Here is a 144,179-nt window from a genome sequence, read left to right as displayed (position 1 = left end):
AGGTCACAAAACAAAAAGCTCAGAGGTACTTGCTCTGCCACACTTTGAAAGGAGCAGGTCTGAAAAACAGAGAACGAACAATGTGGGATTGGAAGTCATCTGCTGAGGTCCTTTCCCCAGTCTTTATAATCAAAGCACCTCAGGAACGTCACAGAAATCTTTCCTCATAGCAACTTTGTTACAGCTGGAAGTGCCATTAACCTCTTTTTACAACTGAAAAACCAGGGAATAAAGTGAAATGCCTGAAATCACAGAGCCTGATCTGTCCCAGGCTTTCCCCTTGCCCCTGGAACTACTGCATTGCATATGCGACATGCAGACAATCCTGTAAAGTCAAACAAGACAGAATAGAAAATTGGGAGAGCAATTTGTTTTGAGAAACATCATCCAGATGCTGCATTTATCCTGCATGAGTCAAAGCAAATATTTTCTTCCTTTAGTACCCTCTCCTGCCAGCTCCTCAGTTTTCCAAGGCAATATACATAGTCTGGAATTTCTGTATGGACATGAAAATGAAACAAAACTGTACTGTAATGGCTTTTGGCATGGACATGTATTGCATTTGAATCATTGCTTGTGATGTTTTTATTTCTGAACTGTGAAATCTTGGCCACCTGACTCTTAGATTTATATATTAACAAGATAAAACTATATACCATAAGGCTTCTTAGATAAAAAGCTTAGCTATGCAAGGACTTCCTATTATCCTTTTTACCCTTCACTGTGTCAGAGTGAATTGTAGCATCTAACTCTTCAGCTAAAACCCCTATTCAATACTTAATGCTCAACAGATAGGATAATATTTATTTTATTTTGGAGTTTAATTTTAGACGAAGTGACATGCAACAGAACGGAGCACAGACACTGGAAAATGGTCTCCTGCAGTGTGATAAATGACAGAGTACAACTGAGTAATACAGAGGCAATTAAAAAAGGAATATAGCCCTGGAAGTTGGCACCCTATAACCCCCTGACTAAGTAGCCAAGCAACCAAGTGAATGCCAACATCCTCAGCTATATTTCTGCAGTATGCTGCTCACATCTAACCATACTGCAGAGCATGAGGGGGGTTAGTCCAAACGAGGAGAACTTTGGGCTGGTTCAGTGGCAGTGGTTATTTTTCTGCACAACACAAAAGGACCCTCTATACACCAGCCTTCCTTTCTTGTGCCATTAGCCATGGAGTCACTCAAGATCATGCAGTGCAGCTGAATAAGTTGGAAGACCTTGTCTTAGATGAGACATCATGCTGCATGACCTCAGCAGCGTGACCTACTGCATTACAGGAGCTGGGATTTTCACCAGTGTACTTTAAGCCGAGCAACGCGTGCGACAGTTGTTGGCACTGTACTCTGGGAGAGATGGTCTACGCTGCAGCTACAAAAGGCAGTGAGAGCTGGGGATTAAAATAAATAAGAATTTTTAAATGGCCATGACGATAGAGCAGGGAAAATGTTAAATCTCCTCCTAGCTTATACTGCAGGGTGGAAAAGACATTTGGCAAAGTCCATTTCAGAAACACACAAAGAGCTAAGATAGGCCTAACTCTGAGTTTCCTATCTGTTGCCAAGGCATTGTATAGTCTTAACTCTAACAGCATCTAAGTTATCACACCAAGGCACTGAAATTAGTCATAAAAGAGCCCTATAATTCATACTGTCAAAGCTATTTTTGTTCACTTGGAGCTGTTTCTACAGACTGACATAATTAGACAACAGGTATGACAAGCCTTCACTGTGATGTTACCTTCACCGAGCCAGAGACTTTGTTGTAGGAGAGGATGGAAAAACAGGGCTCTGCCAAACAACAGAGCACGGAGAAAGCCTACTTAACCCAGGGCAATCAGGAGGCCACATCTTTCTTTCTCTGAAGCTAATACCAGTCCCACCAAAGCTACCTCATTGTAAGACTCAAGAACTGTAATGATGTTTCATGCTGGCAATTTCCTAGAAACCAGTTATAAACAGAAGACAAGAGCAATAGGAGGGGGAAGAAAGAGAAGAAAAGAAGAAAAAAGAAAAAAAAAAAGGACAACATATTTCTGATCTAAATATTCACCTTTCTGCAAGCTCCTGCCCTAGGCAGCTGGCTTCTGTTTCCTCATTCCCCTTCACAATCCCACCTGCAGACCTGATCATATACAGCGGCACATCTTCAGAGCGCATGGGGCATTAGGTGTCAGCATACTGGGATACATTCACCCCTTTACCTTATCACCAAAGGAGCACATATGACAGCCCCCACAGTTCACCTTTACTGAGCCAAGCAATACCCCAAAAGAACAAGAACTTGTCCCTGTACTTCATCAGTATGAGTATGCTTTAGTAGTATCTTTTTCATAGTGCTTCCCACCTTGCAGACAGACTGAATTCTTGTATTGCCCTCCTTATGGAAATCATTAACATTTAGCATCATCTCACCAAATGGGCAGCTCCAGCAGAGAAATTAACCTAGAGCTCTGTGGCCACACAAGGCTACAAATTCTGCTTGGCACAATAGACTGTGTCTTGGCAAAGCAGCACCTATGTAGGCATAAGACAACCAAAACAAAATGAACTGTTTACCTCCTCCTGACTTCAGCCTGGTCTGTGCTAAAAAAGCCTTTGCAAACCATTCCCAGCTTTGCTCTCAGAGGCTCTGCTCAAAAGCAGCTGACAGCTGAGGCTTAAAACCACATTGATTAGAGATGGCCTGTGCTGAGTTAGAAAACCTGGTGCTTAAAAAAGGCAGCAAGTAGCTAGCATCCCATGTCATTAGGAGATATTTTCCCCATAGTGCCTAACAAGCTGGCACAGCGTTGGCTTTCAGTGGGAGCTCCTCATCATGCTATTGCCTGACAAGCTTCCCTGAGCACAGGCTACTTCTTTGTCATCCTTCCTGCAGTGTTTAGCCCTGGCTAAGAATAACAGAGGCTGCTATAATATGAATAAGAAAAAAAAAAAATCCCACTGTGCTGCTGACACCAGGAGAGCTCATTGCCTTGTGGCAAACAAGGCAATAATAATTCTTCTAGTCCTGATAGGGCTCACTGAAATGTCAAGGCTGGTAGCTGCCCTTTCCCTTCTGACATGATAGTTAGTCCCTGGGAAGGAAATAAATTACTGAGCCACTTAACACCTCATTAGGAGTTAAAACTATATATTCAGCATCTCCAAGTAGATTTTTAAAGCAGCTTGGGTGTTTAACAGCAAGCTGTGAAGTTAGCTCTGATGGTATACAGCACCATTTCCTTAAGGGAAGCTTTTCCTTTAAATGACTGAAAATTCCAGGCAAATAATTGTTTCCATTCTCCCTGTTTAGCTGTCCTGGTTTGGGTTGTATAGTCTGTCTGTATTTATAAATAACCCACTTTGTTTACCAATTATTTTAAGTATTTTCAGGAAAGGGAAGGAAGAAAACTCTGGGAATATTGCAATTGCCTGTCTGCCCTCATTAGCCCAGTAATTATTTCACTGTAATTCAATTGTTTCTTGTACTCAGTTTGAGATAAGAAGACTGCAGTGGCAATAATAGCTTAAGAAGTTCCTCTTCTCTTTTTTTTCTTTTTTTTCTCTTTTCTCTAAGGCTGTTCATCCCTGCCTCTCCATCACTGCTCTCTCCTAGTTATGAGATATGTGGGGCTTGCTGCTGTGCATTGAATTGGAGGCAAAAATACTTACCTTCCTTTCTTTTTTGTAGGTTTTCATTGTTTTTAAACCCAGATGGGTTGGCATTTGCATGGTGTGTACATTGTGAAAGCTAAATAAGATTTATCTTACTTTATTCAAGTTAATAAAATCTGCAAACATGGTGTGACCTATTACTGAAAGCTAAGATATTTTAATACCCAAATCCGTGAAGACTCAAGACTGCGTCAAAGCAAATGCTTTGAACTAAACACCCACTTTTGATGCTCTTTACTGTAGCAATGGAAGTAGGAGGCAGAAATATAGATCCCACGTGTACAAGTCTTCCTGTCAGAGATATGAATGGTGCAAAATATGCACATAAGTGTGGAGTTTCTGGATGGGACTAGCTTCCTTCTGCTTGGGGCTTGGACTCGCTGGGTGAGATGAACAGACAACCTGGGCTGCTCTGCGTTGAGGTAGTGTTTTAGGCTGACCATCACCTGCCATGTTCATGGATTTGCTGTGACCAGAGCTACAACCACAGTGGCACCTCTGAGGGAGAGGGCACAGAGCTCTTCTCCACTGTGGGTTCACCCCAATGTCTCGGCCATCCTCTCCCATAACCCCAAGGCTTTGGCTTGGTTATGAAAACACGGTTGTCATGTAAGGAGCTGTGAACTTTGCTCGAGTTTCTCAAAACGTCCATGCATTTATCTTGTTCATCAGTGTGGCCCTTCTCAGAGAAGCCAGGATGTTTTGGGAACTGCACAAGAAGGGGAAACTTCCTATCTGATCTCACTGATGTCTCCCAGACAGGAACAACGTGCATTTTGGTGGCCCATCAAGGCTTTCTGATTTGCCAAATGGCGACTGCCTTATCTCTCAAACACTCCAGATCCAAAGGGGTGGAGGAAGGAGAAGAGGAGGAAAAGATAAGGAAAAACTGGGGAAAAAAAAAAAGACTGGGAGGCCTCTCCAGCTCCCAAGAGTGAATAAGAACTGGTTTATGATACCCAGTCTCAGTGCCAAATCTTCCATTAGCCTCCCTCTCCCCAGAGTCTTTTCTGGGGTGTTAACTCCTGTCACTGTTATGGACGGGTAACCCGTGTCCTCACAAGCAGTGTTACCAGCCCCACCAAGAGGGCACGGGGGAAGCGTAACCCAGAAGAGGAAGGGGGGATGGTGGATTCTGCTGGGCCTGGAGGGACATCCGAAAGGGGGTGAAAATGCCTCTTTAAGAGGGTATTTGGAAACTACCAGGAACCTCTGAGACAGCCTGAGCCCTAACTCTGTGTATCTGCATCCAACATCAAGGTCTCTTCTAACCAGGGCATGTGTCTTATTGCTGCATTGCTTCGGGTGCAATATGAAGCTCTCCTCAGTGCTAGGTATTTTCTTAAGGGAAGGACTAGACTTTGTCAGCATATTGCAGTTGTCCTTTGACACCGTGTTTCCAGAAGGAGTTAACACCCAGCATCAGGAACGGCTTATCTTCCAAAGGAACAAGAGGGGCAAGTGCCTGCTGCTGTCTGTGGCTGGGGGGGAGTCAGTGTCGTTCAGCTCTTTGCTTTCAGTCCTGCCTTGGCAATAGTGAAGGAAATTATTCTTCATGTTCTGAAACTGCAAACGTCGACTTAGTTTGCAGATTTTCCTTCATGCTTGGCGGCAAGCACCGAGGTCCAGCATGAAGAAAAGAAACTAGCTCCAATGGCAGCAGCCCATGCCTTTGAAGCTGGGAGAGCTGCTTTTCCCCATCTGCCACCGGTGACTTTCTGAATGACCTTGGCATGCAGTGGTGTGACAACCATTAAGACCCAGCTGACTGGTTTGCTACAGCAATGTCGTTTCCAGATTTACTGCAAGGAAATCAGAGAAGTCCAACACGACATCCTTCCCAGAGAGGGGATGGCTAAAGCACGCACCCCCAGCAGCAGGATTGCTGCTGATTTTCCTGTGCATGGACTGTCTCCATTTAATACGTCCCCAGTTCTCTCCTCAGTCCTGCAAGCGTGCCTCCTCTGCAGCAGGAGCCTGTAGCATTTGCAGTACATCCAGCAAAGTTGCAGAGCAGCAGGATTATCCTGTAGGGATGGGTGAACTTGTTTGACCTCATTTCAGATCCCCTCAGGTATGATGGATTGGAAAGTTTGGCTCAGATTCATGCATTTCTAGGTGTGGAATAAAAAAACTAAGAAAATTAAAAAAGGGAGAAAAGAATGCAGGGGAAAATGGTACTCAGCCTATGAAGCAAACAATGTGAAAATGATTATGAAATTAGAAGCCGAGAGGGGAAAGAGAAACAGTCTAATAAACACCTAACTGCCTGTGCCTTGTGGAAAACATATTGGCTCTCAGAAGGAGAAGGGAAGGTTATTTCACCCCTGGATCATCATCTGTCCTCTAGCTAGAGCATGCATTCAATCTAGATTAATGAACCACCATAGAAACCGTAATATATAACATTTTGAAAGCTAGGTATATTGGCAAACCTCTTCAAAAAACCATGTTGAGCAGTTTGCAAAGCCCTGTGTTCCTAAATACCTACTTTCAGTACCAGGATTTTGGGAGACTGCAGCAGATGAAACCATGCTGTCACTATAGACGACTTACTCCTTTTTTTTAATTGTTATTTTTTAATCAGTCTTTCTGAGACTATTCCCCAGCAACATCCACAGTCCCGGGCTAGCCTGCTTCCCTACGGTGTCCTGAGTCAGGGCAGTGCTGGCTGCTTACCCACTCTCAAGTCACAGGTACCTTCTGGGCAGTTCTTCATGATGCAAAACTCGGTCAGGTAGGTTTTGCAGGTGGAAAACTGAGTTATGGGGAAGTGAAACCACTTGCCTAAAGATACATAGCTGGTCAGGGACAGAACTGGATGTCAAATTCCAGGCTTTTCAAGTCCAGGTCAGCACTTTCTGCTCTGAAATGGAACTTGCCCCAGGAGAGCCAGCCGCACACATGCCTCTGCTTGGGACCCTTCAGCAGGGACCCCACAGGAACGCAGCCATTCCCATCTCACAACAACCCCAGGGCCAGACAACCCATGCAGGGATGGAGAGGGAGCTCAGAGCTTCTTCTCTCTCCCAAAGCCACGATCTAGCCTCTGCTGATACCCTGGCACAAGACCCTTTCATCCGGTGGTGCGGAAAAGAAAAATGCTATTTTACGTTCCGGGATAGTGGGAAACTTGCATGCTGCCAAAGTCACCAGTGTGGTACGGCACCAGCCAGCTCCTGTCACAGGAGATGCTCCACGGCCACAGCGAGATGCGCTGTCCAGGACTGCATGGTGGCTTTCGGCGAGGCTATGACGATGGGCTTTAGTGGTTCCCCAAAGCTCCTCCTCTGAGGACTGAAGCTGAGGAGAAGAAACCTGCTTGTTCTGTTCAAAGACATCCATTAAATTCCCATTTAAAAATGTCTTCAGATGTAATTCAGCATTATCTGTAAACATGAATTACTGAATTTGTGAATATTTTATGATTTCTATTAGTCATCCATATTTTTAGAAACATAGGCCATAAAAAATTGAAGTAATTTTGCTTCAGTTCTGCCATGCCAGAGATCTTTTTCTCCAAAATATATTTTGTTAGAGCCTTGTATGTCTGATGAAAGAAATTGGAGTGAAGTTAAAAGAGAGGTCTGTCTGGTCTCTAACGCTTCTCTGAAATATGGGTCTACCTGGGCAGATGGCAGTGTATAAAGTTTCATTAGGCAGGTAGGAAATTCTTCTCTCCCAATCCGCTTTCAGCACTAACTGTCCTAAATACCTCCCTTTTCACCCAGTTAATTTCCCTGGGGCTTAACCTTTTCCTAGATAAAAACATACCATTTAATTTTAAGCCATACATTTGTGCTCCATTATATTTAAAGTCCTACTTGCTTTTCTAATGACCCACAGTGCTCTGATGGCTAAATGTGTCCTCCTGCAGCTACCCGTAGCCTTATGCTTGGCCCAAGGGCTCCTAACGCCGCCTCAGCCCTGGGGGATGGAGCAGGACCTCAGGCTGCCTTCCCCCTACGTGGGCACGATGCCCAGCAGCTCCTACAGGGAGTGAGAGAAGCCATCCTGCCTCTGGCTACAGGCTCTGAAGGGCTATAGGGGTTGGGTTGTGACTTGGGGAGCTCAACAACAATCCGAAGAGCAGGACGAGGCTCTCTGGAGCCAGGATGATCCTTTAGCGCATCTCTCTCCAGCACCTGATCACCTAGATTTTGATGATGATAAGCTCTGAGCAAAAGGATGACCCGTGGCTGTCAGCATCTGGGTCAGCTGTGGCTCTGGGCAGATAATGTGGTCCGAAAAGTGCAAGCAGCATTAACGATGGAGGCTGAGGGCACAGCATCCTCCTGTGCAAGCCCTGGGGGTGAGTTACATTTGAGCTCACTTTAATGTCCTCAACACCAGAAACATTCACACTAAATAAAATAAAGCCCTGCATTATCCATGGCTGGCAGCTGGACGGGGTTGGGACTGATGCTGCCTGTCACTTGCCACGACAGGAGTGGGGAGGCAGGAGAACATGAAAGCAGGAGCAGAGGGTGTTGCTGCATGGGGCTGTGGGTTTGCTTCCAGCTTTCGGGCAAACCAGACTGTTTTCATCATGCAGATCCTACTCAAATATGATTTATCATGGTTTAAAAGATTTATTTTTTTTTCCATGGGGAGTTATAAAATTCAGCACTGACTTTTTGCAGCTGGTGATCTGCTAGATGGGATTTTTTAATTTATTTCCCCCCCAGCCCAGAGCCATTCCTTTGCAGCTAGGGGTTGGTTCCTCAGAGATCTTGGGCTCCTAACGCCATTTGGCATCCCAGCACTCATGGTCATTTCAGGCATGGTAGTGGTCATGAGATCGCCACAGACCTGGCCCCAACCTGCCAGATTGACATCCCCCAAAAATACACATTGCTCCTTTTTTTGTTAGTATTTTGCCTCCTGAAATTTTAAGGTATGGCAGGTCACAGTGGGAACTGAAAACTTGCTTCCCAAGAGGGGAAAAAACCCAATGCCACTAAAGTTGTCCTAAAATTCATTAATCAAAGATGTGAGAATGGGCTCAGCACAGAACTGCAGCAGCAGCAGCAAATGTTGCTGATGTCCCTGCTCCAGAGGTGAACAGAGACTTTCCAGCAGCAATTCTTTGTGGGGGGGGGGGGGGTGGACACTTTTGTCAGCATGTGGCTGTACATTATTAATACATCCTGCAAATTTCTAGCTGGCTGCTCTGATGTAAACGAAATTTTGGAGCCACTGCCATTCGTACCCTGGCTGTTCAAAAGCACCATGCCACCACAGGCAAGCTGGAACCCATTAGGTCGTTTTTTCCCCCGTATAATATAATTACTCACAGCTGCTGGGAGTGCATATACTCTGATTTCCAAATATAGAAAGCTGGGTGGCTTCCACCTCACTCCTGTTTTTACACAGCTTGCTTTATATCTTCCAGACCCGCATTCTTCTTTGAGCTTTACATGAGTTTCTGAACCCAACTGAAAGACCCAGGAGGCCCATCATGGAAAGCCACCACTTCTTAAGCTCAGCATGTGTAAGGTGAAGGAAGACTCAAACCACTGCCAGTCATTCCCCTGGAGTGCTTCTGTTCCTTTCATTCGGCACTGGTAGCCCAGTGAAAGTGACTGGAAGGGAAAAATGTTTAACATAGGAACAAAGGGAAATTAAAAAAATCACTGGGTTATAAATCTTTGCTGGCTTTGCCCAATCTGGCAGATTCTCTCCTTTTTAAAACTCTTTATGGCTTACCCTGTTTTAAAGGGAACCTGATCTACAAACTGTGGAATCGCAGCTTATTTTAAGACTTGTGTTCAGCCTGTAGACCTTAACCTCATGGTGCAGCACTAAGGGATCAAAGACAGCCCAGAGATATGGGCAGGTTGAGATTTCCAGCCACACATCTCTGCCTCCTGCAACTCCAAGGACCAGTCTGAGAAATGTGCCAAAATGTGGAAAGCCCTACACCACTCATGTCTTTGCAGTCCTTTTTCTATGAAGCCACATCAAGTGACCTCCCAGGGCAGATAGTGGTCCTGTTATACAACTGCAGCAGTGAGACAAGAAGGGAGAAATAATTAGTCATTGATGTCAACACTGTGGGGCAGAGGCTGTGTGACCATCCCCACAGGCCTGGGTGCATTTTTCAACTCTCTACCTGCTCTCCTTTGCATATTTTTACAGTTAGAAGAGACAAGACAGGGTAAGAAAGCTACTCTTTTTTTTTTTTTTTTGGTTTTTAATCTCCTGCATACTGCCCCATGCATCCATGAACAAGATTTTACAAATTTCCTTACGTATGACAGAAACTACACAAAAAATATCCCTGTGCTTAATGAGATGCCTGAATGCTGCTTTCCCATCAAAGAGCTGAAAAGTATCTGCTGGTTTCCCTGCGCTCAAGTTTACTCCCATTATTTGTGCCCAAAAATCTAGTTTCAAGCCATTGAAGTTAGCTGGTCAAAGCCACGGGGTCAGTCCTTCCAGCCTCTGTCACTCGGAGTCTCTGCCAGGAAAAGTCAGTCTGATAACAGAGTTTCTCCATGTTCTTCTTTTCATCATAGTTTCACTAGTGCCCCAAAACATTAATGTGTCAGCTTTGAATTAAAAAAACCCAACCAAACTGAAGGGCAGCCTTGGGGAGGAATACACCAAAGGCTCAGCTTTCTGGGAAAGTTTTGCTACTTATATTAAATATGTTCAGTTTTATGGATAAAAGTTATACTGGTGTAACTGTGGAAGAATACTTATTCTATGTGTTTTAGAGCAGCCCAGATATGGTTTATCTTAACCCCCTTCCAAAACAACACAGACTGGAAAAAAGCAGTCTTAATTACATACCAAAGTAAGCCTACGTACGTACCTACGTAAGCATGCACATCGCTTCCCTCCAAAGATGAAATCTGAGAATTGTACTAAATAAGGTCCAGGAAGAAAGTGCAAAGCTTATGGAATCTGCGTGGATGGAAAGGCTCGGATCATATAGGACTTGGGACGAAAGGACACAATCAATACACACTTCAAGCCCAAATCATTGCTTGCGTAAAGTGGCAAAACTCCCCTGGAGCTGAAGTAGCAGTAGCTGTGTACACAAGAGATTTGATCCAGTGGGTCAGATGGGTAAAATTTAACAGCAATTTTCTAGCTGCAAAAACCAAGGTGTATTTCATGATTCAGCTGGCCATAAAAGCATCCCAGACCATCCCAGTGCTGGCGTGCCTTCCCCTCCTTCTTGGGCTGAAGCGGGAGGGAGACTCAGCCTCCTGTGGTGGGTCTGGGGCTGCCCAGGGCTGCAGGGGGACAGGCATTAGGGCTCCTTCCCCTTAAGGCACGTTCATTTTGCCCACCTCATGCTCATCCGTGCTTTTTTTTAAAGGAAAACCAAAGACCTTTCTCATTTTTATCCAACGTTTATTAATTCCTTGAATACTTAGTTTTAATTTTCCTTGTTGTTTCATTTTTCATTAGGACCTTCCTTTAATTCTTCAAATATTTTGTAAAAAATTACAAATGATAATTCTATTTTTTGGTTTTTAATTAAGTCTGCTCACCCCATAACAGCTCACTTTCCACCCGAGCAAACCCAAATCCTTCTCCTCCACCACAGCCCACAACAGCCATCAGGGATTACCCCATTTGGGCTGATGGAGTGCTCCTTCTCCCTGAACTTCGGCAGCAAAAAGATCTCACCAGAAACTTTTAGCTCCTTGAAGCAGGAGTTACTAGATTACTAGAGAGTAAATTCATGATGTGGCAAACTGCTACCACCAGGCTGAAATCTCAAAGCTTTTTCTCTCTGATCAGTCCATTGGAGTATTTTGGTGTATGCTGGATGCATCCTACACCCAGAGCCCCTGTGTACTGCATGGGACCCCATGTCCTGCCTGGCATGAGGCTCAGGTGGGACTGGTTAGCCCTGCAACATTTGTCCCAATGTTATATTTTCCAGATGCATATGATAGCCTTTTTTGTGCCCATGGGAGTGTCCTTACTCTTACCTTTCCTTCAGCATCTGTCCTGGTTTCAGCTGGGATAGAGTTAACTGTCTTCCTAGTAGCTGGTACGGTGCTATGTTTTGAGTTCAGTATGCGAAGATTGTTGATAACACTGATGTTTTCAGCTGTTGCTAAGTAGTGTTTAGGCTAACGTCAAGGATTTTTCAGCTTCTCATGCCCAGCCAGCGAGAAAGCTGGAGGGGCACAAGAAGTTGGCACAGGACACAGCCAGGGCAGCTGACCCAAAGTGGCCAAAGGGGTATTCCATACCATGTGACATCACATCTAGTATAGGAACTGGGGAGAGTGGGGGCAGGGGATTGCCACTGGGGGACTAGCTGGGTGCCGGTCGGTGGGTGGTGAGCAATTGCACTGCGCATCATTTGTACATTCCAATCCTTTTATTATTGCTGTTGTCATTTTATTAGTGTTATCATTATCATTATTAGTTTCTTCTTTTCTGTTCTATTAAACCGTTCTTATCTCAACCCACGAGTTTTACTTCTTTTCATGATTTTCCCACTGGGTGAGGGGGAGCAAGTGAGCAGCTGCGTGGTGCCTAGTTGTTGGCTGGGGTTAAACCACGACAGCGTCTCAGAAAGCTGGACAATGGAAGTGGGAAACATCTAACGGAGCTGGAGCTGCTGTGCTGGCCCCACTAAAACCATCTGCAGGGCCTTGGTCAAAATTCATTGCCTTGTCCTGCTTCAAAGGAGAAAGTATCAGAGAAACCACCTTCTGTTCCTGATTCCTACATCTGCTCCATGACCTTAGCAAAGGCATTTCACCTTTTACTGCCTCTGTGTCCACATCTCCAAAGATAAATGGTAAAGAAATGCATGGCGTATGAACGCAGAGTGCTGTAGGAAACTTAAATATCACATCAGGGAGGCACTAGTGATATCAATCAGCAAATGAAGGCTGAACAAGGAGTGACTGTCTCTGCAGGACTGTTACATTTTGCAACGCTGCTATGTTCTTTTTCTTCTCTTCTTCCTGCATTTTCTCTCCCAAGCAGTTGTGCTTCTAGTGGGGACATTTGCAGCCCTCCCCCAGCCCACCCCTCTCCCTGCCTTTCCCAGAGAGAAATTACACATTTCCAGCAGCAGCCCAGAGCTGCAACAGGCAGGATGCTCGTATTTCACTCTGTGCCTGCATGACCTTTAAAAATATAATCTGCCAGTGATGGGAAACAGGTAAAGGAGAAATGAGTTCAACTCAAAGCACAGGTTTTCATAGCAGCACAACCTTTGTGGGGCACATGTGGTGGTGACCAAGCATGGAAGGGCTACCAAGATGAGCGATAAGAACAGCTGTGCTGCATGCCCGCAGCTGGAGGGACACCCCGATGCAGACCCTGAGGGCGCAGAGTACAAACACCCTCGCTGCATTCCCCGTCATGCAGGTCGCTGGTCAGATCTGTCTTGATGGACAGCCCGTTATAAAAGAGGATCAGCAACGGGTGCGGTGGCATTAGTCAGAAATTACTGAGCAGGAAGAGGGAACATTCAATCATGTACCGAAGCGGAGCCAGCCTGGGGACCTGGATTTACAGCTAATAACATCACCTACAATTAATCCCCTCGCTGCGCAGGAGAGGTTTTAGCAGAGAAATCCACCACATTGTGGGACTTTCATCTGATGTCTTCTCTGCTGCGCTCAACAGCAGCGGATAAAAATAGGAAGGAGGTACGAGAGAGATAATTAGCACTGTTAACTTTTGATACAATCAGTTAGGACGAGCAACAACTGCTTCATTCATTTGAAACAACATCTTTTAGGAAAGAAACTTAACTCAAAGCCTGACTAATGAGGAAAACCAGAAGGATAAGCAGACCATAATTCTTCCAATGTCCTCCAAGCCACACTCAGGGAATTGCGACATGGCCCAATCCACGATTCCCAGTGGTATTATCTATTTCAGTAGAAGTTATAATGCTTTTGAGAATCCCAGCAGCCACTTTTTTTGCAAGTGCAAGATCCTCAAGCCCTAGAAAAGCTGTCCTTTAATCATGGGCTTCTGCTTTTCTCTCTTCACCAGTGGGTGCTACGAGAATTAATTTGGGAAAGTATCTGTCTGGACAGTGCTCAAGCTGCGATGGGCAGAGCAGCTGGATACCAACCAGCTATTTTATTCCAATGCACCAGAGGAGAAGGATGTTAGGAAATTAATTCCATTTTCTTCTGGCTCAGTACATACCCATTTAACCAGAAATGCTGGCGATGTTTTAATTCAACAAGAACAACATTTTCCACTTAAAAAATCTGATTTCACACTACATGAAAAATTTTGGAATAAAACTTAAAACACCTTGAGTGTTTTCACAAATTATTTGGGGGGTTTTGATTTTGAAAGGAGACATTTTTAAGAAGCAAGATGTAGCATGAAAAATACAAATAATTTGTAATTGAATCCAGCAGTAGGGACAGATACAAAACCTTGGAAAGAACTTGCCAAATATGTGTATCCTATTACATTTTCAGTTCATTGCTAGCACATTTTAGGAATGGAAAGCAAGCAATTACTACAGTTGTATCTGACAAACAATACTTGTGAGATGTAAATTAACAATGCCTGTTTCTGGGATCTGCATTCTTCTTATGCCATTTTATAATGCAGGGGGAGCACAGCTTGTGCAATGCTGGCAATGAAATATTAAGATGCACCCAGTGGAAAATTGACTTGTCTCATCTTTCAGCTTTGGCTCTGGATTGGACACTAGCAGGAGAAGCTAATTTTCCTGACAGGGCCAGTATAGAGAGCCAAACTTGGTTATTGACAGCAAAAGAAAGCATCGCTTTGAAATCTGTTGAGCCACATGAGCCATGCAGCCCCTTCACTACTTTTTTCTGGATGTTAAGTGAAGGTGGCAGGTTTAAAATAAAGAGGTGGTTCTCCCCCTGTACTCCACTCTCATGAGACCCCACCTGCAGTACTGCATTCAGCTCTGGGGCCCCCAATGTAAGAAGGGCATGGACCTATTGGAGCAAGTCCAGAGGAGGCCACCGAAATGATCAGAGGACTGGAGCACCTCTCCTGTGAAGAAAGGCTGAGAGAGTTGGGGTTGTTCAGCCTGGAGAAGAGAATGCCCCAGGGAGACCCTATAGCAGCCTTCCAGTACTTAAAGGGGGCCTACAGGAAAGCCAGAGAGGGACTTTTTACAAGGACATGTAGTGACGGGACAAGGGGTAATGGCTTTAAACTGAAAGAGGGTAGATTTAGATTAGATGTAAGGAGGAAGTTCTTCACTGTGAGGGTGGTGAGACACTGGAACAGGTTGCCCCAGAGGGGCTGTGGGTGCCCCATCCCTGGAAGTGTTCAAGACCAGACTGGATGAGGCTTTGAGCAACCTGCTCTAGTGAAAGGTGTTGGAACTAGATGATCTTTAAGGTGCCTTCCAACCCAAACCATTCTGTGATTCTATGAAAAAGCAGCAGTCCTTCATGCAAAGCCTCATCAAGCTACGTTGCCTCTTGGCACCTAATGGTACAGACCCCATTGGTTCACAAGGATTCAAGGGATGGCTAGATAGCCCATGAGACAGATCAGTTGAGAGCCATGAACTCCACAGAAAACGCCTGTGCATACCCTGTCCTTAGACTCATTGATGGGCACTTACACCAGAGATGGGGCAGTGCAAATGGGGACCATGCTGGCAGCCAGCCACTGGAGTGGGAACAAGGAGAGCAAGGCAAGCCTGTCACCAAAATGCACACAGCAAGACATAAATGGTTAAGTGGATGCCAAAACTGCATGCAGAGCAGCCCTGAGCTTATCAGGGGTACAAGAGCTGCCAGGCAGCCGTGGCTCCAGCGGCTGTTCAGGCCAGAGTGACACTGACCGAACAGATATTTGATTGAATTTTGCCTGATTCAGTGACCTGATTACCTGGCTGCAGCCCAGCTTTTGATGTCCTATCAGTCTTTCTCAAGCCAAAAGGGAAATGATGACCCATGGCCAAAAAAAACAAAACCAGGGGAGCCATTGTTTTGGGCAGGCATTAAAAAAATAATTAAATATATAAATATATTAAAAGAGTCTGAAGCTACTGGATTAAAGAGACCAGAGGGCTTTCATATTTAATTGAAGCACTTCCATATTATCTCAGTGACAAACAGGTGGATGCTGTATCAGGATTACCCTGTGATTTCCAGTCTAATTTCAATGTTTTACTGCTGCCTTCAGCTGGTAAAGAGATAAAGACATCAGCCAAGCACTGGGATTCTTCTCTGCAGAAGTGGGTATAGGATCAGTACCCAGGTTTTTGACCAAAAAAAAAGGAAAAAAATCCTCAGAGTGTTTCTTCATAAAAAAATAAAGCCGACAAAGCAAAACCAATTCAAATCGTAGATACCTGTGCCCAGGTGCAGGCTTCTCCCTCTGCGGGGGAGCCTGGTGTGGGGCATCCCCCGAGCTCCAGGCCCTGCTTCAGGCACTTCTGTGAAACCATTTGGTCAAAACCAAGAATCAATGTCCCCAGGGCACATCATTTCCATAGCCCAGAAAGTGGGACTTACGGAAAACTTAGGGAAAAACTTCCATTTCCTGTAGCATCTTACTCTGCACACACAGGGATTAAACTTCTCTAGGGGTTCATGGCTCTCTGCAGGTGACATTGCATATACCAGTAAGTTTTTACACTCGGATAAGCTCTTAGAGGTACAAGCCATCTTTTTCTTCTGCTTGCTGAGGGCCCTGGCACAGTTCCGACATCCTACTGTGACACATGCAATAAATAATAAACCTCTGAATTTTTAAGTAGTAACTTATTACTTGCTTGGGAGTTTCCTTGGATCCTGTGAAAAAGATTCAAATGCCACTGAGTTTGCTGTCCTTTGATTACAAATGGATGTATGCTCTGGTGCAGCACATACCCCCTGCAAGGGATGCCTTCGCCCCTGCTGCGGGGATCTCTCTGCAGAGTACGCACCCCACACCAGTATTGGGGCCCCTTGTTTCATCTTTTGCTAACATAACTCCTTGTCAGCAAACACCAGAGCATATCTGAAAAGTGCATTCAGCCCAGCTAGCACTTCAGCACTTTTTTTTTTTTTTTTTTGCTATTTTTTTTACCCCCAATGATTCTAATTTCTCTAATCCCTGGGGATGCTCAGGTGAACAAGGTGTGCTGCCAGAAAACAGACTTGAGTGGGGAAGGCTAAAGTGCACAGCTAATGTCCCAAATAGGTCCTTCCCTCACAAAGCATTTAATGCAGTTAGAGATCTCATCTTCAGAGCGGCCAGAGATAGAGTTGCAAGCGCCGAATTTCCTCCAGCATGTGCCCTGTAGGGCACCATTCATCTCTCTTCCTATGCAGTTTGCTTCACTTGCCTACATTACATTTTGTCTCCTGATTTTTGCAAATGTTGTACAGGGTCAAAATAAGAAGCTATTTAGAGAACAACAGATCTGTTGTGCTAGATTTATAGATCAGTATTGATATGAGCACTAACAAGTACCAATTTCAGAAGTCATTTGGTGTTAGATGATGTGCGTGTATATAGATACATTTTGCTTGTATCATTTATAAACTCTTAAGAGACATATTTATCTGTGTGTGTCTGTAGGTGTCTCTATATATAATTCTCTGCATATATCTGTCTACTTGGCACCTCCATTAGCCTCTTCTTAAAAGCAGGGTAGGCAGCTCCAAGGTCCCCATTTCTTTATCCTCCCACCACATCTCCTCCTTTTCACCTCACCTACCTGTCCTCAGCCCCCAGTTTCTCTCATCCCCTTCATCCCTGCCTAGGCTCCCATCTACTCACCTTTTGTACCCATTTGCATACAACCCTCAGTGATGTTGTGTGCCCAAAAGCAGCTCACTACACCTGTGGCAGAGGCAGCAGCCACAGAAGAAAGGGAAAATAAAGCTATTGCCTCTTGCCAGCTCGCCACAGCAGCTAACCTGCTTCTCACTGGTCGGGTCAAAGCACAGGCTCTCCTGCCTGGTTCAGAAACCCTAGGGAAATATTCATTTTGCTGTTAATTTTTCCCTCTGTGTACCAAGCATGTATTCTCAGAAAGGCCAACAAAAGCAGACCGGACAAGCATGGACTTTCTAAGCCAAGCCAAAAATACAGTTGAGCAGCATAAACCCCCAAACCCAAAAACAACATAAGGAATAGTTATATTATTTTTTTTTCAATCATTATAAATTTAAAATGCTGTCCATCATTTTTAATTAAAAACACAGATCAACCTGTGTGGGTAAACCGAAGAGAAGGAACATGTCTATTATTGGCAGGCAGCTTTGACTTCAACTATAGAAGAGCTTGCATCTCTTCCTAACATCTCCCAAAACAGTCACCAAGGGTGCTGAGAAGGGGGGTAGTGAAACAGCTCTGGATTTGTTTGCACGACTCACTCGCTGTTGAATTTCCCCCCCTACCCCCACTCCTGTACCAGCAGTGGTGGGAATGCGTGGTCTCCCTTTGTGTCATTGCTTCCCTGTGAACCTCTTCAGGCACCCCAAAAGCCACATCCCAGGGAGAAGCAGGGTATGTAGGAGGGCAACACAGCTTCAGTCTATGCTTCTAAAACTGAAACTTGGCAAGCTTTAACTGTAACAGGACTTTGCTGGCATAGTGCAGCAGGAGCCAGCTGTGTGCTAGGATGAAGTCCTGGCACTCAATGGTAACAGACACCAGTAAACCTTACTAGCAGCTTGCTGGGAGGACTGGCATAGCTCAGCAGGGCAGGGCAGGAAAGGTCTGCCTCCCAGCTATAATTAGCAAGTAATTCAGCATGATAGGAATGGGTCAATGGACCAAAGCAGCTGGTGCCCCCGTGCTGTAAGCGGTTCAGAGGTTTTATTTCAGATGAAGTCTGATCTGGTCCCCCAGACTGCGTGCCCCTGCCACAAGGACTGAGAATTGGTCTGGGCCACCCCAGACAGGGCCAGATTGGTTTTGATGTGTATGTGGAGGCGGCTTCTGGTTTGGTTTCCTTCCCAGGTGCCTGGGTCACATATGCCAAAGCACTCAGCCAGCGCATCCAGTGCTCGCATCCCAACACACAGCTGCTCTGAACCACAGGAAGGCGAGGAGGCACAGCCCCAGGCTCTTTGGCTTGCATCTCTGCACTGGAGGAAAATGAGAGTCGAGCACAAAGACAGCAGCCCTGGCTCCATCCTGTTGCTAATACACAGCATGGGCAGATAATGGTGCCTGCATCCACCATTAAACTGCAGGCACAGATCTGCCCTCTCCCAGCAGCTGGTCCCTCACCCGCACCATGTCCCAGATAGAGCACGTCTCATTGGGGTGGTCCTGCAGCTCTCTGCACCCCACATGCATGAAACCAGCTGACGTTATTGGTACAGAGATGGGGATTGCTACAGGCCGTCACATCCTTAAACTGGAACTGGGAGAAGGAAAAAGAAAAGGCAGGCAAACCGCACACTGCGTTACAAATCTAGGACTTGCTATTGACTTTTACCAGGGAAATGTCACGGCTCTGGATAGCCTCACACCCGAGGTGACAAATGGACCTATTCATCACAGCTTGTGGCATCGCTTGACCTTTGGGGGAGGCTTGGGGGAATTTTCTTTCCTTTTTTTCTTCTTGCTTATCTGCATGGGAGCGTTTTAATTAGCTCTGAAATGCCATTAAGAAATAAAGCAGGCCAAGTTCATCAAGGGGGTAAGTCTCCTGGAGTCAGCTGTTTTACTCAAGGGGTCAATATTCTCCTTCATGGTTTTTGTGGTCATGTTATGAAATATGCAGAGCAACAAATAGATGTTTTAACTGGAAATAGATTTCACCAAGGAAACATTCCCCAATTTTAGCACCCATTTGGCCTAGGACAAAACCAGTAGCAGCCACAGCTCCCTGTCAGCCACAGAGCAAAGCAAAGCCTGAGAAAATTCTTGTAGCAGTTTGCATAGCTGAAGCCCCAGATGGCCATCGCCATCCCTGTGCTATTAATAAGGACTGTTTTGGAACAAATGATCATTTCGCAAGTGACCAGTCTATTTATTAGCCTTATTATCATTACCACCAGCTGCAAGGTGTTTCAAATCCCTTGTGCATTGCAGATGTAGCCTGACCAAGAGACACGATGGTGCAAGCAAGGGTGACAAGCTGGCCTCTTTGTGCAGTTTTAGCATTGGAAAGCTGATGGCACCTGTCTGCCTGCTTGGCTCTTTACAGTAATGACCTGAAGCAGCTATTTTTCATTGCTAGTAGCAAAAGAGACAGTGCTGTTCAAATTATCTGGGTTAGTCCCCTCAGGTATTGCTGCTTCCCTTCCCGGTGCATGCTCTGCAAATGGAGTTTGATAACTCGGAGTGGCAGAGCTGTTCCCAGCTGAGGCAAGGCTTCAGCGTACTTGTTGCTTTTTATAGATGAAGCTCTTGCAAAATAATGTATTCTGCATGTTGAAGAATAAAACCACATTAAAAAAAAAAAAAAAAAGGGAAAGCAGGAAGGATCATGAGGCAGTGTCAGCCCAGTACAGTACCCTGAAGGGATCCCTGCTTGGAAGCACTGTCCTGAAACTTTTACTCCTTCAACTTTCTCTCACATGAAAAGGCAACAAAGGGTCAGGATTTTTACGTGTGGGTTTTTTTTTTTGTTTTGCTATATGCTTTGGATTAAATGCTAATGCTGTCATTGACTTCTACTCCCAATTAAGTGCCTTCTACAAAAGGTTCTTCTGGCCCACCTGCCTCTTAGTCCTTTTCAGCAGTATTAGGAGGACAAAAGTAGGACAAAAATCTTTGGTAGGACAAAGTGCAATTTTCAGACGAGTTTTTCCTCCCATAATGGTTCTGCACAGCGAGAGGCGTAACATGGGACAGGCAAAACCCATCCCTCGTTCCAGTACCAAGCAGCTCTTCCCAGCCAAGGTGGCCAGCAGCAGTCAGTCCCCAGTCCAGCAGCCACCAGGAAGGCACACACAAGGGCATGATGCTCCCCATAATTGGGCTGCTCCAGGCACCCCGCTTCAAAATTTAGCTACAGCAACTCCCATACACCCACCCCTTCATCCTAAAGGCTGCCTACCTATGGATTTTGCAGCATCTATGAAGTCTGTCACAGTTGTGGGGAGAAGCCAAAAAGCAGACTTATAATGGAATCTCAACCACAGCCTTTGGTGTAGTTTGGCAGCTCCGATCCTATAATAAAGCCAAAGCACACGTGAGTCTGCAAAACAGTGAGGTGAATTCTCTATTCCTGTCCACAGTATTTTTAGCAACCAGGGTAATTTTTAGCTTGGTTTGTTCTTTGGTTTTGGTTGTTTGGTTTTTTTTCTTTCAGTGTAGAGATGTTGTCAAAATATAGGCGTTGCTCACAGTGCAAGCAACAGTCAGTCAATTCGGACAGACATGCCTGACATTTCAAAACAAGAAATGTTCAGCAATCAAATTCTTGGCATGCTATAAAATGCAAAAATGTGAAACTGTTACCTATGGCAAACATTTCTCCATCCGATGTATCGGACCGCAGTGAGGAAATCAGTGGAAAAGGAGGAAAAAAGTCAGTTTGTGTCTTGCAGATAGCTAATGGGAAAGGAGTCCTAAATCTTGAGCAAATGTTTGGTTTTGCATTGTGGCAAAAGTGTTTGTTTCCTCAACACAGGGTGATTTCAATGTGATCTGCATTTTTGTTTATAAATACTTCTCCTGCTGTCTGGGCTGCAGCATAAAAAGGATGCACTGAAATGTCAGCCCATACACGGGCTCTGCCATGGCAGACACATGCAGGGAACCAATGTGCTCGCGCTCACATCTGACCTGCTTCCCCAAAAATAGATCTCTGTTACCCTTAGAGTCATCGTTGTCTGATTTCAGTTTGCCAGGCATAGGGGAACGGGGGGAAGGGTGACTCAATGGTTGTAGTTAGTGGGACCAAAGGCAAAAGCCTGGGTATGAGCATGGGGGATGCACAGCCAGAGCTGAGCTGTGCAGGAGGGGGTCCTCAGCAAGGAGCCCAAACCTCACTGCCTGTGTTACCTCCCCTCCCCATGCCATCGGATTAAACCCATCCTGGCTGGCTCGCAGCAGTTACCAGTAGCTGGCTGCCTGTGCAGAGTTAGCTGACATGGGGCTGGTCCCTTCCTTAGGTGACTCGTCACCATAAATGTCAGGAAGAGACCAAGATGTTTGTCTTCAGCTGCTATTCATGAGTACAAACTTAAGAAATAGCTAGGGACTGTCTTATTTGTTAATATTTCTCCATGAAAAAAGACAGGAATCCTGCAAACCCCTCGGGCACAGTCCTTGCCAGCCTCTAGGCAACAGTTAAAAGACTGGTGGTTTCCCAGAATCAAGTAAATTAAAATTTACACAGTGAAATGCTACTAGTGCTGCCTCCAACCCTTTCTCTTCTGCTTTACTCCATCAAAAGTTGCCCATATTTAACCTTCTTAAAAGACAGGTGCAATCTACAAGAAGCCTCTGCTATTATACAACCACCATTCAACAGACTGCCTGTGACAAGGCCACTATCCCTTAAGTGACACTGGCATCTCACCTGCAAGAACTAGCATTTTCCTTACCATACCCACAAGCTTCATACAACACACATTGCAAGCATCTTCCCTGTAAAAGCTACTGCAACAAGTCTTCAGTAGCAACAGGTCTTCAGCAATAAAAATGTTCTTTCTTCTGCATTTTCCTGAGCCCTGATTCAACACAGCACTTGAGCACAAGGTTACCTTTAAGGATGCCTATGATCACACTGAAACCAAGAGGACTGCAGTGGCCTCCCTACAGACAGGGATTCTGGGTTTCCAAAGGTTCCCAGTCAGATTTCTTAGAAATAAATGTTTTTGTGGAGTCCACCTTGACATTAGACACAGCCTTACATATTTTCACTAATAAGACTTGAGTCAATGAACATGCTTAAGTGCTTCAACACTCCAAGACCTTCTTCAGTGCACAAGTTACACACAGATTAACAAACCCCAAATCTTATCCCACAGTTCTGACAAGAATAGCAATAGGTAACTGGTGGGTACAACCACATTAAACTGAATCACTCATTATCGCACAAGCTCATGTGTCTTCATGGGTTCTTAAACTCTGATGAGTTTTCTCTTTCTCTTCTCCAGTGATGGTGTCCAACCAAGTTAAAACTGGAAAAAGGGATTGGGGAAGCACATTTCACTCAACTGTCATCTCTTCACAAAACAAGATTCCCAGAAGACCAGGTGGGGTTTTATGGAAAAGCCATTTGCCATTACCTGGGCTGTGGGAAAATATTTGTCAGCATATCATGACTACAAGGGCTAAGGATGAAAGTAATTGCTTAGAAAATTACTTCACAAAATGAAATTAAGACATTTGTTTCAACTCAGTGAGCATAAACTGCCTCTTGAATGAACGATCTTCTATTTTGTTTGCTTCTCTCTGGTTAATGAATGTCCAAATAGGCTTGTTTTTCAGTATGTAGCCAACAACTGTAAACATCATGATCCCTTGAACAAAATCTTTGCACTCCGTATTTCAGCCCAGAAATCAATGAGAAACGTAAGGCTACCACTGGTTTTCTTACAGACAGCTGCAAATTCTTTACAAAATAGGTTTATCACCAAGATATTCTTTGTGACTCTCAAAAGCTGCCTTATACTCCATTGGTATGAGTATCTGCATAACAGATCTGTTCTATTGTCTGCAGCTCAGTTCTGTATACAAAGGTGGTCTGTAACATACACATTCATCTGCTAAAACACAGCACACATTGAAGGAAGTGAAGAGAAACAAAACTAATAGAGAAACAGCTATAACATCGACAGATTTTTAGGTGCAGGTGGGACCCAGATTGCACATGAGGATCAAGAGCCCTCTTGTCTTGTCTCTGTTGGCAGGGAGTGGGAAAGGGCAAAGACAGACACTGTTAACAACCCTCCGCTGGGGGCACAAATTTGACCATTGATGCCTTTTCCAAAGAGAGAGAGTTGCAACGTTGAACTGTTCCTGGAATTACCAAGAAACCCCTCTTCTCCCCATGGCCAATGTCATCCCCCCCCCCCCAATAATTTTAAGGCACGCACAGGTGTCCCATATAGATATAGATGCCCCGTCATCAACAGAAAGAGATTTATCTGCTCCAGTAAGCCCTGGGTGAAGGTTGAGGAAAACCAGCTGGGATGGCTAGGATGTTTCAGGTGGGCTGACAGGTCAGGAAGTGCACTTGGACTTCTGCTGACAGATTTTGGATGAGCTAGCAGGTGCTAGAAACATAAGATGAGGAGGAGGCAGTGGCAGGCAGGAACAGTTGACCAAGCACAGTGTTTACTGTGAAGAAACAAAATACAACAAGGTAGGTAGGCCCAAACACATGAAAACCCCAGTCCTCTTCTCTTTAGCTTTCATTGAGAGCAAAGAGAAATTTTAATACAGAAAAAACACACAACCCAGTCAGAACGTGTGTTGGTGTTAGAAGCGCAGAAGTGAGGCCACATTTCTCGCGTTCAGCCCAGCTTGGAGTACATCTATACATGACTTAAGAGTTTTACTATGTCAGGCTTTTGGGTTGGGGCCTTCCAAACACAAAAAATGGAGGATCTGGACACTAATGCAACACATACTGCCTGAAATCTGTGCTGCCTCCCTGGCTGACAGACAGCATCCCAGCAGCAGGGGCTTGGTCCCCACGACAGCTCTGGGAGGGCATCAGCTCTCACTCATTACCCCTGCGTTTCTGGCCCTCCCACTTGCACAGCAGCACTTGAAAACACGCCCTCACCCCCACCCCAGAAAGAGCCAGGCATTTGCTATTGCTTTTTTTGCTGAGGAGATTAGGATGTTTTTATGGTGTAAAAACTTCTTGCAGTTTCAGACAAAGGACGGGCTGTCTCACGACTTTGAACACTAGGAGCTGGCAAGGTGGAGAAGGCGAAGAAGCAGCTGGCAGCTAACTCTGAGAAATCAGACTGGCTTCTTCCCTCCTCCCCTCCCACTCTTTCCCTGCACCAGATGTCAACCGGGACACACCAAAATTCCTGCCATCCTCCCAACTCCCTGCCTGCTGGCTTACAACACAGCGCACCGTGCAGCAAGCCTTTTGCCAGCTTCTCAGCACTACATACCAGCTGGTCCTTTCCAGCAGAGCCAGCCACCCAATGCATGCTGAAAAGGCATCTGTGCTTGTACCTCTCCATCGTCCTCCTCCTCTCCCCTCTCTACACTCGCCTATTTGTTATATATTGCAGAGGTGCCTTTCTGATGTGGATAGCAGATACACAAAAAGGACCATTAAAAACGTGTTAAATGAAAATCAAGGCAGGGAGGAATAGCCCCAGAGGAGCTATAGCAGCAGGGGAATATTCACCATTTCTGATTAAATAAAGCCCAGTAAAACTGTGCCTTCCTTTCATATAGGCAGGGTTTCCCCTTTTCTCCTTCCTGCTCTAGACATTGCATTGTTGGGTTGGTTTGCTACCAATAGAAATGCCATGTTGAAGGACATCTTCAGACCATACCCATCCCACATGAAAGCAGGCATGTTCAACAAAAGCACAGGGCAACCCACTACTGTGAAAGCCTGATATTTATTGGGAAGATTTGGGCCATACAGCAAACTCCCCATGCTCTTTCAAACACAGAAAGCCTCAGCAGTGGTTCTGTGCAGAGCCTGCACAGCCCCACCAGCCATGCAGCATCCAGGGCTGAGCTCTTGCCATGCTGCATGGAGACGAGCACATAAGCCCACCAGCCTCAAGCATTCCCATGACCATGGGGACCACATGTTGCTTACTGCTGTAAGACTGGAAAGGCTCAAATGACTTTCCATGACGACCAGAGATGCCCACAGTGAAGACTGTTTTAGAGGAGTGGGATTTTTCAAAACTGCTGGGCATTGGCCTAACACTGTTTCCAGGAAGGTCAGCTGGAGTTTTACACCTGACTCTGGTGGTACCAGAGTCGAGCCAACGCTTTGTGCTTTCCAAACTCTTTCCTTGAGTTTAGAAACGTGCTACCCTCCTGTCTTTACATCCCAAACATAGGGAGCTCTGCACAGCATAGCACTCAGAGGATGGGGGTTTATTCCCTCCCTCTGAGGCAGCAAGAAGAGAAATTAAACTGCTGAAGTCCTCTGGGACCAAAGCCTAGATCGAAGCTTTGGCTTGTGAACCAGCCCAAACCCAGTACTGGAAATACCAGCAAGGGAAGAGCTAAGTTTGACAGACACTGTATATGGTCTGTGGCTGAGGAACTTTAGTTTCTTTGTCCTTTTGTCTGAAGGGAACAAACAAGACTTTGTGCACAGCTCTGCAGAGACGAGGGAAGAATGCAACCCGAGCACACTGGTGTTCTGCCCACAGGGAGTGCAAAAAAGCCCCAAAAGGCAGAGCGGGGCGGGGGACGGGGGGAAGTCCATCTCTGAGCTCACCCAAGATGAGGGTTATGCTAAGGAGCCTCTCAGCATTTTGTCTAGGTTTCCTACTCACTGAATTAAGTCTGAAGTCCAAGCCTGGATGCGAATACAGGCTGGATGAAGAAATAGCTTCCCCATTGAATCTCAGACAGTGACAGAATTGCACAGAAGAGTCCAGTGCTTTCTTTTCAGGTATCATCACTGCTGCCTAAAAACAAAGCTTCTCCACACTCCACAAACAATTTTCAGTTATCTACTGCCACACAACCAGTCTCCACATCCAGCTTCTTCAGTCTTTCTTGCCACACAGTTTTATCTGCACATCAGCATCTCTGCTGCCCTGTACCAGAAGGACCCCAGTGGCTCTGCTCTGTGCCGCAGTCTCTGCTGCAATGGCTTCCCACCAGCGCTTCTCCGGGACTGAATTACTAAAGGGCACCTTCTGAATATATGGAGGCTGAATTTAGCCTAGGAGACCAAGGCAATGATTTAAACATTCTTGTTAGAGATTATTTTTAGTCATTATTATTAAAGATTATAATTTGTGAAGAGAAAAAAAATCAGAGCATGATTTTGAGCAGGAATCATGTTCAGGAGGAACATCTCCCCATTAGCTATGGAGGGGACCCAGGTATGCCCTATGCCTGAAGGCAGCCTGTGTCAAAAACATTTGCCTGGGAAATGTTTGCCCAGGATGAGCGACAGGTAGATTCACTCACACATATAAGGTGTCAAGATCTACCAGCCACAAAACGCATCAGGGCCATCACACTGAAGAAGTATCATATACTGTTTGCTCCCAAGAGATCAAAATACCTCACAAGGAAAAAGAATGAGAGGGAGGGAGAAGGCCCATCTGGGTTTTGCCATTCTGCTCTGAAAGAGGTAGCACAGCCTCACTTCTAGGGTTGCTTTTCCCTGCAAGAAGCAGCTCAAGGGCTTTGCAAGGTGGCACCTCACAACACAAGCTTGGTTCCCACCTTGCAGAGACACAGCTCACAGATGGGAAGGCCCTTCATCACACAGCTCTTCCTTTTGCCAAGAGTGAGTCATCACATTGGAGAGTTGCTCTGAGCAAGGAGTTTAAGATTAAACGGGTTACATCCAATTCCCCCCACCTCCACCCCTCCATGCAGCAGCTGGTGGAGAAGAGCAAGGAGAAAATGGGAGAAGCAGAGGGGCTGCGGGGGCTTTGGAGGGAGGTTTGCACCAGTTACCATGCCTGCTGCCAGCCACCTCTGCTAGCCACCACAGCTTGGCTTTCATTTTCCAAAGAGAGCAGTGATTTAAGATTATGCCATTTAAGGGGGTGCCCAGCATAAACACTGCAAAAAGATCAAAGTTTCAGGGGCTGCTTAATGTTTTGAGAAAGACTCCAGATGGCTGCCCAAATTTTCCCTTTCCTTACTTAATCCTCGTTCCTGGCTACCCAGCAAGATCAGGCGAGGAGCAGATGCACAGAAAAATGAAAAACTGTTGGGAAAACACATATAAAAATAGCTGCGGCGACCATTTTGCAATGCAGAGAGCACAGCTACATGAAGAATACATTTCAATGCCAGCAAAGAAACTCGGTCAATTCTGTTAATTAAGATGCATCAATACCCTGCCCCACTCTCCTGCTCCCGTGACACACAAGCTGCTCTTGCTTTAGTGCAGCAGCCAGCAGAGGATGGAGACATGGGAGAGATGAGTTTGGTGACCCTTGAGCACCAGCCTTCCTGCCTGCTTTGACTTCCCCAGCTGTGAAACACGCTTCTCCTCTTTTGCAACATCTCCAAGCTCTGTTGCTGCAGAGCTACACGTGGCTAGTAACTATGGAGGATAATCATAGTAGCAATGGTAATATAGGTTGGTCATCCTTGCAAGGGTCTGGTGCGTTCCTAACTTACTGCTCAGGCAGGGTAGCACGTGGCTTTTGAAATAAGGACTCCTGAAACACAAGCTCGCTAAACCTTGCAGTAACATGGGCATCTAGCTTCTTTCACAGCTTTATTTAGCTTAGAAGGGCCTTTGCTTCCCAATATCATGTTTGCAGATCCAGTATCTCACCACTTCTGATCCAGTCCTTCAGGAAACATGAGCTGTCTGAGGTCTGCCAGCTGCGCTCAGAGAAAACCCTCCAGCAGCCACGCTTATTGGGTCTGGCTGTCCCTGCGCTTTTGGTTATGCCACTCATGCACCACATTCTGCAGGGCTGAACTTTCACTGCATAATTGACAAATAATGCTCTGGCCAGTCCCCAAATGGCACATTTGTCTCCTGAACAGCTCATTCAACATCTGCAGCTGACCACAACCCTGCTTCAGACCAAGGGCAACAACCTCCCAGGTTATTGCAAGAGTATCAGTTCTCTGTTCACTCTAGGGGACCTCAAGCATGGGTATATGAGAGGCAGGAAGCATGTTCCTTGTGAGCCCCGGGGTCTCAACGATGGCCTGAGCAACCACCTCCATGCCTCAGCCATTGATAGAGAACATGACAGAGACGTCTGGAGGCTTTGGTCCTGGAGAGAGGGGACAGCATGGGCTGGCTCTTGCTGCTGTCTCTGTGGGCACCAGAGGCATCACTGCATTTACCTCCCACCCCCTTCACTTTAAATCATGTGAGTTTTTCCTGAGGCACCGCTTTGGGAACCCACTCCCTTTCCTGCTCTGCTGATGTAGCAAACCACACAGCATGGCGCTGGCTGGGTACCAGCAGCTCTGCTCATGAAGGGGAGTTGCAATACTTGCTTGAGAAATGTCTGATTCCTCTTCCCAAATCACATCATAGCTTGTTTTTTGCCACATGATTACACACAGGAAAATCTGAAGGACTAGACAGCAGCTCGTTTCACCACTGCTGGCACAGAGGAGGTGGCAAGGGGGGCAGGCGGGAGCAAAAGTAGCAACTTGCCCTCAGCAGAGCAAGCCTGGTGGTGCTTGCAAGCGAACCCCACATAAGCAAACCAGCCTCAGCCTCCCCAAGAGCCCTGGCAGCACATTGCCACATACGCTGCCCTACGGTCCCTGCCAGGACTGTCTGTGGGGTGGTGCGTGCGTGCAGACAGATGCACCCCGGCTCCCTCTCTCTTTTCCTGGAAGGGTTTCTAGAAGCCCCCAAACTACGTTTTGACTGGAATGACCCAGGGCATGATGTGAAAGAGTCAGCAAATGAGAGTGCAAGGTGTAAAGAAGATTTGTCAAAGTAAAGCCAAGGCAGGAAGACAGGGGCAAAGGGCTCTGCGGATGGGGGAAAAGAGGAGGGAATAAAGAGAAAGCCTCAGATCGGACAATGAAATGGTAAATGAGGCACAAAGGACAAGTGAGAAGAACAACGAGCCTCTCACTGCTAATCCAGCCACAGTTTTCAAAACAGGTTCATGAGTCACCAGCCACATCAACAGAAACCCCAGCTTACCACATGCAAGAACAGAGGATCATTTTTTTGGCAAAGCCAAGGGCTCCCTTTTGTGGCATGTGGGAGGCTAGAGGTCTGGAGTCAAGTGCTGCAGGTACATGTCCATGGTACAGAGGCTGCAGGAAGGATGCCTGGCTGGACCGCTCACCTGGATGGAGGGATGCTGTGGGGGAGTGGGGCTCTCCTGCCAGTTCACGGCTCACAAATACACTGCTGGGCAATGTGCCAGGCTGGGGTTGTGCTCTGCATATCAGGGTTTCACTCTTGCTAGAAAAAAAAAATCTGGGACTTCTTCTAGGGGTTTTAATGAGGTGAGCATTCACATTGTTTCCTTCTTGCCCCAGCAAGACATAGTGCAGTGTGAGCTCTCACCCAGCCAGTGGTTTGGGCTATTTCCACAGTCCTGAGTCACACTGGAGGCTCTGTGTGCTCCCCAGCACTGTCATGGCTGTCCCATGAGAGCCAGCAACACCTCCCAAATTCCTCTTTGCCCATCACAGGCGTCTCGTGGGCACTTCTGGAGAGCAAAATGGCCCACGCAGCTTCTGCTGGTTTAGCACATCCATAAGGAAGTTGTGCCTCTGTTTTTGTGCCGCTCCGTGTGAGAAACCTAAAAACACATAGGGAATAACACTGCAGATGGCACACAGCCCCTGCAAAGAGGTACCTGCAGAGATGCTGCCACCACGCTGCTTCATGAACCCAAAAAGGAGCTGCACTGCGAGCAAAGAGTGTTGGCCAGCTGGGAGGGTTTTATGGACTTCAGATTTTTCTCCCCTGCTATGCACCACAGGTTTTGTGTGCCCAAGCAGGACAGGGGAGAAGCGCTACCTGGCATGGTGCAAAGCAGAAATTTGGGCTTGTCCCGACAGAAAGCAAGAGGCCCAGCTCCAGGTTTCACACAGCCCATGCTGCTGGGGTGCTCACTGTTGCAGCAGGCAGGAGATGCACACGTGCGCACGTACGTATACATGTGGAAGTGTAGGCGTCTGAGAAAGGTTTCATTTCCCTGTGGTGGCTGCTGAGAGATGCACTTAAGGTATTTTTGGGAAGCTCAATGTCCCCTTGGCATGCAAATCAGCTGAGCAGCTTGGCAGTGGTCAGGGCAGCCAGTTTTTCACTTTTCAGCTGCAGAACGTAGCCCCCAAATTGGGTTGTGCAGCAGGGCAGGGATGCACAGGGGCTGCCAACACAGCAAATGTGTCTCTCACCAGCCAGCGAGGCATATTGCGTCATCAAAGCTGTGGGGTTCACTGCCTGGCATAGCCTGCTAGCTTCAGGTGGTTCCCTCTTATTTTAAGCCCAGAAGTCATTATCATAAGGGCTCCACTATACACTTAGCTTATGCTGTTATAAACTGCAAGCAAACAGGAGTCTTGCTTGCGTGCTCTGAGAGATGCTGTTGAGCTGAGGTAGTTCTTTTGGGGGTGGAAAGATGCTTGACCTCTAGGAAGTAGTAATAGTGCTCAACAGTATTAGCAATTATTTATGTATCTATAAATAGTGAACACGCCTGTGCTAGTTGATATTTTCATCTCACAGATAAAGATGTTTCACCTGGTCTCTCACCCTAGGTCTCAGAAAAAGCCCCATCCCAAATATCCCTATGCACTTAGCAGAGGTTTTATTTCTGGCCTGGAGGATGGGATAAAAGAGATTTCCTCCAGATTTTAAAGTCTGCTGGGTGAGACAAGGAGGGTCGCAAGACCCAAAGGAAATCAGCCTTGGCCTGGGAACAAGGAGAGAGATGCTCCAGTCCTGGCTCTGGCACAAACCCCTCCTACCTGCAAGTGCCTGATGGTGCTGTTTGTTGCCATCTCCAAAGCAGCTTTATTTAGAACAAAAAACAACTGTTACAAGGCCTCTGGGCACAGGTGACCACACAACCTTGTCCCTCCCTGGGACCACAGGACCAGGCTCTCTGCCCCACTGCTGCAGGAGTGTGGGGGGCACGGAGGCATGGCTCCTTGCTGCTGCCTGCAGCTGGGAGACCAGCCTTCATTTTAAAGGTCACCCCAGGAGTCAGTAGAGATATGGGGTTCATTGACTCATTAAGTAAACAGGGTGAAGCTAAGCTCATCTTGCATCACCCATGGCCGGGCAATACCCAGGTGGAAGCAAGAGCAGAGAGGCTGAGCACTATTCTCTGACCCCACAGCTATTTGGACAAATGACCCCTCTGAGGGACATGGCTATAAATTGCTTAAACAAATGCAAAGTTCAGACAACTGCAAAGAACTTGCCTCACTTGCCAAAAAAATTACAAAACACCATTTTTTTCTGAAAAACAAGTCTGTGCAGCTCACTTGTGAGAAAAGAGACAAGATGCCAGGAGCCAGTGAGCGGGGCAGATGGGGAAAGACTCTGGTTCTTGCCCAGACAAGACTGTTGGGGGGGGGGAGCTTGTTTTGCTATTATTGTTCCTAAGAAGATGCGAGGTCGCCTGGAGCCCTGCACTTGTTTGTAGGGAGGGGGACAGCAGAAGTCCCCTGGGCATGACGGGTGAGGCAATTTTTGGTCACAGCCTCTCTGAGCAGGCTTGAGGTCATCTCATTTCATTACCTGCTCGGTCAGGAAGTGACTCACCTCAGTACAGGGGCTTTCAAATCAGTACCAACTTCCCACATGATGATCCCAAAACCACTTTAAGGAAAGGGAGTAACCTGGCCAGCATGTCCCACCGAAACAACTCTTACGTGCCCTTGTCCCCCAGTGAGCAGGGCAGGCACACTAGCATTGCCTACTGCAGCAGTGAGCTTTGCCATTGCAACGTTTGAATAAAAGACAAACTGTTGCTCCCTTTTCTCTCCTTGAAGGCTGGGCAAGAGGGGCTTTTTTCACTCTATGCAATACCAGAAGCAGCTGGAAGTCGTTGCTATTCCACAAGCAGCTTAAAACTGTCACCCAAAACCAGTATCTAGGAGCTGTATGCAAGCCTAGTGAATGAAAACCTCAAAGCTGGAGGGACACAGCCATGAACACCAACACAACTTCTTGCGTCCAAAGGCTCAAACCGGTAAGACGATCTTTTGTGCTGAACACTGTAGGCATACCCTGTGATTTACGCAAGGGTCACGTAATTCACGGCATGAAGACATGGCCATGCCTTCCCCATACAATCTATGGGGAGATAAGAGACAAGGAGCACAGATGACTTTCAGCCCCAAAATCCCACCTAGGGGCCCTGACCCACCGTTTGCCATTCCAACCACTGTGCTGGAACCTGTTCTTTTTCTAGTTTACTGGGGAGAAAGAGAGAGAGAAAGAAGCCTCCAGAGGACAGCAAGCCACCAGGATTTTGCAGAGCCACATGAACCAGCTGGGCCAGGTCATCAGAGCAGATGAACCAGTGGCTTCCCAAGTTCAGCTGCACAGAAATATGCATCCAGGTATGCAGCTTCTCACACACCCCTCACTCAGGAGTGCTGCCAAACCCTCTTCAAACACTCCTCCAGCCACGCTGCATTCCTATGGGTGGTTTGGCACATGAAGAAACCTCCCATCCATCCCCAAAGGCTGTTTTCTGAACAATTATTTTCAGCCCCTCTCGCAGGCAGAAAATTGTTACTCTTTGCATCTGTCTGAAATGGTTTCCTGGCTAGCCACAAAGCATCCCATTGCACCCTCCATCCCAATGGCTGCCCAAACAAACCCTTTTGCTCCCCACATGCCAGGCATGGAGCTGCATGCCAGCTGCCCCGCAGCCGGGTAGGATTTAAAACCTTAAAACTCACTTCTTCATTTTACCACCAAGACCCATAATCTGCTTGTGTTTTGGTTTCCATTGAGGGATAACAACCCCCCCGACATATTTAGGAGGTAAAACTCACTGCATGAAGACTTTTAACACAACAGCTTAGACCCCAAATCTTTCACAAAGAAGCATTTAAAGCAGGAACATAAGCATCTAAAAATTTAGGTTTTAATCCATAGGGAATAAACACGAGAAGCAACATTTTTAGTCTAAAACCTTCCTTTTCTCCCGCACCCCCACTTGCTGCAGCATGACTTACCTGCCATTCCTGCTCTTGGATGCTGAAAGATCTCTTCTGAGGCCCCCAGTACAACAGCATGCTGAGCAAACTGAAAACTTGCCCACAGCACTAAAAACAACCTCCCTTACCTAGGAGGAGGCCTTCAGGTCCCTATATAACCTGACCCCACAACTGGCAGTTGCTGGGAAATAAGTTCCAGCTGATGGAGGTCAGCAGTAATTACAATTACCACCTCAGAAAGATGCTGGGATCTCTGTGCCAGGAGGGGATGCCCTGAGCCAGAAAGCAGCAAGGGAGTACCCTAGCCCCAGGGGGATGGGATGGGGTTTCTCCTTGCCGTAACTCTGCCCACCCCCTCTGGAGCAAAGCCCAGTGGGAGGCAAGGTGACCCTAGGTTACCTGATCAGTAAAATCAGATAGATGCAATGGTAAATCATGACCGGCACTGTGCAGAGAGATCTGCATGCTGGGCTGGGAGCAGGGCTGCTGTGCTGCCCTCCTCGCCCTGCCTGCATGCAGTGATTGCCCTGAGCCCCCTGCCTGCACCAGCCAGGCCTGTGGACAGGTGCAGGGTGGCCATGGGTGCATAACCAGAGCAGCCTTGTCCCCTCTGTGGTGGCCCTGCTGAGGAGTTCGTGCCCCCTGGCCCTGAGGAGGGGCTCGAATGCCCTGTTGTCCCAGGGATGGGTGTATGAGGGTTTTCTAATGGGGCAAGGCTGCCTCAGAAAGAGAAGGGAAAGGGGAAGCTGGCAGAGGGGGAAGGCAAGGCTTGCTATTGTCTGCCGGTGAAGAGAAAGCCAGAACATCATCCTGCCATGGGACAGAGAGTGGGACACTGCCTGGTGTGCTGCCTGCCAGCTCTTGTGCCTGCAGGCTTTGCGGAGCCCCTGCCCCACTCAGATCAGGAAAGGTGATGTCCAAGGCTTGGGAATGCCATCCCTTTCCCACTGCTGAGCAGATGGGCTAATTAAACAGGCTGTGCCATTAAACAGCAATGAAGATGCATGGTCTGAAGCAGCATGATAGCCTCCCATCAGAGCCCAACACATCAGAAAATTGTGATTGCTTTTCCACTTGTGCCTGGAGAGAGCATCCTCACAGAGCATCCATCCCCTGCTGCCGCCTGCCACCGGTGACTGAGAGCCAGCGCATGAGCAGCTCCTGCAGCCAGAGCTCGCTTTGGCTCGCTGCCTCTCACGGGCAGGTGGGGACAGAGATTTGGGAGCATTTACAGTTTCAGGGGAATGATTTGAACTCTTAGCAGGGTCTGATTTGAGGAAAGCTGTGATCGGCCTCACTGAGGATCAAGCCCTTCAGGCTAAGCATAGGCACCCCAAAGACCGAAGCAACCCACATCAGTAACCACGCCAGAGCCCCTCGTCCCACACCTCCCTGTGGCAAGGCAACGGCTGGTTCATTGATTTTCATCTGCCTGCAGGTCACGCTGACCGAAGCCGTAACATCATCAAGAAGGAAGTCAACAGGAACACAGAGGAAGAAGAAGAAATTCCTGTAAACACCACTGGCTGCTGCTAAAATTAAACGGGAAGGGTGCTGGTTCATAATTTACTATTCCTTCCTGCGATTTCCCGTCCACTGGGCTCATGCCTGCGCTGTGAGAGTGGCTCCCTGGGATGGACAGTTCTCTGCAGCAGCTGTTCCCAGAAAGCAGCAAGCTGACATTGCATGGTATGTAGATAGATATTTTTAAAGTTATTTGGCTTCCCCCATGCTTGCACATTAGCTAAGATAACATGGGCAAGTGCTGCTGAGAGACCTCACATCTAAGCGCAGAGTGGGGTCAGGGTCTCCCCCTGGCCCTGTTATGGATATCTCAGCCACCTCAGCTGGAAGAAGAGGCCTTTTTCCCTGCATGCAGAGCAGCCAGCTTGGCTCATGAGGAGGTGGTGGAGACAGGAGAGCAGCAGCACCAGCTACACCACTAGCTCACTGAAGGGGAGTTCCATACCAGCTGGATGAGGGTCAGCAGTGGAGAGCAGCCCTGGAACACAACTCCAAGACAGGCGGCCTGTAGCAGTGCTACATATCAAGGTGCCGCGATTAGATCACTGGTCGGCCTGGACCAGGGAAGAGACAGATAACACACATGGTGTGAGTGCCAACTCCATCCTTTATTGCGCAGTTAATTCCTTTTATACTAACAACGGTAGGTGGGATTACTGATATGTCATAGGGAGGCGACGACTAGCCTTCTACCTTTCCGTGACATCGCGAGATCTTCCGAACGGTGTTCCCTACAGCGGCCCAAGCTACATCTTGCTTCGCCCAGTGGTTATCTGGCAACTGGATTTCAAAGGTGTTTTTCACAGGCTGATGCCTCCCTAAGGTACTAACTCAAAATCCAGAGCTGCCAAGGACACGGCGTTCATTGTGTTGTTTCTTTGGCTGCAGCTCTGCTGCCTTCCCGGCTGGGTAAGGGGCCAAGATCCTCTTCCAGAAGTTAAAAAGAAGCTGACCACTAACAAATCAGCCTCCCAACGCTTCTTATTGCTCCGTGCTTCCTGTTGGGCCTGGGGAAGTGACCACAGAAGATGCACCAGCATCACTGGGGGGGTTCAACAGCCATTACTGGTTTTGAGCAGCACTGGTGAGAGACAATGCCTCTTGCCTATGGCCAAGCCTCTGAGGTCTCAGCACAACCCAACTGCTTCAGCACTTACTTGGCCAAGCACCTACCAAATCTGTTTGCATTTATACTGGGGAGGAACATGGCTGCTGCAGGGCTCTGAGCAGCCAGAGCAAGTGTTTGCAGGAAGCTGGGTTTAAGCAAAACCAAGGCCACAACGGGGTTTCTGCTCTATTTACAGGACTTATCCTACTCAATGCAGGTGCCTGGCCTCCCTGCCACATCCAGCCCCTGGCCAAAGGCAGCTGCCCAAAGGCGCTGCCCACAGCCAGGCTTCCACAAGTCCCCCGGCACAGATGTGCGTGGGGGGAGCTGACAAGTTGGGGACGGGGGCTGTGGGACACCCCATTTGCCTGCAACAGCTCCTGCAACTCATTGGAGTGGGATCGTGCAAGTCTTTCTGCCTGCTCTTACCTCCTGTTTATTTCAGAGGCTGGCTTTCCTTCTGCCGTCTTCATTTTAGTGTTCTTAGAAAGTATTTGCAACTAAAATAAACGTGGATGAAGCTCATTGTTTACGAAAGACTATTTATACAACAGGAAGGCAATCCCACAGCTCTCTCGGTTTCCCATGTAAAAGATTTTCTCAAACTTTTACTCTGGGTTTGCCTGTAATGGGCGTAGCATCCTTCATTTTTCCTCATTTTAGGGAACATCCCAGAGATGCGCAACCTCTGCATTTGCTGAGCATCTTTCCTCCCGGGCAGCCCAAGCTCTCCCTCACCCCCAGGCATCTCCTGTGGGAGGGGGGTGGTCCCAAACTGATGTGCTGCTTCAGGAAAGTGCAAAGCACCAGCAGCTCTGAGGGGGCAGAGTCTTTCCCCCCTCCCCTGCCCTGTGGGGAAAAAACCCAGCTTTTTCCCCACTATATTATTTCCTTGGAAGTTTCCTTTTGTTATATGTGTGGCACGAGTCTGTTCAGACCATTTCTGACCATTAAAACACCCTTTTTCATATAAAGCATCGGTGTCCTAGACCAGTGGGGGCTGGTCCAGCCCTGCCTCTGCTCTGCTTATGGCCAGCCTCATGATTTCAAGGCACTCTTTTTGGTCACAAAGATCACCTGACAGGATGCATTAAGGCAGGAAGAAAGCTGGAAGAAGGCATGTCTCCCGGTGCAGGTCCTGGGACACAGCCTCAGGGCAGTGCTGCTTTCCCCCAGCACTAATCCCATGCCTCCATTTCGGTGCAAAACCAGGAGGCAAACTAATTGCTGACAGCATTGCCAAGAAACCCGACCTGTCCAAAACCGTTGTGCCATTTTTAGCATCTTCCATCCAGGAATCTCGCAAACATGTGACTGAGGAGGTATTTTTACCTTCCTTCCTCTGTGTTCCAGGCGGGATAGCTGGTGCCTCCACAGTGTGAGCCGGTCACGGGGGCTGCCATGAGCCAGGAAAAGCAGCCGGGCCTGCCGCCAGGATTGCCGATTTCCAGCTCCTGACACCCAGGGACCCCGTGGCTGAACCAACCATGATATTTCTCCACCGGGTTTAGTCTTCAGAGTCAGAGACACAGCTGTGTGCTTGAAATCCTCCCCCGCCCCAGTGCTTCTGTAAACAACAGCAAAGAAGATTAGGAGAGACAGCAAATGTGGATTGAGGACAAAAATAACACAAAATCATAGTTTGTTTTTTTTCAGATAAACAATATGTGAAGGCTGGCCACAGCTCTTCGGCTGTGCAGAGCCCTTTCCCATGCATGCCCGAGCCCCCACACCCAGAGCTGGGCTCTTGAGGACCCAGCCAGATGCAGAGCTGGCCAAAAAACAGTGAATGAGACACAGGGGGATGGACTTCTGGCTGCATACAGCAACCCGAACCCAGCCTCCTCATCCCCATGCTGCTGCCCTCCCCTGGGTGACAGAGAAAACCATGCCTTGCAGAGGGAGGTTCTGCAGGACTGATCCCTCCCAGACAGCCACTGGAACCCTCACAGGCATTTCCCTCGTCCAAGTTGGCTTTCATGCAGAAATATCTCCGTGGGCATCCCTGGCATGCTGGCATCAATATTCAGGGGTGAGCAGGGTTTTGTATGCCTGGAAAAGGCAGGTGAGCATGTGTGGAAGCTCCTACACCTTCCAGTGACAATCCATGACCTGAGTTAGCCAAGCTTTTCGTGAAAATCGCACTGATTGTTTTCATCCACCAGCTTTTCTGGACCTGGAAAATCTGGTCTGAAGTAACTTGCTCTGGTGACACAGAAAAGGGGGCAACTGAAAGAGAGACGTGTGGCAGCAGTACCCTGCCTTAGTACAGAAGGAAAAATTACCTTCAGCTGGCTCCCCACACAGGCAGAAGAGACATCGTTGAGACTGGGATTGGGCCAAAGCAATAGTTCACTCCTTTCCTCCCAAGAAAATGAAATAAATTGCAGTCATACAAGAGCTAAGAGGAAGCAGAGCCTTTAGCTTTTCACTACAACAAGTAATTTTGCATGTGACAGAGACATAAATTCCATGCATTGGTTCAGCTCGGTGTCAGAAGAGACATCTGAAGGTCAGCCTGAAAGCCAGCGGCACTTCTTCACTCCAGTGCTGGTGACAGCCCTCCCCTTGCCCACTGCACGCTGGCAGCACCTCAGAGCTTGAGCTGATGATCCCGGATGCAATTTGGGCAAAGATCAGTAGCCCTTTATGCATAGCTTATTTATCAACTTCTTGCCATCCGTAAGTAGGCCAAGTCTGAAAGTCCACCTGCACACCTATTCCTCAGTGGGTGCCACCTGGCCCAGGTTGGCCACCAGCCCATTCAGACTGATGTGCACGGGAACAGAGGGATGTAACTCATCGGCTTTCTTCAGAGGCATCAAAATAAATCCAAGGTGTGTGAAATCCCCTGGGGTTTCAGTGAGCCCAAACTCTTCTTTGACAAAGTGATGGTCCGGAGGAAAAGGATGCAACCTCCTGACTCTCCTTTGGATGAAGCCAAATGCCAGCAAGGCTGTGGTAGGAAGGATGGTTCTTGGTGCATGGGTGATGACATATTTTGCTGGAGAACAAGGACCTTTTCAGTCTTTGGGATATATTCATAAGGATATCTCTGTTTTTAAGACAACAGTGAAAGCCACTTGAAGCACTCAGCTTGAACCAGCAGGGAGTTAATATCCCTGACAGAAATCCCTCCTCTGGGAAAGCAGCCCTCAATGAAAACCCAGCATGCCATCCTTTCATGGCGTGCAGCAAATCGGCTCAGCGCGATGAAAACCAAGTCGTGTGCCTGTCCTCCAGTGCTCAGCCGGGGCTGGAGCACGGCTGACACAGCAGGTGGGATGCTGCCAGCTGCAAATATGGGCACCGCTGCCCCATACAGACCCAACAGGCACAGCGGTACCGGGGGACAAGGTGGTCTGCAGAGGCCCAAAGCCAGCTCCTGCCTCCGGTGGCTGCTGCTCCAGGACGCCAGAAGGTGCAGCAGGGATGGCAGGCGCCAGCCCCCAGATCCCGAATTAGGTCACTGGAGTTGTAACATCTGGCAACATAGCTGTCTTTCCGCAGGAATTAAGCACAAGTGCCGCTCAGATGCCGTGATGTAAATACCCCGAGATGCAGCTTGTGGATGCAGGAGGGTCTGAACATCTGTGCTCTCCTTCCACCCAAGGGGCTCAGGGGCTGCTCCAGGGGTCTGGAGGGGAGGGACCCTGCGATCACCCATCCTGTGCTCCTCTCCCAGCCGTGGCCCCGGACTGCCCAGAGGGCATTGCCCTCCCCAGGGGTGGCTGCTGTGTCGGTCACCTGCAAGGCATTGCAGTGGCGTGGGAGAAATTGAAGCAGCAAATGCGAGCAAACCTCCCCCAGGAAACCAGGAGAAACTGCCAGTAATGAGGCAATTATCCAAAAAGGCTGAGAGCTATCCCAGGAGCTCAGGAAACACATCTCAGTCACAGGACGAGGCTATGGCCAGTGGGGATGCCAGCTACTGAGGCACATTCCCGTTCACTGTGCAAAACCAGGGCCAGCTTTTTATACCCTGTGTATAAGCACACAGTATCTCTACATAAGCTCACTAAATAAAGACATACAGAACAACTTGCTGTTTTGGAGACATCGGTCTTGATTAGCACTTTAAGCAACATTAAAAATCCTTATTTCTGAGTCGCAAGATACCTTTATAAGGCAATTACATTTTCTGTGGGGTTTTTATTTCTTTTAAGTGCACACAGGGGCAGCAGCAATGCTGTCAGGTGGTCCCTTCTTGGCATTTTGTGATGCTCTCACCAGTCTGGGGTGCTCCACATGGCTGTGGATTTCAGACCAGTTTAGTTCAGGGGTTTTTCTTTTCCACTGCCACTGAAGCCACCCAAGGGGTGTAGAATAATTCAGGTGGGAAGGAACCATAGGGGGTCTCTGGTCCAACCTCCCACTCAAAGCAGGATGCTCAGGGCTGTATCCAGCTGGGCTGCAAAACCTCCAGGGACGGAGCCTGCACAGCCTCCTGGGCACCTGCACAGCCACCCTGGGGCCTCCCCTGAACTCGCTGCAGTTCACTGACATCCATCAGGTACTGGGGGGACGCAGTATCCACACGTGGTCTGACGAGTGCCAAGGAGAGGAAGATAACCTCTTCCCTTGACCTACGGGCCATGCTCCTGCCCATAGGGGTGGGATGCTGCAGGTCCCCATCGCTGCCAGGGCACGCTGGGGGCTCACGCTCGGCTCCTGTCCCACCACCCCCCGGCCTTTCCCGCAGAGCTGCTCCCCACCAGTCCCTCTCCAGTATCACTGTCAGGAGTTAATCCTTCCCACTTGTAGCACTTGGCATTTGTCCTCACTGAATTGCATAAGGATCCTTCCAACATTTCTTGAAGCCAGGTGTGCCATTTGCCTTTTTTGAGTTGCTGGGACCTCCCCTCATCTCTAGGACCTTCCAAAGGTGACAGACAGCAGTTTTGCAAAGACAGTGGCCAGCCCTCTCTGCGCCCTCAGGTGCCTATGCAGCCTGGCTGCTCAGGCAGACGTGCATGGGTCACATTCTCTGCCCAGACTCGATCCAGCTCCTTCAGCCTCCCACCAAATGGGACTACCACATCCAGCCAGGACTATGGATTACAAATTCTGGTGCAGGAAGAGCACATGGCAGAGGAGCTGAAATCATTGAGCAGAAGGAGCAGGTGTTAAGCTCCTGGTCATGGAAAACTGAATTTCTAAGTAAATGGGACTGTTTGTTTGCAATGCTTTCTCCATGCAACTGCATTTCCATAGCTTCACGTGGGGATTGTCCTTGTAGATGGAAAGACAGGAAGACATGTAAACCTGGTATTTAGGAAAAACAATGTTAATGGTAAGACCAGATTTTAAAAGGAAGAGTTTGAGGCTAATGGAAAACTGGTCAAAGAGCAGTATGAATCACATGCCAGAACAATGACCATGACAAGAGCAGGAGATGAAATAGAAGGTGAAAGCATGCCTATTGCCAGTGCCCATAATGAACCCCACTACTTATAATCACTTTGTGACTTAATAAACTGGCCTCCTCACCCATATCAAATGAAATCCCCCAGGCTTTCAGGCATCTTCTGTCTTTATGGACAGAAATATTTTAGTATCTTTTAAATCAGTGTCATGTGTGCCTCTTCAACAATCTCCAGGAGTTTCTGGGCTAGCATTTACTGTCTGCACAGCTACAGAGATTATCTTTTGTTGTACCAAAATCTTGTGATCTGACTTAAATTTCTGGCTGCTTCTTTCTCCATAATAGGCTTCCTTATTTTGGTAGTTCCTCTGCATTTAAAACAATGTGACCTTACTTCTGGCCCTCAACATTATCCATCAACGACCCAAACAAAATGACTTTACAGAATCTTTTTGCAGAACATTTTTCTCTGTTTTTTTAGAACTCAACCTCACTATGCAGATTTTGCACCATTCTATGCAGCAGCTCATCTTCTTCACCATAAGCAGCTACTCACAGATTTGAAATCTGGAAGTGCCAGACAGAATTGCACTACAGACAGAAGGGAATTTGGTCGAGGGGGGTGGGTGTTTTGTTTGTTTGTTTGTTTGTTTAAAAATCACTGCATTTTTGGACATCACCAGCCACCTCGTGCTTCATACCCATGACTATTTTGCTTTTGCTAGCCAGAGGCATGGAAGAGCTGGACAGTAGAGACTGAATATACCTCAGAAGAACAACACATGTAAGGTGAAGGCAGCACATAGAAGAATTTAACTGGCATTCTCTTTGACTAATTAGAAACCATGCCATTAAACAACTCTGTCTGGACCCTGGGCCAGTATTTGCCTGTATTCCTCCTATGCCAGGAGTGCCATAATTTTAGGCTTTAAAAGCAGATTAAGCACACAGAAACAAACAGTGAAGTGGCTCAATGAGTTTACAGCAGTTTTTTCAGATGCTGAGGTTAAAAGACTCCCGAGTTACTGGCTGTGGACTAGCTAAGAGCTTGTGGTCCCAAGGATGGCAGAAAAGCCGGAGAGCCATGCCTGGTGGAGCCAGTGTATCTCAGGTCTAACAGCTGTGACATCAGCGGGGTGCCAGGATATTTCAAGGTAAAGCCTGAATTCATATTTAAGGTGTTTTGCTTGCGACCCACTAAGGCCCATGCAAGACTTCAGGAGGATGCTGAGATTTAGTGGTGGGAGCCAGAAAGAACAGCAGCAGCAACATCCTTTAAACCAGAAACTCGATGCACCATTAAAGGCAACATGACACAGAGTCATGTTTTAAAATTCACTCAGGATGAATACCCAGTTTGCGACCTGATGCATCCCAAACGCATGGGATTACAGCTCTGCTATGCCCCGTCTCAGCATCGGGACACCTCTCCCTATAGACCAGAGCCAGTCTCAGATGGGAGAGCTGAGCAGTCTCTGCATCCAACGACTGGAGAAACCACATGGAGAGCTGAAGTGCATGGGGAACAGCCTTGAACAGGAGTGCATGAGGGCTGAATGCTGCTTGCACAGCATGGCAATTACCACATGGCTTCTCCTCATTATTCCCTTGCTCAGCAGAGCAACAAAAACCTTGGTACAAGGAGCTTTTGCAGGCATGGTGGGAAGAGATGAGGTGAATGGCAGAGGGGACAACAGGGAGGTGGAGGAGAAGAGCAGGATGGGTGGGGAGGAGGCAGCTCTATAGGGTCTTTTCCCACAGACACATCACTCTCTGTAGGAGCAGGAGGAGGAGAGGACAGGGCTGGAGGAGCAGGGCATGGGGAAGGCAAGCAGGAGACTAAGGAAACACGGGCAGGATGAGGAGGAGGAAAGTCCTGGAGATCACCAAGCTGCCCTGCAGCGAAATGCTGGGAATGGGAAAGCAGAGATGTTTTTCTAAATTGCCCAACTGAGAAGCCATTAAAATGCACACGCGTACACATCCTTGTATTCAGGGAAAGCTTTTTTCTGCATCTTTTCCAAACCTAGTAAAGCCACCACATAGGGAAAGTGTTTGTCAGTACATGTGGAGGCATTCCTGCACGCCCTCACACACCACCGACTCACTTCAGGTTATGCTCAGTGAAAGCCATTTGAGCAACAGGGAAAAAAAACCACCTTCTCTAAACAGGAACCATAGCACTAAATTCAAGATGCTTCCCCACTATGCTTCTGAAGACTTTCCTCTAGAGGCACTGACAGGGTGCTCCTGAGAAGGGCAGAGGCTGCAAACAAAGCCTGACCAGAAGGAAAAATAAACCCTTCATGAACGCGTAAGTTGAATTTCATAAGGCAGCGGATGTTGCCACCTGCTGCTTAAATACAGGCAGACATTAGTTTCCCTGGGGCTTGGGTCATTTCTGGGGTTGGAACTGTTTTGCAGCCCAGTAAGCCTGGTTGGAGTCGGGGGTTAGGGGGGCAGAATACTACATGTTCCAGGGACTAAAAGCTGGTTTTCTGCACTTGTATAACTCAGCTGTCAGCAACTTCTCTTCCACCGTACTGCTGGCAAACACAACAGACCACGAAACACTCCCTTTTCTGCAGTTTCTTCTCTGTAACCAGGTTTGCAAATCAGGTGGGCTATCACAGCAAGCAAACATCACCTGCAAAGCCTTCAGAGGAGCCCAGGTAGGCACTCAGCTACCACTTCTTCCCTGGTGCCTCTTAGTACAAGGTACAAATCTTCAGGGCCGATGAGGATCATGTGTGGCCAAACCTTGGGCACCCAAAAGCAAATTTAAGAGAGAATGGGCTTTTAAAATTCTTTTTAAAGCACTGTAAAAAGTGCATAACCTAAACAGACTAGGAACAGGTGTTGAACTGCTGCCCTTATTTGCAATTCCAAGATTTAGGTCATAGTCTTGAGTGTACATTCTTTGTACAGGATTAAATAAAAAGGCCCATGTTTCTGTGACACCATGGCTTGGCAGTCAGAGAGAAATGAAGTAAAACCAGCCCGGGTTGCTCTGCAGGCAGAGCTGATGAAGGAGCAGCACTGGATTGCTATTCCCCCCCAGTGAAATGCCTCTGGGGAAGGATCTATTAATTACAACCATCTGGAAGAGAGCCTCAGCTGCAGATGTGGTGGTGATGCTGGGCAGGGGATGGCAGGACAGAGCTGGGGACAGGGCTGAGCAGCCAGAGCAGTGCCATGGCAGGGAGGGGACAAGCACATGGTGACTATGCTACATCCATCCGTGGATGGATGGGGAGAAACCCCACCAGGGTTTGGTGCACAGGAATGGAGATGCAAAGTCTGAACCTACTTTCTGAAAGGTCTCCAAACAGGATGAAATTACACTGCTACTTACTTCTTTTCTTGGTTAGTTTTCTGGGATTTGAATCAGCTCCATGCAGGGTCTAAAACCACCAAAGCAGCAGCAGAGAGGGAAGGCGAGGAGCTCACGCCGTACCAGGTAGCAGGACACTTAGCCACAGCAGCTGGCCAAACCCCTTTCTTCCATTTTGCTAAGACTCATGACCCTGCCCTCCAGCCCCTGGAAGAAAGATATTTTTTTCTTCTGCAGGGAGACCAGAATTTCTTTTTCAGATGGAAAAGTGAAGAAAACTACAATTTAGGTGACTTTCCCAAGTTCCCAGAGGCCTCTACCAGCCAGGTGGAAGCCTGAATGCTGTCAGCACAGTTCTGACTCGGCACAAACGAAGTAAAGCTTTCCTCTTAGCGAGGAACCAGTGGTGTGCTGGTGTTCTCACACTGCTCCAGTTAATCTTTGCTAAAGCCCACAGACCAGGGCAGCTTTTGCTGGCAAGAAGATGGCAATATCATATTGTTTCTGAATTTTAACAACCTCTCCTCAGGCATAAGTGAAGTTCAAATCAGCAAAGATTTCAAAACTTCACCATCGCACTAGCCTTGTGAGAACCATATGGATGAGTCAAGTCTGGGGAGAAGGGATTCAGCAGCTCCCAAAGGAGAGGAGCAAATTATTCTCAAGGTATCTAAATGAGAAGCTCTTGAGAGCAGAAAGGGGATTCCTCTTGCTTGTCAGTAATCTTGATAAACTACAAAAATCTGCCTTGGTCCCTGCAACATGACTGCTTTTTCCATTTTCTTTCATTAGCTTCCATGAAGATTATTGCTACCAGACTAAGGGGGGGAGGGCAGACAAGTCAGAAGAATAATATTCCTTTAATAAAGCAAAACCGCAGTTTTATCTTGACTTATATGGTCTAGCTATCCCAGGGCAAGCTGAAAGATGATCACCTTCATTAAAAAATTGCTCTGGCTGCACAAAGCAAACATCTTGGCTGCCTCAGAGACGTCTCTGGATCACAGTGCAGAGGTGATATATTACAGAAAGAGAACCAGAGCTGCCTTCCCAATCATAAGGGAAATGGATGAAGATTTCTACTTGTTTTTCCTATGTAGGTCAGCAGTTTTCTTCTCATGATATTGCTCGAAAATCTGTTCCCTCCATCATCCACTTTTAAAAGCTCATTAGAAGAAAACAGGGTGCAGCACACAGGGATTATTCACACCTGCAGCCTCTGCAGCAGCACTGCCTGGCATCCCAGCCCACTTGCAGGGGTGGGACATAGTCACAGGTGCTCTCCTGCATCCCCTCCTGCTCACACAGGGATGCCCCAGGCAGCTGTGGGTACCTGATGAATGAATCAAACTCTCCGGTGTCACGGCTGTGTATCCTGGTGACCATGGGAAGGGAAAGACCTTCTGTTTACTATGCTCCCTCACTGCTGTCCCTAGCCAAAGATGGCCAACAACCTGTATCAACAAACCCAGATGATGGGAACAGTGCTTTGCTCCAGCATCAGCAGGTGGTTAGATCCAGGTGCAGGGGAGGAATCCCATTCACGCCCACTGAAGACAACCTCTGCCATTTTTACCACGATATAGTGCACGTTTCTAAAGATGAACACTTGTGACTAGTTGGAAGCAAAGGAAGCTGCCAAGAACAACAGCTGAGTAGTTCCTAGGAGAAGTAACCATAACCATGTGGCAACAGGAAGGCGGGGTGGGCAAAACCACAACACAGGTGCAAAGCTTCAGAAGCACTCCTTTCCTGATAGTGTTGGTACAGGCAGCTCATTTCAGGAAGCACGACACAGCAGATCCTGGTGTCGGGGCAGGCTATCGCGATGGCTGGCCACCAAACCCACCAGCCACCCAACAGGATACTTGACAGAACATGGGATGAGGCAGGCATGGGTTGTGGAGAAAGGAATAATTGCCTTTGCTGAGCCTTGAACAGCGTAAGGTCAGGAAACAGAGATGCTGGCAGTGGAGAAATGTAAACTGCATTAAGGGAGGCTTGTAAACATTAAGGTTAAGCTGGCAGGAAACCCAAGAATTGTATGCAAAAGCAACCTCAGCAGCTAACCCACAGGGAAAAGCATATCTTTACCCATGGCACCCAAAACAGCCTGCCCTCACTACCCAAAGTCAAACAAAGCTTGACAACACTGCACAGATAGGAAGGCGAACCCTTAATATACTGGTTTGCTCCACAAGTTCAGCTACACTTTCTGCTTATTTCCAAAGCATGAACTGGTAATCCAGCCCAGTTCCTGACTTCTATATTAATTTATTTGTATTGAAACCTTTAAAAGCATTAACATTTTAATCCATTTATTTAAATCAGATCGAGGGGTTTCTTGAATCAATGAAGACAAAACCAATCCTCAAACAATTTAGAATCCCTTCTTTATGCTTACTCTGGAAATTATGACAGGGAAATGTAGATTGCCTCACTCCCTGGGGTGCCAAATTGAGGAATGGTTTTGATATTGCTTGAGCAGCCAGACCACAAGTACTGTGGTGAGACAAGGTCACCTCAACTCAAGAGGTCCAACACGTGGCCTTTTGAGGAGTCAGAAAGGGCATCAGCTGGTCACCGACTATCGAACAGGAAGACCACAGTGAAAATCAGAACTACAACACCATTCCACCAAACCTTGGCACTTTGTATTTCATGCCGGAAGCAGCAATATTAGCATCCAGATACTCAGGATGCTGAAACCTGAATTGTGGTCAGCCAGATAAGCAACCCAATACGGGAATGTCTTTTACATCAGAAGAAAGTCCCAAGTTTGCAGTCTTTATTCAGTTTTTCATATATAAAAAGAGATGCATTTTCCTATCTATCTCTCTATAAAAATAAATATACCCACACCCCCCTATAAATGTACGGGCTAGTATGGTTGCGCATTCCACAGGACTGTGTGCAGTGCCATCTTTGACAGGACCAGGATTGTTTTCCCTTCCTCACTACCTCTTTAACAGAACATACCCTAAGCTGAATTGAGATCCTTCATTCTAAAACAGAGTAGCAAAATTTCCAGCCTCATGACTGCCTAAAGACTAGGCTATATTAATTCTAACAACTACTGTTACAGAAACATGCAGCAGATGGACAGAACTGCTCTTTAATACCTCTTATTTTGTGCCTCAGTAGAGCAAGTGATGTTTCACAGCACACCATAAGGGAAATGAGACAAGTCTAGTACTGTCCAGTGCCATCTGGATGCAACAGGTTTCTGATCAACTAGCATACACACCACAAAACCTCTGCTGCACGTTCTTTGAGTTTGACACAAATACAGGGAAATTTAAGTACCCATCTATCAGCAAGTAAAATGAGTTTTGACTTCACAGAAATAACACACTGAAATTATGATTTATTCAAGTGGAAGAAAAAAAAATCCTGGGTTCTATCATAGTACCTCCTTAGCTTACATATTTTTTTATTGTCTACACAGCTACTATATGGCAAGCTGCACAGGTTCATGCCTCCTATTCTCAATTTAATTTTTTTTTTTTTTAATTAAAAAAGCCCCCACAACTAGAGAGTGCAGAAAGTCTGAAAGAATTCTAATTTTTGGCAAACTCATACTCTTCTGGTGCAGCCCAAACTTACCATAAAAAGCCAAAGCACTTAAGAAACAAGAGGTAACAAAAGTCTTCCCAAAAGGACAATGCTCCATGTCAGAAGAGAGTTTAGAACACTTGATTTCTCTATGCTCTAAATTTTCACTCAAATACAAATGCTATGTTATAGAATATCTGTGTGCCCTCATACACAAGATCTAACAAGAACTTACACTAGTTTCTGATTATCCTGAATAAGTGTGTGGGAGGATAGAGAATAAGAATGGAGAGAAAGAAGACAAGCATGATTAAAACCACTTTCCTGATAAATGAAATCTCTGTTTCAGAGCAAATGGGAACACTAAAGCACTAGCATTTCCACAGACAGTATATCCCGAGTTTTGATGAGTCCTAAAAGCAATTCAGAATCTGCAGCTTCTGTCCTAGACGGTAACTCTTGCCTGTTCTTCTCATTATTCAATTTACTGAATTAAACTGAAACCTGAGGGGGTGAGGGGCAGATGCAGGCAGTGTACATCCTCTGTGATGTATTAAAAGATCAGATTTTGCAATTCTGTTTACTTGAAAGGGAAAGCTATGTCCACTTACTGTTAATTAGTGTCTTCTCTGAAAAGAGACAGGCAGTATATTTGAAATGATTTATAAGGAGGCCTTTATACAGACTACTGAAAATGTCTTCATTTCTTTGGGAAGCTAGCTGAATAAATGATATTTCTGATAAGCATAATTCACATAAAAGAAAAATGAACGGAATCAGGAGTGAAAATGCTTTCATTTCTTTGGGAAGCTAGCTGAATAAATGATATTTCTGATAAGCATAATTCACATAAAAGAAAAATGAACGGAATCAGGAGTGAGCAGGCACAATACATGGGACATCTACAAAAAATGAGACATTCTTCATTGTTTCACAGCAAAGACATACATAAAAAGTCCCCATCAATTTTTCAACAACTTACAGGCTGTATTTTAAATATCAAGTTCCTGGCGATTACATTTACTAGAACTAACACAATTAACTAAAAACGTCGACAAAACAAAAAACCTCACCCTTGCCAACGAGCCTAACAGAAGTACCTGAGGAGGCTGCAAACGTGTTGTTACACAACCACCTCCCCAGATACACAAAAAACCTTGGCAAGAAGGCCGAAGTGACTACCAAAACCGGAGCCGGCGGGACACAGCACAGCCTGCGCGGGCACTTGGTGCCCTCTTCTGGGCAAGGCAGACCTTCCTTCTGCCAATACCGAGCACCCCCACGGAAACCGGGTTGTCTACCAATTCCACAATGCATAGGCACTTTCTATACCTTAAACTAATTCCTCGGACAAATCAAAGACATGGGTCAATTAAGTCCAGATGGAAGAGAGAACGTTCAAACGTTTACCAGAGGAATACTTTAAAGTTTCTGACACAGCAGCATGTTACATCACAACATTGTTTATTATGTGACTTTTTACAATACAAACAAAAATACAGGAATGCAGTATATGAATACAGCTAAATGCAAAATGGTGATGTTTTTCTTGAGGCCATATTCCCATTTCTAGTAAAATAAAGAAAGACTGCACACAGGTAGAAACAGGTTGGTAGTTAACTCCACAATTTTGTCTAGAAACGACCTATAAATGCGTTTTCCTGCTACTTACCATAAAATGTAAAAAGGGAGTTAAAGGAAAGTTTTACTCACTGGTTCCTACCATATGAAAGAAGCTATATTCTATTTAGGAGGGCCAATATATGGAAAAATATCTAAATTAAATGTTATTACAAAAAATGAAGCAGTAATGAGATCCTTCTGGCTAAAGAAGTTACTAAATGAGAATAGCATATATTCAAAGAATCCAAAACATAAAAGGGTTGTTATAAAAAGCTTAGGTGCACTGTAAGCCTACAACTTTTGTTTTTCCATGTGTACTTTTAAACAATGGAAGTGTCAAAAATAGCGTCAACTGTGTTAGACTAAATTACATTATTGTATATGCTGCACTGAATGGAATTCTTGTATTATAATAATAGAGAAGCATTGTTTGCATCATATTATGGCAATTTATCCTCACCAAAAACCGTCTAGAGTCCTTGCATTTTTTAATATCCTATAAACCATCAAACCACCGGAACATGATTGTACAACAGTAAAATGTTTTCTTTTGCATTAAAATGACATGTTTTAAAAAAACAGGAAAGGAAAACAAAAGGTACTTAGAGCTGTTATTTTTCCAAGTACACAACACCCTAGACAATTCAAGGCATCTCATTCTCCATCAAAACTAACAAAAATTTGTCATGCTGTTAAATCCATTACTATGGATACAACTGGTGCAAAATTGGTCAAACGGATCCAACAAACACTGATGTCCAGGCTGGCATATTGGCAACTAATACATAACTGGTGGTCAAAATGATGCCTTTAAAATATCTTCCCTTTCTTCTTATTCTTTTCCAAGGTTCTAAAACGATATATTAAAAAAAAAAGTTTGTTAAATAATGCATACATAGTCTGATTTTTAAAAAAGTTACTAATGTACATCTTTTAAAATATGCATTTTATAAAGCTTTACTGGTTGAAATACAATGTATGAAACTTATTACGTACACAGTATTTATACTACATGAAGTCAAGCAATGCATTTATCACTAGAGTTCCCCTTCCAAGGACTAGGAGAATTAAATACTTTTGATTCTCAAAGCTTTAACTCTTCATCCCTCAGAAGTCTGATGCAATCTAGCTTTCAAATACAAACATAATTTTTTTCAGATAGAACTAATTATGTATGGAGATTAAATTCTGCTTTAGAAGCTAATAATCTTTCCAATATTTCTGACATATGCTCATTTGTAACTAAAAGCAGTTCAAGATTTTTCTTGGCTTTTAAGTGATACTTCCATAGTGGTCAACCACCATTGACCATTGTTACCACAGAAATTGCCTTTTAGCAGAAAGCTACGGAACATTTACTGTGAACTGCAGGACAAGACTCCAATTTACCTGGAAGAATTCTGTTGTTCCAAAATACGCTGTTGAGCTTCCCAGTTTGCTTTCTCATCTTCAAACTGGCGACGCTTTTCCTCTAATTCTTTGTGTTGTGCCTCCAAATTCTTTTTCATCTGCTCGTGGCGTCGCTGAAGCTATAGAACGTTTTTGAGCAGAGTCAGTAAGCACAGAAAACACAGCAACTTTTGGAGCTGTAGTAACAAACATCAGCAATTATACTAATGCAAGAAAATATAGTAGTATATTTTCTCTTCAGAGAAAGTAACTTTTAGGCCAAAAACTCAAAAGGTTATAGGTATTGCCAATAACGAAAACAAAAAGGGTATTAATCCCATAGCCTCATTTTAGAGTTAACAAGAAACACCCCAAATGCTGCCTGAGTTACACATAGGGATTGTAAGCAGCTACACATGGCAAACAAAAGGAAATTCAAGAACATTTGATATTTGATGCAAATGTTAAGAAGCAAATTTCAGAGCATTTGAGTATCAGTAATGCATAAATTAGCAGCATCTTTGTGTGTAGGGAAAAAAACCCAAGCGTTTATTTCATCCTATAGTATTAAGTATATTAAGGATCTATTTGGGAAAACATTATGTGGATTAATTTATTCACTAATTAAATGAATTAGTATTATTGAAGTGAATTGCCTACACTGCCAGAATAGTATAAGAAGTCTCTCCTGCAAGTTGATGGGACAGACTGACAATCAAATGTGTTTTGAGAATGGAGACACTGTCAGGAAAAGCGATTCCTTTTGTTTTGTGTAACATGTTTTTTAATTGAGTTAAACAGAACTCCCTCTTTCCTTACTCTCTTGCAAGTCTGTCTCACACAAACCTTTCAAAATGTATTTCCTTTTACAGATTTTTAAAATGCTTTATACTCAGGCACTGTCTATTGCCTACTTTTCTACATTTAGAAAAATGCAACAGAAGTTTACGAAGTCATGAATTGTGAAGAAAAAAAGGAATGAATTGCACGAACATTTAAAAACTGGTATCACAGGATGCACTCGCTCAGAAGTCATGAGGTAATACATGAAAAGCAATAAGACAGGCTTTCCTTTGTTTAAGGAGAGTGTGGAGGCCAGAAGCGTAAATGGGTTCAAAAAGATTTGAGACAGAAATTGAGGAAGAATAAATCCAGTGACTAATTAAACACTGTGATCCAGATAAAACATCTAGCTTTGCAATCCTCAAATTGCTGACTGGTGTATCCTAGCATTTATCTCTTTATCCATTCACTTCTCCAAAAGGGGGGGCATGGGGGGTGGGAAATCTAGATTGATGTATTTTTTCCTCTGATCCAGTATGCCTTGGCTCCTTACAATGCCTAGGCTGCCAAGTATTTCAACTACCCTTCCAGGGCTCCTCAGTTTCCCTCAAATTTGGAGCCAAACTTTCTTTAGGAACTTTGACAGTTTTGAACTTCTCTATTAGGCTTCTTGTGAGAAGCTGCCTTCTCAAAACTTAAAATTAATTTTCTACTTAAACATCATTTTATAGTAGTCTCTTAAAAAGATCACTTCAAGAGCTGCTTGAAGCCCACAAAAAACAGTTTCACTGGAAGGACTTCACCTGGAGGTGACAGAAATTAAACATCCTTAAAATTTATGTATGTTCAAATGACACCAAAACACTGACAACAACATATCCTTACCTCTTCCTTAGTCTAGTAATTCTCATTTAGATGATTTCTTATAGACATCATATCAAGTTCCTGAACTGCTGCTTTAATATGCAATGCAAGTTATCGTTACTACATTAGCTTATGTAAACCATGAAAATCTCAAGAACTTTTTAAAGCACAGGGAAGAAAACAGGCATAAAATATTCCAAAGAACAGGGAGAAAAAGAAGGTGAGAAAGAAGGTGAGAAATAAAGTTAAGGAGTATTTTAACATACTGTGACTGTGAAAATAAAAAGAGAATGCATGTGAACATTAAAACTAAGTTTGGGCTTATACCATTTCAGCAAAGACAACAAGTTGAGAAAGAATAACTGAGTTGTCTTTAAACATAAAATCTAACTATGGAATCAATTCCTAGACAGAGGTTATGTTGCAAAGTCTTGGCAAAAAGAGCCATCCCTACACTTGTTCTGCCTCAAGCATATTAAGGTTTAAGACATTTTGAGTACCTCGGCTTCAGAGTCCTTCAGTTTCTGAACTTTTTCTTTGACTTTCATCTCAAACACCTGTTCCATTTCCATTTCCATTTTTTTCATTTTGGCTACGTGCTCCCTCCTTTCCTCCTCCATCTGTGCCAACGGGCTCCTGCCATAAATCCAGAAGAAGAAGTTAGCTAATAAGAACTTTTTTTCCTGTCTGTTACATTAGGGTATCTGTAAAAAACAAGGTAAAAATGCTGAAGCATTATAAGATAAATAACATTGCTGTATGCACTGCTAGCTTAAATTCAATTTGCATTATTATATTAACTGTTTAGTTAAGCTTTCTTCAAAAAGACATTTCATACAATATCTTTTCCTCCCCCACAATTGAATTACATTACATTTAGGTTAACAGAAATTCTTGACTTTCTATCTTTAGCAGAACCTGGTCATGGGAAGAGAGGAAACCAAAGTTAAAACAAAAAAAATCAGCATCTTCCAAGTGATCTTCAGGCGTCTTTTTCTTTCCCGTTCAAATATATAGAAAAATGAATGGACATAATAAAAGTTTTAAGAGCACTGCAGACAAAAGCCCCATTTCCTCTCTAAATATTCACTGTTCAAAGTGAGCCCAAGAGTAAGTTAACATTACAACTGTGTTGAACGTTGTGGTGATACTTTTGAAGAGATAGCAACTTTGCAAAAAAAGGTTCGGGCAACTAAACATCAGGATTTCATGAAAGTGTTAGTTGGAATATTTCCATTTAGAAAGCTATTAATAAACTTGATGTATAAAAACAATGTACGTTATTTTTAATTTTTCTATACACTTTATGGTAACTACTTTCCTGGATTCTACTGAATCTTTAAAGCTGTATAAGCCTGCTATCAATGTTATGGTGATACAAGTTTTAAATAGCAAGTTTCATATTAAATATCCAATAAATCAGGATGATTTTGATCTAGTGATGATTGCTACATAAGAGTCTTGTGAGACTTTTCTGCTGTTCAATAAAGAGCAATCAAAACAAATCACTGGCCTCTTTTTAAAGTTTTGATTATGTACAGCTTAAATGACAAAGTTTTAACTATTGTGTTGGTAAAAATGAAGAACTGAATATATTTGGAACTGTTACAATCAACCAGCAAAGGCTATCTACTGTAGTGTATGCAAAAGTCACTCAGACCAGTAAATTGTAAAATAGAGGTGGCAAGCCTAAGCCCTATCAAAAATAATATTTTTGTTTTAATTTCTTAAAAAACAAACAAAAGCGCCCCAAACAAAATAACCAAAAAAACCCAAACAAAAAAAACCCTGTTCTGATTCAAATCATGCAGGAAAAGCATTCTAAAAGGAGAAAAGAATTGACTAACTTTCAGTGATGACTGAAACATAATTAGCAACGTCTATTTTGATTCAGAATTTGCCACTGATTCTTAAAGGAATGGAGGTTATATATCATAGTTAAGATCTGGTTTGACTATTAATGGCTCATTTTATCCTTCCTGCTTGCCCATTTTTACCAACTAATCATACAGTGAAAGTAATCAACGTCACATTAAGTCAAGGCCATATGAACTTTTTCCTCAAATACCAGTATTTTAAGGGTGACAATTGGTGGAGGGCAAGGAGGAAGAAAATGGCATTTCTATTTAAAAAAAAAAAAAAAAAAAAAAATTAATCCAAACTAACAGTTGCAAAGCTTGGAGTGGTGAGTAAAATGCTGTATAATATACTGAAACTGAGCCTCAGCCTAATGTTTACTTTAGCCCTTCAAAAGGCTGACTGCTAGCAACTTTTGTCAAGGGGAAAAAAAAAAAAAAAAAAAAAAAAAAGGTTAAACACAGGTAAAGTACAATAATACACAAAAATAAGAAAATGAAAGAAGAGGTGAGTAGCAGTACTTGTGGAAGCTAACCAGCTGCGAAAACGAGACTATTTTCTTGTTGTTACCTTTTAGAAGTTCTCAAATGTATCTGCTCTTCGAAAATTAACCTAGGAAGTAGATCTGAATACTGAGGAATCATTGCTGCAGTTTCTACAGGCTCAAAAGGGGAGCAGAAACATCCCATCTACTGACAACCTAATAATCTAATGGGGATGTCATGCGAGATGTATTTGAGAAAGTGGTAAAAATCAGTCTGCACAGAAAATCTGATAAACTAACAAGTGAGCATTTACAGCTGAGAGCTTTACAACAGAGGTTACAACTGGTTTTGTTAGGTCTTAAATACATGATGTGGGTAAAAGCACATCATCCTATGTTTCAGGATAAAACTATACAAGGGACTTGAACAAAAAAAAGAGCTGAAGGAAAAAAACCAAACCACTAAACAAAGATGTAAAACATTTAGCTAATTTAACAGGATGTATGTTAAAACAGTCCTCTAAATTAATCTGCAAAAATTAAAAATTATTCTAGATATGCACAAAGTGGAACCTCTGCGAGCCACTAATAAGATAAAACCATGGTCAGAAAAGATTAAAGTAACTAATTCCCCAATCCAATGAAGAGTTGTAAATTTACAGATAAGGATGAAAATTCCACTAATTCTTTATAAGCATCTATGTAAAGATGATGGAGCTACGGAGAGAAACTGGGGGAATTTCATAATTTATGCACTTCTACTTATTGTTGAAATTTAACCAAATTTGTCTTGAGGCTTAGCCAAAAAGTTTCTACAGAAGATGCGTTTTTACAGAGATATTTGTCACTGAAAGTATTTATAAATTCCTAAAGTTTACATTAGCAGAGCTTTAGAACAAAAACCAAACCTGCTAGGGGGAAAAAAAAAAAACAAAAACAAAAACAAAACAGTGCCAAGAGCAGGATAACAGGAAACTGTTTTAAATTTGAAACATTAAACAGTGAAACCCTTTTTGTGTTTATAAAATTTTTGTCTTTAAGTTTTTTGGAAAAATTTAAATGACCACTTACATGCCTTCAACTGTGTCAAATCTAAAAAACAAAAAATACAGAGGCTTAGCTTAGCATGCTTAAATAAAACCACAAAACCAAAATGTAATAATTAAAAAAGTAAATTCATTATTAATAGATTCCTAAAGCTAATTTTGTGCTCCCCCAAAAGCAAATTTTTCACAGTAAAAGGAAAGACTGTTAGTTAAAGCTTGTTATATTTATTTCAAATTCAGTTAGTAAATCACTACACCATGTAAATATTAATGCAGGTTTGATGTGCAGATACTTTCAGGAATAGCTTCCCTAGAATACGCATTCTTTTAAAGCGATTTTAAGTATTTTAAGTGACACGAACAACCACTTGCTCTAAACAAGTTTTCGGAAACCGATGCCATATGGAGGCTTATCCGTTCATTTAAAAATTGTCACCTAGTAAAGCACATTGTATTAAAAACCCCCAAATGCTCTTGTGCTACAAAAGGAGCACTTGTCTTCAAAGGCCAGCAGAGGTCTCACGGGCGGCTGAGCTGAGCTCAGCTCTGAAGAAGGCTGGGCTGCAGGGTCACCTCCCCAGAGCATGATGCTTAACCCCAGCATGCCTTGTGTTAGCACTTCACTAATTCTAGGGGGGAGGGGGGGGGAAGTCTGAAAAGAAGATTCTGGTATTAAGCCTCACCATACAGTAAGATGGGCTTAACATTAGAACCATTTCACAGAATTCGCTAAGAATGTAGGCGAAGGCAGTTGAAGTAGTGTAAGCTAGGCAGTTAAAAGGACCTATGCATTGTGTATTTTGTTACCCTGTGTGACAGGTTATTGAACAGATCAGTAGATGGGTAAGGCTTATCTTTGCAGTGTACAATATGGCTTTCAGTAAAATAAGGTTTTACTTTTAAACTCGTTGAAGATAGCAGCTTCATACAGCAAACTGAAAAGATTTCTCAAATTAGATATTTTAAATTTCAGAGCAAATGACAATTTTCTCACGTCATGTAGTACACGTCTGAAATTACAATTACCACATAGTTTGAAGAGACAAGTTATCCATACATGTGCAGATTACCCTTGACGTTTTATTTTATTTTTTTAATGGTTGGGATGATATTGAAATTTGAAGAAATCAGACACTAAAATACCAAAAAGCTACATAATCATGGAAAATACATGCTTTGGATTGCTCTTAGGTCAACAAGTTACTCGTAGAACAGACAATTAGAGTTTCACTGAATCAAAGGAGACAAATCAGAAAGAAAATTATCAACTAGATAGAAGAAACTGCTTCAATTCATCTGCAAAGCACTATTAAAACTTGTAGCACATACTTCTATTTGTTTTCACGTTTGCATTCTTGTTCAAAGAAATATGTTAACAAGTTGCATGAAAAACAAAGACCTGCTAAGATCATAAAAATACAGCTGTTTTAAAGGTACAAAAGGTCAGTCCAGTCTCCAACAGCTGCCAGTAGGAGATACTTTTGGAAAAGTGCAAGAACCACTGCATGTACATCTCCTCTTAAGTCTACCCTCCCAGCTTACAAAAGAACAGCAGCTTAGGAGTTTCCAGAGCCAGAGGTTGTATTTGTGTTTAACAGTATGCTTGTAATACTACCAGATACCATCAGAGCACGTCTCCATTCTCATATAGAGATAGAGGATCTGTCTCCTGTGAAAGAATCAAATTTCCAAAGGACAAAGTCAAATGTCGCTCCATTTTGAGAGACAGACACTTCTTACAAAAGGTAAGCAGGCAAGCATAAAATTCCTAAGGGGATGCACAGATAAACTGTTAATACTGTTCCTCCTTCTTTCAATTAATTTCCAGGAAGACACATAGTTATTAGGAAAATTCCTTCTATGCTGCTTCAACTATGCTAGATTCAAAACTACGAAAACACATTGCAGCCAAAAAAGCATGTTAAAGGTTAAAAAAAAATGCTGCAACTCAACATATGGATAAGGTAACAAGACAAGAATAGCATCAACTGCTTCATAACCAGTACATGCATTCAAAAATTTTATTTATTTACTTATTAAGTCATCCTATGTATGGAGGAACAAACTCTAAGGAAAACATTCAAAGTATTTCTTACAAGGTTGCAATACATTTTGCCATCTTTCATCTTTCGCCATGGCTGAATCACACAAACTGCGATAATTTATTTTTATTTTTGAAAAAAAGAAAACCTGATAGCTAAGAGTGCCAGTTGTATTTATTCACCTCCAAGCTGCAGTACTGCAGTGTTCTGAGCGACAGATTTCTTACAGAAAAAATTATTCCAAAAGGCATGTTTACCTAGAAGTATTCGGGTGGGACAGTACAGTGATCTGAGATGGCAGGAGATGCAAAAGTAAGCATGTTTCAGAAAGCAGAGTAATTCCAGACGCTCTTACTGTAAATTCTAGCTAAAAAGGAAATCTCAGCGATGCTATCAGCAACTGACTGGGACGAGTGGGAGAACGAAGGACACAAAAAGAGGTTTGAAACCTTCTGGTAGATGCATTTATACAAAAGTACATCTTGTTATGTTTGCAATATGGGAATGAAAAATAATGTTAAAAAAAAAATTACTGCATTATTCTTTTTAAGAAGAATGCAGAATAACCAGTCCTTACTTGGATTAAGTAACAGACTAAGTTTGTAGGTGCAGACTAACAGAAATCTAAGCAGGCACAAAACAAAATGGTGAAAGTATTATCACTAAAATTAAGATTTTTCAAAATCTAAGGAAAACATGCTCAGGCTTGGAAAGGTATTAAAAAATAGCAATAAACAACACAAAAAATAAAATCTATACAACTTCCTCTGATATCCAAAATTACAATGAAAAAGTTTCACTTTTCAGTACAGTAATAGCAAATAATAGTACAGTAAAAAGAAATAGCAAGTTAGAAGTCCTGGAGGAAATGCAGAATTTTCTGTTCTGCGCTACTATTAGTACGCCATCACCTCAGCAAAGAGAAAGATGGCTCAAGTTCTTGCGCTCAAGCACATTTTCTGCTCTCATGTGCCCACCTGCACCACTTTGTTCTCAAATGTGCAAACTACCTTCCATGCCCCTTCACCGCAATTTTTTCACAGTGACTACCTCATTTAGTAATTTTAGTTCTTAAAACTCCTCCTCTCCCTACCATCAACACTGTAGTAATATGAGGACAAGTGTAGCTTGAGAAGTATTTCTAACATACTTGCTATATGCATTCAGAAGCCTTGAGATGCGAGTCAGGGATAATATGATGGCAGGAAACAGGGCAGCGAGAAGAAGTAACCACTGTGTTATGGATACACATATTTGAAAACTATTCTTTTTAAGACTTGACCTCACTACAAACTTTACCTAAATTTAAGTACACTTTTGAAGAGTTGATATAACTGACATACACTGTTACATTTTTTGTCAATGCTGAGCAGGGAAGTCTTGTGTAGGCTCACACTTGATGAAAAAAAAATCACGTCCACTTAAATCATTCCCTCACAGCCACTTTCAAAGCATTAAGATAGTGTAGAATAGACACTCCTTTAGTGAAAAATGGCTTTGTAGCTGTCATATGGATGGGAATAGCAGATATTTCCATCTAATTTCAGGGATCTTTTTCAGGAAGAACAGCTGTAATTTGGCATATCATTAGCTGAACAGAATAGTACCCTATATTTTGGTTGAGGAAATCTGTATTTAAATATAGTACAAATAAAAGAAATAAGACTATCACTAATTGATAATTATTTAATCACTAATTATTGTTGATACAGTTGATACATGCAGAGCAGGAAAAATACTTAAATTTAAGAGCATAGCTATTCTCAAATAGCATTATACAATGCAGAATACAATAGAGCCTACTTTTAAATCTTCCAATAACTTCATCAGATTGACAAACAACTTGCTGTCAGAGATAATGAAAACTACATATTAGGGTTACAAAAAAAAAACCAAACAAAAACAAACCACCAACAAAAACCAAAAAGCCCTGCATTGCAACTCTCCTCTCACAAAAGATAAAGATGGTGCAATAATTTGCCTGCCATGATAAGCAACCATAGAAGTAGCCAGGGCAGCATTTCAAAGATGACAGTAGCAGGTCTGGATTTTCAGTTTCTAAACAAATATTAACCCATTCTTCTCAAAAACATCCCTGACACTGAATATTGAGCATTCATGCCAAAAGAACCAATAATCCCAAAAGTAGTATATAAACCAAAATAGAAACACTAATGCGCAAAAACTTTGCAATAAGTACCAGTGAAATAAAACTCAAACAGAAATAGTAAATGTAAGGATTCTCTTCAGAACTGAATCTAACTAAAACCCAGTTATTTAACATGTTCAGTTAAACTAGTGTAAACCTCAGTGAAACAGAAAAAAACAAATCATAAATAAACAAGAGGTATACAGTTTTCAGACCAGAACACAGTGAAGAGGCAACTGATTGGACGATAAATACAAAGCCACCCCACCCCCAAAAAAAAAACCAAACGAAAAATCCCACCACACACACACACAAAACCAACCATCAACCAAAAACCAGAGCAAAAAGATTAAAGTGCAATACAACCTTAACAAGAACTTACTTTGTTAGCTGCCCTTTATTTTTGTTGTTGTCAACACCATTGTATGTAACAGCTGCCAGTTTTCTGCTTCTGTAGTTCTCATAATGTACATTGTTAGTGACATCCTTCAGGTCCTGCATATGAGTTCTGTCAATAAGTGTAATTTAGCATCTTAGTGCACAAATACAAAATACTATCTGAAAAATCAGTCCATGTTCATACTGCAGATTGACTTAATTAAATTATATCCCCCCATTAATGTCCCATTCCCCACAATGTTGTCATTCTTCCATTTAAATTAGAGCTGTCTTGACAGCAGAGTCCCAGAAATAACAGATTATTTTGCACTGAACTATCTCAAGTTTGCAGTATTTCAAACATTAACTTACAGGACCAATCTTTAGAAACTTTGAATTCTGTGGATAAACTTGCAAGTTTTGGAGAACAGCTATGAGAACTGCGTATTACTACTGTAGTAGGTGTGCCAAAGCATGTCAGGCAAGAAACAACCAACAAGCCAAAACTTCCTAGTTTCTATCTTTTAAGGCTGCAAAAGCTAAATGTTTGTATCTTAGTCTTGAACTTTACATTAGCTTCCTTTAATAATTTTCCATCATCAGCCTAGAGAAAAACAAAGCTTAATAATCAAACTAACAGTTGTTACAGCAGACGTCACTTACTGAACTGCTGTGAGTGCAGGACTCGGCACCTAACACAACGAAGCACAGGCAGTCTTGCTTTAGACAACTGCAGCGCTGAAAATTTAAAAAAAATGCCTACAACTAAGTACACATCAGCACTAGCAGACAACTCGGGTTCCTATGGTTTATCATAATTTTCGAGAACAAGTAATCAGAAAGTAAAGAGAACTATTTAAAAAAATCATCACCACCACCACTGCTTGCTAAATATGTGGTTAAACAAGGTATCATAAAGTGTAAGATACTGTTTACAATGAAAAATATGGGGATTAATATGAACTCACTAGCTCAAATCCTTTTTTCTCCAATATGTGACTTTCCAATCTCTCAGGCATACTAGAAAACTTAATGTTACCTGTGAGTTAGTTACCTTATCAACATGTTCCTCAGAATTGTGAAGTCACAGTGTTCACCATTTTCAACTGCAAAGAGAGGTAAATTTTTGTGGAGGTACCAACCAAAATATGTGCCTCACACAGAGGCAAGGCTTTTAGATGTCACCCATCTCCTACGTTCATTCCAACAACAGATTACTTCCAGTCTTTCCTTACTCAAACAGTATGTATGTTAACAGTAGGAAAGCATTAACAATATAACTCTATCAATATATCTTACCAGCAAAGTTCCTGTGCTCCCCTAAGCCATACTGGCAAACTGTACTCCAAGTCAGTACAGCAGAATAAGGTACCACAACAGAAACACAGTTTTGCCAATTTAACTAACTTTATGATCCTTTGGAGGCCCTGCCAGCACAGTTGTATAATTAAGGATCAGACACTAAAGACATCAGAGTCTGGATCCAGCTATATCTAAAACCTTTAGAAGACTGACTTAATGCAATCTATTTCTTCCTGCCCCACCAAACGAGTTGCAAAAGTCTTCATTTTAATTTTAATGTGGATTGAGTTCTTTATTAACTAAGCAAAGGAAGGTTGTATATTTAATTTGATGCACCTGCCTACGGACCAAAACAGAGCATTGGCAGCTGTCATTAGATGCCACCTATTCCACTGTGCCTATCATCCCATTACTGTAGAAGAGGCTGATGCTGTGAGTGGCATTTCCCTGATAGGGAATGAAACAACACTGCAGAAAAATGCACACCCCAGAACTCTCTGGCATGCAGACAGAGAAGGCAACACACAAAGCTCTTAGCGCACAAAAAAGAAAGGCACAAGGCAGGTTCCAATGTGCTCCTGAAGTAGAGATGGACATTTTCATGGGAAGGAGGAAGAAAAACAGGATGAAGGAATTAAAATAACTCAAGTAATTTCAGTGAATCCTGCAGAAAAATGAAGCGCGTAGCCTCTTTGTGTGTTCATCTTGTATCTGCACTCCTGCATTATTTTGTTCCATGGTTTTACACAAACTGGTAAGTTCCACTCAGATAGTACATGAAGTCATACTCCCAAAAAAGCATCATGTCCAAGTGTTCTGTCCTTAGTTGACAGACTCAAAGCCACTTAAAGAGGTTCCTTTTAGTTAGGTTAGTTCTTCCCTTCCAGAAGTTGTACAATCACATGAGCATGAAACATTTATGAAGTTTGTTTTAAAATAAAGAAAAGCAACACCATTTTGTACATCTTCAAATGCTAATGCAAAAGCCTTAAATAAAGCTTGATCCTCTCTGGTGCAGCTGGTTTTTATTTTCTGCCAAACCTCATTTCCTGCCAGACACACACTTCAAAGTGCTACAGCATTTCTCTTTAAAGTTTTGGTGCATACAGTGCTTGTTGGTTGGGGTTTTTTTTGTCTATTTTACACTGCATCAAATTTATAGTCCATTCCCCTCGGAAGGCAGAAATAGCGAGAAAAAAAATAATCTTCTCTTTATTCAATACACACATACTACAAGGAAAAAGTCCAATGATCATGAAAAAACAGCTTGATAGTGATTGTTTCACTACACAGCATGGTGCAAGCCATGCCATGTGCCATCTGAAATAAGTGAACAGCATTAAAGCACAAGCAATGATTGCCAGAAGAACATGCACTTAGCTTCAAGCTTTTATAACAGTAAAAAGCAAATTTTAAATGAATTAAAAAAAAAAAAAAAAAAAAAAAAACCAAAAAAACCATCAAAAGTATTCAATTCATTACCAGTTGCTACACCCCAGCAATTAAAACTCAAAGTTTCTGGAAGAGTTTGTGGTTTTTTTCCAAAACATCTGAGTTTTTAAATTGAATTTATGCTAGTCAAGCTGATCAAATTAACATTTATAATGTGAATACTCTAGAAAGAAGAATTTAAGAAATACATAGTTTTTATATGAAGAAAATTAAAATAAGAATGCTAGCAAATAGTTGTAATCTAAGCCTCATCATTAACTACAGTAAGTTACTACAGGTTTTACAATTCCTCAGTGAGGCTTCAACAGGAATCTGCTTGCAAAGTTACATGTTGCTGAACCTTTACCTTGTTCCACGACTGTCAGAATAACAAAATGGTATATTCAATAAATTTCCAGACCAAATTAAGCATTTAAAACATTTCAAAAACAGACTAATGTCTAATAAGTTTTAAATAGATAAAACAATCACAAGAAAGCCTTACCTTCTGCAACACCCCATGGGTACTGTCTTCCTCTAACTCTCTTGCCATTGACTTCAATGATCGTATTACTACCTACCACAGCAAGAGGTAAACGGTCCTACAAGATAAAGTATTACTTTAAAAATAAAAGTTTCTACTGCCAAAAGATACTGAAAGCATGCCCATGTATAAACTTGACGTAAGCTAGTTTGGTGCTATAACACTGCAATGCAGCTTACCCAAAGTGCAAGAATAGTCATGTTTACTGACCTCTGCCTAGTTTAATGACACATATATCCACACACACCCCTTTGAAATTCCTTACACTGTTGTATTCTGTAAATCTAGTTAAGAAACAGACATTACTGTTACTTAGTAAGCTAAGCAACACGCAAACCATTTCCTATTTACTCAATTGCACAATAATTATTTATCAATTCGTATTCCTACTGGCTACAAAGGACTGTTACTTGGACTGGAACTTGTACCCAGTTTTCAAAGGTTTGGCAAAGAACTACTTCAAGTTCTTGTTTTCAGCTGAACCAAAAATCCCTCCAGTGTAACAAGCAACAAAGAAGCCAAGAGCAGCTTCAGTAGCTGAAAGGAACAGTGTACAAAGCTAAGTATTTTGGACTTTTGTCCTTGCTTTTATTCTGCTCTTCTCCTTTAGGCTTAGTCCCAGAATATCTTCCATTTGTACTATTTGTGTTTATCTATCCTAAGTGATTCCCAGAGTAACAAAAAAATGTAAAAGCTCTCACAGGCTGTTAAAACTACTGGACAAACAGAAGCAAGGCTCTAGAAACGTATACAAGATGGACTCCAACATAAAAGAACAAACCAAACCCACAAGTAAACAAAGAAAAAGCGTTTCAAATAGCCTAACAGTCCTTTTGATTTTCTTAGTCATTTGTCTCCATTAAGGTTTCAGTATATCAACTAGTCAGACAGTTATTAATGGTAACGCACACGCTCTGTGCCATTGCACACCTCTATCTGAAAAGACAACCCTTGCCTCCTTCGAAGCTCAGAATCAAACAAAATGTGGTAGGTGGATAAAAGTCAAATAGGGATGGGAATAAAGAGAAAGTGATCTTTTCAGTTTATTAAATGAACATGTGATCTAGTGCTCTTATTCTGAATTTTAGCCATTAAAAGACTTAAGTTATCTGTCTAAGAGTGTCATTCATTGCCTCTGCTGAGGAACAGTGACTCTTACAAGAGCTTTACATCGAATTTTTATCTTCTAAACATTTTGGTGGGCTCTTCATTAATGACAAAAAGCTTTTCACTCTCTACCCCCCCACCCCCCACCCCAAGCACTTTTTCCAAAAGAAAATTATTTACCTTTATCTTTTTAACAATCTTATTTTCTTCCTCATCATCTGTTTCTGGAAATTCATATATTTTAATTTTGTGTTCTTGGATTTCTTTCATTATCTAAAACCAAAAATATGTTATTTGTTTGAGGAATTAATAATTTGTAATAACTCTATTTCTTGCTGCAATCTGATTCTCCCTCCTTTTGTTTGGCATGTAAGATCCTTGCATGTTAAGGTGACTAAGTTATATCACAAAACTTGCACATGTTTAACACCTTCAGGTGACCCCAAGGGATTATTAGCATGACCGTGTCTCCTCAGCCAGGAGAAGACAGGATCAGGGCCAGAGCCCTACAACTAACAGAATACTATCCATCAATACAAGGCAGCAAAAATGAACATCAGTTTCCTACAATGTGGCAGAGATTTACACTAATGGGAATTCTACCTGCACATGCAGAACTAACACAATACAGCTTAAATTCTCTGACTAGTCCCGCAATTGAGTCCCTTAAAAAAAAAAAAAAAAAAAAATTTGAATAGATAACTGCAGGCATACTTCAGCCCTTTCAGTTCCCACAATAGCTACTGCTGTCACTCCTATTCTTTCCTGTTTCTAGCTCACCTGAGCATCAGTTGCTTGAAGCAGGATCACCTGCCTATTTTAATAGAGCTTGTAACTGATGGACTGACTCCAGCAGTTAGTTGTGTTGAAAAATATTTGCAAGCACTAATGAAAATTTAAGAATAACTGACAGCGTCATCAAAAATGAGACTGTACTGTTTTGGTGCTCAATTTGTCTGTAGGGTATTTTTAAAAACAAGCTGATTAGTTTTCCAGAATCGTAGAACGGAAAAATACTAAACCATTTTGCTGACAGCTACTCTGAAGAGCCCTGGGGAATATTTCTGGTTCATGGATTTGCAATCTTATAAGAACATAAGTTTCCAATTCATGCAAGGACTTGTTTTCGAAGTTTGATTTGGGAAAGTCTCCTCTATTTAACATCAACTCATTGATAAAGCTGCTTATACATTAAGAAATATTCTGTGTTCTACCATTTTTTCCACCCTTTACGTCAAAAAAACCCAGGAAATGCAACCAAAACAGACTTCAGGTGTCTAGCACCTTGCTTAAGTTTCTCCAAGGCAGAAAATGTCCTTTAATTTTTAGTCTTAAATCAAGAGTTTTGCACACAACATCACTTAATGCTGACTTCTTTTCAGAACCTGTGTTCTTCTAAACTAGGACTAGACATAGTTCAATAAAACAAACTTCATGCCTTTTCTTGTCCTGTTCTGGGTCCTCCTTATCCTCCTCGTATAATACAGCAAAGCCTAAATGTTCTACTCTGATCATGTAGTTGAAATAAAACAAACCACTTGGAGACATTAACACCAAATTTATTCTACAAATACAAAGAAATTATATCAGTTCTATCATTGTTAGAGTTATCTCACCATCTTTAAAATGCATTACCACAGCACAAGACTGAACAACAGGTATACTGATTCTCATCTAATACCTGAGGCATCTTTAATAAATATAGTGCACCAAAATGAAAGTGAATACCACAATACAATCAATAATACTGTGATACTGTTAAATACCTTTTTTTTTTTTTTTTTTTTTTTCTTCAATAAAACATACACAACTTCTGTTTGGCACCTAAATCTTGAGAGCTCCCTTCCTCCCTTACTGATTTTTATCTCAGCAGTGAATGATTTCACTGGCCAAGAATCATACTATACTTGAAACCTCTTCCCCTGAGGATAGAAACAAGATTATTTCACCAAGAAATATAATTAAATCTAGAGATATAAATTACTTACTTTTGCTGTCTCAAGTCATTGCTTCAGGGTTTAAACTTTGCATGCAAGAAGTCAAATCTCACCATTTCTATAGGAATCAACTTACTAAATTATCCCATGTTGTAAATACTAATCTTTCAACTCACCTGTTTTTTAAACTGTTGGCATTCCTCAGGTGTAAGTGTGTCTGCTTTGGCAATAAGTGGAATGATATTCACTTTTTCATGCAGGCGCTTCATAAACTCTATATCCAAAGGCTTAAGTCTGAAAGACAACATTAGAGCCTTGCAATTTATATTAATTAAACAAGAATGTACAAATAATTTGAGATTTGTCCTGACAACTACTCTTAAGACACTGATTTGAGTGATAGATGCTTGAATGAAATTCAAAAGGCTACCTGGAACTGCTACAGGAAATCTCCTAGAATTGTGTAACACCAGAGGAGTAAGTCATAAGTCAATATTACCAGTAGTCATAAGACTTCTGCTACATTCAAGCAAGTGATAAGAACTCTCCTACGAAGGTAGTAGAGCCTGTGTCACTAGCTGGAAGATGGTCCAATTTAAAGCCCAACTGGTAAAGAGTTTACAGTTGTGAATCATGCTCTATTCAGATATGCAGTTTCAGTTTCTGAAAGTCATGTTTACTTGTATGCTTCTTCCTGAGAGTGGACTGTGACTTTTTTATTATAAATTAGATTGCTGAAGACAGTAAACTCTGTGGCCTGTGTACAAATGAAGTAGAAATATCACATCTCTAAATAGCTACGTATAACAAAAAGACCTTTATAAAAGTGGATGACAATGACAAAAACTAGAACACCCACCATATGGGTATACAAAACCATCAATGTGGATCGAAGTGGTCAATATTTCCTGCTTGCTAAAGTAAAGCCACAGAGGTTTTGGTGCATTAATGCTTCAGAATTATAGAAAGTTTAGTCAGGCTTAAAGGATTCACTTGAAGGATTTAACAAGATTATTTCTCATATAAAAGAAATTAGGATTAGGAACATTAAAACCAGATTCATTTGGTACTCAAATACAGCTTCTTCTCCAAACGATATATAAAAGAATAAAGAAAACATTAACGAACACATACTTAACACTTCACTTTAACATTTTCTACCTGCCACTGAATTTCTCAACTTCTCAACATGTTTCCATTAAATAGCTAACATTAATGCACATTTAGATTAACAGCACTGGTTTGGCTATCTATTCACTTTAATATGCTTTCCCTCTCCTTGCTTCGAAAAGCTACCTAGGCCAACACCAGGTTGAAGGGCAGTTGCCAAAGCAGAATAGTTCAGAACCACAACAGTGCTCATCTCAAGGTCTTGAGTTTACAGTGGAGACTAAAGCGGGAAGCCTTTATGTAAAGATCCTAGAACTGCAGAAAGAGGCTGCAATTCATTATCACCCCATTCACTTCCCTGAAAGGCGCCTCCCATCCCCTCACACTCTCCCCCTACCCCCACACAAACTAACCCATCAGTTCAGATGTCTGTGTGGATACCAGCTAAAAATGGTGGGACGCATTAAATGGAAGGACCTAATCTGCAAATTGTTTTTTCTTTATAAATTGTAACAAGCTGGCTTTTACAAATGTATTAAGTCATAAGGACAAACAGAGGTAAGTTCTCCTACAAATGCTTTAATTCAATGTAAATACAATCAAGCATTAAGAGTGAAGAGTACACTACTCAACTGGTGCAGCTGTCTGCACAGGAAAAATGACTGAAGACTGCTTCCACCACAAAAACCAGGTAGGAAGTGAGCAATGTCTTTTCAGAGAAGACAGTATCTTAAAAGAGGAAATGAATGCTAACAGCAGCACCAATTTTCTCTGTGCTCCATTCATTTCCTTAATTAGATGACAATTCCAAGCATTTACTCCAGTAATTGAAAAACACTATGCAAACCTAGCTCAACTTTACACTTTTTTTTAACTCAAGAATATGAAATATCTTCACAAGGAACATACTTTTCCAGCTTTCAGTCTTACAAAGTTAGTTACCAAAACTTAATTTATCTGAAGCATTACCTTTATTTTTCCTTACAAACAATTTGTACTTCCCACTGGTTTAAAGAGTTTTAATGGATAAAATGGGGGTGTGGAAGGAAGACAAATGTTTCCTGAAGAATCTGAAAGTTAGCTCAAAAAAGATTGACTAACACAAGGAATGGATCATCTTCCCTTTATTTAAATGACATTTTGATTTTGCACACTAGTAAAACAGTGTATGCCAAGGATTCAAGTGTTTGCATTAAAATTGACACGCACGTTGAGCAAAACTGACATTACAGACATGGATATGGAACAAAATGTTTAATTAAGATAATTCTACATAAGAAAAACTCTTCTCTACCCCCCAATATTTCTTTCTAAATTTGCAAAGTGTCTGACTAGTTCAAAGTGATTAGAACCATTCCAATGCTAGCTACAGAAGCTAAGTGTAATAGCTGGCATTTTTTACTGCCTGAGGAATATTCCTCAGAACTCCTTCATTACTCCCTTCAACAAGTTTTACTATTTTTGACCCATACAATAGAATAGGTTACTTATCTTCTCCTCCTGGTTTTGAAGGTGTAACTTAAGAGTCTCTGACAAATGTAACCAGTCATAATACAATGATAAAATGCTAAGCAACCAATTTCAGATATAGTCAATCTACATCTAATACACCCTGGAAATGCAGTTCTCCCTCTCTACCACTAGGTAGAAGTCTGATCAAGTTAAAAACTAAGCAGGGGTGGAAGATTGTATAACTGAAAAAAATCCAGAATGCCTATATTGGAATTGTCACTAGACAAAGGATTACACCCCAGGTGAATTAAAGCATGCTTATAAGAATGCATGAAACTTCCCATCTTCAAATTATCATTAAAATCAAAGGGAGGGAGTGAAAAGCAAAAATCCTGTTGCTTAAGAGTGTGAAACTGTTTCTCCTTCTGAACAGTAGTGTGTGAACAGAAGACATAGATCACAAATAGACCCGGCGCTTGTGAACACCTGTGTATTTTTAATTGTTCTAATACTATTTTTCTTGTTATGTAATTAACATGCAATCATGTTTTCTGGTATTCTAACTTATTACTTGTCTGGCTTGCTGATGTTTGACAAACCAAAGTAAGCTCATCTTGAAATTAAGCATGGTCTGCAGGCCATTAAGAAAATCGTATTTGGAATTTTACATAACTAAGAATGCCAAATTTGGATATTTATCTGAGATAAAAGACTGAGAAAGGAAACATACAATGCACTAATACGAACCCATGTCCTGAAGGAGCAATGAAGTATAAACAACACTGCACTCTATTATCTGGCATCTGACGTCTGTTCACTCGTGATTCTGCATTCAGGTAGTCCTCAAATTTACTGTCAATGTAGTCGATAACTGGCTGCCAACTGCAGAGGTTACATGAATAAAAACCTGTAAGTTACATCATTTATGTAAAAAAGTCTGTCTTTGCTAAGAAATACATGTACACTATTTCCCCATGGCTTGCTTTTTTTTTTTTTGGGGGGGTAGCGGGGTTGTTTTTTAAATTAAGAGACTTCAAGGCAGCACGTTTTAAGTGACCAGCCGCTCAACATACAACCGAGTTACATAGCTCTGAAGATACAATCTGTGAGTTCACTGACAAAACCTTTCAAACACAATTACCTTCATTGTAATAGCATTAAATAGAACACTTAAGAACAGTAGCTAAAGGAATATGCTTTACTGGTCACATCTTGTGACAGCACAGAAGTCAGTTCTGCACACTGCATATGTGGATAAAGAGCCAAGGGCTCCATTCACTTTAAAGGGAAAAGCTGATAGCATTTCAATCAAGTTAATAGAGGTACTTGGGAACTACAGTAGTTAAAGTTTTCAGCTAACTGAAAAGTTTAAAAACGTTAATATTTTAACTGAAGATCGAAGTGTGCTTTTTTTTAAAAAAGCCACAGGTATTCTCTCTCTCACACACACAAAATACAATTCAGAATTATTGTGGGAGAACATGCGAAGAATGTCTTACCAATTACTATTATCCACAGCATCTCCAAATCCTGGTGTGTCAACTATTGTAAGTAGTAACTGAACACCACCCTCTTTGATTAAAACTTTTGACTGCTCAACCTGTAAAATGAATAAGGTAAGATCAATTTTTTAGCAATTTAGTCACCCATCTTAAACACTGGGAAAAGCATTCAATGAATAAGAAGTCTGATAAAGAATTGCTAACTTTTCTGCTTCAGAGGGATACAGGGTCCATGTTTTGCTTATAAAATCCCAATAATTTGATAATCATTAATTATTTTTTAAAGAAAAAAACAGGGTCATAATTTAAATGAAGTCAGTGATAAAAGAACCCATTTAAGTATACAGAATATCTTAATATTTTAACTCCTGTTGAAACAGGAAAAACCCTAACCAACAATACTAATGCCAGTATTAAAAAAAAAAAAAAAAAAAAAAGACAGAGAGAGAGAGATGTTCTGAGATAGCCAGACATTCTGATAAACCAGGCACGATACATTTATGAAATTGTGAACTTTGGTCACTTCAAGAAAAATTACACTTTTTGAAACTAATCCTCCCCCAAGCACCTTAGATTCTACATTTCTAATTCTATGTATTTTTAAGAATACATTTATTCTTCAGCTAGTATAATGCTTGGGAAAGGAATCATAGGATGTGATGGTTTCCTGTTACAAACAAGATTGGTATTGGAAAGTAATACAATCTAGCTGCAATCTGCTAAGCTAGACCTTACATGATGATAATGGATTGGATGGATCCTGTCAGCTCAGGTCACTGATGGAAACCTGGCTCAGAAGGCAGCTGCACCAGCACAAGCCATGATGCAAGATCTGGGCGTGGGAATGCATGCCTTGAGTTGTGACCACCCATCTGCAGCGCAGCTCAGTCAGCTGCCATCAAACAGATTAAGCATGTCATAACAGAAAATTTAGGCTAAACAGCAAATGGACTGCTACCTCCTCCATTCTACTAATATCTCAGTAATTATTGATAATGCCAGTGTCAGGTGTATCTGCCTGAGAAAGTGCTGTACACCACTGTCGTATCAGTCTGATCCACAACAGTAAGAAATTACAAACTCATGTTAGCATGTTGGCTCTTTCCAATTGCTCACACAGTTAATCATAGTTTTTTCCCCTGGCATTAAGACAATTTCCATTAAATTACTAGTGACACTGTTTTCTAGACATGGATTCAAGAAATCAACTGTGCAAGGCATTTATTCAGAGCCACACATGAGTTGGCAGACACTGATGCACCTTTGTTGCTCATTGCTTAACATTTCTTAAGCCTCTGAACCCTTAACTGGGGAGAGAAAAGAAAGTTGTATTTAACTAGGTGAACACTTGCAAGAACATTCAGTAACGAACTTTCAGTGAGAGCAGAAACTTGGATAATAAATCTGCTCTGGATGGTCTCTTGACCAGCTCAAGATTTGAGAGAGATCGTTATCAATGCTGCTGAAGTGCTTGCACATCCCTAGTTATATAGGCGAAACAGACTCTCTCACAGCCACACCCGAACATTGTTGTAAACACTTTGCAATCACTGGTTATGTGATGCAATGTAAATCTACAAGATAAATTAACACTCTGCAGAAAATCAAACTAAATACCTCTTGCACAAGCAAAACGCTGATTCTGATTCAGAAGAGAATATACAGAAACACAGAAAACAGTAACTAACTGCAAAGAAAGATCCGTATTTAACCTCTGAGTATGCAGGATGTTATTTTTATCTACTCATCAGTAGGGATCCTATCTGAGCCAGATCAATCCCTTTCACTGCTAGGTCTCAAAAAATTAACTCAGCTACAGTATGTCTGTCTACAGCATGCAATCATCATGAGCTGGTTCCTCACCTAACAAAAAGACAACAAAAATAAAAGTAAGGCAGCTTCATAAAACAAGAGTCCCCAGCACTGGGCTACCTGGATGCTAGCCACAGAAGAATCCAGGTTGGGGTAGACTTCAAGGCCACCCAATTCAATCTCCTACTTAAGCTGGCCTTACTGCAAGGTTAGGAAGGTTTTACAAAAAGAAATTAAAAAAAAAAAAACACCCTAAGGTACACACACCAGCCTAAGACACCACCAAGTTACCCTTTCACTAACTGTACAACTCCTTGCCTTCCGAAACCGTCCAGTCCAAAGCCATGAGAACCTAGGAATACGTGCAGTGCTTTAAAAACTTATGTTTTAATTGTGGTGAATGTATTTTTTTCCCCTCAAGAGTCCTATAGATAAATTTTATTGTACACAATTGATGCCAGAACTCAAGACAGTAATCCCCAGCCACACAGTCAACTCGGCCAAGAGTTTACTACTCACAAGGTTTAGCACACAGGAGATTAACTTCTGATTGCTCACATTCTTTTTGCTGTCTTGCATATAGTATAGTAACCACAAAGTCCTCCTATAACCAAGCTCTCTGCAAGTAAAAGAAACCCCTAACACTTTCAAAAAACTAGAGATGATAATGTTAAGAGCTGTACTCTTGCCAAGTGCTACAAGGTATCAGCTTTATTCTTCAGCACAAAAATTCCCAGCAAGAAGCACTAAAATATTAAGCACTCACAGTGGAATGCTTTTACAAAAGAAGCAATTAATAAAACATTATCTTGAATGTGTGTTTATAACAAAGGAAAAGGAAGGTCAGGAGGTGCTCAGAAATGCCACACCAAACATTTTTCCCCAATTGTCTATGCTTGTAAAATGTAAGTGTGGCTGAAATAGTGAAGTCGCCTTCTGACAAATGGCCTGCAGTAACTGAATCTCTGCAGACAATGCTAATATCTTACTGGGTGGTGAGGATTTAAATTTATTCTTACTTTTCATAAATTCATGTAGGTATCTTGCTATCAGAGCAGGGTTTTCAAAAACCTACAGAACAAGAAACATTAGTTGATCAAATTAAATGCCCTATGCTTGTGTTGTGGACAATCAGACCATATCCACCATATATTGTAAGCAGTAGAGACTACTGGTAGGAGACGGTAGGTGAAGAACCTGCCATAAAGCCTCTGTAAAGCTGCATTTTTCTAACCTAAATGGATGTGTCCATACATGGTCAAAGGCACAGAAAGTAGCAACATCTGGAAAAGATCCAGAAAAATCACTGTAAACTAGTGTCATTCATAGTTAAGCATCCAACTGCATCCCATCATCTGATTTACAAGTATTCCCAAGGGATTCATGGAAAACATTAGTTCAAGTATTGGAATTTAAAACTTTTTAATAAAAGTCTTCTCCAAATGGCCATTTTCCCATGCACTCCAGTCAATTGGGTCACACGGGTCTCCTTGGCAGTTGGTACACAGCGTTCATGACATGATGCTTGTTACAGCTTGACTACTTTTAGTGGATTAAACAAACCTTTACCATACTCCATTTAAGATAGTCAAATAATGATCAGATAAAACATTTCATGCCCCATCATTTCTGAAGAAGTTTTGTTTGAATTCATCTGACATCAAATCACTTTTAACTGTTTTTCTGTGTTTTCCACAAAATTAATACAAAGGACCTGCCTCACAAAACAACTTCAATTGTTTTCAAGCCCAAACCACAGTTTGTATTTATTTGAGACACTCTCATATAATTCTTCACCATTAAGTTATTAACACCATATAAGTGCAGGCAATTATTACCACCAAGATTTTAGGATACTCTGGTCATCTGCCTCATCTCTACCCTGCAAAACTCTTGACATCCTTAACTTAGAAAGGTTTACACTGGCAAAGAGTACAAATTCCATGGATCCAAATAGCTGCCACTGTTAATTCTTTGATTTAATATTTGACTGGAATCACCTCCACATCATACACAGTTGCCAGCACACACAATTTTCAAGGTTGTAAGGGGAAACAAATTTATCCTCACTTAGACATTGACACTGAAATAAGACAGTTTGTTTCCATCTTAAAATGCTATGCTTACCGAGTTTTCATTCATCACAAGTAACTGAAAGCAAAGCAATGTTGCACTACAATTATACTAAAACAAAAAAAATACTCATTAGATAAAGTAAGCAATAGTTTCTAAGGGGGAAGTTTGTCTTTAAATATATTTAATTTCCAATCATATTATTTGCTAAGTCATGACAGACCCCAATTCACTACTGAAAATAGTTTTGGCTAGCTCTCGGCCACCCTCAGGCTTTAGCCCACACAGTGGAAGTAGGAAAAAAATGCAATGGCTTTTCAGCCAGGGCTCTGTTCAAGCCCCTGTCCCCGTCCCCATCCTCCCCCCTTTTTTTTTTAGCTTTACATGTCAATCCCCCCCTCCCCCCAATTAAGTGAAACTTCCTGAAAAGTATGGGTTTTTTTCTTCAACCAGTAAATGAATAAAAATCAAACCACCTCTGAAGAATTCAAAATTCAGGATGAACAGTTCATCTAATTTTGCCACTTAACAGATGAAAGCACTTAACTCAGATTCCAGAAGCTCCACACACAGTTTTAGTTTAACTTTTCTTACCCTGATCCACCTTTAGCCAGGGTGGGACTGAGTTATCTTTGAAAGATGCCTTGTTATATTTTTCATTAGTTTGTGTGTAAATTCCTCCTATGATTTTTCCCAATTAAAAAAAAAAAAAAAAAAAAAATCTTCCAATGACAGGGAATACTACCCCCCATTATTTAAACTATAATCCAATGAACACAACCTAAATTAGTTTAGCTTCTGCTAAACCAATGTGTAATCAACAGTAATGAAATCACATCTCTCTCCCAATAAAAGTCACCCTTCTACTTAGTTTTCCAACAGTCACTAATTATTTCATTAATAAGTATATTATACCAGAGCTTAACTATTTGCACACCTTTTCCATCCCACTTAACATCTCTCTGAAACAGGTACATAAATTCAACCCTTCTAATTCAAATAATGGTCAAATACCCCTGCTAACAAGCTTTTAAGTCCATTTTGTCAGAGTCACTATGGTTTTACATTAAACTGATAAAATAGCCTAATAGACATGACCAAAGCTTAGAAAAAACCAAATATATTGTTAACCAAACTCAGGTTGTTCAAAAGCTTTCTTCCAAATTAAAAAGTTGATACTCTGCAACGAATGCATTTTTTATTTAGTATTCAAGGCTTTGATGTTGAGCTAACTGACAATGTCATTTAACCTTCTTAGTACAAGCATAACTAACTTTTTCCTGGCCCTGTGGTAATTATTCAGTGTTCTGAGATTGGACTAAAAAAAGCCTTACCCAAAGCCCCAAACAAAAACAAACCAAAAGCCCCACAAAACAGTAAGGTCAGTGGATCATAGCACTGGAGCACAGTTATTCAATTCCTTTGAATAAAAAAAGCATTCAATTTTACAGCTTCTGTTTAGCACCTTGCATACCCTCCTAACTCAACACAAGGCTTAATCACTTTATGACAACTCTGTAATTGCACAGACCACCTCAGCTGTGGCTGAAGTGATTGAGACTGTCATTTTGCAGCTGAAGGAACTCTCCTGGAGAACAGCAGTAATGGTGAGCACCCTCAGCCCTCATCTGTATGAAGTTAGATTATCACAAGCTATCTTCACCAAAATCTTAAACAAGCATCTGACACACATCAAGAGAGATGACCAGAGCTCATGCATCCTTATTCAGCTGCTCAGCTGTGGATGCAGAACATACCCCACTGAAACATAATGATTTCCTAAACTACCCACAACATTATTTAATCATTTCTTAATACTAAGTTGGGGGGTTTTTTAATAACCTTTTTATAATACAAAAAGCATGCTCCTTTTCTTGAGAGAAAATAGAACTGATCAGCAGCAAATTATGACACAAAACAAATGGATCAACTTCAGTTTTCTAGTCTTTGACTAAATATTTTAGTTGTATCATGCACTTGCAGTACCACCTTCTTGCCTATGTAAGTCTAGTGCTTAAAAGCAGCCAGGTTCACCCTAGTCCCTAATATGTTTCAGAGTAACAACTTATAATAGGTAAAAAATGTACCACAAAGGATACAGGCTGCAGAATGGTGGATACTTTTATACCTTAGGCCCTTAGGCTTACAACAAATCCTTTAATACACAGCTTCTAAAAGCTTGCCTTAAACAGTCAAGTGTTTTAGTGTACATCTACGTATTTCTATGGATATACTTAATATTTTAATTGATAATAAAACATTCCCTGTCCAAACAGGACTGTACCCATATGACGTTTCTAAAGTACAGGCAGCACACCAAGTGCTTCACTTCAGGGCTCCCACACTTCAACAGGCTAGAAGTTTCAGAACCTGGAAGCTTTGTATAGCTAAGGCACACTGAATATTTCTTAGTGGTTCACACCTTGGCTAAACTTGCGTGAAATATAGATGCTTATGTGACAACTGTATCACCTTATATTACTAAATTGCAAGTTACATTGATCAAGCTGCAGGTTTTTTCCCCCAGACATACCTGTACAGTCTTTTTAATTCTGTGTGAAGGACCTGGATACTCTGGGGAATACAATTCTGTCAAGAATAATGAGTTGATTAATGTTGATTTTCCCAGTCCAGATTCACCTGGAAGAAAACAGAACAGTTTCAGTAAAACTGGAAGTATCATACCAAGTATAAACATTTAGATCTACATTTCAAATACTCTTGAAACATAGTACCGGCAAACATGCACTGCACTCTAAGGCTTTGAGAATCTATCATCTTCTCCCATTTCAAGGAAAACCCTGCAAATATGTCACTGCTGGATTCTATAGACATTCATTTTTCTGATCACATTAAGTACTGAATGCATTTAGTACTTCTCCATTGCTCCCATTACAACACACAAAGATGACGTTACCCCACATTAAACTTTAAAAACAAGCTGTCTTCCTGGTATGACTTCATATCATAATGCCAAAGCAGACTAAGTTATCTCCTTTATTTCAAGTATTATTTGAGAGTCTTATTGTCGGGGTGGAGGGGGGGGGGGGGGGGGGGGGGGAAAAGATAACAGAGATTGAGATTAGTTTGGTTTAACTACTAAAGCCACAAGAGCTAAAATGAAGTTTCAGAACTATGTGGTTTGCCTGGGAATTTTGTTGTTGTTGGGGCAGGGAAGGGGGATTGGATTTTGTTTGGTATTTTTGGTAATTTGTTCATAAGCAACAATAAGTCAGCCTTGCTAAAGAATTTGGAGACACTACTGCCATGACAATCCAAGCAAATACAGTTACAATTCCCACAGCAAAGATTACCTCCCATTTACAGCTCTACAGAGACAGGAGCAAGAATTTCACATCAACTACTTATTACAGTATTAAAGACAAGTCTTCTGCTTAGTTTTCTATCGTAGAGAAACTACTTCAACACAACAATTCTTATTAGCATGAGAACCAAGGAAAAAAGTATATGGAAATGATGCTTTCTGTTTAAGTTTTCATATGCAGTACTGTTAGTACATTGACCTAGACAGAAACAGTCACACAGAAATTTGCTCTTAAGCTAACAAATTTGGGTGCAAACCACTGGTGACATACTTTCACTGAGGGAGGAGAATGAGCTGCACTACACCCACACTTTGAAAAGAAAAAACCTACCCATTAGTCCTCACCATCCCCAAATACCAGTTGATTTAAAGACAAAATTCAGAAAGCTTCACAACTTGTCTTCAGATAAACGTCCTGGGTTAATGCAAGTAACTGAGAGTTACAAAACAGAAAGTAGTTATGAACTGTGGCAGACAAGACCTTGTCTCAGCTGTAATAGCTGGCTCCATTTCATACACAAGCTAGCTTATACACATCAGCCATCTCGATTACAATGGTGTAGCTCAAAGTCTCTGCAGTACCTAACAGAGCAATCTGATTAGATATACTGTAAACGGATTAGCAGCTGATGAAACATTGCAACCAGAGCTCCTGCAGGCTGCCTACATTATTAATAGTGCTTGTTCTTCAAACTCCACCCTGTCTGACTGATGAGCTAACTCATGCTGCAAGCAGGGTCTGGCTACAGCCAGGAAGATGGGCTGTGGCAGCCAAGGAACAAGGAGATACTCAAGTTAGCAGTGCTGGGAACACTAACCCCAACACAACAGCTATCGTGAGCCAGAAGGGACAGGCTTGCCGACAAACATTTCATCACTACCACTGTAGAATCTGCCTTTTTCTGTGGTCAGATGCATTAGACATTTCAGAACTGTGTGGTAAATACAGTGCCTAAAAGTGTCTGGTTCTAAGGGACACACGTCTTCTACTCTGCACTTGCAAGATCTTTAGGGCAGGGTCACCTACAGCTGAGGGGCTTCCCCAAGTCTGCAACAGAAAGAAGCTTCTGAAAAGCACAGCTTTCCAACCTCATAGCTACAGCCAGTCTGAAGCATAACCTTCTCCATCTCACTACTCTGCTCAAGGTGCACATATAATTCCAGTTAAACTGAAGAGGTTTTTTATCCACCCTACCAAACCCCTGAAGAGGAGGGCTCCAATTTTGCAATGTACAATTCATATCCTTTCAGTGAACATCACTTTTTTAAGTTGACCATAATCTCGCAATAGGCTCTCTACTGCACTATTGAAGAAAGATTTGCACATCAGATTCTACTTCAATATACAAAAAGGGTTGTCCCTTCTTCTCCCTTCTGTTAGGGTTATTGCTGGTCTTAACATGATACAGAATTTAAAGTGGAAAACACTGGGAACAACCACTTCTCCTGAAAATCATGGTGCTTGTCAAGTTGCCCTTGAAATTCAACATATGGAAATAAGCTTTTTCAGCTTTTACAGGATGTGATGGAAAACCAGCAGCTCCCCCTAGATGGCTCCTGCAGCTGTGGTACCAAGTAGTTCCTGATTACGCCCTAATAGATTTGAGTTTTGGTCCCCCACCTTACAGCAGCAAAGATGGCAAGGCACTTTTGAGACAAAATTAGTGAAAAGATAAGTATGCTAAGGATATTTATGCACCACCTTGTTCCCAAAGGTGGGATATTTATGCCCAGCCTCCTAGATACCCCCACCCATGCTAACCTAACTTTAATCAGCCAGTGCAGATTACAACAGTTCAGACTGCTTAAGTGCTACCAGTGATTTAAGTATTAAATGTAAGAGTTAGCATCAATACACCAATCCTGGATGCAGTTGTGCCTTAGACCATGTAACAGTCAACACCTATGATGGTAGTAAAAGGCTATAATATCAAATAAAACAAATTACACTGAAACTGTAGGTAAAAAAAAACAACTGGAACATTTGATATTGTACTATAGGGAGTCATGCTGCATCCACTGTAATCAAACAGGAATTTCTTTGCTGATTACAGGGGAAGCAGAATTATAGAAACCAAGTGTATTTGAACAATTCTAGCAGCCTATCTGGACACGTTAAAATACTCTGATCTTAACTAGAAATACGGTAAGGGGCGGGGGGGGGGGGGGGGGGGGGGGGGAGACGGCACCACAACAAACCACCCCAAACAAAACCTTCTGTTCTTCCCATGTAGAACCTTGCTCAACCCAAATACACCTGAAAGGATTCCCTACTGGAAAGGCTGGGAATGCAGCTTCCAAAGGATGCAATGGGCTGTGAATATAACAAACAAAACACAAGAGAACAGGGAAAACAAGTGGAATTTACTTTGCCTTAACAAACCGAAACAAAACAACAAAAAAAGAGATGCACCCCAAATAAAAATGCATCTTCCCACTCTTAGCAAGCATTTCTGATGAGATTTTGCCCTTTCACCATTACATAAAGTGGCATAAGGATGCAACATAATAGAACCATTTCAGTAGTAATAACTTCCAATCACTCAATGCATCATGATGCAGTTAGATCTAGCTTCCTAATTTGGATTGAGTTATTTTTAGAAATATCTTCTGTTTTCAGCATGAAATATTTTGTTTCAAAAAGAAAAGAAAAAAATACTTTGACTTTGCAGGGTAATCCTGAATCCAAGAGTTTATTTTTGGTATCCAGCGACTGTTTTTACCTTGCCCTCACTCTCCCACTAAATGTTTCATATATGCTTCTTCTTAAATATATGGTTTTCTTCATTATTTTATGTCTCATGTTTATCAGCAAATTAGCATTTCAAAATTTCAGCATCTTCTCAAGCTATTTTTCCTCTATAGTCACATTCAAATATATGGTGCTGGCCACTCTCATTGGTAGAAATAAGCATGTACTTCTACTAACGTACTCCTGTCAGTCTTGCAAAGGACAGAATCTTTTGTCAGCCCTTACATGACTAGCAGAAGTTCCAACTCTTCTCAAGTCTATGAATTTCTAAATGGCTGTACAAATATTGGAGCTTTTCTTATACACTTATACACAACAATTTCCTGCTGACAATTAGCATCTTTATACAGGTGGCCCATGGCACATCAATTAAAATTAACCTTGGATAGGAAAATTTCTTCTTCTGCGAACAAAACACTGACCAAGTACTTCCCTTTTTCTCTACACATATGAGACTAGCTGTAAGATGAGAAGGGAGACAAAAAACAAAACAAAACAACCAATCCAACACATTCAGCTTTTTCTATCTCAAACACATTTTTGGGGGTCAGAAGAGACCACTAGCAATCGCTAGAATGGTTTGCAAATAATGGTAAATAGTCTCCAGAATAATATTAAAGCAGATAAGTATGGAGGATTAACAATTAAAAAACTGCAACAATGAAGTGCAGTCCACAGGAATGGGGGGAAAGCAGTGCTCCAGAGGTGAAAAATAAGTAATTCAGGTTGTTCTCAACTGAGCTACATAAATCTTTCATTTCCAAATTACTCCCTGTAAACAAACCAGAAATCCTAATCTGTGATAATCAGTTAGAAAATCTACTTGCAGCTAAAACTGCAAGTGTTCAATACATGGGGTTTTTTTCAGTTCAACTTCTATCCATCAGCTCTCGTTATGACTTTATTACTACAAAGAAACTTAAATGGCAAGCATCTCCTCCCTATGGTAATAGAAGTGGATTTTTATCCTTAAATCTTAATGATGCTGCTTTTTTCACTATTCATTATTGTGGCACGTTGAGAACGTGGCATATTTCCAATCTCCTCCAATTTTTCAGCCTCTGCCATTCTAACTCAAATACCTACAACAGAAATGGACAAGCAGTCCAGTCCAACCCAGTTTCCAGCTTTATATGCAACTCCTGTTGGAGACTAGTATTTCTCCTGTATATATTACATCTCCTGATAATGCACCTCACCACATCTTCTAGCTATGATGTCACTCTGAAAATCCAGGATCGGTTTTCTACTGTATTTTTAGGATCTTGTTTTCTAAAATGCAAGCCCTGAACTTCAAAGCATGATGTACAATCTTAGATTTATGACCCCATGTAAGAGTTCATTAAACATACCAAGTGATCAAGATCACTAACCAATATTGAACATTCTCAGTGTGCTCTTTGCATGTTTTACTTCCTACCTCTTCATTAAATGAGAAAGAAATTACTCTTGCAGAATTCACTGTAAGTTTTTCTATTCTTTGCTGACAGTTACTTAGCTATCTACCAGTCAAACAGTATTTCATGCTCATGCCCTGTGACAGTCAACTGCAATGCTGGGAATGTGACCACACGTGCTATCCGTACTTAAGAATTTCAAGCTGCTTTCCCAAGCTCCAGGTGGGACTACAAGACTGCCTAGGAACCACCCACGTGCAAGGAAAATGCTTTTGGTGATCACAGCATCATAAACCAAGACTTCAGTTGAATTGCTCAAAGAAGTATGCTTCATGTATTGTCACCAAGAAGATGACCCAGTCTCTGTCACTGTATCTATTAACCGAGAACGGTAGGAAGTACAGATTCAAAAGATGCATTAACTGCTAACAACTCTGGTGGGTGAGAGAAGGTAACATCCCAGTGGGGCTTGTAGTTTACTAGAGACAAGCCACCAACATCTAATGTCCCAGGGTAAACAGGTTTTCTACAAACTGCACAATTTTTTTCAAAGCTTCCACTGCATTCTAAGTAGAAGTCTGTATTTAGAGTTACTTGATACAAACACAAGCTGCAGTTGCTTTACTGATCTATCAGAATGAAGATATCCAACAATATGTTTCTTCTCTGATGTGAGGGGGCAGAGATTGTTAGTGCATTTGATAGCCCCAAAGAGTTATTACAAAGGGATCGAATTAAACAGAAAATTGCTGTACTTCACAACTTACATATACAGAACTTTTACATTAAAGCGTATTCTATTTTTAGAAGGTGAGCCAGTTTTTTTCATGGAATTTTTTCCATTTTATAAATTCTAATTATTGTGACAGTTTTTGCTTAAAATATAATCCCATCAGTTTGATACTGGTGACTCAGAGGGGTAAAAAGCTTGTCAGAAGACATAAAAAAATAATGCATTTCATCTTCTTTCATCCTTGTACAATTCACAGTTTATGTGCATGACAGCACCTGCAGCTTTATGCAAGTGTGCAATGGCTTTGATGGCACTGTAACACACAGTTTTTTGCTTTTATACAGAAGGGAAGCTACATGAATAATCAAAGAGCCTTAAATACACCAAATGGTATGATGGAACCATCCTCTCACAAGGGGGAATGATGCTCTGCCATGTCGTTATAGATGACCACAGAAACAGAGACTATAAGATGCTTTTAATTTTAAGTCTGATTTTAGAAGCTTTCATAAAGGCTAGTTCCTGTCTTCAGCACTCCACAAAATACAAACCAATATTTGGATAAACATACAAGAACATCCAAATGAAACCCATCAGGAGGAGGGGTAGGAGCAGCACCATGCTACACAGCTGCTCCCACATATCTACAGTTCCATGTAGGACAGCATTATGTGAAATCTTGCAAAAAGTTCCACTTTGTATTTCATAGATGTTTATAAAGGAAAGAGAGCCAAAGCTCCATCATTTCACAACTTGAATTTGGAGCATAAATTATGGAAGTAACTTCTGTTAGAGCCACAGAGCTGATCCTAGCAAAACAGAGTAACAGGGAAGTCTACCAGCAATAAATTCATTTTTGCCTATCAGCAACTGCATCAACAGCAACAAAATTTCAGCATTCAGTATACAGTAAGACAACTTAATAAGCTTTCTTAGAGCAAAATTTAAATTTTAAGTGCAATAACCGAGGACAGACTCTTGCCATATCATTCTTGTCACAAATGTCATTTAAATAATTCAGAAAAGCCATTAAAAGCAGGCAAGGGAAGTACTTCAGAAGAATATTGCAACAGATTCTAGATAGCACTCCCAACCCACCACTTGCACTAGAATTCACGATGCAGCATGGTGAGGCAAGAAGCAAACCAAGTCATCAGGGGCTCGAGGATCGGAAAATGAGGGAAAGAAGACACCAGACAGATGCGGTAAGTCAAATCTACAGGTTTCCAAAAAGAGGGGAGGGTAAATGTAAAAGTCTGCTTTTAAAACTAGACCCCTTCTCTGCAACAACCACCAACAATTCACAAGTTAAAGATTTTGTGACACTTCATGAAGAAAATCACATTTGCTCTAGTTACATATATAGGCTTTGCTCCTGATAAATACCATGTCTGCAAAGTAGCCGTTTAAAATAGGATATGTTAATTAAACATGAAGCAAAGGAAGCAAGCTTTCAGCACTTAAAAAAAAAAAGTTCTAGTCTAGTAAAACCAAGGAACTGCAATCACAAGTTTCTCTTCATTTTTAGATATTCAACATGACTACAGATGAAAAAAACACCCCATGGCATTGGTCCACCCATATCTAGTACCAACAACAGCTGAAATGTGACAACCTGGGCTTCAGCGTCCAAGCTTGCATGGAATTAGAAGTACGCAATTAGCAGATGCAGCCCAGGCTTGCCAAAGCTTACCTTGCTTTATTTTCTGTATTAGTTAAAAGAAAACTCCTATGTCTGATCAAGTTGTGGCCACACTGCAATGCAGTTCCAGAGACATGACAAGCAACAAGAAGTTGTCAAAACTGACGTACATGGGAAATCTGAATGTACTAGCTATCTGTGAAATAACTGGGTTAAGGGATTCAACTGGAAATGACAGAAGCAACAGAGCTCCAGAACAACAAGTCTTCTATGGTTAAATGTCATAACCAGCATATACCTTGAATTTTCACAGGCTTTGACAAAGCCAAAATAAAGAGCCTTCACAATAGAAGAAAAAAAACCCATATCGCTTCAAAATGAAAGCAAGAGGAACAAAAACAGTTGTGAAAGATGCTAAAGAAGGATTGTCTCTAAGACTACGAAAGCATATATCTGAGACTACCACTGCTTGGTCTGGAAGAATTATGTGTCTAGAGAAAGCTGCAGAGCTGGACTTACTCTCTGGAGACACGTACAGTGACAAATCTACTTGATTAAATTCCCCAATTACATGAATTTAAAAAAAAGTAGTAAAAAAAGCAAAAAAGATGATAGGAACATGAAATTTGTCATCTATACATTACTGTTTACAACTAATTGTACAGCATTTGCAGTACATAATTTCTAACATTTGCTGACTCAAGAAGGAAAGGTATATTTATCACAGATTAATTTGTCACAGTAGGATCTTTCATTACTCTGGCAGAAATAAAACCCACACAGCTATCTACATGCTGATGAGAAAATAACAAAAGAGTGATTGGGTTTACTTAATCTTTAAGACTAAAATACTTGGTACAGATACAGGGTCAAAACCTTAAAGACAGTATAGCTTGCATTACTCACATTCTACTTAAGAACAAGAAGTATTACAGATCAACTCGAGCAAAAGGAGAGAAAGGTGAAGCACATTAGGCAGGATGTTACTCAAAAAAGTCACCCAACTGATACATCTAAGGCATGAATATCACAGAAAATTTCAAAAGGACAAAAAAATAAAACTTTTTTTTTACATGGAAACTAATGAGTCTCTACAGAACTCTACAAAGAGCACCTAGATTGACTTACTCAACACTGTATCAGCTCTTCCCTTGAAAATTTATGCACAAACACAATAAAAACTACTGGAAGTAAGTGTTGAGTGCTCTCAAAATATCCCAGGTAGGACATTCTGCTATTAAGCCAATCCACAAAAATCTGTCAGAGGACTGAACTAGATTTCTAGTGCTAGTCAAAATTCGTTTCAATATCTTATACCTTGTCTCTTGATGCCTTCTCTCCTTAATGTCTTTGGAAGTACTTGTTATTGCAGGCAGCACAAGGGAAACTATGTTAGGACAAGACACTTAACTGGCACAAGTGGCAAAAGAAAGATACAGATAACATGACAGAATTCTGCAAGTTTACCCCAGTGATATTATTTTTGTGGCAATAAGGAATGAAAAGTTAGGGCAATGCCATTTGCAAGTTAGGATAACTCTGCTTTTCAATATTTGGTCTAGTGTCAAACAAGAAGCAAAAGGATTGCAGAGATGTGCTTTGCTGGATACACTGCTGCCAATTCTAAGCAACCTTGGCAAAATACACAGATTTGATACCTCAATTACTTGGGAGCAGTTACATGCTTTTGTTTCCATAAGACAGCTTCCACTGTAGTCATAAAAATGGGTATTTTATCTCTAACAAAGGCTGAGGTAGGTTGGAATAAGCTTGTGTTGTCAAGACTACACCCTTTTTAATATGGTGAGAAGAACTGTTTTGCTTAAGTGCTAAGCCATTGCTTCCAAATTGCTGCCACCACTATTTAGTTTTCTATTACTTTTAAGGAAAACTGAGCCGCTTTTGTAGCGACAACAGAAGCATACATTTACAAAGCTGAAAGGCAAACGGATAGGTCTTATGATAAGGTGATATCCTAAGACCTGTCTAGTGTGCTTGCTATGTTTTGCAGCAGATGAGCGTGAATGACAGACACAGGAGGTGGACCAGGATTCCTTCTGGAATTCCTGCCAGCTAGGAGGACACAGCCCAGAGCCAAGGACACAGAATCAGGTCAGTCGCAGGCTTATCCTTTACAGAAGGTGAGGATGATATACAATGAATTTAGGCAAAAGAGATACAAAACGTAATTCTTAAAATATTTTCTCACATAAATTCTTAAATCATTCAGTCAAATGCAATGTAAAAAAAAAAAAAACAAACCACAAAAAAAAACCCCAAAACAAACCCACAAAACAAAACCCACACCAAAAACCTGACTTGGTAAATTAGTGAAAATCTAACATTCTCTTTTCTCTCTCAACATCTGCTGAGTTGTCAGCTACTGGTTTCTGCTATGCCTGGCACTGATGTAGCAGAAAAATGGTGAATAAATACTTGCCAATAGTCAGTTTCCTCTAAATTAGCAACTTTGTATATATTCCACATTTTTGTCAGCAGTGTATGCCTCCAAGACCTAAAAAATAAGAAATCTTGCAATTTTTCCTCCACTACAGTGTAATGGTATTCCTTTAAATTAGCCTTTTCAATACAAAATATCACAAAATCTCACCTCATCTCCTACTTCAACATTTATGCTACTCTAAGGCTCTGAGTTCCTCTGTGGATTTTAAAGTTACTTGCTTTTGTAGGGCTAGCAGCACATAAAATATTCTAGTAATTTCTACATTCCGTAAGTTAGAATATGAGGATACCACCTTCGCAGTACTACGGATTTTCATTTTATCTGAACTTCAAAATCTGAATTTAAAAAGTCTCATGTTGCTCTCCTACAGCAAAAAGCTTCCCACTCCTCACGTGCCATGTTTAAGAATTTGCTTGAGTAATTGTCAGATTCCTATTCAAGTTTGCTGTTGGAAGTGGTATATCATATACTTGTTCATACTAAAATAGTAATTCTACTAGTGAGATGTTACAAAAAAATAAAAAGCTTCAGTGATGCACGGAAGTCCAAATAAGATACATCTGATTAACATGTTATTTATTTACAGTTCAACACATGTGAAAGCTCCCCATTTAATAAGAACTTGTGGAGTCATTTGAAAATACATACAAATAAGATTTCCATACCACACAAATGTTGCATTTGAAACACACATCCTAAACAAGACTGTATGTATGCTAAATGATGTATCATTTACAAAACTTTAAGCTGTTCTTTTTAAAACAAGGAACAAAGACTTGCCTTCATCCTACATCACATTGGGCAGCTGCAACAACCAGCACTTCAAAAAAAGTGTCATCTCACAAGCATGTTGCCAAAGTGTAGTTACACATCCATTAACATCAGCTGATCTGATGCATGACTCCAGCTGAGCAGTGCTACAGCAGGTTGTGCTCTTCCCCTGAGCTCTCAAGAATTTCAGACACATACAGAATCCACAAAATACAATTTTTAAGCATTTACCTAGGAATATTTTTCAATCACATCCTACAAGACTGACTTGTGCATAGCTTCATTTAGTATTTTTAGTATGAAGGTATCCATGGGATAAGCTGCTCTTCCAACTATGAAGTCTTAAAATTCTTCGAGGAAAAATATCTCACACATAAACACAGATCCTTCATTACAACCACCACAGTATAGTCAGTAATTATAATGCTGAAGATTTTTAGCCAAAAGCACAGGTCCTTCATTACAACCACCACAGTATAGTCAGTAATTATAATACTGAAGATTTTTAGCCAAAAGCACAGGTCCTTCATTACAACCACCACAGTATAGTCAGTAATTATAATACTGAAGATTTTTAGCCAAAAGCAAGCATTATTTCAATGCAACTGAAGCTCATTTTGACAAGTTTCTGAAACAAATGCCTAATCACTGTCATAGCAGCCAGTACTGCCACAAAAAAAAAAAAAAAAAAAGTTAAATCCCAGCTTCCATGCCACCCCTTCTTTGTGCTGACACAAGATTTTTCTTTTGCCATGCTACAAACAGACTGAAGACTAACCTTCCTTGCAGCTCTCAGAAAACTCTCCAGCTGGATTCGCACACTAATCCAATTTGGGCCTAGTGCTATTAGCTCTTTCAGCAGCAGCACTGACTTAGGCCAGGTTAAAATCTGAATTTCAGCCTAGAGGAACAGCTGCTATTGTTGGATCACAGTTTTTCCTAATCAAACCAGAATGACACTTCATAAATGCCACTGAGGCCAGTATGTCTCTTCAAGTACTTAAAAAATTATGGAGAATCATTTCTGTATTCTTATTTACACAACTGACACCCTCTACATCAACCAAACTTTCCCACCCAAGCATTTTCAAAAGGTTGTCCACTATATTAAGAAACAGTGTGAAAAGGGAATTCCAGAATCTGAAAAAAAAAAAAAAAACCAAACCAAAAAACCCCCCCAAAACTCAGTAAAAAAAAAAAAAGCTCTACAGAAAAACTAGTCGAAAAGAGGCTGACCACATATGGAATGCACGGTTTAATTTTTTCCCCTTCACTTTGTTCTGTTTTTCATTAAGCAAGAAAATCCTTCAAGTTTTTGGGTGGTAGATTTTGGTTTGTTTTGGGGTTTTTTTTCCTTTTTTTTTTTTTCCCTTCACCTCAACAAAAAGTACTCGAGTCTCATTTTCCTAAAAGTCACTATAACCTGGTTTGGGATAAAAAGCTGACAAGCACACAATACTGAAATGAAAATACTAATTTCAATTTTACAGCTTTTAAAGATGTATGATTACTGAAAAACTAGAAAAAATGAGAAAAACCATAAACCTTGAAATAAACAAGTCTAACAGTGACTCCAGTGCCACATTAAAAAAAAGTGGTTTTCTGTAGAGTGTTTTATCCATTAACATCTGTGACGCTAATCGTATTTGCCATGTTCCAATGGGAAACCTCTCAAAGGAACCAGCAATCTTGGAGACAGAAGCTTTAGTTATTTTCCAGTGGTAACTTTATGCTGGTCACGTTACAGATCTACCAACGTTAAAATGATCAGAGAAGGATTAGAAAAAGACAGTTTGCCACATCAGACTGGCCAGTGGAAAAAGAGCCATGTCAAAGAAATCCACTGGTATCGATATGAAAAAAAAGCAGCCAAATGAGGTCAAGAACTGCAAAACAGAGTCATGGCTAAGGCAATGACTGCCAAGGAATTTGCATTGATTCTAATATTTTTGAAAAGGAAGATGCAAGTCTGGATTCTTCCTAGCTGTTTCCAAATGCTATGGCTAAAATAGGTCATTGTGTAGTACAACATCCTTGTAAAGGGGGGGAGTGGGGACAGACAACTTTTAGAGTTCCAGTAACATCAGTTATTGTTCAAAATTAGTATGATGAAAAAAACCAGGGCAAGTTTTTGTACGTGAATATCCATAGCGTTATCAGGAACTCTGTTCTCAAAAGTAAAGGCAAGACAACAGCCAAATCAAGATCACAAAAATGAAGGCCCAACTGAAGCAGCCTACAAGGTAGGGAATTAAAAGGATGAAGCCAGCAGATTCAGTAAATGTTGCACTGTAAGGTGTCTCAAACATCAAGACACATCAGAAGGTAAACCAGCAAACACACACACACTCCAGAATCAACAGAAAACCTGAGGTTGGGATGAGGGGAACTGGAGAAGACAGTCTTCAAAAATACATAGGCAGCCCAAACCTATGCTGCTTCTGAACAAAACTTCTCAACAGTGAAACACTTAAGCCACACAGACTAATCAGAAAGAAAGCAAGGGCAGAGTCCTAAATCGAGGATCATACCAGGAGAGCAGTACTAGTCACCCCAGCATCCAATTATGCTGGAGTGAAATAGCCTTACAGAAAAATCAATCAGAAAGCTGTGGAAAATGGTTTTAGGCAAGATTCAGACTCCAGCAAAAATCTCTGCTACACCGAGTTGTGATACAGTGTACATCAATAAGCCTCTACTCTCCCAAGAATATTCCTTCCAAAAATAAACTCACCACAAACAATGACAACAAACTTCCTCTTTACAGTATGCATTTCAGGTTAACTGCTTTTTAAAGTTTGATCTAAACTCATCTATACTGTAAAATAAAGATTGAGGTTGTCAGAACCACCCCTCCAAAACATCATCTTTCCTTCCAAATTTCCATGAAGGGTTTTTGTTTTGTTTTTTTTTTCTTTTCTCTCCCCACTCATCTCTAATAATGCTTCATTTGAATTATAGGCCTAAATTGCTCCAGAGATAATTCAGGTACTGAAATAACCAACAGACTTATTTGCAATTGGACATAACTTGCTACTTTTACCACCAGAGTACATTTCACAATATCCTCCACCCCCTCAATTGGAGATGCAGCACTGCCATCTCTATCAGGATGCTGTACTTTTTCCTTCTGTACTAGCTAACTTCCTAATTACTGGAAAAGGAGCATCCTCCTGCCTCTAACTTCCTGCAAAAAGAAGATGAGATGCATACTCGTCTCTTCTTAGATTTAAGGGCTTCCCCTTTCCTGATCATAACCATGACCTGTGTCTTTTCTGCTACTTAAAACAATCCTGAAGGACTGGACATAAAGTTAGCATATTTCCTAAAACATACCTAGCTATGATTCTGAAAGGAGTCATTTAAAACGTATTCAACAAAGATTTAAGTTGAACACTTCTTTAAAAATGAAGTATTTCAACCAGCCACTTCTGAAGTCCTTGTACCAGGCCTACTGAATGTATTTCAGCAAAATGCATATGCTGAGGTTGGGGTTGTTTGGTTTTGGGGCTGGTGGGGCATGGCATTTTTTAATTTGAAAGGTTTCATTGCAATGATTAAAAGGGCTAGTTATCATGAGTGAGGGAGACCAGATAAACTGACCTGGATGGCTTCTTCCAGTCCCAAAGTATAGTTGGGTTTTTTTAATTGTTATATATTTATTTAAATATAAGTAGCCCATAAAGAGCTACATTAAGATCTTTAAAGGGATTGGACAACAGTAATGTCTGCAGCACACTAAGAAATAAAGGTCATTTCAGCTATAGTTCTTCTGACAGCAGATGCAAGATACTCTCTAGCATTAAATTTGTTATTTCAAATCAGGTCAGATTTGTTCAAAGCTATATTGATTTCACAGCATTTGTACAGAAGCACAAAAACATTGGTCACATCTTTATTACCAACCAGATTTTAAGGAGATTTCACTGGTTTCTTTTTGCTGTTAGCATCAATTTCCTGATCTTAGAAATCATTACAACTATTGGCCTTTACTCAGCAAACATTTGGAAGCCCCTCAAGTCTACTACAGACACACTATACCTACATTCCTGTGTGCTTCTACATGCCTGACCATCTTCAAATGTCACAAATGGGAACAGAGGAGGGGGGTATCATTAAAAGCCCACCATCCAAAGAGGAAACAGAACTATCTGCTAATTTCCTCATTAGGAAAAGCAAACTCAGCAAGCCCACTGCAGATCCTCAAGTGCTACCTGTCTGTGCTAAACACCTCAACATTTACAGAATTAAGATGAACAAGCTTGAAGCTTTTACCGCTGACAAGTTTTCAACAATTGACAAAGCAATCCATCTGTAAAAAGTGGTCAGAACTACTGTGGCTAATTCAATTTAACTTGCAATGTTTAAGTTACAGCTTACAGCCTGCATGTTAAATGTGTCATGTGCTTTTACGGATTCTCAGAGTTTCTACACAAAAAAACCTTCTAAAACTTGCTACTAGACACCTTTTTCTCCTTTTAAAGAAATGAGCATCACTTCACAGAAAATACGAACTACTTCCTACATACAAGGAAAGCCAAACGCTGCAAAATTTGCATAAGAAGTTGTACTATGAGAACTAATTAAGACTTGACTACACCTAAGGCCACATTTACACTTTTACTGGAACAACAGCTATGCTCAGAAAAATTGTCTTAATTTGTAAATGATTAATACAGGCTTAACTGCAAGTATATATTTACAAAAATGTTTATAAATTTTATGCATTATTATTGTACAAGTTGTTCCATAACTGGCAGAACCAAGTTTGGTTTTCTAGACACCAGTGGCCATCACTTCCCACCAGGCAGTTAGTGCAGGTTCCTCTTCCCTCTCTTGTTGTCTTCCTGAAAAGTGTCCTTGGCGTAAGCCTCAAGGCAGACAGACTGAATACTAATTAGCAAATGGACCCTACTAGATGTAATTCCAGACAGAATCTTCTGATTTAGTATTTTTTCTGAAAGATACCAAGTTCGCATTCCGTCAGACTGCCCCACGATGTGAATGAAAGCCCAGTAAATGGGAACAACTGGGAGATTCACTTCAAGAATGGAATTACGACCAGAGCTAAAACTCCCTTGTAGATGCAACCATCTAGCATGCTGTTTTGCCAGACCAGAAACATAAGTGAGACCTGCTAGCCAGTAACACTTGTGCTAACTAACCAGCCAACTAACACCAACTGTAGAATAGAAAAAGCTTATTTATATTGACCCCAGGGAGAGAAAGTCAAACAATCCTATAAAAACTTTGCAAAACCAACTTCTATACAGTTACATGACATTTCTAGTCTTTGGCACCTTTTGAAATTCTTCAAGATGCCCCAGTGTCATCTAGTGAGAGGTGGTGAAGGGGAACTGACAACAGGCAGCATGATCACTTAGTGTTCCACCCATAAGGAAGAACAAGTGTTCTGGTGCCAGAAAAAAGGTATGGGGAAAAAACAGCACTGATACTTTACACAGACATCTGCAATCCCAAATTAGGCTATAAAAGCACCAATTTTAAAATTTAAATGCAGAATACTTCCCCAGTCTCAAGGGGCTCTTTCGCATGATTGTTGCTGGCCTTAGTTATCTAAAAGCTTTTTCCTAGATAAACTATCTAATTATAGGGGTATAATTTACATTCAATCCAGAAAGGAAACAAATTTTCCTTTTCCTCAAAACTTAAGGGTCTGTCTTCCCACACCCAGGGATGGGAGCGAGGAAGTAAGCTTTTATTCAACCAAGAACACACCCAAACCAGTTTTTTCCTTATATTATATTTCATACACATCTGTACTAATGCTTTTGGACTCCAGCTTCCTTATCCAGAGCCTTGGTGTTAGTCTGTTTATGCCCTCTCCCTTCAAGCACAGAAGCATTGTTTCCTCTATAACAGAGCAGTACGTTCTAGTCCTCATCCCCTCAGACTACCTAAAGCAGCCCCACTGCATCAACAGCCACTTTCACCAACCCCACCAAAACTCGGTGGTGGTTTGCCAACCAAGGCAGCAGGATTCGCGCAGAATAGCAGAGATGCTCCCCCTTCCAGAGTCAAAGCTGAAAATTATAATAATGTTGGTATCTTGGAAGTGGAATATAATTATTGGGAGCAACCAGTTGACTCCACTATCAAACAGGGACTAGAAATTAGTTCTGTTAACCTTCTATTTGGGAATCCTGCCCAAGAAAACAAACCTGAAATAGACTACGTAAAACCATGCAATTTTTGCAACCACACTCCTACTCTCAGAGATTTCATAACCCACTGAATACATTTTATTTGCAAATCTAACATTAGTCCACTGACCCAGGCAGCAACAAGCTGCAGAATATGGTTAGACTATTTTGAGTAGTATTTTGGCAAGTACATATGAATGTCTGACAAGAAAATGAATTGAGCACCTTTGGATCATAGTGGGGGGAAACTTAATGCAATCTGTCTTCACAGTTCTGAAAACAAAGGATGGCACAGTACATAGCAAACATACTCCTACCTGGAATGTGTCACTATGCACTAGATCTCATAAGACTTCATAGAAAACAACATATTTGAGAACCTTTTCACATACAAACTTTACGTAAAACTAAATAAACCAGTATTACTGAAAAACAAAACCAAAAAACCCACACCACTGCAGCTTTAAAGTTGTCCTTATCTTTTTCACTCCTTTCCAAAAGCACTATTGGACCCAAAGCATACATAAAAAAAACCTATTTTAGAACTTCAGTGCATTTAACTGAGATAGATCAACATTAAACTACTACATTTCATGTACCCTCAAACAAAAAGTGCCAAGAAAAACATCCATATAACAAGACAGAAAGCTCTATTAATTCATCCTGTTCATAGCATACACAAACAGTGCTTAGTTTTGATTTATGACCAAGGCTAACTACTAATTAGCAGGCTTAGAACCAAGATACTAAGAAGCCTGTTCTGAAAGGCAAGCTAGAGTAGTTTCGAAAGGCTTGAGTAGTTAAATTATCAACATAGTACAAGTCATAGTCACTATGCATAAACTCAAATATGGCCAACAGGGAATATAGACATGGTAAAAAAAAAAAAAAAAAAAAAAAAAAAACCCACTGAAAAACCCACACCAACTTTCAAAACCAGCATTACACAACAACTTATCTACACAAATAAAAAAGGTAAAATGTTACTGCATTCTAGCAAAACTTACACTTTGTTGGGAATTATTTTTTTTTTTAAGTATTCAAAGTTTTCTTCACTACTTTGCAAGACTCTTACAAAAAAACAGACAAAACACAGAACTGTAATTTCCATATCCAGGCTTTATTTATGAAAAAATATAAAATCCATATTCCTATACTGAAGGTCTCTAACTAGCTTAGAGTGAAATGAAATGTCTCAAAAATAGCTGAAGAAGGCAAAGAGCTTCGGAATAGCTTCCATGTATTCTTTTGAATTCTTTACAGCCATACTGGACTCTGAAAACCAGTATGTTCTGCTGTTTTGGATGGAGCTGATTTGTTACGATCTATAGTTTTAGATGGAGACTTCAGATTGAAGTGTTGTGCCAAACACCCTTCTTTGAAGCCAATAAACTGACCCAGCTTCTCAGCAAGCTACAAAGCAAAAAGCGAGACAACCCTTCAGAATGGCAGTAGTCAATAGATCCATAGCATGATTTGGACCATGAACAAATGAACCGCCACATCTGTGCAAGACCTAATTCTGCCCTTAACCTTTAAGATGCCTATCTTTCTTTGACATGAATCATGTAAGTCGGAAAAAAAAAAAAAAAGACTTACCCAGAGGACTGCCTAATGTATTTAGTGATACTTTGACGACAGAAAGGGCAGGACCAAAACACATTTAAGCCTTCAAGAGGAAACACCCAATGAGCTCACATGTAACAAAAAAGGCAGAAAAGCTTCTGATGAAAGAAATATGGAAAAGAATTTATGCTTATAAAAAGGCCCCATGATACAATATTCAGACCAATTCCAAAAGCTTAAGTGGAATATCGGCAATTGCACTCATTCTGAACAGAGTGTCTATGCACAATGTCCGAGGCACGGTAACCTGCCCAACTCAGCCAGACAAGAAGCCTCCCCTAACAGATCTTTGTAACAAACTGTGTCAAGTGGCAACTCATTTATCCTAACCTTTTAGGGAAACACTGTACACCACCTCTACCTCACTCAACTGCATGATTCCAATATGTCCTCTTATCCTCATTTGCAAGGACTTCAGTCACCTCAAAGAAAGATCACAAAAAGCTGTGGTATTCAGCAGGTTTGAGGTAAGAGAAATCCTTGTGGGTAGTGAGGTACTGTCCAACAACCTCTTGTGGCATATTGCAAGAGGCTGAACAGAAATTCACCTCTGTTAGCAGATCTGACCAAGGAAACTTCTCCATGATCCACAGCTCTCTGCTGTCCCTGCCTACCTTATCACCATCCAGCCACGCAGTTTCCACTTCTTCAGCAGCACCCAGTGCTAAATCTGAATCATGGGATTTGAACTGAGAGGGCAGCACACAGCAGGAATATATGTCCCAGTCGTATTTTTCCACCTTTTTATCCATGGAAATTCAATTACTAGTTGTTTTTGCAAATCAAAATTGACATCTTATGACTAAACAGCAATACGAGAAGTTTCCTTTGTCTTCTGTTTTCACCTTCACTCTCCCACCTTCAGACCCAGCACATCAAGTCCTCACTTGCTCCTAGAATAGCTTCAAGAACCACAGCTTTAGCTTGCTTCTAGAAGCAGGTAACTCTGAACCTATACATATGTTTTTACATACGCAAATCACTTTGTTAGAATATGTGGAAAGAGCTAAAGATGTTTTTGAACAGCAAGTAATAAAAAGCCTTCCAGAAAGGGTCCAAAGTACATCAACAAAAAAAGCTGCAGCCAGAAACATCAGAAACAAGATCTCTACAATTTACTGGACATGAAAGGATGCTAAACATACTCAGCAGTACTACTATGACACAGCAGCTTAAACAAAACCGGTAGAAAGGCATGTAAGATATGGCCCTTGATCTTCCATTCTCAGAAGCATAAACATAATCAAGGCACAGTTTAACTAAAAAGTCATATGTGATCATCTACAGAAACAAAGATAGTCTTTTTAGTTATCTTAGTCTTCTTAGCTGGAAAATTAGAATTTCTCACTTGCTTATTTCTCCTGGTTTTTTTGTTTGTTTGTTTTTAAAAACATACACCTCATTTAAAAGCTTCTCACTGTTATCAAGAAAACCCAGCTGAGTTTTTTTAAATCCTTTTGTTCTATATGTAACAAAATCTATCATAAAACTTCAGCTTGAAGAGACTTTATATAAAATGCCAGAGGGGGGGGCAGGGCCAGGGTGGAATCTTACACAGCAAATTGAGACTGCCCTTCATTACAAGTAAAAGAAGCTGCATATTTATGCCTCTTCATAATAAATAGGTAATATTTATTGAGGTGTTCATGTCACTCAGACAATACTGTCAGTACCAGAAATATCTTACATGAAAAAACAGGTATTTTAAAGAGAGAGACACTTCATGGGGAAATTCTCAAGAGAGGAAATACAGAGCAATTACTGCCAACCTAAATTTGGCGTATACATCTACCTCTCAAAGATACCACAATCGCAATATTTCTAACTGTGTCAAAATTAATTTTTTATCTTTTCTGTAGAGTTAAAAGTGCTAAAGGCTCTCAAATACTTATCCAATAAGAGTCAGCCTCAAGCTTCCTCTAAAGTATATTGACAATGGGTGGTGTTAGAACAATGTGTCTACCTGAAGGAAAAAAAAACAGCTTTTAAGATGTGATGCTTTTTCTAGGAAGTACTGACTCTTCTAATATACCTGCAAAGGTCTACTTCTCAGTAGCTAGACAATTAGCAAGCAGCTTTCTCCTCCTTATTAAAAACCCACAAAAAAACAACCAGAAAAAAGGAAAACCAAAAAAAATCCCACCACTTTGTTATTGATTGGATAGGGAAGGTGGTTCTGCAGAACTGAAAGTTTTACAGCCAAGGATATGGATGAAAATGCAAATTAAACCTTTAACCACTTAACTGGGGAGAGAGGGCGACTTCTCAAGAGGGAGCATTCCATAAAGCATGAATATGAACAGCACATAGAACAAGTTATAAAATGCCTCCCCAAAACCACAAAATGCAGTCAGTAAAGATGAATCTTTACTGAGGCTAGGGCCCTGACCTTAGTGCTTATTTTTGCATTTGGCAAGTTGAGGATAACCTAACCTTAGAAAGATATATCTAAATTAAACCACTTAGAAACATGCAAACAAGTAAAGGACACAATATCCTTAATGAAGCATGGCTGTTGGGCTTTTTAAATTAGTATTTTATTGCAATAAACTATTTATTTAAATATTAATCATATTCCACATTCATGAAATTTATTTTACTTTTTTTTTTTTTAAGTTGACAGAAGCAGTCAGTTAAGGAAACTGGTAAATACACAATGTTGACAAACATAACCTTATTTGAATAAGCACAAAAAATTCTTTGCATCTGCCATCAGCTCATCTTACTTACTAGTAACAGGGAAGCCTTTCTTGCCCTGCTTTCCAATGGCACAAAAAATTATGCAATAACATATCCGTTTCAAAATGCTAAAGGAATAAGATAATCAAGTACAGGTTTACTCAATTGTATGATCTTTTCTTAAACAGTTTGTTAAAAAAGACATACATCAACAAAGGTCTTCACACTTTGCATATTCAAATTAGTGTCCTTCAAACAAAAACTGTCATTATATGCAATTTAATCAAATGCTAGTTTCTATCTGAGGCAACCCTATTTAATCTTTGCTTAAAAACCTACTTTTTAATAAAATATTCACAGTATCTGGCTAATGAGAAACTGAAAATGGCCTAACTTCACCTGATTAGCAATTGCAAAGCATGTCGGGACACAAATTTAACCAGACACAAATTCTAAAGGGTATTAGATTCACAAAGATTTCCAACTCCTTTCAAACTGTCAATGTCTTACAACTTCCTGTACTCTACTTCTTATTGAAGTGGTATAAAAGCATTTTTGTATTTCAGCCTTTTTTGAGGGAAAATGAAACCGCCTAAATAGTAAAATGAGAAAGCTGAATGGTAAAGACTCATTATTAGATGCTATCTAGCATCTAATCCATACAGAAAAATGAATCATCATGGTGCACACACTCAGGATTTTGCTTTTTCCTTGCCTTCTTCCACTTAAAACCTACATTGCTTCCGCAGATATTACATAGCCATAGGTAACATACAAAAGCCCTTTCAGAAACTCCAGTATAAAGTGTGATCCCAAGTACAAGGAAAAATAAAAAAAAAACCTAGCCTGAAACACAACTGCTCTTTCACCATGAACATAAAGTCAGACAATTGCTCACTAACACTTTAAAAGAATTCAATAAGCCTTTTCAATAAAAGCTATGTACTGAACCTTCGGTCTGACCAAATGCTCCATACCAGCACCTTCCTGAAATGCTCATAAACTGTCATCAACTGTGACTTCAAAATGGGACCTAGCTTATTTTATCTAACCCAATATCCAATACCCAATTTTGACAGAGGACAAAAGCAGATACCTGCTTTCTCCACATTAGTACCATGTCATGATTTCAGCTACTGTCATTATGCTGATCCTCCTTCTGATATCCTGTATTTTCTACTTATGCTGCTGTCTGTATCCTTGCCTGGTCTCAGTCAGCCACTCAACACAATTTAACAGGCATTAGAAAATACAATTACAGTATTCTATGCTGTGCCCCAGAAGCAAATTACTTCTAAGAAACTGAGTTTATTTTTAGCAAAAAACCAGACAGATAGAAAATTTCAGAAGAGTGCCAAAACTGAAGGACAAGAAGATATGTATATATATACACACTGCCTAGAAGTTTGTCTGTTGATTACAGAGTTGATGTAGTAGAGTTGATGTTTTGATCTTGCAGGTCTCAATTTCTTTGTAATTAGACAGGTGTATAAAAATGTTTTGCAATTAGTTGTAGAATAAATGTTTTTGTTACTTAAAGCAGAAGCTGGTTTTGAGTAGAACCTCAAGCAGTCCAAGTATCTGCAAAGCTCATAAAACACTTCATCTGAGTCAGTTTTATTTTACTCAGTTATCTGAATGCTTGCCATTTGACATAAATCGACCAAAGCAGATAAATTCAGTCAAATAAAAATTTAGACAGTGCCCTCAGTTCAAACCACTAACAAGCGTATAAAAATCCAATCCTTTTACATATTATATAAACTGAAATAGCTTTGATAATTCAAGCCAAATTGTTCCAATTCAAGGAATACTTAAGGCTAAAATCTGGCCCAATCATCCAAGTCTTAACTCATTTCTTTGCATTCGGTCACTAAAAATGTTTGATCATAGAGTGACCTCACTATTAAAACAGTTCAACAACAGCAGGTAAAAAGACCAAAATGTACAGAGCAAGAACTGTATTTCAGAAACACAGTATTTATTTCCTTGTAAGAAAAGTACATGGATTTAGTTTTCCAACCACTAGACTGTGTTAGTCTATTGAGCAAAGTAGTAAGTAACATGCATTATTGAATTAAGCTCTACCTGTATTGTGGGAGAAGAAGGTATTGGTTTTGCAAAATCACTGATAGAAGACATTTCCCTGCAGTGGTAATTGGTTTAGGTTTTTAGCCTTAGTTACTCAGGAAGAAGTAGGAGACAAAATATACCCTTGAAATAACTGTTCAAATAAAAATTTTATGTACTGCAAGCACCCTAGACCATAAAAGAACAAAAATGGAAAAATTCCAGCACAGTTTTACAGAAAAGTGAATGTAAAATGCTATTTTTATTGATACAGTCATCTACATACAGGAGGGGATTTGGTGTAGCAGGCAAGATCATGCTCTTCAAGGTCTGACTTCACTAGAGTTTCACTGAAGTTAATCAATGGACCACAACTGGTAGTGCTGTGGAACATACCTGGTGTGTGGGACAAGGGGCTTCACTTGTCCTGCTCAGGTTAACCCCTGTACTAGTCCCCTCACACATGCTTCAGAGTACATGGAAACAAGATGGTTGGAATTTTATTTAACACTATTTCTTTCTGCATCAGAAGACTCGCACTAACAAGGCTACCTTCGGCATTTTCAGAGCAAGGAGTGCCATAAACTAGAAGTCTACAAAGAGATGATATAATTTCTTTTCAAAACTTCAGTTCTGTTGCTGGGAGTGCAGAAGAATGGTTAGCCACAAACCCGTGCAACCATCTCAAAGGTTTCTACATTCCCTGAGTCTTTTGCCAGAAGTCTGGAGATACAAGATTAGAATTCTGATGACCAGAATGTAGTAAGTTCAGACAGGAAATCTCCCTAAAAATAATTACAATTAAACTTGAATACTATTTTATGTTGCTAACCTCTCCACAGGTCATTAAGCAAAACAGCATCACACATTATCCAAGACCCCAGAAAACTGATGTTCAGAGTCAAGCTTGTCTTAAAGAGCTCCTTATGTTACTTACTTATGCTATCCTACATGAAGACAATGGTATTTTACTTCAGGGTATTACATCAATTGCTCAAAGGCCTCTTCGACAGACTGTGCCAGTTGTCATGTAAAGCATTTTCTGGGGGTGAAAAAAAGAAAGCAAACCAAATCCTCTTCATCAATGGCAGATATAAATAGCTAATAAGGAAAACAGTGAAGCAGAAATAACCGGAAACTGACAGTAAACTTTCTCATACCTTAAACCAAGGAAGAACAGATGGTAAAAGAGAATTGCTGACTTTCAAGACAAACAAAAAAGTTTACTCTCAGAAAACCTACAACTCCCTTTTAACTCTGCAGCATGGGATAGAAAATTTAACAGTAGCTCCTCATCAGAAAAAAATCACGTAGATGTGAAGGCAAATTAATGGATCACAGTTTAATACAGATACAAGTAAATGTTTTACAGATTTACATCATAGGGTTTGAGGAGATACTTATAGATGAAAGCTCAACTAGCTCTTTACCAGAATATTGTACCACAGGTGAACTATTCAGATCTTTCATGAGCTTTCAACTTCAGAATATTCCTGAGATTACCCCATTTGTAACAAAAATCAGATTACTCTAAAAGAATACAAATCCAACTACATTTGGTGCGATAGTTCAAAATCCTTTAATTTAGTGAACTGTTGGTCTGACTGGCAACAACCAGAGCCTTGATAACAGGCATTTCCATCACAGTGGAACATAACATTTTGTTATATCACTGGCAAGTAACATTTAAGGTCAAAAAATATAGGTCTTAAATGAGACTAGATCAAGGACAGCAAGTTCCAAAACACTGGAACAAACTGAAGATCAATGTCCCTTGCTTCTAAAACACATGGTTCCCTACCATGCTTTTGAATACAAAGCATAGCATTTCTATCTTGAAAGATAAAAGACATATGCAATGTGGATCAAGGCAGTAATAATAATTGATGCATATGTACAATGAATTCTCTTTTGTGCTCCATGCCATTCAAGCTTATGAAGTGTCACCAACTGCTTACCTGATAATTATATTTTTCAGCAGTGGTTTGTTTCACAGTTCTTCATTTTAACACAATGCTTGTTAGCCTGTACTGCAAAGTGCTCCACAGATATCCAACAACTGCTTTCAGACCACTGAATTACTATTTTTGAACTGACTTAGCAATAGAAAATGGATCCAAGATTCAGGATTAGCCCATAAATTCAAAACTTTACATATAATGACTTCAGACTGCAAAATTTCTAATTTTAAAAAGCACTGTTGTTTGCAGTTAAGAGATGTCACGTGGGAATGCTTCAGATTCTTTTCAAATAAGCAAGCTGTCACCTTACATAGAAAGCAGTACCACTTCACACATCCCAAGTAGTAAAATACCAGAGCCAGATGCTGTTAGAACTGACACTTGCTGTCCTTATCTGTGCCGCATTTATTTATGTCCTTTTGTTGCACTGCTTCTCATTTTGCCCAAGGCCAAGAGTTTAATTCTCTTAAATTGCAGACCATTTCTGCCCTTCTGGAGAAGCATCTGCCCTATGAAAAACACTTGTTTACCCTTCACAGCAGAAGTTTCATGAACAGAAGTATCAGAATGATGCACTTTGCATTAGCTTTGACACACTTGTAGTTTCGGTTATAAGATATCAGCATAATGTCTGGCTTAAAGCCTCATCAGTAATGCAAGTCAAAAACTTCAGTGATACAAAGCCAGAACTGCTTGTGAAATTAGGAAGTCAGGACCCTCCAAAAAACTTTCACTTCAAGCTTAAGAGAGGGAAGGAACTACATTGAATAGCATCATTAGAGACTTAATACAGTTTATATTGACACTGACAGAAACTTAGCACCATTCCAACATAGAGCATAAGAGTTCTTACATTTATGCTCTTGGTATGCATAACAAAAGTACCTACAGTGAAAAATTGGGATGGAAGTAAAGGCTGACAAGAACTCAAACAGAAAAACTAATTTGATGAAACAGTCAGCTTCAGCAGCCTTTCTCACCTCCAACCACTAATAAGTCTAAATATTCTGCCTTAAGTATTATATTATGGTAAATGACTGGAAAAAACAGACTACAACACCAGAAGTGAGAAAAAATTCTTCTTAGAAGATGTTCATTCTCTTCAATAAAAGAAATTATAGACGAGAGTATGGTATAAACTCTAATTTGTCAGTAAACGTGCTCAGAAGCTCAACAGAAAAACATCCGAAAAGCAAAATGGAACAGTTACGTGCAATAGCCATACTAGGTACAGAAAAACACTGGAAAAAAGAACAAAATTTAACAGCTTCAAAGGGTTTCACAGTGAAGATCTGAACTGACTATTGCAAAATCAGCCAGAAGAGGGAAAACAAGCATAGCGAGTCAGAAGAGTCATATTTAATGGGTCACAGTGGCTTAACTACAATTGGATATTTAGACCACAAATAGTCCATCCAAGAATATCACTTTGGTTACAGTATTAACCTATTCATTCATGCAATTGTCAGTATTTCTTGATACAGCAGGCAAGCCTAACATTTTCAGCCAACAGGAAGAAAGAAGCAGTTTTCAACTCATACAGCATATTTATCTATACAAAAAAACTGACTTCTACTTTGAATCTTGACCCAGGCTTGTAGCAAAGATGGTCCCAAAACCAGGCCTGCAGTAAACTGGCACCAGATTATCCAGGGCAAAGGAACTGGAAACGGTAGTAGTGTGACTTCTAACAGGTCATTGCTTACAAGATGTGCAACTTTTAGCTCACACCTTACCAATGCAGCTCAGGACATCTGTTGACTTTTGAGGGTAGAATCAAAATAAGCGTTGGCCACCTGATAACCAATTTAAGAAGTAAAATGTATCCACTAGTTAAGTACATTCTCTAAGACATGTTTAAGTTCACACATTACATTAAACACCATTACATCTGAGCATCTACAAAAGCATAACAAGAACATCATGCAATGATTAATTATTCTTACTGTAACATCAAAAACCCCAGATTCATTCATTTCAGTTAAATTGTGACCTACAAGCCTGTCACCAACAGGAACAAGGACCAGGTTCAAAGGCTGATCTCACCATCATGAACCAGCGTACTGTAATACATGAAATACCAACAGAGTAACTGTGTGTTTGTGTGCATGTGTGCACATATTCAGATGTGTAAAATAAGCATTTTTATTTAAAAATAAAATAAAAACTGGTAAGCTAGGATAATAAAAAACCACCTATTTATGTAGTTAGAAACACAGCAAAAGTTACAACTGGCCTGAAGACAGCTAATACCGCAACAGGATTAATTATGTAGGTAAGTACCAAAAAACTCCGCAAAGCTTAAAAAAAGACAGTGAAGATGAGACCTACACAATGCAGAGAATGGTATCTCATTAGATGGTTTTCATGAAATCCCCTGAATTCAACTATTAGGGACCCAGTTTTAAATACAGATTGAAGTAAAAGAATTCATACAATTTGTTACGAGACTGACAAGGAAATGATATATGAAATAGAAAAAAGAAAATGTTTCCAAGAGAATCATCACTTGTTTAAAGAAATAAAAGCCAATTAGGTTACAAGCAGATTTTTGCCAAATTATGGATTCACATACACACGCTTAGGTAGAAGTCTCTTTCCTCAAAAACCTTTGCCAGGAAACAAAGAATTTTGAAATAGAAATTAGGCTCTGACCAAAACACTGCCAACACAAGCAGTTAAGTTTAGATTAGTTTAAATACAACCACAAAAGCTCTACAAAACCTTCTGTATTGGCTTTACGTGGCAAGGTTTTGGTAGCGGGGGGAGTTACAGGGGTGGCTTCTGTAAGAAGCTGCTGGAAGCTTCCCCTATGTCCGACAGAGCCAATACCAGCCGGCTCTAAGACAGACCCACCACCGGCCAAGGCCAAGCCAATCAGCGATGCTGGTAACGCCTCTGTGATAACATTTTTAAGAAGGAAAAAAGTTGCTGTGATGGACAGAAACGGCAGCCGGAGAGAGAGTGAGAACATGTGAGAGAAACAGCCCTGCAGACACCAAGGTCAGTGAAGAAGGAGCGGGAGGAGATGCTCCAGGCGCCAGAGCAGAGAGTCCCCTGCAGCCCATGGGGAAGACCATGGTGAGGCAGGCTGTCCCCCTGCAGCCCATGGAGGTCTACGGTGGAGCAGATATCCACCTGCAGCCTGTGGAGGACCCCACGCTGGAGCAGGTGGGTACCCGAAAGAAGCTGTGTCCCCATGGGAAGCCCACACTGGAGCAGGCTCCTGGCAGGACCTGCAGATTTGTGGAGAGAAGAGCCCATGGAACAGGTTTTCTGGCAGGACTTGTGACCCCGTGGGGGACCCATGCTGGAGCAGTGTGCTCCTGAAGGACTGCACGCCGTGGAAGGGACCCATGCTGGAACAGTTTGTGAAGAACTGCAGCCCGTGGGAAGGACCCACATTGGAGAAGTTCATGGAAGACTGTCTCCCATGGGAGGGACCCCACGCTGGAGCAGGGGAAGAGTGTGATGAGTCCTGCCCCTGAGGATGATGAAGCGGCAGAAATAACATGTGATGAACTGACCGTAAACCCCATTCCCTGTCCCCCTGAGTCGCTGGGGTGGGGGGGTGGTAAAGAATCCGGGAGTGAAGTTACATGCAGGAAGAAGGGAGGGGTGGAGGGAAGGTGTTCTGAGATTTGGTTTTATTTCTCATTACCCTACTCTGGTTAATTTGTAATAAAGTGAGTTAATTTTCCCCAAGCTGAGTCTGTTTTGCCCGTGACAGTAATTGGTCAGTGATCTCTCCTGTCCTTACCTCAACCCACAAACCCTTTGTTGTATTTTCTCTCCCCTGTCCAGCTGAGGAGGAGGAGTGATAAAACAGCTTTGGTGGGCACCTGGCGTCCAGCCAGGGTCAACCCACTACACCTTCCCTTAATTTTTCAAATCAATATTTTAATATAATAATACTTGGTACTTAAGGTTAGTTGTCAGAACTCAAGACTCAAATGACAGCAAGCATCCAGTAAGAGATACCATACTAAAGTTAGCTTTCATATAATCTACTCAAGAAGCTTTGCATCCATACAGTTAATAAAGAAAATAAAAACTGAAAGGCTCTTTAAAAGTTGTCCAGTAAGCACTACAATCCCAATTAATGTTGCAGTTGCAAACAATGAAAAATTGAGAATTGAAGAGCAATCATTTTAAATACCAGCTTCAGTTCTGCCCATTAGAGTCTTTAAGCATCCTTCATTACAAGTCTAAGCTATTACACAGTGAAGGAAATGTTTAAAACAAGCTTAACAAAAATTAAGATTAAAATATGGGGGTTTTATATTGAGTGATTAAAACCCACTACACTATGAGCAACTTGTGAGAGCATTTGAAGAGCTATGGTTTCTAGATAAGCTCAAATAGGTAGATTAACTGACTTTCTCCAACACTAAGTTGCAACAATAATACACTGTAAAAAGTTTCTCTTCCTCCATCAGGTTTTAGACTTTGTGCAGGTTTCTTCCCCCAACGCTAGAAAAAGGCACAGGAAAATACCACAAAAGAGGCAAGAAGAACAAGCACACTGCAAACTGTATTTCATTGCATTACAAAAGAAAGAGGGGGGGGAAAAAAAACCTTAAAAAAACCATCCATACAACCAACAAAGAAGTATGAGAGAAGATTTTCTAATTGAGGCCAAGCAGTCACATGAATCTATACTTCAAGCTCTCACCTTAAAGTAACTCAGTGGAAAATTATGCATTGCAGGCCAGTAAACTAACTCACTGTTAGTTTACTGACCTTTCACATCTTGAAGAGATACTCCTTTTCCACAGAAAGATCTTCAGAGTTCTTCTGTTCTGCCTTCTCAAAAAACCTTTATCAACTTCTTTCCACAAAAAGGAGGGATACACTATTGGTGAGGCATTACTCCAGAGGAATGTGTCATCTCTAGGAATACCCCGGCTTCATTCCGAGTTCCACCAGTTTTCTACTACTTTCATTTCTATCTCTGCCAGTTCCCCTAAATTCAACATGTTTTGCTTTGGCATCCCCATCAGGTACATGTAAGTATTAAGCTATCAATTTTAATACTCTGTAGACAGCATTGCTGGAACACACGTCCACAGAACCAGTACATGAAAGGCAGTAAATTATTTTTTTAAGGTTACAGAAGTCTTGAAAGGAACTTTTCTTATTTCTGTACTTCTCTGAAACCTCATAATCTTGTCAACAGAATACCTGCAACTTAATTTTTTTATTATTTTTTTTTTAAATCTAGTTTCCTAAGGGAGCCACATCTGTTACAAACCAGTTGAACCCAGACTATTACTATTCTTTACCAAAAGAGTACCCTGGGAACTGAAGGACTGCTATCTAATCTGGCCCTAGCCCACTGGCACAGCAGTACTGGACAGACAGTCAGCCACCATGTAAGTAGCTCAAAATGGGCTGCAGCCAAGGTCGTAGCATGAAACACAGAATAGTTTTCAAAGGATGAGAGAATTAGGGGAATTGAGGTATTCTGAAGAAGTGAAGTTACAGGGGAAAAGGAGACAGGACACATCAATAAATAAAAAAGGCTTTGCTAGTTCTTTCCCATTATACGCTTTTTCTTTCTAAGATATGTATGCCAGCATACACCCCTGACTGTATACACAAGGAAAAGCTCCATAACCAACAACGCAACAATACAGCCCAGGAAAGCTAACAACTGACTGAAAAGGTCAAAATTCACTTTTTTTTTTCCCCTCAAGTAGGTTTAAAAGAAAGCATGTTTTAATTTAAGCTATATTTGTATGGTAGTAGAGCCAAGAGACCTCTAAAATAATGGCAAAATTAGGCAACAAATACTCAGCAATGATACTTCAATGATCCTATGAAGCCAAGTATGAAGGTCACACCAAAGGCCAAACACATACTCAAGATACTGTGGTAGTAGGGACACTACAGAAGGCTTAATTAAAAGGATTTCAAATCACAGCAGGTCAACAAGAACTGGCAACATCCCCAAATGGTTTCTATTAAGTTGTATTGCCCATCCACAGGTTATTTTTCACTTAATTATTCTTCCTATCCTGCCATATGCTTAATGATTTTGTTTGTGGCTTTAAAACTGGGGGAGGAGGATATCAGACTAGCAAAGAACAAGTAGCTGTGAGCATCTGAGGCTCTCGGGTACCACTGGTTGGCTTGATGAATAAACTGCCCCAGAAAGTGAACAAATGAAAGGAGTAATTCTAATCAGAACATGATCCATCACCAGAAGATACCAGTATTAAAGCAGACCAAGTTCTCTCCAGTGAACAATAAGAGTGTTTTAAAATCAGAGTGTGCTTTTTCTTTAACACAACTTGAATCTTGCAAAATACAGCCTTTTCCTTTGCGTCCATGCCAAAAAGCCATGTTTAAACCAAAACATTTGAGCATGCATAGAATTACAAATGAAACACTATGACAATACTGCATGACTTTTTCCTTTAAGTTGTAATCTACAGGTGATCTACAAGGCTAAAGCGACATTAGAAAACAAAACAGACAATTTACTAGAGGAGAGGTTTCAAAACAGCTTTCAGAGTCAAAGCTACCAAACAGTTGTTCAAGAAATAAGAACTGTCCTCTGCAAAGTCACTTGACTGTAAGTGTTCTGCACTTTGCAAATCAGATGATTTAAAAAAAAAAGTAAAATAAAATTTAAGAGTCTAACCTCTAATAAGGCTCATGAAGCCTGAACACCTTAAAGTATATAGCTCTAAGAAAAGCCACCCCAAATAATTGTTCTTAGGTACATAAAGTCTATAGGATAAAAGAATTTTTTTAAAATTATGACTTTGCATCTACTTGGGTGTTGGTTCAAATCACGTTACCAGCATAATTTCAATGGAACAACAACAAAAGCAGGATTTCCTGATTCAGTGTTTAGAAAAAGGACACATTAAAAAGCAACTCTTTGTTCCACACCTCATTACAATAAAACAAAAACACAGGCCCACTACTTAAGTGTAATTATATTAATAAACAGACATAACTACAATTTCACAATTTGTGAGCTACTAACCATAGTAGTATTACTTTTGGAAGTTTTCTTTTCTTAAGCATCTGACTTAAGCATGTACTTTCCTCCAAAAAACCTATACAGCAGAAAAATACAGAGAATACACTTTGTATTTCAAACCGACCAAATATTTATGTTGGGTTCTCAAGTGTTTCAACATCTTATACTTGAAGAGATTACACAAGATTATGAAGGAAGCAGCCTACCTAGGCAAACTTGGCATTTTTTCTTTCTATTTCTTTCTATTAAAGCTCATTTGGTGAGCTTTAATATTTCAGAGGTAGAATTAGTTGGTTTAACTCACTATTTAAATGTCATCTTTTGAAAGCATCAAGTATACAGCTCAGTTTAATGCATATTTCTGCCTACTTTATGTCTTATCCTCAGAGGAAATGCTTGGTTTTGTAGAATAAAAACTAACAAGTCATTTCAGAAATAGCGTGATTTAAACTACTGATTAGCCTTTTAGAATATGACTAATATGAAATTCATTGTCTCATGAAGATTTTAAAGACAAATCACTTTCCAATGACAACTGATCAATAAGGAAAACAAAGGGCTATCTCAGCCTTCAGTTTTGGAAGAAAAGTTTAGAAACACTACCAAAAAAACATTACAACTTAGAGAAAACATAAATACAGTTAATGAGATATAAACATTGAAATGTTTATTATGGCTAAATGTTATAGAGTAACCCCAGTTCCTATTAAGGTTAAATTTTCAGTTATTCTTAAAACATTAAATATAAAAGGATACTTTAACATCAACTTTTTGTATTTATATGCATGTAGTTCATAAACACTTCACCCTTTAGTTACATTTAATGTAAACACCAGAACACCTGGAAATTAGCAACTGTATTTACAGAAAAGACTTCACTAGCATTATAGGCCTCAAATACAGTAATTTTACTGAGTCCTGACTCAAAGAGCAAGTTACAGGACAGAGTGCTGCCCACATGGCTGAAATGGAGCCACTCCCAAAGCAATACCCCCAACCAGCTTAGATCAGCTCAGATAAGGAGCATCTACGTCCTGAACCTGCTCCAGAAACCATGCTCTAGGCTACTCAAAAAAAGCCCTCTCTCCAACTCCACTGGCACAACAGAAGCGCAGGAAACCACCACACACTGCTATGGGCAGCCCCATCATCTCCAGGGCAATGATACTAACTCAGCAGCCTGGGGAATACATTCATCATACCTTATACACAAGAAAGGTTCTGTAAAACTGATCTATCTCCCTGCAAAAATTCCTACTGGAAACAATGTCAGATCTGTTGGATGCTGTACTTACTACTTCCTCTGTTACAAATATCTTACACAGTTAAACTGAAAACTGATTCGTTTCTACAACAGTCAGTACAGCTGTATGACCATATGGGCAAGTCCCCCCCAAAACACTGACCTGGTGACTTTTTGTACTACATATTTCAAGACAAAGAAGCCAGATACCACACCAAGTGCATCTGTTAAGTTTAACTGATAATTCCAGTTATATATTAACTGATATATATATTATGCATATTAACTGATAATAAATGGACAGCTGGAAAGTATTTTCTGTACAAATGCATTAGCTGCAATATCAAGCCTCAGAGACACCTGAAAATTGCTGGACACAGAGATTGCAGATCCCAAACACGATTTGTTTTCTTCCTTGTACCTGTTTAGCAACCACAAGCATTGTTTTTCTCATTTTTCATTTCAGAACAAACAGGTAACTCACTGACACTGAAGTACCTATAAATAAAGCATAGCCAGCAGGCTAGTAATTGTGCAATCTACAGTAGAAGGCAGCCATGCACACACAATTCTTGGTAGTAGAAAGAGCGAGAGAGCATTTTACATTATCTCCAAGAGATTATATATACAGTATTCTTGTTCAGCCAGCACTGACCATATACAGATGAGCACTACATTCTAAAACTTTTAAGTTTTAGTAAGTAGATTATAGATAATTCCATCTACTACTACAGAACTGTACCATAATGTCAGCTAAAGACCTCAAACCAAGTCAGAGTACAGTATCTCAAAGGATGAACCCAGCAATAAATAATTACAATTCCAAGAATCTAATTGCACATTACATTACAATGTTTACCAACAACAGTGATCAGTAATACAAAAACTACTTCATCTTCATATTTAAAACAGACACATTTTTTCAGGGCATACTATTACCAAGCACATCACTTTGAAACACAGTCATTTCTCCCCCCGATCCTCCCCAGATGTTGGAGTACTAAAACATCAGTCATCATTTTATTTAAACACTCACTTTCAAGTATCTGATTTCTATACTTGGGGGTTGGAAGGAGAGAATTAGACGCATTTTTAATTTAGAAAACTACTGCCAATTCCCCCAGTAAACTTCCAGACAATGGTACAATGGCAAATTAATTAAGTCTTAGTATTAAATACTAAAATATTAGACGTAAAACTAGTAACAAAATTTTCTGATCAACATCTCATTTTCAATCTAATTTTGGACCAACTTTTCTTCTTGACAGTCACAATTTTCTACAATTCTCGTAACTGCAATTGCACTAGACTGTACTACAGGCAAACGTAAGAACACCAGGGTAATTTTACGCACTTTCTCCAGTTCTAATACATCGCTACATCTACTACTCTTGCAAAAAAGTAAGTCACTTAAAGCACGAATGAAACTTGGAAGTACAAATTATACCCCATTCTGGAATAATACTTTATGAAGACAGTTCCCTCCCTTCCTCCTCCCTTTTTCCCACAGATGGCAGAAAACCAAATTTTACTTATGACTAAACAGTCTTGTACCAAATAATTCATTATGTACTTGGATGCTAGATTACAAAGGAACCTGTAATCAAGTTCCAAAAGAAAAAAGCAACCCTCAAATTTTAAAATTCTAACTCACTTTGTAATCAGAAGAAGATTATAAGTGATCTACAATGAGTTTTCACCAATTTGACCTTGATTTCTAACTCTGTCAATAGTACTATTATGTTACATGCTACATGTACATAACAACTGCACAAGATATTCACTGTATTGATGACAAAACATCAAAGCTTTATCAAGCTAGCCAAATTACAAAAGATAAAGGTAGATATCAACAAAGAGACAGCTGGCTATTATAAAACACATTTTTAATTATTATTTTTAATGATTAGCATGTCAAAACTGGGTCACATATCCAGTATATACCTATCAGTTACATACAAATATACCCAACCTTAATAATGGTCTACTATCATACAAGTACTCAAAAGAGGGAGAAAAAAGGAAATCTGATGTCCTAGCAGGGCAGATGACAATTTAGGTCATCACTGAAGCCTGAATGAACCTTTCTGCATGGCATTATTCATCCATACTAACTAGAATTTCCCATTCTCTCTAGTCCATAGGGAACACGCTGTTTACATTTGGTTTCCTTTACAACCATACAAACTAGAAAGGTTTGTATAAATTAAAGCTTTGATTTTATAGCACAGTTTTGTGGCCACAGAAATGCAGGATATACAGGATCCTGCTGCCTGGTTATGTGCAAGGAAAGATTTTAACTTTACTTTTGGATCCCAGTTTGCCATGTTGCACGCAACTCTAAAAGCAGTTCAATTTTTTTATTCAAATGAAAATCCAAGTTCAAATTACTTCTATTATGTCACACATGCAAGTCACATTTTAAACTAGATCCACACCAAACTTTTTTCTTAGACTGTATGAACTATACAGTTCTCATTCTTTATACTCCTCCTCATCTACTTGCATAACAGACAACATGTTCTTTTTAAACACTCTAGATTTAATAGTCTAGAAGTGGAAGATCTGTATTTTCTCATGAGGTCATGCAAAACATATTTACATCATCATCATAGATTTTAAGAACTATGTCAATATACTTCTAATGATCACCATCAACAACAAAGAAACAAACTTACCTACTACCATGAGTGTGAATTCAAATCCTCTCTTCACAGACTTCCGGTAAACTTGATTTGGAAGATTTGCAAACCCCACATATCCTTCAAGGTTCTTCTGTTGCTAAGGCAAGAGATATTTAGGGAAGAAAAAAAAAAGTTAAAAGAAAAGCTTGTAACTTCTTACTTTGCTTGTCTTTTTTTTAGTCACTTACATGTTCACTTCATTTTCACATTTTTAGAAGGGGCTATCTACCCAACTCCTCAACAACCTAAGCTGTCTACATCAAAGACAGTCCAATGAACTGCAACAATAAATAAGAAAAATTTGATTTTGACTGGATAGCCAAAAGACTGGCACAGAAAGTTAGCTATGCTAACGTATTTTGAGCAAGTACAATTACCACATTATGACTGCGCAAGCACCAGAGCGTACAAGCACAAACAGATTAAAAAAAAATCAACTTTGTTCCAATGCCCATTTGAAATGCAGGCAAGTAGTATGAGTGTAGCTTTCCTATACTCCCGAGAGTCATGGTGGTACTGCCCCAATATGATTGGGACTAACTTGATGCCCTCTACTTCCGAGTCACACAACTGGAGGCCTTCATGTTAAATCTAGATCTACACTAACGCAGCATGCATTGCAACACACCCTCCATTAAGGCAAAACTTCAGTTGCCTTGTACTGTGAAGAAGTTATTCAAAATATTGCCTGCTATGAAAAGAGAGAATTCTGGATGTTAGCAATTACTTCTCACCACATTAATGAAAATGTTGAAGGTGCTTAAAATGCTTGTCCCTCACTGTACTAGACCTGGCGATCCTCAGAGACCAGCCATGCTACTTTTAAACTGCTCTTCCAGTAGAATCCGAGAAATGTGTCTGGTATCACAGCACGTCTGAGGATTGTCTTATTAGACAAGACAGTTTAGTTCCTTTACAGAGAATCTGAAAATACTTTCGGAGACAACTGTCTACTTAAAGCAACACAAGGTACTGTTTCTCATGGAGCAATGATTTCAGCCTTTAGGTTTTACATCCATCCAAAGTTAAGAGGATGTGATTTGATACTACCTCAATTTCAGAGCTTGAGAGTTATGTACCTCCACAGAGCTGCAGCGCTCTCTACAAGTTTACATTCCCCTCCCTAAGATTATCTTCAAGAGGATAGAGGAATTCTAAAAAGTAATTAAAAAAAAAAAAAAATCTGTTCTACTACAGGCACTATTGCCTCAGAACTTCTGTATACGGGATAGAGTATGGTTAATTTAAGTTTGGTATGTGGTTGACTCGTGCTTATTTGTATATTTTTTCTAAAATTGACAGAATAAACTTATTACAGTAATAACTCCTAGAGTTTAATTTTTTTTTTTTAATTAAAGCAAACCTTCCTTGCAAGGATGTAAAACACTATCCCTTTTCCCTTTTAAAGCACCGAATGCCAGAAGAACTAGCTTCTTTGCAATCCAACAGCACTAGTCAATGAATTGACTCTCTGCTTTAAGTCACATAACTGATTTCTCCATTTGGCAAACAAACGATTATTCTCAAGCAATGCTACACCGCTGCAAAGACATATTATAGTGGTGCTATCACCATATTTAAATAAGTCTGAAAAGTCCAAACTTAGCAGGACTAATTTGAAAAAGATAGATTTAATACTACTGCAAATTAGTATCCCCTCTCATTTAGTGATAATACACTGCATCAATTCTCCTTCAAATTTAAAAAAAGGCAGAATCTTTGAACTCATTAACTCATACAGAGTAAGAGAGGAACATCTAATGATAGCCAGCTAAAGCTAGGTGTTACAGTTTCAAGTTCAAATACACACAATGCAACAAATGTTATTACTTCTCTAAATGTAGAAATGTTTGCCTTGTGTCATCAAGAACTTTTTTTAAGATGCTTTTTGTTTCAATTCAGCCTCTGATGCAGCAATAGTCTCATCTGAAAGTTTTCAAAATATTAGAAAAAAATCAGCCAGGAATTTAAAAATCCAAAGACTGTTTTACTTTTCCAATCTATTAGTACAACTACATGTGAGGAATACAATCTATCACAATCTAAAACCCTGAACAGGAGCCAATGCTTCAGAGATACTATATGACATGCAGGTGGGTGCTCTTTAAGATATTAGAGCTCTTTAACAGTGCAGGTCCTTAATAACTATTAAGGATATGCAACTGCTATTCATGCTACCAGATGTAAAATACGTCATCACAGTCAGACACTCCTTATAGTTCTACTTGTCAACCACCTGCATCTTTTAAAGCCTGGATACCTTTTAACGTATGTCATGCTTACCAGAAACAGCTCACCCCCTCATTAAATCTAGGTAATACTTCTTTTGCTTAAAAGAATGGGTTTACATGTAATTCTTATTTTAAATTATTTTTATTTCTCTTCCCCTTCATATATAGCTCCACATTTAGCATAGTTTTACTACTAAGAATTTTAAGAACACTGAGTATGAAATGCTAAACAAGAACAGATGGCAACTTGCAGGTTGTTTGCTCTGTTAAGTGGGTCTATAGCATTTACACCCATTTAGATAATGAAATATAAGTGTTACTAACCAGAAGGATGTATGAAATGTTACACTTGGCATTAATGCTGTATTTAATGTGAGCATTTATACTCCATAGGAAAGAGCCTTTTAAAAAACTGAAGTCGGATGCCAGGTTCAGATTTCTGGTATACCAATATCAATTAAAATTGAAGCTTTCAATGTACTGATTTTTAAATGGTTGCATTTGTTCATAACTTGCTACTTCTGAACACACTGAAACAAACTAGGAATTGAGTTTCTTAAATTCCTGCAACAGCTTTTAAAAGAAGTTACTACTTTTTTGTTGAAGCATTGACTTTCACTGTATTATCATTGTGCCAGGTGAGATCTCATGTTTCTAATACTTACAATAGCTTCCCCTTAACTTTTATCCCTTCCTGATTTTCAACCAGCTGCTACCTATTGCTCAGTTTCAGCTCACCTACTAAAACCCTAATGCTTCCTCTATTTCCACAATAGCTGTAATACTGTATTAAAGTAATACTTACAGCTACTTTGTAAACAACACATTTCCATCATTTCCAGTGTTGAAGGTATCAATAGGATACATCCAGGAGCAGTCCAGTAAACCGATGAATTTGAACCATTGCAGCAACGAGTCCGAACAAGTGCAGCAACAATCCAGAAAGAGAAACAGGGGCAGTGTGAGGAGAGAAGGAAAAGGAAAGAAAAAGTTACTTACATTTGACCAAAGTTACCCACAATACTTTCCATCTAGTATGCTTAGCATACAGTGTTTTATGTAATCTTAGTTTAGTTTGTTTTATACAACAGCTTCATTTCATGATACTACACTACATGATCTCCACGCCATTTAATGATTAATATAGGCAGTTCAGTTATTCAACAGTTGTTTTTACTCTAGTTATTCAGCGTGCTTTTTGTTTACTGTATGCTATCTGAACCTGTAATAGGTTCAAGGTTATTTATTTTCTTCAGAGGTGTTCACCAGAACACGTAATCTCATTTCCCCACACTACTGCACAATATTTTTATTTTAGAGTGGAAAGGTACAAAGATCACAGCTATCATCATCATAAATGTGTCTCAGGATTTTGCATTTCTATGCCACTTTATACATTCAGGGAACAGTGTCAATTCACTTCATTTGCAATACTGAGCACTGGAGCACTGCTGCAAATGTGGGCATAACTGACATGGTTAACAGTCAGAAAATAAAGAACAAATTACAGGGCACGAGTCAAGTGTCTGTTCAGCATCACCTAACTGTGGATGACAAGAGACCTATGCTAGTTCACCAACATGGCACTTAAAATACTTTAACTACAAATCCATATCACAAAGACCCTTTAAATTTCTGGTTTTCACTAAACATCTTCCCATACTTGAGTATTTCAAGATACCCACACAAAAAAGAGTAAAAAAAAAAAAAAAAAAAAAAAAAAACAACTCAGTACCACGTTCTAGGCCAGCAGTCTAGCTTGTGCACTTTAAAAGCATTTGATTGACTTGTCTTCAATGCACTCGTACACTTTTCTTGGCATCACATAAACAGAGCATCCACAAAAGCCCCTCTAGCAAGGACTCCCTCTGATTACCTGTACATTGTTAAAGGGAGGACTTCATAATTTCAAAATCCCCACCTGTTGGCTTAACTGCTGCACAGTACTACCTGTGTTGGAAAACAGCCTTAATAATCTAGCATACTTCATTGAGAAGCAACCATTTCGTGCCTCTGACTGTCTGCTGCTCTTCCATAACACTCTTCTAGCTCTGTACTCTTCTGGAGAGGCCAGGGTGAGAGCTACATACAGTATCCAAGAGGCAAAACAGTCACAGATCCACGTCTGATCATGTGGTATCTCTTATTCTCTGACCCTTTCTTACTGATTCCCAACATGCAATTTTCTTTTTTGACTACTTCCAAGTACTGAGCTGACAATACTGTGAACTGTACACAGGCCCAAGACCTTGTTCCTGAGCTTTAACAGATGTTCACAGCTTACCACTGAGCATACGGCACAAAAGCAGACTTCATGTCTATGACTTTACATTCACCTACACTGCATTTCAGCTATCACTTTATATCAAGTTGTCATGGTTTAACCCCAGCCAGCAACTAAGCACCATGCAGCCACTCACTCACTCTCCCCCCACCCAGTGGGATGGGGGAGAAAATCGGGGAAAAAAGCAGCAAAACCCACGGGTTGAGATAAGAACAGTTTAATGGAACAGAAAAGAAGAAACTAATAATGATAATGATAACACTAATAAAATGACAACAGCAATAATGAAAGGATTGGAATGTACAAATGATGCGCAGTGCAATTGCTCACCACCCGCCGACCGGCACCCAGCTAGTCCCCGAGTGGCGATTCCCCGCCCCCACTTCCCAGTTCCTATACTAGATGTGATGTCACATGGTATGGAATACCCCTTTGGCCACTTTGGGTCAGCTGCCCTGGCTGTGTCCTGTGGCAACTTCTTGTGCCCCTCCAGCTTTCTCGCTGGCTGGGCATGAGAAGCTGAAAAAATCCTTGACATTAGTCTAAACACTACTTAGCAACAACTGAAAACATCAGTGTTATCAACAATCTTCGCATACTGAACTCAAAACATAGCACTATACCAGCTACTAGGAAGACAGTTAACTCTATCCCAGCTGAAACTAGGACACAAGTCTTCTAACATTTTTAAGTCTCTGTAGTTGTCCATGATCTCTGCTCTAAGTTAGCACAAACAAAGGTAAGCCATACATACAATTATAAGTTTGGCCTTAGCTGACTTTTGATGCATCCACTCTGTGCACTCAATGTTACTTTAGTGTATGTCTCCCCCAATCAAAATGTCAAAGCCCACATAAACCAGCTGCAGAGCTGGTGTTTTTAGATCCATCATCTGAACCGATGGATTAATAGCAAGCAGCAAGCTGCTGTAACTATGCAAATAAGCAAAAAGAGAGAAAGGAGGCACCATCAGTGGCTTTCCAAGGAGTTTTAAGGAAGAACACTGACAATCAAAAAATCCTCTTTTCCTTGTTTTCCACCAAGTCTGTCTATCATCTTTGTTATTGCCCAATCACCATAATTTACATCTCTCCTTTATTCCGTGCTGACTGTGTCCAGGAATGATAAATCTAAAGTCATTCTTCAGGTACTATCATCTAGGCCAAAGGACAACAAGTCTCTGACATAATAAGGTTCACTGCCTGCCAAAAGAGCATACCTTAATCCCTCTGATCAAGAGGGGATGCAAGTCCGAGGAGAGCTAAAACCATTTTTTACCTTTACTACATGGAACTTGAGAGCTCAGCTCACACTCTACACAACAAAATACAGCTGCTGTGCACTGGTAGTAACTAGCAGCCTGTTACACGATGGTATGAAAACTCTTCAAGGATTTATGACCTAGCCAAACTAGCAGCAAATATTAACTAAGACAGCAGGAGAGAAAAAAAGACAAAACAGAAAAGCAGTTTGACATGGGGGCAGTCACTGTCCTTTCCAATCAAAGCTGGCTTTGTAGCTTCTCAATCAAACTTATTCGAAGAGAAAGAAACACAATCCTTTTTTTCCCCCTAGTGACCTTCTAGGAACCATTATTTTAAAAAGCCTCCAGAAGCATCACAGAAAACCCAAGAATTGTTGAAATCTGACCACAACTATAAGCAACATAAAACAGTCTTAGAAAGGGCACAGATACCCATTGCATTAGGCATGCGATAGTGATGTTACTTGTCATCGACAATGAAAATAAAAGGTGATCATTTTTAACTTTTTTCACACATTTGGAACAGGGAGCACATTCTGAACATGGTATTTTTTCTACGATTTACATTTGCTATGGAGTCAATTGGTTCTTCTAAGATATTTAGACATAGGGCAAGTTTCCTTTAAACACAGTTTACTTTGAAAAGATGTCAGAGCCACCAAAACATAAGAATTTGCACCTGCTCTAACACTGATTTCAATAAAGCTAAAACCATCTTCAGAACTTTTAGCTAATTTCTGCATAGTCTTTAGCCACAGTATTTCTATTCAATTTCCTACCACCATGCTATGAGTAAGATCAGTTTAGTCATTTCTAGTTCTACATAGAAAGACTAGTCTATAAAACACTGTGTACTTACATTTCTTCCAATATACCTGATGTGGTAACTTTTAATTTTCTTCTTTCTAACAGTGCTAGTTGTTTAAAGTCTCCACACCAGTATCTAGAAGCCTCCAAAACCTGCAAGAAGGCCTAGGGATTTACGTTACCAACATCTTCAAAATCCCTAAAAGCTTTCTAAAGTTTAACAAAGTCTGCATTTTTTCCAACTGTCAATATGGAGGCAATACATAAAACATATAGCTAATACATATCCCTATCTTGTCCTGCCACATCCCAGAGGCAGAGAGCAACTGCATATGTCTTGCAACTGACAGTTTTTATTACTGGTTCTTAAAATCGGAGCTTTAGGTAGCAGTGTTTAGTGTAGTAATGCTTCTACAAGCCCTGAGCACTTGTTAATGTAATAGATGGTACCTTAACTTAGAGGTTTTTTCCCCAAAAACACTAAGATATAGGTAATCCATATTAAAAAAAATTCACCTGAATTTAAAAATTATGGAAATAACAATATAAAAGGGGGAAACTCATCAACTCTAGCCGTAAAGTTAAACTTAGGCTGAAAATCTATGAACATTTTTGTCCTTTCACTATCCAAAGTAAAGTGAAAACGTCTGTTGGGTCAGTAGCATCTGCTATAATCTGCATGGTAGAAGTCTAGTACTGATGGAAAGGAAATCAGCACTTATACTCCCTCAAACAGGCATCAACTGCAGACAGCAGAAACCTATTAAAAGCCTTCTTTTATAAGAAGACAACTTAGCTTCCAAGTGTGAACCTAGGGTCTTGCCTACACCTTTCGATGCATAAGCACAATTATTTCTCCCAGTCTCTAGGAGCAAGCTGATTAAGTCGATAATCAGTAACTTCAGTCACTGATCCAGTGAATGCACTTTCAATTCAACTGTTCCTCAAAATCTCACTGGGCACAGTGAGTATAAGTGAAGAGTGAGCTTTAGACTCTCTCTTTTCCTGTGCCAGACACTATCACCTGGTTTATTAAAAGATAGTGCTTAAACACATGTGAGGTCTAAGAGCAAAAGGGTTCTACAAGAAGGATTCTGCACTATAAAGATCAGCAAGAGCAGACAGCATAGTCCATCTGTTGAGCTACAGGCAGCACGTCCAGAAGGAAAGCAAGAAAACTCTGAAGAAAAACAAAGGGGAGGTAGCAGGCACACAAGTAAACCTTAACTTGCCTGTTAAGACATTTGCCAGCCTTCAGAGGCAGCATACAGCATACAAGGGCATGCCTGAGCAAACTGTGCACAGACTGCAGCAGCTGTAGCGAACAGTTAGTGCTGCAGTTCTTACAGCAGCCAAAGAAGTGCAAGAAAGCAGACAACTACAGGAAAATGAACTAGGAAAATGAACTCAGTTAACTATTTAGAAAAACAAAACTAATTATAGATAGATGAGGGCAGGAAAGAAAGGGCAGAGGGTGGGGGGAGGGAGTTATCAAACTACAAATACAGGCCTGTATAACTAAAATATACAATATTAAAAGTTCTACCCACGTTGAGTCCACAAAACATTCAGGCCAGCCACACATATTGACAGTTTCTACGTAACAGTTCATCCTTCACTAGAATTAGCTAGACAACTAATTCCTTGAAGAAAAAGTAAACCTTATTTGTGCATTTTAAAGACAATTTCAAAGTACAAGAATACAGTTTTAAAGCTTCTTGGTCTTTTTGTACATTTTCTCCTTTATTCTGGCTTTAAAAGCAGCCTTGGTCTGCCTGCAGAAAGCAGCGCATACACCACCATCACGTAGCAACTTGCACCGAACTGAAATGACCAACTCGAAATCAAATTTGACAGTAAAGTGACTGATTATCTTCCACTCCATAAAGTAGGGGTCAAAATAACTACAGCAAGAAATGGCACAGGAGATAAGAAAGCTTACAGAAAGAGGTCACCAAAACAGCAGCTGGGGAACTAGTGTCAGGAACAGCAGCAGATCAAGCATCAACCACACATCACTTGGTGTGTCTATCACCACTTTTAACCTTCCTTCCTAGCTCCTCCTCCTCAGTTTTGCTATCATTGAATGTTTATTCCAATACAAGTACTGAACCAAGGGTTGAAGATGAAAGATGCAAAGGAAAAATATTTTGAAAAAAGCAAGATTCCTGGATACAAAACCTCCAAGGGAAAGCAAAAAAAAAAAAGCTAAACAAAATAAAAAAAGTATCTGTACTCCATATTTAACATGTCTCTTGTCTGTCTAGTTTGTGGAAGTTTCCCAAAGAGATGTAAAGAAAAGATTTGAGAAGAATTAAAAGGAAAAAAAAAAACAACTGGTTGGAACTTTCAGGCAGTTTTCTCTCACACTACTTTTTTTAAGCCATTTTTAAGGAAAAAAATTCTCTACAAAGTAGGTTAGTGCCTCAACCTGGAGACCATTTCAAGAGTCTTACTTAACACTGGAAACATAGTAGAAAGAAGCAACAAAGCATAGTAAGTGTTAAGACGCATTAAAGTATGCTGTAATGCATCATTTAGTTCCTTTGCAATTTCCTTTGAATCTAAGTTACTATTGAGCATTTTTCAGTTCCTTCAGGTTCACATTAACATTGCATTTTCCTTCAAAATTTGCATACAGATTGGTCAGTTAACACAAAGACTTAGCAGGTGGTGATAAATTACAGTTTATAGGTTTAGACCCATTTAAAAAAAAAAACCACAAACAAAAACCCAAATGATTCCCTCCCTCTCCCACCCCAAGTCTCTGGGTGAAGCAACAGCAACAGTAAGGGCATCTTAATCTGCCCGAGCACAGAAGTTAATTTTTCAGGAAGAGTAGATTCCTGCAATCCAACTGGCAGTATTTCAACCAAGGGTCTCTGAAAAAGGCATTTGCAGGTGTCCACTCTGCGCTCCCTTCTGTTCTATGCCTTGGATACCAACAGAAGTGACCTCCCCAGTAGTGTACCCCATTCTCCTCATCAAGCAGCTGTAAGGATGGCAATACAAGAAATAGTATTGTTACATTTCTAGCCTAAACGGCTACTATCAGATCTAGTAAAATTTCTTGAACACATAGGTGCAGAAATGCTAATGAGAGGTGAATCACTCATGCAGAAATACTCACGTATGTTCAACGCGCTCTAAGTGAAGTGTGTTCTCCTTAAAATCATGATAGAAATTAGAGTATTTCATCTCTGGTGCTTCTGTTAACACGAGGAATTCTCATCTAAATTAAGTAGAGTGAAGGGCTTTTACCATACACTTCTGTATGGTGGATGCAACTCGTTCCCATATGGAAGCCGTCTGTCTTCTCTCTCTTTCCTATACTAGTTTCTATGCGGAACACCTCAAGATCTGACTTATAGAAGCCTTCAGAAGCCCTGTAGGTTTCACCAAGAAAGACATTTTGAGCTAAAATTTTGAGAGACATGTCCCGCTCACTTGCCTTTTAAGGTTTATTGTATTTTTGTGCTGTAGCGAACTAGCACCCCAGAACATGAAACCCAAGTACTTCTGAAAGCACTGATCCTTTTGTCTCAGACAAGCAATTTCTTTGGAAAAATTAAAATATATCTTGAGACTATCATTAACAAGCTGTTACCAACTAATCATTTAAAGCACATTTTTATGAAAAAAAGCACAGTGGTAGTTCAAAGTTAAATTACTGTATTTTTAATCACTGGAAGCAGGTTAGGTATTTTTCCACAGCATTCGTTTCCCCCCATGACAGCATATTTTAATGACACTGGAAGACAGAAGTTAGACTTTTAATTATAAACTGAATTTTCAGGATACCCTGAAATCATGTTTATTTTTGTGTTTCAATACTTCTACTACAAGGTCCATCAAACACTACCAGGAGAGGTCCTTAACAATATCATTAAATCACTTAGAGGATTTTACTTTTTAACTATTTCCACACCATCTGAGGAGTTTTGTATTTATAATATAAATAACTCTAATGAGACCAAGAAGATTAAAAAAGAGACACAGGTGCTATTTTAAAGAATTAGGCCAACTAATAAAAACCTCTCCATTTAACTTAGATGTTTTGAAACACAGCTGGCTGGCTGCATTGTTTTTAATTGTCTTTATTTTTAAGCTAGAGAGATACCACAGAAAGATAACTTGCCTTATAATTACTGTGTAAGGAAGATAGTAAGTAAAACTTAAGATTGTTTCCCTGCGGGTTGCAATGGCAACTGATACAAAGAATGGTCCATACTGACAAAGAAATGCATCATCCGGGTTTAATATTAAGACCATTACAATGTACAATTGGTATAATTACCACTCATTGGTAATCTAAGTTGGGAGTTAGAAACCCTGAGTTCTGATTTCATTTATTCCATGTCAAGGAATTAATTTTTAACTTGGCATTTACTGCCTACATTTTTCAAAGAGGAAGGCAACCCATTTGAGAGCATCCAGACACCAGTGGTCTAATTGCCTTGGATGACAAAACTAAAGACTGTGAGGACTGAAGCCACAGCTCGATAGCAAACCATCCCATTGATCAACAGCACCCAATCTGTTGGTTTCTCAACTTCCCAAGTACTTTTGTTTTTTGTATTAGTAATGAGGCTAGCTGTGAAGAGCATGCATTACATGGTCCAACACGTGTACCAGCAGAGCAGCTATCCTGCATGATCAGCCCTGCTAAATTTTAGCGTGGGAGTTAAATCCTCTCCATACCTTTCTGCCACACCAGAGTACTTGATGGCTAAGATTCACAGCCAGAAACACAATTCAAAAGAACAGGAAACCCAGGATAGTTGTTGCTACCCACAGCAACAAAGAATTGAACATACTGAAAAAGAGTCACCTTTACCTAAGGGGATATTGGATGCCTTGCAGGCATATTGCTAGACAAGAAGCCAGAGACATAAAGCTAGGGCCAAGTGAAATTCATTCAGTGACAGGGTTAGAGGCCATTCATTGAACATTTCTTTGAAGAAGCTGTGTCTTAATCGCTTCCAAAGTCTTCTCCAAAACCAACTCTTGCATACATTTGGACAAAAAAGATTTCGATGTCCCTTCATTACTAAGGTATTAACACTCAAATAACTTAACTTGGTCTGCATAAAATACTGAGTACTGATACAATTTTGAACTCACGTGCTGAAAAGTTCAACTGTTTAAGGATTCAGAACACAACAAATCTTACAGACCTTTTACAGAGGCCCTGTTAAGCACCTAAAAAGGAACAAACACCAACCAGCTCAAAAATTAACTTGCTAATTAAACTTGAAACTGCTAGTAAGGAAAAAACTCCCTGCTGAAACTCCCAGCTTTCCTTGCCAAATTTTTATCGGATGGGGGCTCATTACCCCTACCCTTCTCCTCCTTTCAAGCATCTAGCCTTCAGTAGTGTTTTGAACCTGTAACATTAAGACATTTTTCCTTTAACTGATTAAAAAGGAGATTCCTTTTATTCACAATCCACAACTTTACAACATCTGAAAAAAGACTGAACAACCACATCCTCTAGTTTTTGCCCCAGTCTCTGAGGTCTTGCTCCCCATTGCTTTAGCCTGTCACTTAACAAACTGCAGGTTCCTTGCACTGCTCTGAAAACTTCCAGGTTTGCAGATGCCCATGGAATTGCAAATAAGAGCACTGAAGGTCAATATTTGGCACAGCGGAACAGCAGGAGATGATCATGAGCTTCAGTAACTAATACTGCAGCAGTCTGTAAGCAGCTCTCCTCTCTAAGTTCTCCCTGAACTAAGTGCTAAAAAAAATAAAAAACACAGAGGAAGGCAACAGGATGGCTCCCCTTTACCCATCATCAAGAGATTACTCAGACCTTGATTTCCCACCATCTGGCAAAGCCTCCCAAGAGGAAACTCATTTAATGTTGAATCTCTTGGTTTGTTAGTATACCTTTACTAGCTACAATTAGGAAGTGTTTGTTTCCAGAAAAGGGGGTGGAAAGGGCGGTGGAAATAAGAAGATGGGTTTCTTTGCCTCATTCTACTTTGGAAATTTTCACTGTCCCAAACTTGAAAGCATTCAACTACATTTAAGCCAGCATCTGGAACCCAGATTTTGAGTCATATACTCTGAGTTTTGCATTCTCGTTTTGAAAAGCTACAGTGAGTCTTCGTAAGACTGCACAGCCAGAAAAATGTCTGCTGTCAGAAAGCTTCCAGAAAAATTACATTTCTCCAACAACAGCTTTCAATGCTTCACAACTGCTTTGTTTTTGACAAGAAGTCAGCTAAAACTGGTATCTCAACTTACTGAAGATATCATCACAGTTAGGATCTGGTCAGGACTACAAGACCCTCTGCACTGCCAGATTTCTGCAGCCATCATTAGTCAGGGCTTTAGTTTTGCACATCACTCAAGAAAGTCCAAATGCTAACATTAGTATTACCACAAACATCACAGGTAATGATGCAACAGCAGATAAAAAAGGGCAAGCCACCTCACCCATTTAGTGCTCAAGGAATAAATGATAGCAGCTGAAACAAAAGCCATTAAACTTTGCCCACTTGTGTTTATCCTCAGCTAAGTCACCAGCTCAGCACCAAGGGGAGAGTACTACCTTCTTAAACACTAGCATTGATTCTACCAACAGGATACGGTTTTCCTCTTTCCCTATCTTAACCACTGGTAGAGTTGGAAATAAACAAGTTGTACAACTAGATCAGCTACCACGTATCTCTGCTGCCTTGGGCACACTGCTACAACTTTCAGCCTATGTTAAGACTCAGTGTTTGGGTGGGAACAGAAAATCAAACCTGCTTCTCTCTGCAGCAGTGCCATGTTACACTAGCCTAAAACAGGCACTAAACCAAGATCGCAGCTACCTGCCTACTGCCAAAATGGTAGGTTGAAGTTCCATGACTTGCCTAGAGCACGCCTGCACTTATTTTTTCATGCTAACACTTCTGTGATCCCATGATATGAAAGGTTCAGGGAGCTCAATTGATAGAAAGAAAAATAATCTTGAGGAAGAAAAAACAGGCAGTTCCTGTGAGTTGAGCTCTATGAACTGACTCACTGTTGGGTCAAAGAGGCACCGCTGCAAGGGTGGGAACAGCAGCAGAATTGCCTCCTTTCAAGCAGCTGGCCAACAGATTCACCCAGCAACTGTACCATTGTGGATGAGCTTAGGCTTTCCTCCTATCAGTTCTGGTAAGTGTACAGCTAGGGAACAAGCCAGATCAGCTCACATATCCAGCTGAAAACTACTCTACCATAAGGTTAACTTTCCATTACATCAGCAAGCTCATCTAATCACGCCAGTATATGAACATTAGAGGTAACACAAAGGACAAGAGAAAAACACACATTCAAGACTGTTTTTCAGCTGCAGTCCAGTTATACCAGCATAAGCTATGAAATCACATTATAAGGTTCTTAAGAAAGAACAAAAAGGAAAACAGAGTATACTGTTTGAAAATACTAAAAATACTAAATTTGGGCATACTAAAATTTCCTGCAAACTGTGAAAGAATTACACATACATGAGATTAAAACACTCCAACTGGCCAACACTGGACAAGGTTTGATTTAAGCTTTATGTTAACATTAACTTAAGCATTCTTGGCAATTTTGACCACCTCACTTGGTCAAGTTTCATTTTATTTGAAGTCGAACTTGAATCATTACATGAATGGTCTTTTAATGTATGAGATATAAAAAGAGGTGATATTTCTTACATTATTCTTCTAATAATCTGCCTGCCTATAATACAGTGATAACCACTGGCACCAGTACCAACATTCATGCCATCTTACATTTTTCTCAGCATCAACTGCAATGACCTACAATGCTTTTTCAGACAACTGTCACACCAGAAATTCTGCCATCAATGACTTCAGCTGCCTTTCTGAAAGGTCTCTTTGTAATAACATTACTGTATGATAGACTGATTTCTACATATAAGACGACTATTTTGATTGGAATTTGATAAACTGCTACTTTGTAGCTCAAAACTCACCAACAACATTGAAGAGCATGCCTTGCATATCTAGTTTGCATTTCTCTTTTTCTGGACATTGTTCCTGTCATGCTTTACCCCAAAGGACTGGAAAAAGCTTAGTATGTGATATTCTCTCCTTTGAGAGCATGCTTCTAAGACCACTGTCACCCCTTGGACTTTTCTGTGGTCAAATGAAAGACAAGTCTAAAGTCAATTTTTTTTTTCTTCAGGTCTCACATCTTTTGTGAGTATGATGCAATCTTTCCATTTAAAAAGCTCTATTTTAAAAAATGCTGACACCAAAACTAGGTGCTGTATCTTAATATTGATCCCCCTAAAGCTACAGTGGGTCAAAGGAGGGAGAAATCTCCCTAATGTTTTAATCAAGCCTCCCCCTGCATCTAAGTCCTAACATTTTTACTATTCAGGTTAAAAAAACTCAAACAAAAAGCACACAACCATTAAGTGTAAAATGGGAAAAAAAGCAATTAAAAAACCTACATCTTGAGATGTGATTTTCAATGTTGACAAAAAAAATTTCTAAATCTTCTGTGCTACTAAGAAATAATTCAGTTCTATTTTAGAATTCAGAACTATTTATTTTATTTTAGTTGCTTAAGTGCTTCTGAATGTAACACCCATAGTGTTATTGTTCTGTAACACTACTTCCAAAATTATTTGCAAATGCATTCTGAACTATCATTGCGTTAAATGATAGAAATCTGGCATGAAAATGGCCACACAAAGAGCCATTTGAAAATAAGATACAGAGCTAGAGCCGCTGAAGAAGAGATTCCCCATAAGTGGCTTTAAGACGGGCTACCGGGCAGTGCACTGCTCTGTGCAGCAGCACTGCCAGTCCATACACTGAAGCTGGCCCGCGACTGGCAAGTTTCTGCAAGACACATTTAGAAGCACGGAACAGCGCTGATGCACAAAAAGCAGAAGTAAGATTAAGTGGCTTTTGTGGGAAGGAAGTCCAGGATGTACATCAGAACAAGGTTTAGTCAGGCGTGTGTTTTACATACCTCTAGTTCAAACTGTCAAAAGGAAAGTGGATACATATTGTCTTCTGAAACGCTTATGAGCCTACTGGTTACTTTTCGATTTTTAATGTAACACAAAGAACATCATAACTTACACAGCCATGCTCATGCAGTGCAGCAAACACCTGGTTTTGCAGGGCAGCTGCATTAAACTAAAGCAGAAGGCAAAACTGTAAGTTATGTAAGTAAATATTGATTTGATTCTTTCCTCTGGGGAAAAAAAAAAAAAAAAAAAAAAAAAAAAACAAACAAAAAAAACCCGCAAAAAACACCAACCACAAATAGAAAAGAGCTACCCGATGACTTTACAGAGCTATCACGATGTGACCATTAAACCAGGCTGGAAAAAAGTTCAGTTTGACTCATCCTTGACATACATGAAACTCACTCTGGCAAGGTGAGCAGGAAGTCACTGGTTTCTGTGAACTGAGATTCTAGCCCTTGCAGTTGAGAAATGTCTTCACCTATGCCACCATCCCCACCTCAGTAAGACATCTATCTATAAACATCAGTTCAAGACATTCAAACTCTCCTAGGGAATAGTTTGTGACCACCTACAGTTTAACACTACCCCAAATATGAATTACTAATTTAAACGAGACTTAACTAAACTACTTAAATGGTGACTAAATGCCATTCTAATTACAGAGAACACATTTGCAATTAACTAGCTTATTTCAGGAGCTAGAGCACCAACTTACAGAAAACAGAACGTCGCTCATACATACGCATCTCTGGTCTAGACAGGTTAAGTGAATAGTCTGGCAATAAATTCAAGCTAAAAATGTATGTCACACTACAGTTCTGAGTAGAAACCTCTCTCCTACACCTTCTCCGAGGCAAATTCTCCTTCACTGACTTTGCGTTTAAAATGAGGTTTTGAATCTGTAGCCATTGTACTTTATAACTATTTGTTGCCTTAATGGGTATTTTAAGATAGTATTAAAAACACCACCACAGCAGCATCGAGCTGCTAGAACTGAAGAAAATAAAGTACAAGAAGTATGAGCCTGACCCATGGAAGACAGTAATGAAAGACCACTAAGTTGCCAGCCAGTTAAAGGAAAAACGATAGTTCTACTGTGCGTGTTTAGACATTTTTATGCAAAAAGATATTGTATTTTAGCTTACAAAGACAAATCTAATCCTTTATTCCTGTATAAGATAAACAACCAAGTTTTTATCCATATACATAAACACGCATTTGTTTGTGACACCGAGTATACATCTGAAGCACCATTTTAACTGAGACTAGTTGCTTGTCCTTGTGGGTAAACTGAAGGAAATGCTGTGAGTTACTATCAGCACACAGACTGATATGCACAGTCCTGGGTGCATTTGCTTCAATTTCAGAATGACTAAGTAGCAACCCTTTCTTCTTCTATAGTAGCAAATGCAGAACAGGTAGGTGATGTTCTTGCATTTCAATTCAGGTTTCAACACAGACAAGGCAGTAATTGACCTTTAAAGCAATGGCTTTTTGAAACCTGCTCTTCTAAGTAAAATTTCTGTTCATTGCTTTTTGTTATTCACCTGTCAGCTTAAAAAAAAAATGCAGTCATCCAAATCCAGTATGAAATAATGCTCTTATGTTCACAAGTCACCAACCAAAGATGCTAGTAATCTCACAGAGCAAACAAGACACAAACATTACAAACTAAGTAGGTATCAAGTGAAAGATGTTAAACACTACACAAAAACACATCTTCCCCAATCTCCTAACACTTCAGCAGGCAAAAACTTTAAAATATATGTAGACAGAATTACGAAGGAGAAATACTTTACAATAATATTAGTTTGATATCTCAGTGGAAGTCCTGGTCAGAAATTAAGTTATCACTTAGCACTGAAAACCTACTACTACAACAAAATCTTGCACAAGAAGGTATGGTCTACCTTTTAGCCAAGATATACAGCAGTGGTCCATCTAACTTTCATGGGAGCTGAGCCTGCATATTCTCACAAGCTGACATTTTTTTGGGTCCCAATATTAAGACAGTTCATAGGTATTTCAACATACAGAAACATTTCTTTTACTGAGCATAACCTAAAGCCACTGCCAGACAGAGGGAGGCTCCAATAGCCAAGAAAAAACATTCAGCGAATGGGTACTTCTGACAGTCTTCTGTTCACTTATTTTTCATCTGCAGGAGGCGGCACACAAACAGCACACAGAAGATTCTTGAACGTTGCCTTTCACAGAATTACATTTGCACATAACTGGTTCAGTGTGAAGTCAACAACTTCACGCTAAAATAAGCTTAGCTGCTTTTCCTTAAGTTGCCCATTAAAAAGCTTTCTACATAATCACGCCTTTTCCCAGTCACCCTCCTGAAACACTAAGCAACCCTCCAATTTATTCTGCAGGACTGGCTGGCTAAACGAGGGGATCACACAGAAACTGCTCATAAAGCATTTCATACAGATTTCCGGGGCAGTCGTTCGTAAATTGTAATTTTAAATTTTTTTATTTTTTTTTTGTTCCGTTTTGGTTTGAGAACGACCGGCTGAGGGCCTGGCCCTGCTGCAGAGGCAAGAGTCGGCCGGGGCAGTGCGAGGAGGGGGGGAGGCACGGACCGGGCCCCCCCGCGGAGGCGGCGACCAGCCCCGCGCACGCCAAATAAAAGCCAGACCCTAACGGCATAAAGCCCTCTGAAAAAGCCCTCAGGGATTAAAAAAAAAAAAAAAAAAAAAAAAAAAAAAAAGACAGCTACGGAGGCGGGCAGGCGGCTGGCTGGGAAGGGTGCCCTCGGCCCTCTCCCGCTGCCACACACGCACCCACACCCACCCCCCTCCTCCTCCTCCTCCTCTTTCTCCTTCTTCTTCTTCCTCCTCCTCCTCCTCCCCCCGCCGCCGTGATTTCAGTCCCACCCGCTCCTCTCGCGCATATTTGAAAGCTGCTTTAATTCCTGCAGCGAATTCCTCCCTCCCAAATTTGGGCGCAAAAGGAGAAAAGGGGAGGAGGGACGGGGGGAGGAGGGGGGGGGGGGGGAAGGGGAGAAAGCGAGGGAGAAGAAATATCTCCGGCATTTTCGCCGCCTGGCTCCCCGGCTCGGCGCAGGCATTATACAATTTCGGCGAGGCAGGAAGTGACTGCGGGGGGGGGGGGGGGGGGGGTGGAGGGGGCAGGCAGCGGCGAAGGGGGCTGGAGCCGCATCTGAGGAGGAGGAAGGCGGGGGGCAGCGAGAGGGACGGGGGGCCCCGCGGCGGGGCCACCGTTCCGCCCGGCAGCCGGTCCCCGCCAACGGGATGGGAGTTCTCGGAGGTGCCCGCTGTCCCGTTCTCCCCCCCACACCCGCTCCTCCCGGGTTGCCTCCCAGCCCACCCATCATGGAGACCCCACGGCCGCAGGATCCCGCCTCAGACTGTCAACGGCCCTCCCGCGCCTCGGCCCCGGGCTAGAGACTCACCCATGGCGCTGGCCGGCGGCGGTGGTACCTCTGCCGCTGCTGACGCTGGGCTCCGGCTGGCTGCCCTCCCCTCCCTCCCTCCCTCAGCCGCCGCGGCACCGAGCGGGCCGCCCCCTCCTCCCCGCGCGCCTCCCGCCAGCCAACCCGGCGGCCGCCGCGGCGATTCTCCAACGCCCCCTACGCCGATTCCGCCGAGGGGCCGCGGCTCTTCCGCACAGCGCCTACGCGCGCCCGCTCTGCTGGCCGGACGGACTTAGCGGCTCGGCTCGGCTCAGCGCCGCTCCACCCCGCCGCCGCCGCCTGCTGCTCCTCCTCCTTCTCCCTCGCCGCCTCCGCCCCGCTCCTCACACGCTCGCTCCCTGCCCGCCTCCGCGAGCACGCAGCAGCGGTGGCTTCCGGCTCGCCCCCTCCGCTCGGCGTGGGGCTCGCCGCGGTCCCCACATCTCTACCCCCGCCACTCCCCGCCCAGCCCAGCCTGGGATCTGACTTATTTTCTCCCGCTCCGTGTCAGAGAAAAAAAGGACCGCTCGGCGGCCATTTTGAAACCGGGCACGCTCAGGAGCGCGAAAGCCCTACAGCGGCCGCCGGCGCTTCGCCCGAAACAAAGATGGTCGCCGACTTCGATGGGCTGAACGAGGCGGCTACAACGCCCCTTCCTTTCTGCGGGGCTATTCTCGGAACATCGCTAGTCCTACGCGCCTTGCGGAGCCCAATGAACGCTACGGAGCTTTACGCTCCCTCCGCCCGCCCTCACACAGTTGGCGTGCGAGAGGCCGGCAGGACAGGGGGACTGGGGCGCAGCGGCAGGCCCTGGGCCGCCTTTAGCCCGGGGGCGCTGAGGCGAGGGCCCACCAGCTGCCCTTGTCCCCGGGGAGCACTCGGGCTGCAGCACTGCGGCGGGCGGTCAGGTGTCTGTCCCTCTGCCTCCCCCCTACGCCCGGCTGAGCGGGCCCCGCCGCGGCGGGTTGATGCCGGGCTCTCCCTCCGGCGTGCCCGTCCCCGAACGAGGCGTTTGGGTCCCGTTCATAACCGCCGCCTCATTCATGGAGCCGCTCCCCGCCGCGGGTGCCGGCCCCCGCGGCCAAGACGCCGGTCCGCCCACGGCAGGGCGAGGGGATCGGGCCCTTCTCCCCGCAGGACGCTGGGGGCTTTCTGACTGGCCTTCTCCGGCGAGGTGTGGGCTCTGCCTGGCAGCCGCTGCCGAGTCGGTCGTTTTCCCACCCTCAGACTCGCAAATGGGCCCGAAGCCTGATCTTTCTTGCCATCGGCATGTGCTAATATGGTGCCCAAGTCCCCCAAAAGGCATGAGAATTCATTTAAAAAAAAAAAAAAAAAATTTGAACACAGCTGTTGGCAGGCGCCAGATAAAATCCTTCTAGGAGGCCCAAGGGGTGCTTCCGAGCCCTGGGAATTACACTGACAAGCCTTACCGTCCCCAAGACACTGAACTGGTTCCTCTGAAACGCTGCTGTGAGCCAGGGTAAACCTCTGCTGAGGTAAAGAAGTGACACTGGGAAACGATGGACTCCAAGAGAGGTAGAAAAATGACTTTTGCCTTTCCTATTCCAGTACAGCTCTCAGTGTTGTATTTCCTTTTTATGTTTGGGACAGGTATCTTTGGAGCCCTTTAAACTGGGATATTTTATGCCCAAACTGAAATACTGGAGACCTGTATTTATGATGTGTGATTTGAAACCTAACATACTTTATTTTGTGTTAGGGATTTCCGAGTATGGCCTGTTCCTTGCCTTTTCTTTTACACAAGGCACAGTACACTTCCCTAGTAGGGAAAGGTACTTGGCAAACAGGGAAAAATATATAAATTTATTGTGCCTATGATATAACTTGTTTCTGCCATTATTAAAAGTACATTTTAAGACCTTGCCCTAGTACTAGAAGGATGAAAATAGCAACTTTCATTTCAGCAGCAAAAGAGAAACTTTCAATAATGCAGTATTTTTGTAGGTAGAGTCCTAGCAAGGCAGACAGGAGCAACAATGAAGACGCAAAGATTGTCCTTGTTTCTTACACATTTCCATCCAATTCTTTCTTGTCTAACATCTGATTTTCTTTTTTTGGGGTGCGTTTGATGAACAAACATGATGTTTTATGACAACAAGGAAAACACATCATCTTTTCAGAAAGGTATGCAGCCCTGCACAATGTGGTTCAGCGCTGTTTAAGAACTGGAATTGTTACAATGTACTGTGGTTCTCAGATGCCCAAGGGAAAGAGATTTTTATTATCTTTGGTCAGAGAACTGCCAAATGTTATCTCATAAATCTGTGTCTGTCACAATGGATGAGGTAAGAAATAACCTTTTTTTTCATTCTGGTTGGTTTAGGTGGTAATGTCCATGGCAATGAAATATAGCTACATTGCTTTCGTGGTTATTTGAATACCAAAAAGAGACATTTTACACCACAGAAGTTGTTCACTGAATACAAAATATGGTCCCCACAGCTCTCCCATAAAAATACATTGTGGGAAAACAAACAATACAAATCATACTTGTTTTCTGTCTTGTAGTAAGGGCTTCAAATTGCCCAAAACCATTTACCTTTGTTTTCAGATATTCAATGTTGAGAAAATAGTATGTGACTGATGGGGATATCTTCAAAAAGGGAATGATGCTTTTTCAGTAATTTCCTTTTAAGTAAGACATTACTTTGTGGATTGATCATTGGAAAAACAAAAGTGAGCTTGCAGCTTTGAAATCTAACTGCAAAACTGGTACAGCCTTAATGAGGAAGCAAGATGCAAGCTAGTGGGTTTTATGTGAAGTTAATGTCCTATTTTTCTGTGTTGTGAATAGCGGGGGGGATTCTCTTTCCATACGGTAATTTACAGGGTTAGGAAGATTCTGCAAAATTGTGTTCATTTTGAGAAGAAATAAATGCAAATGGGTCCCTGAGGTTTGAAGAATGCTGTGTTCTGTGTACAATATAATAAATCCAAACTTTTCCATTCCTGTAGCAATCTGCTGTTCTTCCTTCAAAGGGAAAAGACTTCACTAAGTCTGTCACTAAACTTTAAAAAACTGAACTCAAGAAGTAAATTTCAAGACTCTTTAGATTCTATTTATTTGATTCTTTTGAAAGAAGATACAATTTTGTGACTACTTTTTGTGAAATTAATAAAAAGCTTTGCAAACTCAAATATAGAATGCTACCTGCTGTAACTCAGAACCCATCTGTGTCCTTGTCTTCAGATACAGAAACAAAACCCACTCACCTTATTTACAAAGTCTGCTAACTAGGGCTGCCACCAGGTTGGTTCCCAACCAGCCTAGCCAGTTTCAGTGTCTTCTTGCTGGTGAGACATATGAAGACTATTTTGTTTTTGTTTTGTTTTTTTTAATGCAAGAAGACGTGACTCACTAGGTGAATTTGCACATAGCATTAGCTCCAGCATGGGATGTGGTAGAATTACTGCGCTTGTACCCTGTTGACTTGCTTCTGCATGGCAACTCCAATAACTCCTGGGTTTGTAGGGCACATGGTACATCTCCAGACCGAATTGCGCTTGCTCAGTTAGTCCAATGTATGCAGCATCCTTTTGAGCTGCTGTGCAAGTGTAACAGATCTTTGCATACCAAGCAACCCCTTGCCAAAACAACCAGTTTCATTATACCAGCTGGGTGAAGTCCTAAGCTCCCATTCTTGTAAACAATCTAGCTCTTGCAAGATAGGAGGCTGAGGATGCTCAACACTGAATAAGCGCAGTATCCTCCTTCAAACCCACCCTTAAATCTCAGCTTTGCAGTAATGCCTACCAGCATCTGGACCACTCTTTGACCACTGCTTGTCACACTGACCAGAAATGTCTTCTGTCCTTGTACTTTGTTGCCTCTTTGACATCTGTTGCCCTTTACATTGGATGATCTTTTTGTAAATGCTGCCATTTTGCTTTGTTCACTAGTACAAGAAACGGCCCAACACCATGGTAATACAAATGCTAACAATAGTATGAGGCATCTGGTGTCACATCTCATTGGGCCCTGATGTCTTGTCCATCAACCCTTTCCTATTTTGAGACATACTGACTCAGTAGGGCCACTTGTCTGAATAAAGGTTTCCAGAATCAGGCCTGTATTTGTGGCGCTTTTCTGTATGCAGAGGAGGGCTGTCATGAAACAGAAAACCCTTGCAAACTCACAAGCAGCACAGTAACCAACTATACTAACTATTGTTGCTGCTGCCATCACGGCTGTTGTCTTTGGCTGCCACCTACAACATTATTCTACTAATATGCAAATGAAGCAATATAAAATGTATACCTCTTGGCCCCCTTTTAACTCTCACCATTTGCTGTTTAAAAAATGCTCTGCAACAATAAGAGCGAGCTATATTCATCAGCAAAGGCTTATAAAATGCTGTAAAAGTTATGAACGCAGGCTTCTATTGAACAATTGCTATGGGAAAAATACAGCATCTCTTGTTTTGTAGTGTGTTTACTGTATCGTCCTGGTATACATCCATTACTTCAATTATCTAAAGAAAGAGGCTTTGATAGATTACAACCCAATGATGTGATCCTTGTGAGAGGCACACACATGCACTTATTGTTTAAGGTAGAAAATGGTTGCTTTGTGCAGTTATAGTTGTGTAGCAGGGAATATAGATCAGTAGAAGCAGGAAGGCAGCCTAACCCTTAGTCATGTACTCCTACCAATAACAACTACTTCCTTAAGTGAGGTGAGAAAACCTTCATGGTAGTTTCCTTCATCCTGGTGAAGGACTTGTGGCTTGGGAAACACAGCAGATTTCCAGTAATGTTAAACTATTTGAAAAACGCACCATCTAATATGCTATTTGTACAACATTCACAGATGCAAGCCGGTGAGCTGACAGATTGAAAGATATATTTCCTACAGCAGGCAGTTGGAGCCTTAAGCAAAGGGCCCTCTCGACCTTCTGCCCCTCCGCTTGCAGGCAGCAGCAGCGGCTGCTCAGATGACCAGGAGCAAGGCGACTGTGTGCAGCACGCGTCCTGTAATTCCAGTTCTCCGTTTGTTTATTTGTTAATAAGTAAACCCCACTGGGGTTGGGCAGGTCTCAGTAAATCCTTAAGAGGCTTTCTGTATACCCAGATGTGTAATCATTAATAACCAGTGCGGCAGCCAAACATATACTGATGAACCATTGTGTTTGAGCAGAGCCCAGTGGGCATAAAGGGTCTGCTCATACTGCCGCCACTGCAAGAGCAGCGCCTTCGGAGAGTCGGGCTTACTGCCTGTTTACATTAGCAAGCGCTTCCTAGCATAGCGTAAGGTACTGCCATCACACTTTGCATATTACATTAGGAAAAAAAATACTTTGACATGTAATGCAATGTGGCATTTTATTACTTTTTTTTTTTATTTAAGGAAAGGAGTTATGTCCTCCAAAAGAAAAATAATTTCTCTTAAAGTGAATTCATGAGCTTAAAATGTAAATGCTACACGGTTTTTTTTTTAATTCCAGAAATAAAATATTATAGAATAAATAATAGTAAAATATTACAGGATGAAAACAGATTAATTCTGTATGTACAGTAGTCAGCTCTTTATTCTCTTCACTCATATCAGAACATTGTTTCTCCAAAGTAAAGTCAATGACGGGTACTGATAGGAAAGAAGTACTGTGTACCCTGTGCCACTGCAGTCCCAGCAGTCCGGCTTTGTATTTTCCAGTTGTGCCCTTTTGATTAAAGGACACCTACATCGCCCTAGGAACATTGCATCGGGCTTTGCCCTTGCAAACGCTAAAGCAATAGTATGCCTAGTACTTGACATTAGACTTGAGGTAGCAGTATGCCACATCAAGGCCTTGGGTACAAATGTTGAACAACTGAAGCGAAGTGTTGCAGATTGTGCTACTTACTGGCTTTTTAATCACTTTGTCACTTTGTTCCGTTTCCTTTACCTGTGAAAATGTGACTCTAGCTTCTGACATGGTTACTGGGCTACCTACAATCCGGAGTCCCCTCTAAACTCATCCCAAAGCGACGAGTCTCTCCCTCCGTACCGCAAGTCGGACCAGCCTGGACCCTGCTCCCTCTGGGTGGGCAGGTCCTGAGTCCACTGCTGCACTTACTCTTCTGACTTGCACATGACTGAGCTCCCAGATCCACCCTTTGAGGCTGCACCTGGCAATTAAATGAGTCAATTAAGCAAAATGGATTGCTTATCACAACCATCAGGAGCACAGCACTTCACAGAGGAGGACTTGAACTTCCACACCTATCTAATCTACCATGCATACACATATAACTCACCCAAGGTAGTCAGACCATCCTTCCTGTTTTTGTGACCAGCTGCTTTGTGTGAACAAAATTATTGGTGCCTCAGCACCAGAACATCCACCCTACACTTCTTGAAAGTCACTTTTCAGCTATTCAATTGCACTTCTCAATTTCAGATATTCAATGTGCTTTTGATCTTTAGGTTCCAGCCTAAAAACAGTTGTGGAACCCTTGGGCTAGAATCAATGAATACAATCTTTACAGTTCACTGCTTGGCTTTATCTCCTGCTTTTGTCAGAGGATGGCTTATTTGTACCTGTCTTTTGGACTTTGGTGATAGTTTATCTAGCGGCAGCCATTAAGCTGAACACACCTATGTATGTAGCTCCAGTTAGTCCGATAGAGCTACTCACTTGTCCCTTGCAACAAAAGTTGATATTAAACACGTACCAATAAGTAAAAAGCAAAACCAATTTTTTCTTAAGCCATGTGTAAGGACTGGTGTCTGTTTACACATGGAACTGACTGAAGCCTACTGCCACTGATGACAGTGGGAATTTTGCAATTGATTTTAAGGGTTATACAATCTCCTACAGTCAAATCTGTCTATTATCAAAAAAATCCTCAAAACTGTGTTTTCTAGGAAAACCACAAACAGCTAAAATATGAATGTAACAGTATAGAAATACCCAAAACACATTAGATTTCAATCCAGTTATTTAAGTTATAGGTGCCTAATGTGGAAAAAATTAAAAACTGAAACGTAGATCAAGGAAAACGCTGAAACTTAATTCAGATTACTTTTTCATATTTGTATTCTGAATTACATCATGCAGAACTTCTTTTTTACATAAGTAGAACAGTACTTAGTGATTTTGCTATGATGACTGAGCAATACTAGAAATAGAGCACAGTTCTGAAAGAATCTGTTATGTAGACGTTTGGGATTCATAATGGAAGATAATGGTCTTTTTGATGATGAATCCACTATATAAGCCAAGAATATTTCAAGAACTTGTTTCAAAGTAGATCCATTAGCATAACCCAGGACATACCCTTGGTCTTCCAGATAAAAGTTCTTGTATTATTGTACTAACAGAAAGTTAAGAGTGTTAGAGAGTTTTTGAAGAAATTATGTGCTTGTTACAGAGCCAAACTTCAGGCTCAGTTCTTTCAGTGTATACATTTTCAAGCAAAATACATAATCTGTGTTAGTGTAGAAAAATTAGGGTTGGGGGTTATTTGCATAATATCATAGATATGTTTTATGAAATGACAGTTTTTTCCCACTTCTGGATCATGGGGTCATTAAATGTCCTTTTTGGACTAACTAGCAGTGTGGACTCTTCCTACCCAGGGTGTTCCTAAGCTCCTTGCCCACATTTCTTCTTCTCTGTTTTCCTAACGGTCTAATGTAGTGCCCAATGTTCTGTAAAAACTGTGGTTAAAACCTGTGGTTGAATATATGTGATGCATGTACTGTTTGGTTATACATTGATAGCACTTTTTGATAGCTAATTGTGTGCTCTGTAGAGTGCATGGGAACACCTCTGTTATATAATAGGCTAAATAAAACCACACTTTTTTATACATGGAATGCCTAGTTGCATGACTTCATGTTTTAGGAATACATGAGTATTTGTAATGTCCATGCCTGTTTTCAGATATTACTCATCTTCACCAAAAACACTGCGATAGAAATAGTCTGTTGGACATGACACTCAGTTACAGACTAGTTGCTGTGTGTTCTTATTTCTTTGAAATACCTGGCTGAAGAATTGAATGTTACTGAAAGAGGGTTCAGTTGTATACAAAGCAAATATTTGCCTATGTTATCCTTCTTTAAAATGAGTTTTGACTACTTTTATTGCAAAAAGAATCATAGTATTTGGTCTATCTGTAGCATATTATTCCATGGCTCATGCACTTACTGTTGTGGTGATTAGTTGGTCCAAAAATTCCATTTGTTTAATTCCAGTTTGCGAGCCAGTGATCTCCCATTTTATATCAATCTATTTCTTGGTGTTTTTCTAGTTTATTGTGTTTATCTCAACTATTTAATATGTCTGCAAATATCCCCATGGTAATGGAATTCACTTGGCAGCAATATATAGTTATATGAATCATAACTAGACAGTAAATAAATGGTTTAAGGCATAACTAAATACCAAATGGGACTTGATATGTTTGGTAACAGCAGAAGGTGATTATTGTGAATATACCTCAACACCATCAATATTCTTTCCTGGAAAACCCTAGTTCTAGAAAAAGTTGGTTTGGGCACATTTGAGACTTTGGTCCTGATGTTTTGAGAGATGTCCCCCAAAAGAAACCCTCTCCCCATGGATGGGTGGATCACCCCACAACTCTGTTGTGGCTGAGTCCAGAGAGCAAAGGCGGCTGTTGTAATTCTATATGAAAGAATTGGGGATCATCGAATTTTTATGATTATGGATCTATTAGTGCTATGGGCTGTCCATAGCAGGTAAATGGAGAAGGTTCTTAGCTTGAGGCCGTGCCTTTGACAGAAAGCAGGCTAAAGCAGCATTTATGGACCTTCAAAAGATCTACTGTATGTGCATGTAACTTCCAATGAATAAACAAGTGGCTGTCTTTTTGTAATGGCATGTAATGGAATAAGATGGCTGAATACTTGCAGAGCATTTTTTGCAAGAGAACAGTATTTGATTTTCTTGGGCTACAATTGGCAAAGAAGCCTTTCTCAGGGTATTCATAATTACCACAGCTATGAAAAAAAGTGTCCATTCAACTTAATGTCTTAGATGGACCCATTAGTTACTGATGTCTTGCTGCATAAATGCACACAGTTGCAAAAGTGACACAGGTTTTTAAAGTAGGACATCTTAATCCACTGTGATAGCTACATGGCTTCTCCTTCGAACACAGAGGGAAGAGTGTGCAGTCAAGGATATTTTAATTCCATATCTAAAGTTCAGCAAGTGGAAGAGAGAGCATTGAAAGACTTAAATAAACCACAATGTGATAAATCATAACAAAGTACAAAATGGAAACATTCAGTTTATTTAGAGAATGTTCTCAAAGAACGGAATACATCAGTCTTGAACCAAAGCATACATTTATCCAGACTGCTGTTAATCCACAGTTTATTTATAAAATGATTCCATTTTTGATAACATCTGTATATGGCACGGTGCCTAACCTCTGGGGCACAATGGGGAGAAGTTATTCATCCTCCTTCCTCTTTATCTACAAGCAAAGAAACTGGAAGGAATCACAGTGTGACTCTACTGACTGAACTCAGGCAGTAGCACCAGGTGGGTCTTACTAATTTCCACTCATCAGAGAAAAGGCAGAGCTCCTCTAAAATGGATACAACAGGAAATCTTGGTAGGAAGTTCTCAGAACAGCCAACAAAGCAAGCTAGGTACAAGACTGTAGACCCGTCGTGATACAGAGTCAACACTTTGACTTCAGTCATGAAGGAAGCTAAACAAAAGTAATCACACAAAGTGAAAAAATAAAATCAGAAATTACCTTGTATGTTTTGTGTCAGTTTGTTATAAAAACTCCAGCTCTTTACGGGCAGCACAAAACCTATAGTTATTATAATTCTGCTTTTCTCTCTGATTACTTGACTGGGAAAATACTAAAACATAATTTCTATTTGTGTAAATTTTTGAAAGAGCAGTGAGTGCTTATGCATAATGCACCTCTAAGGTAAAGTACTGATCTGGACTGAAACAAAGTTCTTAAAATACATTTTTGTGTGCAGAAATTCCATTTGCTGTATATCACTGACAAATTTAGTATGGCTGAAAAAATAAATCTGGCCACAAAATGTTTTTCTCTAATAGTTATGACCTAAAATATATTTTTGATATTGGAAAAAATAACATATTGGTCATTTTGTCTGACGGATTTTACCACTTCCTGCCTGATTGTTGAGGAATTCAGAATGCTTTTTGGCCAACAAGAAGTATGTCTACACTAGGGAATTTCTTGCTCTCTTTTCAGGAAACACAGCTACATTAGTGCTATTAATGCAGGCTTTCTCACTACCATTTATCTAATGCTGTCTGGCCTCCGGCACTTTTCTAGATCCCTCTCATCTGCTCCACAGCGGGCCCCTATCCTGCAATTAATTCCTCTTGGTACAGAGGTTGGCAGTGCTTGCCGTGGGGTCCCAGCCATGACAGATACCTGTACGTAAGCACGAAGGAGATAGCAATACCTGAGCTAGCAAATACCAAGCTTTCTTGCATTTGCGTAGGAGATCAGATTGAACTCCTTCAGATACGGTTACACAAAGTGATGGTTCACCCTTCAGCATGTGAGTCTTTGGGGCAGGGACCGTACGCTCCCAGGGCAATGGCATCCCATCGTTGCTGGGGCAAGTAATTAGAAAAAGAAGATGAGACCTGGCCGACCTGCTTTCCCATGTACCTGCTGCTGTCTTCTCTCAGCGTGAGCTGAGGAGATATTTCACTGTTCCAGAGTTTGCCTGTCTGTCCCTTCCCTCCCCACCCTCAGTTTTTGTTGTTGTTGTTTTTAAATAAAGCTTTAATTTTCTAAAACATAACACATTTATTAAGAAATAACACATTAGCAAATGGAAGAGTGTTTTTAAGACTTTTCTCCTCACCAAGCTGGGATTCACCAAGCATTACACAACTGCTCCCTGGTAAATAAATTAGGAGATAAAGAGCATTAAACTCATCAAACAATTGCTGTATTTTGCTGATGGTTGGCATCTCTGCAATACAGCTGCTTCTCCCAGCCTCCTGGGAGCAGAGAAAGGGACAATAGCGAGCTATGCAGTGTGACTGACATCTCTTCTACCCTGCCAACCTCAAGGCGCGCACACATATTTACCCATACTCACCATCAGATCAGAGTCATTTCTGTAAGTTTGGTATCATCTTAAAAGACTTTCTGTCACCCAACCAGGAGTCAACGGATGGTCAATGCAGGAGGTCACACAGGATGGTCTTAACGAACTCTTTTGGCCATGCAATCCATCACTAATTAGACAATCTTCCTGTATCTGTCAGAACATGTCTTTTTTCTTAGCATCTAGTCTAGCAGGTGCAGCTCTGCCTGTAAGCTGCCCAAACCAGCCAGCTGTGCTTGCAATGAAACATTACAATCTGCAATCGTCAGAGGAGAGGAGTCCTCACCGATGGCTGTACATAAATGGAGAAGAATGTAGTGGCTTTGGGCCTTCTGCCCAAGCAGATAAACCTTGACTGCTGTTGCGCCTTTGCTTTCTTAGAAGCCCCAAATGCTGTTTCTGATCAGACGAGAAAGAAGTCCTTTGCTGTAAACCTCATCATCAGCTATGGCCGTTCCAAGCTGGAGTTCACACCGA

The 144,179-nt window shown here is 41.1% G+C and overlaps 1 protein-coding gene across 3 annotated transcripts; it reads right to left on the bottom strand.

The window, feature by feature from the left end:
• Positions 1 to 49,674: 49,674 nt before the first annotated feature.
• Positions 49,675 to 132,888, bottom strand: SEPTIN7 (septin 7). Of its 3 annotated transcripts, none has more exons than XM_030009038.1 (15): positions 132,605 to 132,888; positions 116,657 to 116,661; positions 113,615 to 113,717; positions 77,646 to 77,752; positions 71,225 to 71,325; positions 70,473 to 70,607; positions 67,340 to 67,457; positions 65,407 to 65,499; positions 64,081 to 64,177; positions 61,897 to 61,948; positions 60,847 to 60,972; positions 56,299 to 56,319; positions 53,387 to 53,522; positions 51,240 to 51,379; positions 49,675 to 50,700 (listed from the first exon to the last, which is right to left on the bottom strand). In XM_030009038.1, the coding sequence occupies exons 1-15, from the start codon at positions 132,606 to 132,608 to the stop codon at positions 50,661 to 50,663; spliced, it is 1,278 nt and encodes a 425-aa protein (XP_029864898.1). In that variant the 5' UTR covers positions 132,609 to 132,888; the 3' UTR covers positions 49,675 to 50,660. The 3 variants fall into 3 exon arrangements, with proteins under 3 accessions (XP_029864898.1, XP_029864900.1, XP_029864901.1); XM_030009040.2 differs by lacking the exon at positions 116,657 to 116,661 and adding an exon at positions 131,903 to 131,904 and having other exon boundaries at positions 132,605 to 132,706; XM_030009041.1 differs by lacking the exon at positions 56,299 to 56,319.
• Positions 132,889 to 144,179: the final 11,291 nt, after the last annotated feature.

Source organism: Aquila chrysaetos, chromosome 3, assembly GCF_900496995.4.
Source record: "Aquila chrysaetos chrysaetos chromosome 3, bAquChr1.4, whole genome shotgun sequence".
NCBI classification, from domain to species: Eukaryota; Metazoa; Chordata; class Aves; order Accipitriformes; family Accipitridae; genus Aquila; species Aquila chrysaetos.
Note: the sequence above shows the minus strand (reverse complement) of the source record. Positions and strands in the feature narration are given on the sequence as shown.

What these genes read in the sequence shown, in the direction of transcription:
- SEPTIN7 (XM_030009038.1), bottom strand. An exon ending in AGATTGTTAAAAAGATAAAG is followed by an intron (nt 64,178 to 65,406) that starts GTAAATAATTTT and finishes TTTATCTTGTAG; the next exon opens with GACCGTTTACCTCTTGCTGT. An exon ending in TTTGACACAGTTGAAGGCAT is followed by an intron (nt 53,523 to 56,298) that starts GTAAGTGGTCAT and finishes GATTTATGGCAG; the next exon opens with GAGCCCGTTGGCACAGATGG.